At 43.6% G+C, this 144179-nt stretch overlaps 1 long non-coding RNA gene across 1 annotated transcript; it reads left to right on the forward strand.

Moving 5' to 3' along the window:
- Nucleotides 1-12617: 12617 nt before the first annotated feature.
- Nucleotides 12618-118002, forward strand: LOC119519250. The gene is made up of 3 exons (XR_005213996.1): nt 12618-12666; nt 93951-94017; nt 117968-118002. It is a non-coding gene; the product is annotated as an uncharacterized LOC119519250 (long non-coding RNA).
- Nucleotides 118003-144179: the final 26177 nt, after the last annotated feature.

Genomic DNA, 144179 nt, shown 5'->3' on the forward strand with positions numbered 1-144179 from the left:
CTTTTCTCTGAGATGCTGTCCAATAGCTTCCAGCATTGTACAAGCATGACGGTATCTCAGCATCACTTTCCTGTTCCCAGACTCCATAAACCTGAGCTTAGGGAGAGACTCAGGACCCCAGCATGATGTTCGTGTGGCATCCGTAGCATCCAAATTTGGGGCTTGCAATCCCAAAGCAAGGGAATGGCTCTTGCCCATTTCCCCGGCTTCCCTTGCAACCCAGAGCTCACATGTGTATCCCATCTGGCTGGGCTTAGAAACGCAGACCACGCTCAGGGGAAAGGAAGTCTCTCAGAGGGTATTTTAGGCCAGGCCCTGATGGGCTAAGCCTCCTCTCAGGTCAAGATCAGTGGACAAGCTTAGCCCAGTGGGCTGCTTGTCAAAGAAGCTTTGGCCTTGACTGTCAACTCCTGAGTCATCTCTCCTTGGGCCCATCCTCTCTGGACTTCCTTGCAGAGGCCTTTGATGAACAGATGAGATAATGGTTATGCTTTGAAAAAGATAAAATCCTGAACCAAAGGTTGTTCTGGCCACTGCAATGGGTGCGATGGATTGCCCAAACCCTGAGCTTCCTTCCTGTCCAAGGGCAAAGACTGCTCCCAATCTCTGCATCTCTTAGGATAGTCAGCTCACGGGGTGACCCTGAGAGTGATGCAACTGGCCAGCCATCAATAGCAGCAACAGTCCGAGGATGGGCCTGCATGCTGAGAACATTATATCCATCACCCAGTGGAATCATCAAAACAACCATGGGATGTGGTATTAATTTTCCCATTTTACAGACAAGGAAACTGAGGCACAGAGATGTTAAAGAATACAACCAGGATCATCCAGCTACTTTGGCACAGACTCAAGATTTGGACGTTGGGCCTCCTAATTCCAAACCCTGACAAAACCCAAGGGATTTAGTTAAGATGTCTTCAGCTACAACAAAAGATTACAAAACAGTAGGATTGAAAAAATCGTGGTTTTACATAAATGTCCCTGGTAGCTCCTGGGAACCTGGAGAAAGGATGATTTTCCTCCTCACTGCAGCCGGAGCTCTTGGTGTGGGTTGTATCAACTGGAGGCCCCTCTGCAGGGAGATGAACGATCACAGGACTGCCCAGTGGGAAGGGACTTCAGTGGCCATTTCAGGCCAGCATCCCCTCTACAACAGCCCTTCTAAGAGGCTGTCTAGAGAGTGCTGGGACATTTCTGGAGACAGGATCTCATTCCTCCAAGGTGGTCTAATCTACTCCCAGACAGCTCATCATTACCTGGTGCCTCTTTGGCCAATTTGGCAGAGTCTATTAAACAGAAAATGTATTCTTCCTACTACCCAACAATTGCACCTTAAAGAGATACACAAACAGGCAAGTACAGGACTATTCACAGCTATCATGTAAGAGCAAAAAATGTGAAACAACCTATAGGATCCCAAAAGAAGAGTGAATGCATAAAATGTAATATTATCCCTCAATGGAATATTATATTGTCTTAAAAAGAACTAAATCCATACAGATATGTGTGGATAAATCTTAAAACAAGAATGAAGGTAAAGAACTTTTTGCTGAACATTTCATAAAATATACTACTATTCATGTTTAAAAATTCAATACAAAACAAAGCTATATATGTTGAATGCTAAATCTATGTGTGCAAAGGTATTTGAAAAGTTCTACAAAGGTAATTAACCAACTGATGACTGTAATTATGGGGCAGAGAGAGAAGGCGGCTGTAGATTTATTTATACTGTTATGATTTTTTTAAAGGACATGTCATGATATCATTTAGGTAAGAAAAATTTATTTGAAAGTTTTTAACGAGAAGTTCTTCCCATGATGTGCTGAAATCTACCCTATCTCAAGCTTCTACAATTTGCCCTGTTTATTTCCTCCCCTGAAGAATATGTGAAAAATGATCTCACATCTCTCCTGGATCAAAACCTCTGTTTCTCCCACCACTGCCCAGCTATGTGCATGTGAGATGCTGGAGGCTTTGCAACTCCCCTCATTTGTGATTAGTGGGACCCTGGCTGCTGCTTCACACTGATTAGTCTTGTAACTTGACCACATGATGTCATCTTCTTGTTCTTGTAAGGAAGAACAGAGGTGGGGAGACTGACTTGGCAGCTAGGCCTCGCCAAGGGGACCCCATTAAAGCATCTGCGGGTTGTGCAGCCTTAAGCATGGATCTGAAATCAGACTGGGCAGGTTTATATCCCAGGTCTGCCACTTTGCAGCTATGCAACCTCAGTCAAGTGAGTTGCCATATCTGAGCAGGCTGTAAAACAGGAATAAAAATACCCCCCAACTCAGAGAATCATAGCGAGGAGTAAATGAGAAACTACACGTAAAGCACTTAGCCTAAGGCCCTGAACACAGCATGCATTCAGTGGATGGCAGCAAGAATAATAGCAGAAATAATCATCACAAGTGCTGCTACTTTAAAGAGCAAAAGGAAGCAGACATTCTCCTTGGGAACGTGAGTGTTCCAGGCTGTCCCCAGAGACAAGGTGGTCAGTTACTGGCTGATGACCTTGGTGCACTGAGCCAGGTTTCCTGGAAGTCTTCAGCCTTGACCCTCAGGATGACCCTCCAGGGGACTGGGGGTGGGAGCTAACAGTCACTGACTGGTCCCTGTGGTCTAGCTGCGTCCCCACCCCATCCCCACCCCCAGGCCTGCAGAGTGGGAAAGTAGGAGGTCCCCTTGGGTCTTGTCTGTTGTGCCCACAGAAGAGGCAGAAAAGGAGGGTGGGGTGGGATGTGCCCTTGGCCCTGCTCACTGGTTCCCTGGCCTCTGTTGCACTGTGGATCGGGCGTGGGTCCTTTCTAGCTTTCCAGCTCCTCTCAGATGTAGGGAGGGAAAGCTAGTGTGGTACGTTTCTTCTGGGGACCACTAAATCAACAAGAGCAAAAACTTCCCTCTATTGAGCTCTCACTAAATACTAAGGCCCTGGGCTAATCATGTATCATTTTTCATCCTTTCTTGAACTCTGTGATGTGGTTCCCAGTGGATCCCCATTTTATAGCATGGGGAAAACTGAGGCTCAGAGAGGTGAAGTCACTTGCCCAAAGCCAGCTTTGTCTGACTGCAAATGCAGACTCATCAATTTGGTATTAGTACAGTCCTTTTTCCTCTCTGGTTCTGCCACATCTGTAATCTTGGACAACAGACAAGATTGTGCCTTATTTTCTTGGACTGCAAAATGGAGAAAATAAAAATACTTCATAGAGTTGTTAAAAGAATTAAAATGAGTCAGTGGTTGTACAAGCTCATTGCAGTATCTGGTTTGCCATTGATGACACAGTCCTGGGTTACCTGAACTAGGACTGATACACACACACACACACACATTTCCCCCTCCTTGACTTAGGGTGGTCATTTGTATTTCTCCATTTTGTGAATTGCCTATTCATGGATTTTCTTCACTAAATGTGCATATTGATAAGGGTTTTGTTTGGAGACTGGAGAAAAAGTGAGCTTTCCCAAAGAGAAAGAGAAACATAACTGGTACCTAGTACCCAACCCCCATGAGTGTGGGATGGGATCTGACCCCAGGGGCACTGTCCGCAGGTCCGGCCTTTAACTTCCTGGTAGGTTCAAGGGCAGTGGGCCCAGGTGGTGCCTCTCAGGGAAGGGCAGTGTGATGGTCCCCATGTTGGGAGACCAGTGCAAAGACCCCAGGGTGAAGAGGGAACCAAGAGCTTACAGAAGAGTTAAATGAGGTCCCTTCCAAGCAGACCACCCAGAAACACATGGGCCTCACCAAAGAGATCCAAGGTCTTCGAAAACAAGATCCGTCTCCCTTCGGTGACTGGAGAGGAATGAACTCTCAAGGGTCCTCTCCCCCGCCAACTTCCTGCCTGGGACCTTTTCAAACCTTCTTGCCTTCAGCCCTGCTGGGCTAACTCTCCCTTTCCAATATCCATTCCCTTTGTGCCCCTCCTGCCCTTGGCCCTGCCCCGGATCCTGGCAACATCCTGTTCTTCCCCTGAACTAAACTCCCCCTCCAGCTTCCCAGTGTGATAGGAATCTTAAATAAATGCTTCCTGTCTCTTGACTACCTTATCTCCCATTTCTCCCAAATGGCTGACGTTCAAGAACCACAGGCAGCATTGCACTCCCTTCTAATTTTAAACCTGCCCTCTGAGGCACTCTCCTCTTCCTTCTTGAGGTTCTGGGAAAGGCCAGGGGGTGTCTGAGGTCCCTGGCGAGCTGCTGAGCCAGCAGATGCCAAAGGCATCCTTCTTAGGTTCTTGGGGAGGAGTTTGGGTTTAAGGATCCTTGGTGAGGCCACTTTGCAGCCCCTGCCCCAGCAAGAATTGTGTACTGCATGGAGTAGGCAACTAGTGTGTCTTTCCTGAATTCATTAATGAGTACAAGAATGAACGGGGTAGACATAAACCCGAACATGTCTATGAAGTAAGGAGCGAGGAAACACGTGTGCATATACACACCGGCACACACATATACACAGGCACCAATACCCAGTCATTAGTCTTTTCTTAATATAACTTTGTCTTCTGAGGAACCAGACTTTGCCACTCAGCTGACATGAGGCTGCGGTTCAAGGATGTCATGTGACTCACTCAGGCCCAGGCAATCAGAGTGTCTCCATCCCCTGGTCAGTGATTGGTTCTGGGATGAGCATGTGACCCAAGTCAGAATATTTGGAACCAACAGAGAATCACTTCTGAGACTTTTTTTTTTTTAAACTCTTGAGAGAGAGGGATGCTCTTTCAGATGGCTGTTGCCAAGAGGATGCGAAGTCAGCTGAGAGCTGCAGGTGGCCATTTTGACATCATCCTCAGAATGGAGCCAGCACAGGGGGAAATCAAGATGGAGTAAGACTTGACCTCATCTGAATCCCTGTATCCAACTCTGCCTGAAGCAAATTCTTATTCTGCCTGAGACCTCAGGGGACCATTTTCAGTCACTCAAACCCATGAAATCCCTTTGTCTCTAGTTTGCTGTCACTTGTAACCATGCACACATACACACACATGCACAATGAAGTGGAAAGAAAAAGGAATACTATACACTGAGAATATATTATGTGCCAAGATGTCTACTGAAAACAGTCTGTGAGCTAAAAGATCGTTACTCCAGTTGGTTGATCATAATATGGATGTTCAGAGAGGTAGGATGCTTGCACAAGATCACACAGGTAGGAAGCAGTAAAGATTTAAACCTGGTGCTCCTAAGATAAAGTTCTTAATCTTTGCACCTCCATCCTCCACCTCATCCATAGCATGATCAGCCATCCACTCAATCAAACGGGAGAAATTTTGGAGTCCTGTTCAACTTCATCTCATGTCTTGAAAAGACGCTCAAGTAGGTCTTCTAGACCAGTTCATCGAAACAGACCTTGACCACCATATTCTCCTATGAGTCACTCATTCACCACTGTGGATGCCCCATCCTCTTCCCTTACACACTCGCCTTTCTTTTGATCTCCCTTTCTTTCTCTGGCTTCCCCCATCCAGGCCATTTTCCCCCTACTTATCACTCCATCATTTGGTGAAACAGTTGAATCCCATCTTACTCTTTTTTCTCAGGTTTTTTCACTTGCTCCCTTGCTTAGTTCACCTCTTCAGCCTGAGGGTGTCCTGGGGTTCACTCTTAGTTCTCTCCTTGGCTTTTAACCTGTCTCTTCCCTAAGCCTCAGACCCATAAACACCCTTGTGTGTCTCCTACACATCTGCTCCGAGGTGTCCCACAGGCATCTCGAGCTTCGAATGTCCAAAAGGGAGCTTAACACCTCCCTCTGAACCTGCTCTTGCACCTCTGTCCTCCACCTCATCTGCAGCATGATCAGCCATCCACTCAATCAAATGGGAGAAATCTTGGAGTGCTGGTCAACTCCATCTCATTCCACATTCCCCTCACTTAATACATCATCCAGTCCTGTGACTTTTACTTCCCAAGTAATCCCCAAGCTCATCCTTGCTCTTCATTCCAAGGAGCACAGCTGACTATATGGACGTGTGAGGGAATGAGTACATCAATGATGAGGGCATTCGGCTCTGGGAAGCCACTCCTGGGAGACACCCTGCACGCCTCTTCCTTAGCTACATGAAAACTGAGACCAGACACACAAAGCCCTGTGTTATTGTTGTTTGAGTTGCTGCCTTCTAGTGCCAGCAATAACTCGTAATCAGAATCATTACAGGCCCATGGATTTTACATTTATTAAATACAAGCACCCTTTTTCTTGATCAGACTGTGTGTGTGTGCTCATGGCTGCAAATACGTGTCTGTGCACGTGTGTGCCTGCAGATTTCCCACCCATTTGTATTCCAAAAACCCCTACCCCCTTCCACCCCACCCCCTGTTTATATAAAGTCCATTTTCTGCAAGATGTTTCTCTCCCTAGGACCCCCAAGTTGGTCTCTAACTAGGTCATTCTGAGTGTCATTTTCACAGTCCATTACTCATCTGTGGTATGACTAGTTACCTCATCTGAAAGTTGAACACAACATAGGTATATACTGGAGACGACTTGTTGAAAGGATTAAATAAGAATATGCCTGTGAAACACTTAACTCATACCTGGCCCACAGAAGCATTTAGTATATGCTAGTATTATTATATCATTTCTATTCTCATAAGGCAAAATGAAATTGTTTTATTATCATGTTCTTTCTGGGTCATGTCCTTAAAATTTCACTTTCTGATAAATTATTACCGATAGCTAAGACAGAGCCGTTTCCTTTTAATCCTGAAAATGCGCAGCACCTCCTTAATTAACAGCCATTGGGAAAAATCAGAGAAATGTCCTCTCGCTGTTTATATTAACAGCTTTCATTTATCCCACATGAGATAAAAGACATCGCCATCCACCACACTATGTGTTAAAAAAAAAATACCCCAGTTAATTGTGTCTGAAAAGATGGCTGTACCCTCAGAGAAAAAGGTCAGAACTACAACTATTTAAATATCACTTTTTTTTCACTCTTTTAGATGAATAGTGGCTCACTGGAAAAGTTGAAAAGATAGGGACTAACTTTGTGTTTCTATTATGTAACAGTGACTTCTCTAAATTACCTTGATTTAGAATTTTCTATTATTTAGTTAACTTTCAACAATGTTAATTTCTTATGTTTAATTGTTTCCAGTATCACAATAACATCAGTAGCCCACACTGATGTTAACCTACTTTATTCACACAGCAGTCCTCTGTTACCCTAGTTTTACCGGGGTTCAAACTGAGGCTCAGTCCAAGTTGAGAGAGCTGGTCGCTCCCATGCAAAGTAGTGAGTGCAGTGGTTTAAGAGTGTGAGTTCTGGAGAGAGATTCCCTGGGTTCAAATCACAGCTCACTGGCAAACATTGTGATCTTTAGATGGGCCATTTACCATCTCTGTGTCTTGGTTTTCTTACTTATAAAATGGGGATGATGATAATACCTGGCTGACAGGATGGTCTCATTAGTTAAATAAGAGAGTTTATGGTTAGTATTTAGGCCAGAGCATGGCACATGGCAAGTATTTGGCAAATGCTGGTTATTACCACGATCCAGCCCCACAGGCTGCCTTCTTTTAAACTAGAAACTAATCTTGTTCCAGCCTCAGGGCCCGTGTTCCCTCTGCCTAGAGTGTTCATCCTGCAAATCTTCATGTAACAGGCTCTTTCTCATCCCCTACAGTTCAGCCTCATCCAGCCAACCCATCTGAATGTCTCCCCAAACTCTCACTCTGTCACGCTGCTTTTTTAGTTTTCCTCGGAGTATTAATTATGACATAAAATGATCACATTAATGCTTTCATTGATTTGTCTATTGTCTGTTTCCCACTCAGTGTGTCTAGAGTTTTGCTCAGGGCCTGGCACATAGTAGTTACTCAATAACCCGTTGTTGAAAAAATGATAAGTGGGACAGCCATGAAGTAAACCCACGTCTTTTAGACTCCAAAATCTGTCCACGCCAAGCTATTTCCACAGCTGACAAGCCTCTGCTGGGACTGCAGGGGCCACAACCCTGTTTCCCCTGAAGGGACAATCGGAGGGGCAGACAACTCACAGCCCAGACAGGATAAGAATCCCAGATCGGTGAATCCCCAAAGGGAACTGAGATCTCTAGGCTGCACCAATTTCTATAAACATTAACCCTTTGGCAAGAGAACAATCTTAGGGCTGCCTAAAAGGTATTAGTCAGGATTAGTAAGTTGTGTTGCAGTAACAAACAACTCCTCAATCTCAGATGCTTAACCTCACAAAGACGTATTTCTTATTCATACATGTTCATCAAGGGTGAGCCAAGGGCTTGCCATGTGTCATTGTCATCCTCATTCTGGGACTCAGGCTGGCAGGCTAGTCACTGTGACAGAAGGCAAAGAGGTGGTGGTGAAATACTCAATGGTTCTTAAAGCTTCTGCCCAAACTGACATACATCACTTTTGCTCATATTTCATTGGCTAATGCAAGCCCCAGGCCATGCCAAGGTTCAGTGGGATGGAAAGACTTAACATTCCTACAGGGTGAACGCTCAGCGATAGATTGATGCATTGCCCTGAGCTCTGTATCCCATCAGGAGTCAATAGTGGGCCTGGAAAACCTTTTCTTTAAAGGCCAGGTAGTCAATAATTTATTCTTTGCAAGCCAGACAGGCTCTGTTACAACTATTCAACTCTGTCATCGCAGCATGAAGAAAGCCATAGATAATAAGTAAATGAATGGGCATGGCAATGTTCCGATAAAACTTTATTTTTAGAAACAGGTGGTTGGTTGAATTTGGCCTAAAGGCCATAGCTTGCGGGAACCCTGGTCTAAAGCATCATCTGAGTCTGCTGACCTCCCAAATGCCTCATCCCCCCTTTTAATGTGTACATATAGCTATTCAAAGTTAACATTTCTAGAGTCTCCTCTAGGCACCAGACACCATGCTTGCAAGCATGATATCACTGAATCTTCAGAACTCTTGGGGAGATGTTAGGAGAGAGGAAGTGGTTATGTGACTTGCCCAAGGTCACACAGCTGGGAAGGGGCAGAACTGGGATTCATATCCACAGCTGACCCCAAATTGATCCCTTAACAAGCACTCCATAGTGCCATATCTCCAGGCCACTCAGCAACTCCCACCACATGGCCACTGGCTTGGTGGGAGCCACCTGACTTTCCCAGAAGCTCAATTATCTGTAAAATAGGGGCAGCAATAGCATCCTCCTTATGGATTTATGGTGAAGAGTAAAGGAGATTAATGCATATGTGGAAGTTCTTAGAACAGTGCCTGGCACCTGGTGAGCACTCAGTCAATGCCACCTTTGGGGATGGTGTGTGACTGCTGAGATGAACGTACTGAAAACCACACAAAGCTGGGGCCTCATTCCTGACTGAGCCCCCAAGTGGCATGCAGTTTTGGCTTCAAATCAGGGCTCTACCAGTTTAACTGGTGGGATCATACCAGTTCCTTAACTTTCCTGGGTCTTAGTTCCTCATTTATAAAATGGAAATAAGAGTGCCTATAACAAGAGTGTATGTGAGGATTCAATAAAATAACACAGGTAAAGTGCTTAAAATAGACTCATTCACATGGGAAGAACTACGTATGTGCTAATTATTGCATTGTTCTGCATATCAGAACAATTGTGGAATTTTTTACAAGCCCTTTTTTCCTATAGCTGTATAGTATTCTAAAGTAAGGGTCACCAAATTATGACTTACTAGGCAAATCCAGCAACCCCCATCTGTTTTTCTAAATAAATTTATATTGAAACACAGCCACACCCATTCATTTCCATAATGCCTGTGGCTATTTTCTCACTATAACTGTAGAGCTGAATAATCATGACAGAAAGCATTACATCTGAAAAGCCTGGAATATTTACTAGCTGATCCTTTCCAAAAATGTTGCTGACCTTTGTTCTAAAGGATGACAGTATCTATTGCTAGACATTCAAGGCAAGTCCAAATTTTTCCTATTGCCTCCACATATGGTACATTCATGCTGATATATCTGTAGGATAAATTCTCTGATCCTAGATTGCTGAGACAACTACAGGAGAGAAGAAAGTTTCTGAGAACAAGGGAAGCTGTTGAAAGTGTTGGGCTTCTTCACAGAATAGGCACCTGACCTTTGTCATTCAGAGAGAAGAGCTAGCTGTGGGTCAGCCTAAGGTTACTTATAATTTTGCACAGATTCTGGGTTTTAAAGTTCTTCCTCATAGCTGCAATAGCTAAGCTTCAGAATCAGAACAATTTTGAATACTTCTGGTTCTAATTTTCACCACCATTATATTCAACGATATAGCAACAAATATTTTTCATATGTCTATTCTAGTTCAGGTGCTGCGCCAGGCAACAGAGATATAAAAATCTCAAAATATTTCATTTTTAGTGCAGTAGGTCTTAAATATGTTTGGGTCTTGAAGTCTGTTGAAAACTCATGAATGCTATGGAATTCCTATCCTCCAAATTGCACATACACATGCAAATCTGCAAACAGCTTCTTGTGAGGCCCTTCCATTGACCCTATCTAAGAGCTTAGGTTAAGAAACCCTCGTCTAAAGGGGAGAATGATGTGTAAAGAAACAAGTGGTATAAACGATCCTAAATGGTATATTTGAGGCACATGCAAACTAGTGTGTGCGTACAGAGATGGGGTGACCAACATTGCCTTGGGAGAGTGTGTGGAGTTGGGAAGGTCAAGGAAGTCTTCTCATAGGGATTGGTACCGAAGGATGTATAAGAGTTCTCTGGGAGGTCTAGAAAGAAGAGAGGCAGTCCCATCAAAGGAAACATCACTTGGGGTGAGCAGAACTCTTGAGAAGGTCCTAATGTGGATGCCCAGAAGTCTAGCCTATTTCTAATTTGTCAACTGACTTCAGAAAAGGAATTCCCTCCCATCTCTCTAACCCCCCATGGCCACATCAAGTGATTACAAGAACAACACTCATTTCTTTTTTAAAGTTGTCTGGAATCTAGAGATAAAAGGCCCATGTTAATAAAATATCATCACAAAGGCTGAAGACATCCAGTTTTCTCATTTCACATTTCATGCTTCAAGACTTGTTTCCACAGCCTGCTGGATCAGAGATGCAGTAGCAATGTGAATGTTTCTTCCTTTTTGTCATTTTCTTGAGAGTTAGTGATCGTATCAGGAAGATTGCTAAGAAGACTTCTTGGTCACTCTACCCCAGTGAAGTATGTGTGCCCATCTGCTTATGTGTATGCGTGTGTGTGTGTGCGCACGCACATGGACACTTTCAGAAAACTAGAATACTTGGGTTATTGAACACAGGAACACGAAGAGCTTGAGTTTTCTATGTGTGACTCATAAAATAGTGGAAAGGAGTTTCACTGGACACCTGGGTTCAAATCCTACCTTGGCCAAATACTACCTGAGCACCCATGGGTATGTTACTTATCCAGTGCTGAGTCTTAATGTTCTTATCCAGAAAACAGGTCTGCTAACAGAATCCCACTTTGTGGAATAAGCCAATGCCCATAAAACCCTCCACACAACACCTGACATATTTGAATGCACACACAGAAAAGGGCGGTGTTGTTACCAAAAGTAGCAATAATAGTATCAGTGTTTCTGTCTCTCTGCCAGGAGTTCTGACACACTGAGGATGGGGCAGCGTGATCACAGACATCTGGATGACAAGACCACAGTGCTTTCCTTCCAAGTCCGCTTGTCTGGCATCCTGGAGACCCAGAAGTAGATGACAGAATGTCGAGTGACTGACTACCCTCTTTCCTTTCCCTCTAGAGGCCATTTAGCGGGTTGACTGAGCCTAAATGTCATGGATGCTTGCCAGTGAAGACGCATTTGCTAGTTTTCCCAAAGACAGTTGCAAATGATTCCCACGGACTACAGGATTAGGTGGCTGCCCGGGTTGGTTCCAAATGCATACACAGTCTCGAGGCCCATCATGGAGTGGCATGGAAGTGTCCTTAGCTTGGGGTTTTCACAGAACTATGGGTTCCGATCTCAGCAGTGCTGTTTTGGGAGATGAGAAACTCTAAGCACATCATTTCACCTCTTTGAGCCTCATCTTTCTCATCTATAAACTGGATCCAATTATGCTTTTCCCAAGGTTATTTCGAGGATTAATGAAAACCATGAAAATAATGCCCTTAACACTGCGCCTGGCACACTGCAAGGGCTCAATAATGTCTGCCATTATTATTACCATTCATAATAAAATTTACAGTGCATTGCTTCAGATGACTTACACGGAAGTATAGTTGTGTGTGGGTTTTGCTTGGCAAGCTAACTGACAGTCCCAAAGCATTCGTGGCTGAAAATCACAGGTTCAAATCCTAGCTCCCCTTCTTCTTAGCTACATTACTTCAGGTCTCTGAGCCTCAGTTACTGCCTCTTTCAAATGGGGATCATAAATCTATTCTTTTTATGAATCAGGGTCACTCTAAGGATCAAAAAGAGCCTATGTGTTTGTTTATTCAGTCAACAATTTTTTAATGAGTTTCTACTGTTTCAGGTCTTCTGAAAGGCACTGGAGATAGACAAAATTCATTCTTTCAGGGAGCTTAGAGTGTAAGATAGTATATTATAAGCTATAATGAGATGTATAAATATAACAGCTTCTTATTCTCATTCATAATTATTTTGTCTTTCTCTCTTAGCTGACTACACATTGGTGGAATACATTTCACATAACTTATTTGAATTTGGCCGACTTTGGGAAGTCCTTTGTTTCCAACTGGATAGAAGTGTGTGGTAAGTTAATGTTCTCCCCTGCAATTTCCTGTCCTCCTTGCCCATATCTCTCCCCTGCACTGGCAGAGTTCATGCTCTCAGGAGCATCGGACGAATGCTGGAAAAGGCTTTTGGATATCAGTAGCCAGAGATTTTTGCTTCGTAGGAATCTGGATTTGGGGTTTCAAAAATCTAAGCCCAGAAATACTCTGGACATGATATTCTGGCTGTAAAAAGTAAATTTGGAAGAATACATGCTGATAAAAGGGCCATTTGCCTTTCCTCAAAGAAGGTCATCTCTGGTCTGGGAAATGTGAGGGGCACGAAAGGGGTAGCAAGAGAGTTCAACTTGTGTTTGGCTTGGGTCCCTGACTTGCAGCTCCGTGCTGGCTCTGTCCTTGCTGGATGGAAGTGGAACATCCAGAGGGGTTCAGAGAACTTACAAGAAGGAAGAATCTATGCCTCTCAGGGCCAGAACTAGGGTGAGGCAAGCAAGGCATTTAGCTTGAAAATGGAAGGAGGCACTCACTGTCAGTGCTTGGGCAACCCTGACAATGACTGCCTCCTTCAACTGTATGTCTTAGGTGCCTGAACCTAGAAGGCCTCACTCTCAGGATCAGCCAAGTACAGGGGAAGCATCTGAGCATGACTGCCTCCTTCCATTTTCCACCTTAGTGCCTCACTTGCCTCACCACAGTCCCAGTCCTGCCTCCCAGAGTTCCCCTGAACCAGGCACAGAGAGGGAGCTGGAAAGAGGGCTGTCTTGGCTAAAGGGTCAGAGATGATAAACTCATGAAGTTGGGCCCGGGAAGCAGCCAGATCCCTCCCATGGACTAAAGTGTGTCATGGACTCAAGAGTGTCATGGAAGCAACTAAGTGAGACTGCAGGGCCCAAATAAACCCTGAGAATGGGATGGTGTCAAGCAATCCTTATGGGCTGTCTTGAAGAACTGACCGGCACTGAGGACAAACCAGCAGTTGTCAGGAAGGATGACCGACAATGGCCAAGGAGCCGATGTGCCCCCAAGACCAGGCCCTGCCCAGAGAGCCTCTAAATCTTAGACACAATCCCGAAGAAAGCATGGGGGTAAGGAGGTACTAAATAGACTAGGAAAACCCTGAATTTACTGTGATTGGCCTCAGTTATGCTTTTGAGACCCAGTGGAATGGAAACTCTAAATAGAAATTAAGTCCCAGCATAGACAAAGAAAGAAAGAACCGCTGTGGGGTCAGATTCACATCCATTCCCAAATATGATCTCCAGCGTGCACAGAACACATGAAAGTCACATGCATTACCTTAATTTCATTGCATATTCTACCTCACTCATGTCCCTTAGGGAATTCTTTTTTTTTTTTTCCTAGTCTGTATTTCAGTTCTAGCAGAAACATATGCAAGCAGAACTTTCAAAAAGAGGCAGAAATTTCTATAGCAGTAGTTTTCACCAGGGGGTGAATATGCCCCCAGGGAACACTGGGCAATGTCTGGGGTCACTTTTACTAATGACATCGAGGGAGTAGACACCACGGGTGCTGCTAAACATCCTACAATGCACAGGACTGCCCCCACAACAGAGAATTATCCAACTCCAAATGTCAGTCGTGCATGGGGGAGGAGCCCTGCTGTACAGAGATACACGGCATGCTCTCTGTGCAGACAGGAGGATGCACATCAGTATGCTCTAGAGACAGCATCAGGCTGTGCAAAGCCAGGTTCGGACACCTCTGACCAGTAGATTATTCTAACACCAACGAGATTCATTTTCCATGTTGTACAATGGGCGCCTTGATTCCTGCCCTGCCTTCCTCCTAGAGAGGCTGAAATGAGAGCTGCAAACTGTAAAATCCCAAAATGCATCTTTAGAGTAGTTATAAATAGTGAGAATAAGCTGATTATTGAGACAACAGTGGAAAGTTCTACAAAGTCTTCCAAACACTCTAGCAGGGGACCGATTTCCCAGCCCAGAATGCCTTTCTTCTAGCTTTTTATGTTATTCAGGGTGAGTGGCACTAGCTGGTGTGATGAACAACACCAAATATTATTGGTTTAACATAGAAATTACTTGCTAATTCAACAGTCCAACTTGGTTAAGTGGTTCTCCTAGATTACTCTTTTAATGAGTAGCAACTCAGGGACCAAGTTCCTTCCTTCCTTCCTCCTTTCCTCCCTTCTTTCTTTCCTTCCTTCTTTTCTCCCTCTGCCTCCTCCATCCCCAGAGGTTTGGAGTCCTTTGCTTCCTGCTTCATAGATGAGGAGAAAGAGTGTAAGGTTCATAAGAGTGTTTCCTTAGGGGGCAGACCTACTCTTCTTTTCCAATGACCAGAATGTAGTCACATGGCCATCCCTAACTGCAAGGAAGGCTGGGACATGGAGTCAAACAGTATGTTGAGGACAAAAAGAAAATGGATTTAGTTAACATATAGTAGCTTCTGTTACAATACTCTTTTTTCCAGCAACCCATATATAAACTTATTTGGTCTGTCACAAGGTTCTGGATCATGGAGATGTGTTATTTATCCTTCATAAGCAATACTTAATTCCCTTAAGGACATTCCACCTTCTCCAAGTCAGAATATAAAGCATGTATAGCAGAATATAAAGCACCCACAGAGCTTGTCTTGCCTGAGAGCAACTGTCCTTTCATTCAGCAAGGGTCTTTCTGAGTGCCTTCTGTATGTCAGGCACTGTGCTAGATGCTGGGGATACTGCTGTGAACAAACAAACAAACAAACAAACAAAAATCCCTTTCCTTATGGAGGTTGCTTTCTCTTCCTATTTTTGTTTGAGCGAATTTGGGTATTTCTGGGGACTGAATCATGTCTTCCACAAAAAGCATGTTCATGTTCCAACCCCTGGTCCTGCGGATGGGAATCTGTTTGTGAACAGGACCTTTGAAGATGTTATTAGTTTATGTGCGCCCAAACTGAACGAGGGTGGGCCTTGGTCCAATTTGAGTGACATTTTTATAAGCCCAGGGAATTGGAAATGGAAGGAGGAAGTGACGGGAAGCATCCAAAAGTCAGAAATCAACAGAACCCAGAAGAGAAAGGGTTGCCATGTCCATTGTCATGTGACAGACAATCCAGGAACCCCAAAGACTGTCAGCTTGCCAGGAGACATCAAACCCGGGAGGAAGCAAGCCTTCTAGCCCTGAAACTGTGAGCCAATAAATTCCTTTTGTTAAGCCAACTCACTGTATGGTATTTGTTTTCAGCAGCCAGGAAACTAATACAGGTATCGTTCCTCTCAGCTGCAAAATCCCTGCCTATTTCTTCCCTCTCCTTCACTGTACGCATCCTTCATTTATTCAGCAGCCAGCATGATGAGCACTTCCTCTGGAACGCAGGGACACAGACGAACAGGACTTGGTCACTGTCCTCAAGGAGTCAGCACTGCAGCTTCCTGGCAACTGCAGGCCAAGAGTGTCAGGCAGTACTGTCTCCATGGCTTAGGCCTGTATAGTCTGTGGTTACCTCATCTACTGATTTGGTTGGGGTCTGTCCAAAAGACTGTGCTCCTGACTAAGGGACTCTGTCATAGAACTAGGGACCAGGTAGATCAATGGCTTGGCCAACATATACAGAGGATGAAAAGATGCATTTTCATTAAGGGAGACTTCATTTGCTGTGTCCTGCTGCTCATATTAAATTGATGAGCCTTGTTCCGCCTAACCTTTACCCTAACATGCATTATTACTTATATATTAGGAAACCAGATATAGAATTACACATCTCAAATAGACAATGGACACACGATAAAATATTCAACTTCTCTAGTAATAAAATAAAAATAACGTTAACAAAGAGTTATGTTGTACCTAGCAAATGGGCAAACGTTGTTTCTTTGTTTTTAACAAATTATAATATCCAGTTTGGGGCCAGGGTTTGGGAAATGGACCAGTTGATAAATTGTGATGTGAGCAGAATGTGCTCCCCCTTTATCTATCAAAACCTTCAATGCTGCAAATTCACTGCCAGGAACTGATCTTAGGGAAATCACAAAATACAAAAATTTATACAATGATGTTCACTGCAATGTTCTTTGCAATAGACAAAATGGGAAAATCTAAATGTTCAACAATGAGGAATTAATAAATAAATTATGACACTTGCATACACTGGACTGTTATACATTAGAGCTATAAAAGACTGTTTAATGACAAGTAAAATATGGGCATAATACATTTTTGAGTAAGAAAATGAGGCCATCATGCACTATAGATCCCACTTTTGAAAAAAAATGAATGCATAAGAAAAGCTTTCAAAGAATGGATATTAAAATAGAAATACTGGTTATACAGATGTTAGATATAAGATTGGTTTCCATTTTGTTCTTTTTTTTACTTACATGAGATAATGCTCAAGGCTTAGCACTTGCCTGACATGGAGAAATCACTAAATAGATGATTTCTCTTGGTATTATTATTCACCCCATCATTCAAATGGAGTAAATGGCAACTTCTCAGGTTTGTTGTCAGAGGTAAATAATATAGTAAATGTTCTAGTTTGCTGATGCTGCAGAATGCAAAACACCAGAGATGGACAGGCTTTTATAAAATGGGTTTTTTTTTCGCTACACAGTTACAGTCTTAAGGCCACAAAGCATCCAAGGTAACACATCAGCAACCGGGTACCTTCACCGGAGGATGGCCAATGGCGTCCGGAAAACCTGTTAGCTGGGAAGGCAGCCGGCGTCTGCTCCAAAGCTCCGGCCTCAAAATGGCTTTCTCCCAGGACGTTCCTCTCTAGCAAGCTTGCTCCTCTTCAAAACATCACTCCCAGCTGCACTCCGTTCCCTCTCTCTGAGTCAGCTGATTTATATAGCTCCACTGATCAAGGCCCACCCCCGAATGGGCGGGGCCACGCCTCCATGGGAACATCTCATCAGAATCATTACCCACAGCTGGGTGGGGCACATTCCAAGCAAATCTAACCAGCACCAAAACGTTTCTCCCACAAGACCACAAAGATAATGGCATTTGGGGGACACAATACATTCAAAGCAGCACAGTAAAATACCTAATATACAGAAAGTTTTCAATAGAAAATGACTTTTTTGTATTTACTCTTTTGGGATTGAGGCCATTGCTTACCAAAGGGGTTAAAAATGCAGATTCCTCAGGCAGACAGACTTAGATTTAAATCCTGCTACTTGGCCATTTGTAAGCCGACCAAGGATGAAGAGATATTAATTATGCCTTCTGAGCCTCAGTTTCATCATTTGTAAGATGGAGACAGCAACACCTATATCATAGCTACTGTGACATGAACGGTTACGTATATAATCAGCACATGGGGGGCTTAAGGACTATTTTATTTTTTAATGTTTTATGTGAAAAGAATATGTATTAAATTTATAATAAGAAACGATGCAAGTTTAAACGTAAGAAATACATAGATCTTTAAGCACCTGATGCTCTTCTTTCATCTTCATGCTGGTACTCATTACAGTGGAAATGCATTTGACATAGAGCCAGGCTATTGCCAGTTTCAGTGAGGAAAAAAAAAAGGGAGGGGGTGTAAAATAAGATTATAAGAGCCAAACTGACAGTGGGAAAGAGAAAGAAAGGAAAGAAGATATTGTGAAACTAAAAGGAATCTAGCTCAAAGCTTCCTTTCAGCAACACTAAAATCTAGAGCAGGAAAGGTGTTGGAAGCATGAGCCGTACCAAGTTTACCAGAATCATCTGCATTTGATAGTGCCCAAATCCCCTCTGAATTCCAAGAACAAGGTCCACTTAATTAGCAAGCTGCCTTCATTTGAATTGCTAAGGTACTTATGTGCAAACAAAATGTACAAATAGGTATAGATACATTGTTAAAACAGGCATAATAGATGACAGACACACACAATCTCCAGACAGTCATAATTTCTTGCTTGAATAACTGAAATCCCTCCTTTGTAATCTTACTACTTTTCCTCATCTCCTTAGAGTCTATCCTAAACCGAGAGCAATCCTGTTAAAAAATGTCATAACATTTCACTCCTCTGCTCAAAATCCTCTAATGGAATTACAGATTTAGAAAACCAGAGACAAAGAGCAATGGACCAGAACAGGCTTTATTTTTCAGCTGTTTCATCACAGACCTAAATTACGCCTGAGTTTTGAAAAGACTTAGCAGGAAACTTTGAGTTCATTATATGTTGGGTTGAGATAAGTCTGTGTATGTGTGGGGGAAAGCAGTTTTACACAAATTTTTAAAAAAAATAAAACACGATTCCTATTTACTTGTATCATATTTTCATTCGAATAAGAGACATAAGCACCAAAACCAAAAACCAATCAACCAACCAACCAAAACTCTAATGGTTTCCATTTCCCCCAAAGTCATAGTCAAAGCCATTGCAATATCCTGATCCATCTCTCCTTTCATGGTCAACAAAACCACCATTTATTGTGAGTCGCTATGTAAGAAACCTTCCACATGTATTATAGTCACCAAGGAGCATTCAAAAGCACTTAGAAGTGTGTATACCACCATCATTCCCATTTCATTGATGAGGAAACTGAATCTAGATCAGTCAAGTCCCTTGCTCCAGGCTAAGAAGCAACAGAGGCAGGATTCAAATCTACAATTATCTGGCTCTAAAGTAGGAGTTTGAAACAGGTAATTCATCACTGGTTCCCCAAACTAGATCTTCAGACTGTACATAAACGAAAAGTTTCCAGCATTTATGAATCCCACCCCCAGGGCATCTGATTTGGTAAGTCTGAACAGAGTAGAGATTCTGGTTTTTTATAAAGCTCCATAATGGAGTCTGACACACAACCACATTTGGGTATCACTGCATTTATCATTTACTTTTACCTCCAAGACAACCATGTCAGATTAATGCTACTGTTCACTTCCTAAAGATGAGGAAACTGAGATTCAGAGGATCACCATGGTGGTGATCTTCCATTTCCCTATCTCCAACCTCCCCACCCTGATCCACCCTGTACCTTTCTCCATTTGGCTATGGACCGCAGAGGCTGTCCTGAATGGACGACATCAATGGACTCCCTTGCCCGCTCACTCCTGGTTGGGTGTGATCAATACTTGTAGGAACTGGAAGAAAGGAAGAGAGAGGTCAGGGTGTTGTTTACTCCCCCAGTCCCTGCCACTCCCTCTGTGGTTTTGGCAGAGGCTACATTCCTCCACAGCCCCAGCTCCTATTGGATGGTTCCTCCTCCACAACCCCAGTTCTTGTTGGGGTCTAGTAACACACTTCCTGCTCCTTCTCCCCGTTGGGTCTAGTGGTGGTAATGGCTCCTGACAGTGGTTGCCAGCCCTTGGGTGCTTCACCATCTCTTAGAGGTTCCCTTAACCATACCCACACCTCTGTAGAAAGTCTCTGCATGAACCTCTCTTGAACTAAATCTTCTGAGTGGTCCATCTGTTTCTTGTTGGGCCTCTGACTAATGTCATTACCCAGCCAGTAAGGGGAGGGCTGGACCCGAACCCAGATCTGTCACTCAAACTCCAAATTCCCTTCTTCAGCTACCAGACAATCCCCAAAGGAAATTATAGTTTAGGAGTTCATAAATCTTGCATCCCTACAGAATTTGGTGTCCAAATTCAGTGTCCCTTCCCATCATTTTCCTTGGAGTCTGCTATGGAGGGCCCTTCTGATTTCTTGGCCTTATGGGAAAATGTGGGAGATGAAGGTGTAGAGGGAATGGCTGAAGCACGCTTGCAAGTCTCAGAGAAGTCTAAGGACTTGCCTGATCCAGGACTTGAACCCAGGTGTCTTGCCTCCCAGCTGTGGCTTCTGCACTATCCTTCAGGCTTGGGGAGGTGGTGAAGGCAGAGACCCAAGGCTGCCGAGTCTGACCCAAACAAGCCCAGGACTGCTGCCAGAAGAGGACAGACTTCCCAAAATGAGGGCATTTATTATTTAAACATTGATTTCTCTGTTTAAATCAAACAGATGGAAAAGGCTTTCCATTTGTAAAAGTCGTTCTTTAATGGCAGATCAAAGTCTGCCGACATTTCACTGGACTGTGGGTTCTTATGGATGCCAAAGAGGTCTGTGACCAGCCTGCAGAGCAGGATTGGGCAGAACCAATTCAGGACAACGCTGAGCCTTACTTTTTCCATCTGGGAAATGGATGTAACAAGCTTCATTAGCTCCCTGTATCTGTCAGTGATAAGCCAGGAAAATAGGAACCACGCTTGATCTTTGACTTGGAAGGAATTTAATACCGATAATAGATTAACAGATCACCCAGATGATGGAACAGTGTAGAAGCCAAACTATCAAAGGGGAGGCAACCCAGAGATTAGCAACATCACTGAGATGCTACCATCCTGAGGCTGGAGACAAGCCAGGGCTGTCAGGAATTAAATCCATTTCAGGAGTTGCTCAGCAAGAACTGGAACCAAGAGAGTGAAGGTAAATCACAAAAACATGCTAGATTCAAAGGGAAGGAGAAATAGACTCCATCTCTTGATGTGTTCAGTGACATGCACATATGAAAAGAAGGAATTGATGGTGCCTGTCTTTGGAGACTCTCTACAACAATATGCATTTAGAATTATTACGCTGTCTTAATGAATTGATACTCTGACCCCTTTATCATTATACTATGCTCCTCTTTATCTCTAATAACACTCCCTGATTTGAATTCTACTTTGTCTGATATGAATATAGCCATCCTAACTTTGCAGTGATTAGTACTTGCATGGTATACCTTTTCCATCCTTTCACTTTTAATCTATCTGTGTTTATACATCTAAGGTGCATCTTTTGTAAATACATGTGGTGGCATGAGGCTGTATGTACCCCAGAAACACACATTCTGAAATCGAATCCATTCCTGTGGGTGTAAACCCATTGTAAGTAGGATCTTTTGATAAGGCTACTTCAGTTAAAGTGTGACCTATTTCATTCATTAATCCTACAACTGGAGTCCTTTATAAATGGAATGGAGAGAAGGGAAGGGGAAGGGAGAGAGGGGGAGGGAGAGGGAGGGAGAGAGTACAACAGAAGCAAGAAGCTGAAAGCAACAAAACCTGGACAAGAAGGGAGAAACCAGCAGAGGCTACCATGTGCCTTGCCATGTGGCAGAGGAGCCAATGATTGCTGGCTGCCAGGCTTTAGGAAGAAAGCATCACCTTGATGATGCCTTGATTTGGACATTTTCTTGCCTCAAAACTGTAAGTTAATAAATTTCCACTGCTCAAATGGAACCATTTCATTGTACCTGCTTTAAGCAGCATCAGAAACTATAACAGATTTTGGTACCAAGAGTGAGGTGCTGCTGTTGCAAATACCAAAACATATGGAAATGGCTTTTGGAATTGGGTAATAGGTAGAGGCTGGAAGAATTGTGAGGCCCTTGACAGAAAAGACCTTGACTGCTTTGACAAAACTGTTGGAAGAAATACGGACACTAAAGGTACTTCTGATGAAACCTTAAACAGAAATGATGACCGTGTTATCGGAAACTGGAAAAAAGGTGATCCTTGTTTTAAAGTGGCAGAGAACTTGGCATAAGTTGAGTTCTTGTGTCAGATGGGAGGTAGAATTTTAAAGGGATGAAGCTGGGTATTTAGCTGAGAAGATTTCCAATCTAAGTATGGGAAGTGCAACCTGGTTTCTCCTTGCAGCTTATAGTAAAAGCTGAGATCTAAATTCCTGGGCACAAAGAAACCCAGGAAAATTCTGAGCTTTTGGAAAGCAAGTCCCTGGAGAGCAGTGTTCCATGTGAGGATTTAACTGAACATGGAACCGGTCAGCCATTTCAGTGCAAGTCAGGACTGGAGGTGCAGCTATCCAGGAAGGATCTGTGGAAAGGTCTGCTGTCTGATGTTTGGACCCCTGTGAGCTACATGCAAAACTGACAAGTTTTTTTGCGAGATTTGTATGAACAGAACCACTGCCAGCCTGGCTTAAAAGGAACAGAAAAGAAAGTGATAAAAGGAAAAATCACTTCAAGGGCAGAACCACAGAAGCTTAGGTCTGGACCTAAACATCTTGTTGGGCCAAGAGAGCAGACCCATTCAAGTGTGTGGAAAGGGTGAGTGTGCCCGGCACGTGGCGAGGGTGGGCCTTCCCACCCAGTTGTTCAGGGAGAGTGCTATCACCCCAGTTTCCTTGGATGCCTGGGGGATTGCAGCATGTCTGGCAGCCATCCTGATTCCTGACTAGGGTGGAACCTCCATCTCAGTCCCTGGGGAGAGCATGGCTGCTGCACAAGCACTGGGAAAGGGTGGGGCTGCCACTCCATCAGGCCCAGAGGACAAAACATCTTTCCATAGATGACCAGGGGTTGAGACCTGAACAAAACTTCTGCAGGGGGCATAATTCAATCCCCAACATATCCCAATCTCTTTGTCCTTTTGTTCAAGTACTCCAATACACATATTTTAAACTGTTTGATATTGTCGTTAGGTCAATGAGACTTCATTAAATCTTTTCAATTTTTAATTCTCTTTTTGTGTTTCAGTTTTGGATAGTTTCTATGGACCTGTTTCAGGTTCAGTGATCTTTTCTTCTGCATTGTCCAAACTGATGTTAAGCCTATCTAGTACATTTTTTTTATTTTAGGTGCTATATTTCTCAGTTTTTGTATTTCCTTTTGATTCATCTTTTAGTTTCCATTCCTCTGTTAAAATTCCTTGTCTTTTCACTAATTATTTTATTCTTTTCTTTAATTCCTTGAAATATAATAATTTTAAAATCTTATGTACTCATTTCAATGTCCATTGTCACTTCTGAGTATTTCCCTTGTCTTCATCTTGGCTATGGGCCACATTAGCTTGTCCTTTGTATAATTACTATTTTTATTTTAGGAATTATAGAGGCTATATTGTTGAAAACATGAATTATTTTATCTTCCTTTGAAGAAAATTGAGTTTTGTCTTGGCAGGTAGTTAATTTATTGGATTCTCAGGTTGATCTTACTGATCTCTGTTTAAGTTTTGTTATGGTGGGCAAAGAGTAGCCCTTTCTATAAAGCTAGAATAGTTTCACTCCTAAGACATGCACTTTCTATGGGTATCCCATGAATGCTTGAGTTACTCAACACATTCTCTTTTCTTGCTCAGAGCATCAGTGTCTCCTAGCTCTCTGTAACCTCTCATTACCTCACAGCATTTACCTCACAGCACCCCTCTAAACCCTGTCCAACAGCAGTTCTATGCTAGGCTTCAGAGACTTGTCTTTCATATGCACAGTTTAATATTTGGCCCAATACTTAAAGGAGCCCCTATGCAGATGTCAGGTATTTCTTGTCAGTGCAGCCTCTCTTCTCTGTTGCCTCAATAGGTCCTAGCTGCTTCAGCAGCACCAAATTCCTCTACCCAGCAAAACCACTACTCTCTGTTTTGAGTTCACTTCTCCATGCTGCAAGCGGAAAGCTGGGGTGAACGTGTGGTTCGTTTTATGCGTTCTCTTCTGTCAATGATCATAGCCCTGCTTTGTCTGCTGTCCAATGTCTGGGAACAGTTGCTTCATGTATTTATTTATAAGGAAGGTGAGTCTGGTTCAGTTAATGCATCATGGCTAGAACCAGAAGTCTCACAGGATTTTGACAATGAAACGATATAAAGCTTGTGATATACAGTAAATGATTAACAAAGGGTAGCTTATATTATTTTAATATTTTATTACACATCTAACTCCCTTACTAGACTGTAGATTCTTAAGTTAAAAACTGTGTCTGACAACTGAGCATTCCAAATTAAGTATGCAGGTAATTGTTCATGTGGCTAACCACTTTTGCCATTGAGGGGGTAAGTGGCCCATCATGCTGATAACTGGATACATGCAAGTGTAATCAGACAATTATGAATACAAATAGCTTGCACAATACACTCTTCTAGATGTGTCTAATTACGTTCTCAAGTGATATTATATAGGCAAATTCACTCCATTCCTGAAAATAGTCAAATCTGGAAAGCAATATATTCTATTGATATTAGGTTCAATATTCTATTACACTTAGGATTAATAAAGTAACAGGTTATGAGGCAGATTTGAATGAGAGGTGAGGCTAGTTAGATGGATACATAGCTAGACATATAGATAGGTGGATTTTTCCTGCACACAGAGATCAAGAGTGAATGAAGTGAGTAATTTAAAACCCATTTTCCTTTTATGAACTACACTTTTTTCTTCTGTGAAATAAGACCAATGCTATCTAGCTTTCAAAGCCCTTTAAAGAGTTAGAAGCACATATATAAAGTCTAGTACAATGACTAGATATAATTGTTACTCAACAAGTGGCAGTTATTAGTCCTACTAAAATATTCTGAGTAACTTTTTCCCTTTTTCTTTCTCCCCCACTCACTGCAATCTTCACCATAAAAGGAGAGTTCCTTCCAATTCGTATAATTTATTTGAAGAAAATAATGAAATAACCCTGTGGTAGGAAGTCTTCTAAGATGACTCTCAATGATTCCCACTTCCTGGTATTCATGTTAGTGTCATCCACTCCCCTCCAGTGTGGGAAGGACTTAATGACTCTCTTCTAATATACTGAACATGTTAACAGTGATTGGATGTAACTTTCAGGGCTGTTGATTTCATCTTTCTCCCACTCTCTATTGCTCTCTTTGATCACTCTGATCAAACCAGATGCCATGTTGTGAGCTGTGAGTATCCCACGTGGCAAGTGTGCTGGTTTGGATCTGTTATGTACCCCATAGAGGGCCATGTTCTTTTAATCCAATCTTGTGGGGGCATACTGTCGTGGGTGGGGGCTTTTGATTAGACTATTTTCATGGAGCTGTGACCCTGCTCATTCAAGGTTGGGTCTTCATTAGTTTACTGGAGTCCTTAAGAGAGTTTAGGGAGAGAGAGAGCGCTCAGTGCCAACACAGAACCAGCTGCCTGGAGATGCAGACAGAACGACATTTGGAGATGCTAAGCTAAGCGATGAAGCCCAGAGTTTGCCCCGGAGAAGCTAAGTGAGAACTCACAGACACTTAAAGAGAAAGCCATTGGAATCAGAAAGCAGTGCAACCCAGGAGCAGAGGATCAGCAGACATGCCCTCCTAGCTGACAAGAGGTGTTCGGACGCCATCAGCCTTTCTTCAGTGAAGCCTGACCAAACTGGAACAGCAAGGAACTTCGGAAAGCATCTGACCAACAGTGCGAGGAGATGAGGCCCTCAGTCCAATGAACTGTGAAGGTCTGAACCTTGCAACAACCATCTGAGTGAAATTGGAAGCAGATCCTCCCCATATGGAGCCTTAAGATGACTGCAGCACTGGCTGACACCTTGATTCCACCTTGTACTAGACCCAGGACCACAGGATCTGAACCAGACTCCTGACTCAGGAAAACTGTGAGATTATAAATGCTACTAAGGTTTGGGGATAAGCCACTAAGTTTGGGAGATAATCTGTTATACAGCCCACAAAACTGTGTCTTAATAACTTTGACATCCTAAATGCCCAGCACAACGCCTGGCACACAGTGAATGTCAGTAAACATTTTTTTTTTTTTTTGAACTCAGGTAATACATACTGAGAAATGGGCAAATGAAATACCTTTTTAGATATAAGAGGAAGCATAATTGTCAGCTAGCTCTTGGGACTCATTTTAAACCCATTGGGTGTTAAATACAGCCCAAGTACCTCAGTATCCCACAGATTTTTGGTTTACTTATTACCCCATTTTGAATGCATTTAATAATGTGTACAGGCTCCTTCTCTGTGCTGAGTTCTGAGCTGGGGGGTGGGGCTGAGAGATGAAATAAGATGTAGATTATGATCTCAACGCTCTTAACACCTGCATCAGAGCTGGTGCAAACACGCTCATTGTAATACTCCAGCAGAAAGGCAGTTTTGAGAAGTCTCTTGAGTGACAAAAAGTGTTCAGGAAGCCCAGAAATGGGAAATAGTACATATATTTGGAAATGAGCAGGGACAAGAGATAAATCTGGATAACTTGCTGGTTAGATTAGGTTATGTTGGGCTTTGAACTTCACACTAAGGAGTTCAGACCTTTTGGGGATATTGATGGCTTTGGAAGAATTTTTGTGTAGTTAGTTTGTGTAGTGGTTGTACTAACTTATAGTGATTGATTTTGATGTTCTCATATTTACTCATTTTTACCTAAATATAATCTCCTGAAAGTATAAAGGGAGGAGTGAGAAAGCTAGAGCAAGAGAACCCCCAAGGGGAGAGAGTCAAGTTAAGGCTGCAGAAGTCTACTAAAGAATCCATTTGCATCTGACACAGGTATCCCTTTCTCTGGCCTCTGGTTTTTGGTGATTCTGGCCTATACTCATCCTTTCTTTCCTGGGCTCTTATGCCAAAACAGGACCAAGCAATTCAATACAACAGGCTGGGTGCTTTGGAGTCCCTGGAAGCCACCTCCTGCATTTCTGATTGGTCCTGTAAAGACCCTTTATATGGTCATATTTGCTCTTTCAAAGCATCAAATCAAGATGATGGTCCCCCTCTATTTCCCTATGGTCTCCATCTGAACAATTTTCCTGGATCTTCCTTGAACACCAAGACGGGATTTGTCTGTAAACTTTAGGACTTCTGACCTGATACTTGATTTCTTGTTTTGACTTCACCTGACAGAACTCTTCTGGGGTCCCCCTTCCTCACACTAACTTGATCTTCCTCTCTCTCACTAGATCTCCCTACAAAACCCTTCCTTTTGGTACAGCTTTGACCTAGGTATTCTAATTTTAGCACAGAACAGTGGAGAACAGGTACTCCACCCCTTTGTATTCCTTCTTCAGATTATCTCAGTTCTGGAAGGAGGATCCAGTTAACTTCCTTCAGGGAGGAAAGAGAGCACTTGGGTGAAAATCGTGAGTTTCAGAGGTAGGTCTAGATTCAAATTAGCTCTGAAATTTTTGTAGATGAGTGATCCTGTCTAGGATACTTCACTTCTCTTAACATCTTATAGGGAAAGATTGGAAAGATAAGTTTTTATTGGGATTAAATGAGATACTGAATATAAAGCACCTAATTCAGGTTCAAGTCAATGTTGTTTTTCTTCAAAAATGCCTCCTTTATTGCATCTTGGGTAAGAAAATAACAGCTTTAGCTGCATCTCTCACTCATCTTAGGCTTTGGAGTTTTAACCAATATCTAGAAAACCCAGAGGTGGTGTCTATGTTGGTCCACCTATCGTTCAGATGAGTGGCTTATTATTTAACTGTTCTCATTGAAGTTCCTTAAGACCTCAGCCTCCACTCCCCCCTTAGGCCTCTGTCTCCAGCTGGTAGAAGTAAAAATGAACCACAAAACAATGGAATCCTTTTCCAGAATTGCTCAATGCCATCTGTTTATGCCCAAGCCCCAGGCCATGTTAGTGATGCAGCCGCAGACCTATCTCCATCCAGGGAACTGTGACTTACAGGAACTCTCTGACATGTTCCTGGGTTCTTTCATAAAATGGCTCCCTAGATCCACTATGATGATTGTCAACATTTTCAGAACCGTCTTCTATAAAGTGCTTCTAAGATAGAGAGTTAACATTCATTAGGAACCAATAGTGTGCCAGACACTGCAAGAAGCCCCTTAGACAGAGTCTCTCTTTGATTCTTTGCAGCAGTCATATGGGGCTTTTCCTTAGCCCCATTTTGCAGATAAGAAAACTGAAGCTCAGAAAATGTAGGTATTTGCCTAAAATCAGTTACTGTTAAGTGGTGGAGCCCAGATTCAAATCCAGTTTTGTCTGTATCAGAAAGCCTCTGCTGCCTCCTTTCAAAGACCTTCAACTCCCAGAGTCTCCACTGTGTGGAAACTAGTCTATCAAACTACATTATTTTTATTTTTTTTAAATGCAGTTAGTTTTCATAGCCTCCTCCCCTTCTCTCACCAGCGACATTCATTCTTTAATGGAACCTTCGATACATGGCAGCCTTTGAAAGGAAAAAGGAAACTGAAAGCTCCAGTGAAATGAAAATGTGGGGCTTCTTTGAAACTTAAGTAGCATTAGAGGCAATTACACTTCTGCAAATGTAGAAAGGCTTGTTACTATTTCTGATTCCCCTGCACCCCAAGGCAGTAAATTGGAGGGAGGGCCGTTAACTATTTCAAAGCACAGAATGCGAGGCAGCAAAGGCAGTGATTTGTTTTTCTCACCTCTAAGTCAGTATAAGGTAAAGGCACCTCTCTTTTCAAAGTGAAACTGATGTCTGTTTACTCAGGTAAATTAATGTTTTTTTAAATCTCAAAAGATGTTTTTGTATGGACAGGATTAAATGGTAATTACAGCACATACCTACATGATTCATCCATTGGAATAAAATGAACGTGCTAAAAATACAATCTTAAATCTTTGCATATAGTGACAATTTTTACCACCCCCGCCCCATGGTGGTGTCTATCTAAACCCAGTACTGTTTTCACAAACACATACAGGGATATGGCTAAAAGATGGGGATGAAAGGATGATGAAAAAAGAGGATGTGAAATGTATTTAAAATGTCTGAAGATGTAAATATTATCACTTAATCAAAAAAGTAAAACTCGCAAAGAAATATAACTGAGGAAGAGAAAAAAAAAATCTGCCCAACTTCTTAGGAATACTTTCTTTCAGTTCTCTATTATTCCAAAACTGAGTGGCTTCAAAAAGCTATTTGTTCTTTTTCAGAGTTCTATGATCTGGGCTGGGTTCAGCTGTACAGTTCTTCTGCTCCATGTGATATGTGCTGAGGCTGGAATTTTAAAGATAGCTGTACAACTTCTCATGCTGCTTTGGCTGGAATGGCTGGACCAGCTGGGCCTACCTGGCCATCTCTCTCTCTCCTCACATGACCTTTCTCTTGGTTAGCCTGGGCTCACTCACAGCATGGTCATCCCACGTTAAATGGACTTCTTAAATGGTGGGTGGCTTCAACGAGGCAAAAACTGCCAGTCCTTTTAAGGCCTGGACTCACAAGTCCCCACACATTGTTTACTCCATATTCTATTGGTTAAGGCAAATCACAAGGTCATCCCAAGTTCAACAGGAAGGAAAGAGACTCCACCTCTTGTAAAAGGAGCTGGCACAAAAGGGTGGGGAGGAGTCACCAGTGGCCATCTTTGGAGGCCATCCACCTCACTGTGGCTGACAGGTTCCTTGATAATAGCTGATTTCAATATAAGGTCTGATTAACAGAATATTCTTCAGCAATAAAAATGAATGAGCTACAGCTACCTGCAGAAGCACTGATGACTCTTCCAAATATCACGATATTAAAAAAAGACACAAAATAATTCAAACTGAATGATTCCATTTTATGAGGTTTAAAATCAAGCAAAAATAGACTATATTAAGTGATGCATAAACAGGCAGTAAGACTATAAAGAAAAGCAAGAAAATAATTACCATAAAAGATTAGCATTTAGTTGTAAGCAGGATGCAGATAGTTGTAATGAAGAAGTGACACAGGAGGCTTCTGGGTGCTTTTTTCTTGACCTGGGAGGTGGTTGCATGCATGTCTGATTTAATTGCTAAAATGTTCATTTATGTGTATTTTCTGCTTGCATATTATATTTCTAAACTTTAAAAATGTTGAAAGTTATGTCTGGGCTAAATTTAAATTTAGTCTATGCATACTTTATGTGCAGCCCAAAACTCTGGCTAGCATATAGTGTATGCTGAAACATCAAGTGAGAGTGGACTTGCTGTCCTGCCGAAAATCTCAGGTTAGTACGTACTACTAAGAGCTATTGATTTTTGAACTGGTAATGTGTCCCAGGCTCTCACGAGATGGTTGAATAGATTATTGTACAGAATGCAGAGAAAAACCTGAGAAGTAGATATGATGTCCATTTTCCAGAGAAAGATAACAGAAGCTTGTGAAGTTCAACTCTAAGGCCAGACAATGTTTGAACCCAGTCTGTCCAACTCTGAACTTCCTCCATAAAAATGCCCTTGGCACAGGGGTCCTGAACATCAGCATATTTCACCCATCTTCTGTGCTCCAGCTGGTCGAATCTAGATGGGGCAGCACTCAGGTCACTGCCAGCACAAAAGTGCAATTGTTCAGGCCCTGCTCTCACCGGGGAAGTGGCCCATCACAACCACAGAGCACTTGGCCAGGCGTCAGGCTCTGATGGAAGGCTCTTCTCTTGGAAGCTGGCTGTTGACAGGCTGAGTAGCTGCCTCGGCCATGCCAGGATGGACTAAAGCTGCTCGGCACCCAAGATCAGCCGACCAAGGGAGTGCAAGGGCAGTGGAAAGAAATGGCCTCCAAATTCCAGGAGTCACATGGTGTTTATTCTGAGGCCACCCTCCCATCACCCACTCCACTGGAAGCTGCTGCTGCTGGAAGGGCTCACGCTGGGGAGAATCCAGATTAAATAATAGGGTAACAAGGAGCACAGCTCTGTTTTGGTTTGTACAGACTATGCCATTTCAAAGGGACAAGAGCAAAGTCTGTGAGGGCCCTTATTGGGGTCTACTGAACCATGAACTAATTAAATCTATTGGAGGAAAAAAATCTCTTGTTGAAAAACAAAGGGTGGGGGGAGTATGAATTGTTTCTTTAAAGAAATTATTTAGCCTTATGATGGTACTTACCTTTATGGGCAATAGGAAAACACAGACTTGCATACTATCTTGTCATGAAGAACTTAAAGAGGGATGGGGGCAGGGCACAAAGAGGGGTGTTTTCCATGATGACAACATTTAATTGTCAAAACGCTTTCAAATCCATTATTGTGTTCTAGTTTTCTAACTGTAATGTGAAGGTGAGTAGGTCAGGTATCATTAGCTTAATTTTAAAGACAGTCTTTTCCAAAACTCATGTTTAGAGAGTAAACTATTTTCTTCTTTCTTCACACTCAAAAATAAGGAGGGAAATTTTGAGGAATGGTGATTATGTTAAAAGTAATACAAATAACGTGGATATTAAGATTTAGGGGAAGAAGAGGAGGAGAAGGACAAGAGATGGAGGGAGAGGAGAAGACATGGCAGAGGAGGGGGAGGAGCAAGGAGAAGAAGAAAGAAGGGTACGGATGTGGGAGAGGAGAAAGAGGAAGGAGAAGAGGAGGAGAGGAAAAGAGGCACTGAAGGAAGGGTGGAACTGGAGACTGAATGAACACCCAGAGAGAAGGATGGTGGAACCTGAGGTCCTTGTGAGGCCCAAATCTATTTCTTACTTGGAGCAATTTCAGGGCTCCCTGGACCCTTCTTTCCTATCAGTTGGTTTGAGTCGGTTTCTGTTTGTTACAACCAAGTGACCGATATATTATCTCAGAGCCTTTGACAACTTAGGCAGGTTTTACTACTTGACAGATAAACAGGCACAGAGAGTGTAAACTACATGCTCAGTCATGTCATTAGCACTGCAGAACTGGTACAAGAATCAAGGCCTCTGAAAGCCTGAAATCTTTACCCCAATAAAGATGGCGGCTGAAGAAATCTAGGGGAGTTTAGAGTCACATCCCTGTTATTTTACCATTCAATTGAGGATTCCTTTGGTTACAAATGAAAAAAAAAAAATCCTATTCAAGGTCATGTAGATTTTTTTTTAGAAAAATAAAGTTATTTCTCAAATAAAGGAAGAAGCCTATTTCAGGGATATAATTAGCTGAAGGCATGGCTATATTTAGGCACTTAAAACATATTGTCAGAACCTATGATTCCCCCTCCCTAGGCTCTATTTCCTCTCTGTGGGCTTCATCCTCAGGCAGGCTTTCTCCTGTCACAAAGATGTCCAGACAGAGCTCCAGGCTTATATCTTTCCACCAGTGGACAAAGAAAGCCACTTTTCTAATTACACCAGCAAAACTCCTAAGGATGGCTCTCATTGGCTGATTCGAGTCACATGTCCATTCCTGGGCCAAAGGCTAGCCACGATGATGGAATGTTTGGATTGGTCAGACCTAGGTCACATGCCCACTCTCCTTTGCAGGGGCCCCAGACACCCCTGCATTTACCATATGGCCTGAGAATAGGAGAGGAGTGATAGTTTGGATGAAAACTGTTATTTTTACTCAAAGAAAGGAGGGTGGCTAAGGGGTAGACCAAAGTGATGGACATCTAATAATCACTTGCTAAATCAACCTTGTCAGGGCTCCTGTTATTGATACATCTTCCATAATTCTCATTTGGGTCAGCAGGCTTGGATAATTGTAGGCATTTTGAAAGCAATTAGTTCATATTGCTCAATGTACAGCTGAAAAGTTAAGTGACTTGCCCCAGGCACACATCTGTTGAGAAACAGAGGCAGGCCCACTCCTGATACCTAGACTGGGATGACAGGCTGGCAAAGCACCCTGGCATTTTCCTTCCCAGGACTGCTTTGACTAATGTAGCATCTGAGCATCTGGCCAGTTCAAGATTTCTCACCATTTCCCAACAAGACTCTCTGGCATTGCCTTAACCATGGGGGATATTCCAGGCACTGTGATGAGATGATATCAGAAATCCAAATGCAAAACAGGCTTTCCCACATCCCCATTAGCCAATGATGAGTATATGCTACACATCATTTTTTCACATTTGTAGGCATTTAAATGCCTACATTTAAAATGCATGTATAAATAAGGAGAGGTACAAGCAGAGTATTACTGATGCAATTTGCTCTTTTGGATGCACAATGAAGAGAGGTCACACAAATGTGTTACCAAGTGAGGTCTTGAACTGTTTTCTAAAGAACTTCCCAAAATACATTAGTTGCTCTCTGCTTTTAACGGCTGTTTTCAGGTCTATGTGGAGAGTGGCCTATGACTTAGAGCAGGAATTAGCAAACTATGGCCTACGGGCCAAATCCAGCCCACCACTCTTCAGTACACACTGGTTTTTTGGAACATAGCCACATCCATCCGGGAGTATTGTCTTTGCTTGCTTTTCTACTACAGTGTCAGAGTTGAGTAAACTGCAACAGAGACCTTATGGTCCAGAAAATGTAAAGTATTTACTATCTGGCCCTATATAGAAAAAGTTGGCTGACCCCTGCTTAGAACACTACATTTTCAGAGCAAAAGGCAATCTTCGAGTTCATTTAATCCAGAGGCTCTAACTAGGGATACATGGGCAGAATCTAGCAGAGTTTGGTCTCTTATAGGCTAGCATATTATATCTCTTTTAATTGAACTCATTTTAAATATAAGGAGATTTCACATAAACTTCTATTTCTGACTTCTTTTAGATTACTGAAAATTCTGGGAACCTTGAAGCAATACATATTTAGTGACCACTGGCAGGAGCTGGGCAATGGGCCCTCTTTTGGATAGGGAATAGTTGTTCTACTTTTCCACAGTCTCTACCTCTCTCTCTTGCCTCTTCATGATTGAGGCTGAGTCTCAGTTGCCATTTAGCATGACACTTCAACTCTTAGACTCCAAAGAAATTCTTTGATACTGATATACGCATCAAAAGAGGTAAAATAAGACTCTGCCACAAACTGTCACATATTTTGTAAAAAATAATATAGGACATATTCCACTGTGGAAGTGAAGGATAGTTTTCTGGGTTTAAAGGCAGGCTATATGGCACTCTTCACCCCTTACATTTGAGGGATTTTAGTTTGTGGCCCAGTGATCAAGTCTAATGTCCTCATAACTGAGATGGGGAAACTGAGGCCCACAGAGGAAATGAGATTTGTCCCAGTTTACTCAATAGGCTGGAGGGAGCCCAGGCTTGCTAACTTCTGGTCTCATGCTGCTTCACTGTTTGGTGCTAGTGGCTCTAGTCCCGTCATTCTTGGTCATATCAGAATCAATGCTACCTTTTTAGAACAAGTGTTCTGTAACTTCCCTTTACTGAAATGCAATTCATAGGCAACATAATGTAGATACATACATAATTTACAGATAATATAACCTACCTATAAACATAATTTATAAACATACATATCTATAATTACAGTATAAATTGACAAATAGGAAAAAAAGGATGCAAAACAAGAAGCCTATGCTTCCACTTATATGTAGAATCACGTGATTATGATACCAACTGACACAGGTATAATGTGCTATTCTGTGCTGACAACTCAAATACTGTTAATGACGCTGCTGTGAGTGACATATTTTTCCATCTTGTCTTGAATACAGCCAAGATCAGTTTTCCCTTGGACTGCATGATAGTGGTATGTATGAAAAATGCAGGATACACTGAAACTGAGAGAAAAAAAACAAAACAAAACTTTGTTTATATTTGAAACAGGATTAGGTAGGAATGTACAATGGTGCAGTGGAAAGCAATATGACAGTTCTTCAAAACACTAAATATAGAATTACCATATGACCCAGCAATTCTAACCCTAAGTATATACTCAGAAAAAGTGAAAACAGGGTCTCAGACACTTGTACACCAATATTCACCACATCTAAAGGTGGAAACAACACAACTGTCTACCAACAGATGAATAGATCAACAAAATGTGGTATAACCATACAACGGGATATTAGCTATAAAAAGAGATGAAATTCTGATACACACCACAACATGGATGAAACTTGAAAATATTATGCTGAGCGAAATAAGCAAGGCATATGAGGACAAATACTGTATGAGTCCACTTATATGAAGTATCTAGATACGGCAGATTTGCAGAGACAGAAGATAAATGAGAGGTTACCAGCAGAGGTAGGGAGGGGAAGTTGTTATTTGGTACATATTCAGTATTTGTAAATTTTGGCAATTTTTAAATAAAATTAATAAAAACAAAACAGGATTAGGTTTGGACTCCGATAATTATTAACAAGTTTTTGACCTACCCGAATGTCTAGTTGTGCATTCAACTGTCCTGTGGGATGCAGGGCTATTTTTCATGGGGTGTGACTGTCCTGTGTATTACAGGATATCTTGCATCCCTGGTCCTTGCCCACTAAATGCCAGTAGTGCCACCTGTCCCCCCACCCCACCCCCCAGTCATTAGGACAATTAAAGAACTCTCCCACACATTTCTGACACTCCTCTTAGGGTTTACTGCCACTGTAAACCACTGGTCTAGACCTTTCCAGCTCCATTCTCATCTGTTCGGATGAATCTGTCCAGCTGGAGAGAGATCACAAAGGACAATGGGATATTTTGAACCTCTGGAAGCTATGCCTAATGACCCCAATTTGTGGGTATTTGCCCAGCCTGCTTAATAAGGAGCATCCTGCAGTGATTACCTGGGAGTGGATTTAGGAGGAAATTCTGAGAAGACCTGGGAATAATATTCCAAATGCCCACATATGTATCTCAAGCAAAAGCAAACCTCCCAATGGGAACCAGCAAGAGTGAGGAATAGAGGGCCAGCCCCCAAACCCTTGAACAGGGAGGAAAAAGATGACCCCAGAGGGCATACTAGGAATTAGATAAAGTAGATCAGACCAGGCTCTGGGCTAGTTAATAGGAAGAGAGGGAGAAAGCTGGGCCTGTGGCCATTGTTACCCAAATCAGATGGGGAAAAAAACAACACACCAAAACCCTCTGAGCTCTCCCTTGAACAGTGGCTTAAGAAAGTCCTCCAAGATGTTTTTACCACATGTGCAAGAAATTAAAATTAGGTTTCAGCTCATCTGAAGAGCCACTCTGACACTGCCATATGGTGGGAGCAAAGCTGCTTTTTGGATTTAGCAAACATCTTAAACTATTTTTCAAATGATTTAGGTTCAGCAAGGCCCAAAATGTATTTTTTTTTCCTTCAAGTACCTTTCCCCCTTCATTTTAAACCCTAGGGTATTTTGAAGGGAATTCAAGCCACATGTCTCCAATTCATTTACACTTAACTCATCAACATATTGTTTTGCAAGAGTCATTTGATGTCCAGAAGACTTTGTGAAATATATATATATTTAATGTATGTACACATACATACACTTATACACATACATACACATATGTATACATATTTAAAAATTTCTTCTCCCAAAAAACTTAGAGCTAAGAATTAACCATCTCTAAACACCAAAGAAACCAAGTTAGACTACAAACGAAGCATCCTCCGAGTTCTCAACTTGGCAAAAGGAAGCTCCCTCATTCAAGTCCAAGGCAGGCACAGCACAAGTTTGTGTGTTAGGACAGCCAAGCCACACAAGGAGGGAAGGGGAGGTCCATCAGAATTGTGGGTTCACAAAAAAGTGCAGGGTGACTCCTTGAGAACATTAGGCCAAACAGAAGCAACAGAATGTGGACCCGGTTTGCTCTGCATATAAGTGCCAACGAAGTGTTTAGAATTGTACTTTTAAGGAAATCCATCTTGTTCATGCTGGTGGGTTTTCTGGAAAATGCTTTCTTTATACACACACACACACACACACACACACACTCTCTCTCTCTCTATGTGATGTCTAAGTGGCATGTATGTGTGTGTGTGTTCTTTTGAAGGGAAATAATTTAAAGGCAGCCTGTGTGGAAACCATGATTGCTTCTGAGTTGATGAGGTGTGAATTACCGACTCCTTCCGACTTGCCTTTCTCTACACCACAGTTAGCAGATCAGGGACCTTCCATCTGCCATTTCTCCCTCTTGTATCTGTGGCAGACTTCAGTAATTGACATCTAAGCTCTTTCCTGCTGAACCTGGACTAGGCCAAAGATGACATTTTAAAGAAAGTGCTCCAGGAAGCCTCTGCTAATTAGTCAAAGTTGAAAAAACAATGTGACCTCTTGTTCATCCCCAGCTCTGGTCTCTTCCATTCCCCTTTCCAACTCGTGGTATTAAGAACAACAACAAAATAATAACAAGTATGATAACTCTCATTTATAGAGCGCTTACTTATGTGCTAGGCACTGTGTTACAGGCTTTATATTATACAAACACTTGCACAGCATCTATTTGCTAAGAATTATTCTATGTGCTTTACACAAAATATTTCATCTAATAATTACAACAACACTGAAAAGTAGCAATTGTTGTTATTTCTATTTTACAATTGAGAAAATCAGGGCTCAGGTTCCTTTACTTGTCAAGGTCACACAGCTGGTAAAAAAGCAGATGCAAGAGTTGAACCCAAGAGCATAAGTCCTATAACAACTGACTGGTGTGTTTCAAACCTTACCATCATCTCTATCATCACCATTATTAACTTATCATCATCAACATCATCCAGCAGAAAAACCCCTCTTCAAAAGAAAACTTACAGGGCACATCAATATAGAAAACAGATACAATTAGTAATCTTTACAGCATGAATATAAGACATTCAAAATTTTAAAACATACCAAACATAAATTCAGACACTGGGGAAATGAAGCTGTTGTAATGATCACAAAACCCTGAAATGAGGTATTATCTGTAACATTTAGAGTCTTGTCCAACTTCATCCATTTTCCTACAAAGTTCCTAGTTCTCAGAGTGTCAAGACTCTGTAGTGAGTGACTTTTAGTAACTACAATTGGTGACATCTTAAAAGAGAGCATTTTAGAATCCCATGATATTCTTCAATCAAGCTGATCTAGATGACTGAAAGACCAATAAGAAGTTTTTGGTTTCGAGTCACATCCCTAAAATAACTAGTAACTATTTCTTATCATAGATAGAAGTCAGGTAAGAAGTACCTCAATTTACTGTCAGATTGATAACCATAATACAATGGTGCTGATATATTACTGTCTAGATTAAATCATTTGGAAGGAGAGGCAGGGGGAGAGGGGAGATTTAAATTGGAAATGCCAGATCCAGGGGCAGCTTGTAGGGTTATGATCATTTTTCTTGCCTTCCTGTATCTCCATCTTAACACCTGGTCCTTCTCTCATCAAATCAAACCCCTACACATTTTGGTGGAATTGCACTATCCTTCCCTTTTTTACATAAATGGTAGTACACTATCAATACTGTTCTGTGCTTTTATGTTAACTATTAATTATTATTATTATGAGCTATTATTCAGCTCATTGACAGGGTGATGATAAAAAAAAAAAACCGTTATCTTTCCTTCTATACTCAACAAAAATTTACTGAGATTTAATTCAACTAGCAAGGAACAGAAAAATCACCCTTCCCCAATATCTCTACATGTTCACTGTTCTCCCCTCTCAGGAGTCCCCACTGGGCAGGCCTGGGATCTAATTTCCCAGTGCCCTCCCACCCATCAGGAACCCCCGATGCCTGGTAGATGTGGCCTAAATCCAAAAGGGAGGGACCAAGGCCTCAGCCTTGGACATTCTGAACACTGGTAATGGCCAGCAGCACTAAGCAGTGATGTTTACACATTTAATAAGTAGGCTGTGGGGTGGATTCATGTTGGGGGAAGGAGGGTAGATTCGGGAGTTTGAAAATACACAGAAGCTCTTGGCCAACACCCAGTGCTTCTGGGTCTCCACATGGGATTCTAACAGTTACTTTCTTTAATCTTCTACAAGTTGTCTCTGGCTTTATCTTTGATCAGCAATCTCAATTCTGCTTTCTGTTCTGGTTGTGTGAAAGCTACAGGGTCTCTAAGCAAACCGGTAGCTTTCTGGCCCCTCCACCAGACTGTCCTACCAACACCACTGTTAGTAGTAGGGGGTACACAATGTACCATCATTTTTTGCTTCTGGTGGAACGTTCTCCTCTATTGTTCCTATGGTGGCTTCTCCCAATCCCTAGAATTTATTGGGACTAAAAGGAAGGGTAGGATGGGGTGAGCTGAAGTCCACAGGTCCCCACGAGGCTGGTGTTCTACTTCCAAAAAGGAAAGCATTTCCTTTGGGCGTGCCTTTGAACTGGGGTCCCTCCTGTCTCCAAGCCTGTCTTCTGTTCTGCCTCCAATTTTTATACCTTATGCCCCGGTCTACCACCCAAGATGCCTGGCGTGGTACTTGCATTCTCTGACTCAGAGTACATTTTTTCACACTCCTTCTGCCTCCTGAGTCTAACTGCTTGCCCACACTAACAACTAATTTTACCATCAGCTGCCTACTCAAGGTTACATTTTCTGGTGCAATTTCCTTCCAATAATCCCTCTCTCCCCTAAGAAATCTTCACATTGGAGTTTACACCTCTTCTTTTCCCACCCCTACCCTCTGGGTCCCTCTCACTAGAATTCCCCATTACCCCCCCCCACGGTGACCCTAGGTTTCCGAGGAGGATTTACAATTTATAATTGTGTGGGAGAGCTGATATCTAAGCTAGCAGCTTCTGTTGAGAGAGGTTTCAGGAGCCCAGACATTTTTATATGAATTCAGACTGCTGGAACACCCAGTCACAAAGGGTTTTATGTACTATTGGCATAGACTTCTTTGCCAACTAAGCTTCAAGAAGTTTATGGGTTTGGTAGAATTACATGGCAAGTCTTGGAAGGTTTTCTTGGGGTTATGTAATCATTGGATGAAAAAGGGGTGGTGTTGGGTGTTCATGTGTGTGCGTGTGCACATGCACATGTGAGTGTGTTTCCCATTGCTTTGCTTTTCTACTTTAAGAAAAAAAGAAAAAGCTTAACAGAAAGGAATGTGTGAAAGACACAAATGTAAAAGCTCCAGGGCCTCTTGGATGACTGCTGAGGAGTAAAAGGCCAAAACGTATTCAGCACAATTGTCTCCATTCAGGCATTAACAAGATGGAACAAGTCTTTCAATCTCTGGGGATTCTGGCAGAGCCATCTATTGGATCATTCTTTCTCTTTCACTTCTTCATAACACATATCTCTATCGGCATTAATGAATTACTTGTGTAAATATGTGTTTAGTGGCTTTCTTGCAAAAATAAAGAGTGCAAGAGGGCAAGATGATTTTTCGTGTTTAAAGCACTGAAGAGTTTAAACTCTTCCCAGTCTAGTGGCATGTTTGACATGCAGTAGGAGCTCAACATATACTTGCTAAGGAGTGACATCTAAGTTCAGAATTGCATCCCTAGCATCTAGCATACTTGGCGTGTAGGAGGAGCCCAATAGATATTTGTGAGATATATATGAACGATGGCTTATTCCAGGTCAAACTTCACTTTTGTCCTTTGACAGATTTGAGATTGTATCGTGACAATTGTGAATGTCATGCTATGGAAACTCTGGAGTCTGTTATATTAGCCTAAACAGGATTCTTTTTTTGTTGGTTTGGTTGGTTGGTTTTAATCCCCACCTCCTGGGTGTCTCTCATCAGAATTCCCCATTTCTCCTCCCCACGAAGGATGATTTTGGACTTCAAGTTCTGTCTCCCTTTTGGTGAGCAGCATCTCAAAGTTCAGCTCATTTCTTTTAGCCTTTGCTAAGCTGCTTGGCTTCTGCCCCATGCATTTGTGGTTCAAGGAATTTGGGCAGAGTTTATATATAAAATTTGGGGCATGCCCTCCCTGGCTCTTCACCTTCTGAGATTTCCTTCTCACTTTCCAGTGGCTGTGGTCACCCCAAACTCAGTCCTCTGGGTCTTAAAACCACAAAGACTGGGTTTTTAAAAGGGACTTTTAGGGAGATGGAAGAAGACATGGCATAGAGAGGAGTGGAAGCTAGTTTGTCCCCTGGAACAACTAATAAACAACCAGGAACAACTAGTAAATAATCTGGAATAACTGCGGGGGGACAAAGGTGACCATCCACTTGTCATACACCAACCTGAATTGGGAGGAGTGCCTGAGATCACAGCATAAAATCTGTAAGTAAAAACTGAGGATCCAACCTGGGAGACCCCGCCCCCCATGGCCCAAACTGTGAAGCCTCAAGGTGCTAGAGAGCAGCACTCTCCGAGCAAGCGAATATAGCTCAGCTGAGCTCCAACTGGGGTTTTAATTAGCGAGCTATGAATCCCCCTCAGGCAGAGAGGCTTTTGGTGACAACTGACCTTGGAGAGCTGGAGGACCTCTCTGGGAGGGAGGGGGAGCCCAGAGGACTGGGTGCTGTCCCTGGCCAACTGGTGAAACTGAGTGGGGCTGCAGACTGACCCTGAAGGGGCTCTTTCTGTCCCTTTTTTGGCTCAGTGGAGAAAGCCTCAGCCATTTTCAGTTCCCAGCGCTCTGACCAGACAAGGGTGGAGACAGCACAGGCAGAGAGTCTATTCAAATGTAAATGACCTTGCCCTCAGTGGAACAGGGCGGGGCCGGGGGGGGGCAGACAATGACATTTTCCCTAAGAGGAAGAAGGTGGTGCCAAGCTCTACTACTCGCCTTCCATTCAGAACCAGACCCCAGAGCCTGGGGGAAAACAGCCACGAGCCACATCTCCTTACAACAGTCTGGAGTGACAGGCTGACAGGTGCCACCTGCTGGGCAGAAAAGCACAGTAACTTGAGGCCTCACAGGGTGTACCAATCTTCTAAGACAAACCCTCAGGGAGATGTAATACTACTGCCTCCTGTTGAGACCTGAGCCTGTTCTGGTCCGGGAAAACCTGATAGGGTAACTAAGGAAATCAGATGCCTAGACAGCAGAAAACCACAAACTACACTAAGAAAAACAAAGTTATGGCCCAGTCAAAGGAACAAACTTACACTTCAACTGAGATACAGGAATTGAAACAATACTAAATCAATTCAAAAAGTTTAGGGAAAATATGGCAAAAGAGATGAAGCATATAATGAAAACACTGGGTGTACATAAGGAAGAAATCAAAAGTTTGCAAAACAACTGGTAGAATCTATGGAAATGAAAGACACAACACAAGAGATGAAAGACACAATGTAAACATACAACAGCAGATCTCAAGAGGAAGAAGAAAACACTCAGGAACTGGAGAACAATGCACCTGAAACCCTGCACACACAAAAGAACAGATAAAGAATGGAAAAATATGAGTAATGTCTCTGGGAACTTAAGGACAAAATGAAATGCGGAAATGTGTCATTGTTATCCCAGAAGGGGAAGAGAAGGGAAAGAGGGCAGAAGCAATAATAGAGGAAATAACAGATGAAAATTTCCCATCTCTTATGAAAGACATAAAATCATGGATCCAAGAAGTGCAATGTACCCCAAACAGAATTGATCTGAATAGGCCTACGGCAAGATACTTATTAATCAGATTATCAAACGTCAAAGACAAAGAGAGAATCCTGAAAGCAGCAAGAGAAAAGCGATCCATCACATACAACGGAAGTTTGAGAAGACTATGTGCGGATTTCTCAATAGAAACCATGGAGGCAAGGAGGAGGTGGGGTGATATATTTAAGATACTGAAAGAGAAAAACCACCAAACAAGAATCCCATATCTGTCAAAACTGTCCTTCAAATATGAAGGAGAGCTTAAAATATTCTCTGACAGACAATGAGAAAGTTTGTGAACAAGATATCTGCTCTATAGGAAACACTAAAGGAAGCACTGCAGGCAGAAAGGAAAAGACAAGAGTGAGAGATTTGGAAAACAATTTTGGGAGATAGTAGCACAGCAATGTAAGTACACTGAACAAAGATGACTGTGAATATGGTTGAAAGAGGAAGGTTAGGAGCACATGGGACACCAGAACGAAAGAAGAAAGATAAAGACTGGGACTGTATAACTCACTGAAACCTAGGGTGCTCAATGATTGTAATAAAAGGTACAAATATGGTTTTACATGAGGTAGAACAAATGAATGTCAACACTGCAAGGTGTTAAAAATAGGGTGGGATTGGGGGGAAAATACAATCAATGCAAACTAAAGACTATAATTAACAGAAACTTTGTATTATGCTTTCTTTAATACAACAAAGGCAATATACCAAAGCTAAATGCATACGGGGGGCGGGGGGCATAGGGGACGGGTATGGGACTCCTGGCATTGGTGATGTCTGACTCTTTATTCTACTTCAGTTTAATGTTATCTTTCCTTCTGTTGCTTTCTAGCTGTCATGTTTTTGTTTTTGTTTTCTCTCTCTTCTTTTTCTTTTCTCGCTCTACTTTCTTTGATTCTTCCTCCTTCTTTGTGGAAGAAATGGAGATGTCCTTATATAGATAGTGGCAATGGTGCTGAATACATTAATACGTGACTATACAGGGAACCAACAATTGTTTACTTAGGACGGAATGTGTGGTGTGTGAACAAAACCATCTTAAAAAAAAAGGGTTGATGAAGAAACCTTGAGGGCACTATATTGAGTGAAATAAGACAGACACGTAAGGGCTAATGTTGCAGGGTCTCACTGATATGAACTAATTATAATATGTAAACTCACAGACATGAAATATAAGTTACCAGGATATAGAACAAGGCTAAAGAATGCGGAGTAGTTGCTTATTATGAGCAGAATGTTCAACTAGGGTGAACTTAAACATTTGGAAATGGACAGAGGTGATGGTAGCATGTGGTGAGAATAATTGACAGTGCTGAATGGTGTGTGAAGGTGGTGGAAAGGGTAGGTTCAGAGTCACGTATGTCACCAGAAGGAAAGCTGGAGGTTAAAACATGGGAATGTATAAAACAGTGAATCTTGTGGTGGACAATGTCCATGATTAACTGTACAAACATTAGAAATCCCTCTTATGAACTAGAATAAATGTATAACACTGTAACTAGAAGTTAATAATAGAAGGGCATATAGTAAAAACATATATATACCTATTGCAAACTACATACTACAGTTAGTAGCATTTTAACATGCTTTCATCAACAGTAACAAATGTACTATACCAAAACTATGAATCAATATTGGAGGGGGGGGTGGTTAGGGGTATGGGAGGACTGGTATTTCCTTTTTTTGTCTTTGTTTCTTCTCGGGAGTAATGAAAATGTTCTAAAAATTGAAAAAAAATGAATTGTGGTGATGGATGCACAGCTGTGTGATAGTACCATGGGCAACTGATTGTACGCTTTGGATCTTCAGATAGTTACATGGTATGTGAACAATCTCAATAAAAAATCTAAAAAAATTTTAAAAAAAGGATACTTACCAAGAAGAAAAAAAAAAGGGGGGGGGGAGCTTTTAGCTTCCCAGGATGGTGTAGACTAGGGCCTGCCTTCATGCTAGAAGCAACAAAAATAAGATCACTTGGAGCAGTTTCTTTCTTTCCAGTATCAACTCCCCTCCAGCATCTTTCTGTTTTTACTCTCCAGTGCCCTCAGGTAGTTGTTTTTTTATATTTTGTCTAGAATTTATAGTTGTTATATGTCATAGGGTAGATACAGCTATCACTCTATCTATTCTTCTAGATGTACCACAATCTCCTTCTATCCTCTATCTTTCTATGTGGGTTGAATAATGTAACCCCAAAATTCATGTTCACCCAGAACTTGTGACAATATGCCCTTATTGGAAAAAAGGCCTTTGCAGATGTAATCAAGTTAAGGTAAAGTCATTCTGGATTAAAGTGGGCCCTAAATCCAACATAATTAGTGTCCTTAAAAGAAGAGGGAAATCTGGACACCAAGTGGAGACACACAGGAAAAGATGGCCATGTGACAACAGGAAAGATTCTGGCAATGTGTCTACAAGCCAAGGAAGGCCAAGGAAGCCACCAGATGCCAGAAAAGGCAAAGAGTGATCCTCTGCTCGAGCCTTTAGAGAGAGCATGGCCCTGATGACAGCTTTATTTTGGATCTCTGACCTCCAGCACCATGAGAGAATAAATTTCTGTTGTTTGAAACCATCATGTTTGGGTTATTTTTCTATAGTAGTCCTGGAGAATGAACACATTATCTGTATTTTCTCTATTAGTATTTCTTGGTTGCAAACTACAGAATCAACTCTAGCTGATTTTTTTTTTTAAATGTGTTAAAGATATTAAGTAACTCAGAATATTGAGGACAGCCTTAGAGTACAGCTTGCAGCACAGACAGCCAGGGATTGCATTTGAACTACACTCTTGACAGCTGCCCCAGTGAAAACTGCCATTCACCTCTTGGTCCCAACATTGCAGCTCATGGAAACACTCTGCAGTCCCCACTAACGACCTCTGAAATCAGATGCCAGATATTCTGCCCAGCTATCTGCATCTCAAAAATGTAGACACATCCACCTCTACCTTCACCAAATGCCAGCCTGTTTCTTTATTTGGGAGTGTCTGATTAGGGAACTGAGGTCCAATACCTAGTAACTAGCTGCAAGGGAGACTGGAAAAATGAGTCTGGCATGCACCTTGGAGAGTGGGACTCATAATGTGGGAAATTACTTAAATAGAGGATAGTTTTTCAAGTGATGCTAGGTGGCCAAAATCATGGAAAAAAAGGTCTACTACATTAATCGCTCAGGTGTCTGTATATCCATCTTATTATATCCATCTATTCACCATATAGTTTTCTATCTCCTGGGCACAGGAACTCTGCCTTGTTCATTAATACATCTCTAGCCTTTAATCCAGAGCCACACAATACATAGCCAACACATGCTTGAAGTCGAGGAAGCAGTTAACCCTTCCATTAACAATTCCCTTTCAAAACCTGCCCTTTATCTCAAAACCTCCAAACTGCTACCTATTCCAAGAAGCTTCTCTAGCTCTTAAAGCTCCTACTGCTCCATGGGAATTCATCTCTGTCTTTTCTCTGCTGCCAAAAATTAATCTGCAATACTATGCTATGATCAAGTGTTTTTTTCAAAACAGACTATATGCAATATGCAAGGTTATAATGTAAGACTGTCTACCCCAACTAGATTCTGATTTAATGTCTTAATAATTATAAAAAGTCACATTTGCATAGTGGTTTGCAGTTATGAAAAATTTCTACAAAATCTACCTTTCATTTAATTCTCACAATAACAATGTGGGAAAGCCTTTATTGTCATATCTTTTGTATAGATGACAGTACTACTGTCCAGAGAGGTAAAGGGAACTGTCAGAGGTCACAAGGCAACCTAGAGGTATGGAACTAATTATTAGGTTGGATCACCAAGCCCTTAGGGCCTGAGCTTCTCCTTTTTGTACTATTTTGGAGAGGCTTTGCTGCAGTAACAAAACTTAAAAATGTCCAAGGCTTAACAGAATAAAATTTTATTTCTAGCTTCAGTTAGGTGACCCATTTGTCCCACTTTCCCCAGGACTTTCCTGGTTTTAGCACCAAAAATCCTAAACCCAGGAATGTCCTCAGACCAGGGCAAACCATGACAGTTGATCACCTTGCTTCTTCAATTTTGATGCAAGCTGGGCAGCCCTCCAGTATTCTGTAATTAAGCCTTCTGGAACACATGGTCTCCAAGATCGTAACAGGTGAAGAGAAGGCTAGAGAGTCACATGGGATATTCTTAAAGGCCAGGTGAGGCTCTCAGTTGCGTGGCTCCAACCTAACTGCAAGGGAAGCTGGGAAATGTGGCTTTCCTCTGCATCCAGGAAAAGGAAATGGCGTGGCAAATGCACAAGAGAGAACTGTATTCTGTCTCACCACACTGTTATCCCTTTCATCTTTGTGCCTCCTGCGAGATCCAATACGGTCTCTTATTATCTGGTGGGCAAGAACTGTACTTTTAAAATATAATTTTTGTGTGTTGGTCTCTAATATTTAAGCAATTCACATTAATATGGAAAACACAGAAGATACAGATAAGAGAAGATAAATAAAAATTACCCCAAATCTCACCATGACCATGATATAATACTAACATTTTATGTATTCTTTCTATATTTTTTCCTTAGTAATTTTTTTCACAGAAGTATCATAATATACCTACTATTTTACATCCTGCTTTCCTGCTACCTATAAGATTTTAGGAACAGCTTTCCATAGCTATACAAATTTTAGCTGTGGAATAGTATTCTACTTCATGGATGCACTACAACTTATTAAGCTGATCTAATTTTGAGGGGTGTGATCTTTAAGTGTGATCGTTAAGAGGATGGGCTCTGGAGATGAGTTCCTGGGATTAACTGCTGGCTCCAATTCCATTCTTCAACCCGGATAAAGGAAGCCTTACCCTGGACCACACTTGAGAAGGGCTTGCCACGGGAGAGGGTTTTCCCACGGGGCAAGGAGTCTGTGGGGTTAAGAGATGACCCTTGCAGAACCCATGCTCACTTCTAAACCACACTCCAGGTATTGAGGACCCTGGAATTCCCTGCTTTCACAACCCTGAATCCACTTCTAGAGCCTGTGCTGGCCTCTTCTCTGGGCTCATCCTCCTGAGGATGCACTGTGCTCCCAGTGTGTGCACCCCTAGGTGCTAGTGCTGGCTGCTTTGTCCACACTTGTCTGCCTGTGGCCCCTCAGAGTGTGGGCTGGAGCCAGGGGCAGGGGAAGAAAGGGGATAGGCTGTGGCCTATGAGTCAGCTCACCCCATGGCACATTTGCACACAGAACTCTAAGGAATCTGAGGATTCGGCATTCAAACCTGGCCTTCCAGGTTATTATGTAAGAATATCTGTCTAGACAGGAGGAGGGTAAATATGTTATTTTACAATTTATTTGCTTTATTTATAACTTTACATAGTTAGACAAATAGTATGTGAGCCTCCTTTGCTCTCTTGCCCTGAGCCTGGAAAATGTTAAGTATGAGCCTGCATGGCTCCAGACTTACCAGCTGTGTGACTTTGGGCAAGTGACTTAACTTTTCTTTGCCACAGTTTTGTTAGCCCTAAAGTGGACAAAATAATAGTAAAAAGCTCCCAGGGCTGTTTGGGGATTAAAAAAGCTAATATAGGCAAAGTGCTTAAAATAACACCTGGCATTTGGGAAACAATAAGTATCTGATATAACTATTATTATTGTTGCTATTATCCCATTACCTTTATTATTATGATTTTGTTAGATATTAGATTGTTCCCAGTCTTCACTGACCTAAACAATAATTCAGTGAGCACCTTTTTTAGCTGAATATCTGCCCACATCCGTAATTATTTCTTCAAGAATAAAACTTTAGCTAAACAGGACATTGTGAGGTCAAAGAGGGTACACATTTTAAAGTCTGTTGGTACGTTAATTAGCTGCTTCTTGAATTAAATTGGTTGACCATATTATTTGTCAATTATAATTCCACTGACTCTTGAGGGTTTTGACACTAAATTATCTAGGTTGTTAGTGACATTTCCAACTCAACTCTTAGAGGGAGCAAATAAGCCCATGAATGAAAAGCTGGATTAACCTGAACAAAAACTAATTAATAGCAGTCTGCTAGCCCAGGAAACCCAAAAGCATATAATGAAGTCAAATGCAAAGCCCAGAGTTCTTGAGTTGACTGCTGGCTGTGGCAGCGTGGAGGACGTTCTTTAGATCTTTTCCTTTCCTCGGTAAAGGCCGTGGCCACAAGGTTTCATTTCTTCCTTCCCTCCCTCTTTTCCAGGTTGCCTCGTTGCCTTCCTGCACAAGGATTTCCATCCTGTGCCTGGAGTTCTATGTTCACTTTGCTCATCTTTCCCTTGAGAAATCAGTCGGCTCCTGCGACTTACTGTCAGCCCCTGGCAGCTGGAGGTTCAGAGAGGTGGCTGCAGCAGGTGGAGCTTAGGGGCAGGTGTTATTTCCTTTTGGAAATGAGCTCTGGAAAGGTGACAGAAGCCAATGGAGTTGTGCTTGGGGTTTTCTTACTCCACAAACCCCAGGAGGACAATATATCTCATGTTTCCACCTGATTTTTGGAATACCCAATTTTCACCTGCACCGAGTACAGGGAATAGGGAAAATGTGAATAGTGTGATGGTGTTGCCCCCCGTCTGCTCTTCACCCTCCTTTACCCGGCTCTGTGCCCAAGAAGCTGACCCGTGTGGGCGCCTCAATGCGCTCCCCTGCCCTTTGCCTTCCATTTCAGTTAGGCCAATGGGAAGCTGGAGAATGGAGGGAGGGAGGAGAGAGAGGTTGGGTATTTCTTCCTCTGGCTCCCTCCTTTCCAGGTAGCAGGTTCACGGGGGCTGCTTTTCTCTAAGGATGGCCACACTCTCCTGCATCTTCGGCTCTGATACCCTTTCAGGCATAAGGATGGCAGCATCTTCCTGGTCTTCCCGAGGGTTCTGCACCCTTGCTCGTTAGTCTCTCTTAACTTTGCCCACAGGAGTGTGATCAATTTTCTCCTTTGAAGGGTGCTGTTTCCTGGCAGGATTCTGTTTGATGCCAAAGCCTATGGATTTGTCCAAATTCCAGAACTGCTGATTTTCACCTCTTAATCAAGGGGGCAATAGAATGTGGTGGCTAAGGGTATGGGCTCTGAAATCCAAAAGGTTTGAGTTGGAATCCTGGTTCCATTTCTTCCTAGCTGTGTGATTTTATGCCTCTAACATCACCTCTCTGATCCTCAGTGTTCTCTTCTGTAAAATGGCTTGCTTTGACAAATCAGTGAGATGGTGCCTCCTTCATGCCTGGCACATACAAACTACTGAGGAAACACTTGCTGCTATTATTATTACCTGTTTCATTTACCTATTGCTGCATGACAACCACCCTAACACTAAGGGGCATGCTCTTCTGCCTATGAGCCTGCTATTTGGGTGGGGTTTTGAGGGGATGACTTGCCTCTGCTTCACTCATTGTCTGAAGTCGCCACTAGGATAATGTGAAAGGCCAGGGGCTGGGACAGCCGGGGGCTGGTTGGCCACTGCCCTCTCCTCATGAGTCTCAGGGCCTCTCCATGTGTTCTTTCCAGCATGGCAGGCTCAGGGGGGTCAGACCTCTAACTTGGCAACTGGCTGCTCCCAAAGCAAGTGTTCCAGGAGGTCTGGGCAGAAGCTCAAGGCTTATGATCAAGTCTCAGAAGCCCTAGAACTTTCTACGTACTGCATTCCATTGGGTCAAACAAGTCAGTAAGACAAGCAAAGATTCAAGTGGAGAAGAATGAGATCCCACAGCACAACAGACAAAGAGAAAAGAAACTTTGGCCATCTACATTATTATTCACTGAAGGGAGCAGTGTGGGGTGATTGTGGGCTACATGTAAGTGAAATTGGGGGATTTTAAGCCTATGTTTCCCATTTAATAATTTAGCTAATATTGAGGAGCATTTGCTGTATTTGGGTCATCATATTAGGCACCATATTAATCAGGAACGTTGCTTGTAAGTGACAGAACCACAGCTCAAATTACTTTTAGGGAAAAAAAAGCACGAGTGTATTTATTGGCTTATTTAACTGGCAACTCTTCCAAAGTCCTACTTGATCCAGTAGGCTCAACAGGTCCTCTTTCCAACTCCCAGACAGACTCCCTCTACTTGGCAGGCATGAGGGGCACCAGAGCCCACGATTCAGTCTCCAGCTGACAGCCGCCATCTTTCCTAGAAAAAAGTCCTGGGAGATGCTGACTGATCTGCTTTAGGTTAAGTGTCCACCAGCATGGTGGTGGGGAGAGAAGGTTGTCAACCCCAATCGAACTATATGAAATGGGTTGCCAGCAGAAAAGAGGGGTTCTGAGACCCCTCAAGGAAAGGAAACAAGGAAAACATGCTGTAAAGACAAAAACCATCATGGCCACAGCCTATTACAGGCACTCACATGTACTGTTTTAGGTAAAATACAAAATTCCTATAAGAAAACATCATTGCACTCATTTAAGACTGAATCAGTATGCCTCAAACAAAATTCAAAGCCTGTGTTACCATTTTAATATTTTCCTACTATGCCCTAATGCCTGCCTCTAATGAGAAAGCTACTTTGTCTCAGTTAACTCAGTGTTCCTTTGGCCCTTGATTTTTCTGACAGAATGACTGACTGGGTGAATAAATCTTATTTCTTCAATTAAAGCTTATGCCTTTTAAAGGCAAGGCCCATAGATGCTTCTAAATCCTAGTACAATGTTGGGTACATTTCAGTTTCTCAATAAATTCAATTAAACAAACAGTTAATGGTATCAGCTGTGATGGTGGGGGTAGGGAGATACCTATAAAATGTCCTCATTTTACAGATGAGGAAACTGGGGCACAGAGATGCTAAGTAACTCCTTAATGTTCATACAGTTAAGTAGCAAAACTAGGATTTAAATGCTGGCAAACGGATCGTCACTACTATACCATGCTGTCTGTGATGGAAAAGAAAGCTAAATATGATCTTATCTTCCAACTTAAACTACTTAAAATTAATCTCTTTGGAAAATATCTCACAAATCTGTTTTTTTTTTTTTTTTTTTTTTTTTTCACTCAAAAGCCCACTGAGACCGGATATATTAAAGCTGGACAGTAAAGAAAAACAGCTAAAATCTTTAAAATGTTACCATGAACCAGGTACTGTGGAAAGGAAATGGTTAGTATGCATAATTTAATTTAATTTTCAAAATAACCCTAGAAATAGGGACTATCATTATAATTCCCATTGAAAGTGAGGTTCGGAGAGGCTAAGTAACTTGACCAAACTTTCCTAGCCAGAAGAAGCAAGCAAGGCCTACCCAGTCCATCTGAGTTGAGTTTAAGTCCACTGTAGATACAACCCAAGACAGAATGCCAAACATCGGAAAAATGGTAATGTGACTCAGAAGTTCACATATTTTTCAGGACTGATGTTGACTGGAAATCTCTGGCTGGGTCCAGACACAGCCTGGAGTCACAGAGGTGTCTGCCTGGACAGTCGATAGTTCCTCCCAGCTCCCAACAGACAGCCAAATGCTTCCTAGTCTCCCCGGGCTCCAGGAGGAATGACTTTCACACTAAAGGGAGGTGGAGACCGTTCTTATCTTGACACTTCAAAAGACGCCTTCCCCCTTGACATCTTCCTGCCCTAAACCACGCTGTGCTGGTGTGAGAACCTGGTGATGAAGAGTTTGCCCCTTCCCTTTGATCCTGAGCAAGATGGGCAATTCCTGCTTTTCTAGGCCTGAGGAATGCTGGGCCCCACTGGCTCTGCTTCTTGCAGTTTCAACTTTTACATATTCAGTTTTGTCTAAGTCAACTGCCAACAGGTTAAGGACATGATTTCAAAAACGAAAACAATTTTGTACCTGGTGTCAAAATATGAATGCTTTAACCATCTGGGTGGTTCTGGGGGTGTTAAATACTATCTTACTACCCATGCTCTAATTCTGATACCTCCCTAATGCATGGATCCTAATTTGTGTGTGTGCGTTATGGACCCCCTTAATAATCTATTGAGAGCTATTGACTCTCTCTCTAGAAAAATGCATACAAATAGGGACATTTTTGTATGCAATTTCAAAGGGCTCACAAACCCTCTGAAGCCCATCCCTGGATTTCTTAGGAGATACACAGACTCAGTTAAGAACCCCTTAGACCACAACTACCACCACATCAGAACAAGGTAGTGGTTAAACATGCTGTTCTGGAAACAGACCAACCTGAGCTGGAATCCTTGCTATGACTCTCTTAGTCAAACTGCTTAAACCTCTCTGACCCTCAGTTTCCCCATTTATAAAATGGACATACTTCTAGCACACACCTAATATGGCTGTTGTGAGGATTACATGCATTAATGAATATAAAATGTGTTGCAAGTGTTATTGGTAATAATAGCTCCACTGGTGCTCACTATCATCACAATAGGATTTCCTGCCTTCTATGAGTCTGTCCAAGGAAAGGCACTCACAGGAGAAAAGATACTTTGTGTATCCAGGCCTCAGTTTTCTCATCTGTCACATGGGTTGATCACAGTACCCCACCCTACCTATTCATATACTCGGTCAGGAGGAACTACCAAGCTAAAGAAAGGAGAATGCTTTGTTAACTTACAGATGCCATAAACATGTGGCTTTAATGCTTCTGTCATTCTGCTACATTGAAAGCTTCATTGGGGTTTTCCAAATTCATAAGCTTGGGGGTGCCCTTGATATTCCAGGAAAAGTGGGACCAAAAGACCTAGCTTCCTTTTAACTTGTATGGTCAGTTTACTCAAACACCATAATTACATGGGATCTTGAATAGGGAATGAGATCGGTTGGTTCGTAAGCGTTAGGGTGAAGTCCCAATACATCCCAGAGTAATTTTGGTAGAGAATAAAAGGTATTTGCAGTGCTCCCTTGAGGGTCTGGGGGAAAATGTGGAAATCTTAAACTCTCCAGCTGGGGAATTCCTGATATTCTTGAAAGCACTGGGGACTACCAGTTTAGTAGGCCAAACCCTCGATCTTGGGGCTTGCCCTTATGAAGCTTGTTACTGCAAAGGAGAGGCTAAGCCTACTAATTATGCCTGAGAGTCACCCTCAGAGAACCTCTTTTGTTGCTCAGATGGGGCTTCTCTCTCTAAGCCAACTCAGCAGGTAAACTCATGTCCCTTTGTGGGACATGACTCCCAGGGGTGTAAATCTCCCTGGCAACGTGGAACATGACTCCTGGGGATGAGCCTGGCACTGTCATCGTGGGATCAAGAAAGTCTTCTTAACCAAAAAGGGGAAGACAAATTAAACACAAAAAAGTTTCAGGGGCTGAGAGATTTCAGATGGATTCGAGAGGTTATTCTGGAGGTAACTCTTATGTGTTATATGGGTGCTCTTTTTTACTTTTATTTTTATTATTTTTATTTTTAATTTCTAGAGGAATGAAAATGTTCAAAAACTAAGGTGATAAATGCACAACTATATGATGATACTAACTGTACACTTTGTATCAATATATGTTGTGTGAATATATTTAAAAAAATTGCATTAAATAAAAAAGATATAGCTTCCTTATGGATTACCGACCCCATATATTTTTATGGTGCTAATAAATATTTCACAATAATCAAGAAACTTGCCCTTGCTTTCCCTTGACTTCCTGGAAGGAAAAGATAAGACAGATATAAAGAATTCCATCAAATTACGAAGAACCCTGGAGAGGGACTTAGGCATTCATTGGGCCAGTATGGTTATCTGAGCCCATGACCCCACTCAGTACACTTCAGCAGCTCAAGGGAAGGGTGCAAGCCAAGATGCTGGTGGAGAAAGAACATGACCCACAGAAGAAACAATGATCCAATCCTCAGACTGTACCCACAATACATTCATTCTCTGATGGAATGAGAGCCTTGACTGTCCTGGACTCTAGAGAAACCAGAATGAACAAGGCTCTGGCTTGGACTTACAAAGTTCCCAAGACTAATGAATAGTAAGAATAGTCACATTATGCATTGTGCCATGTATGACGGTTAATTTCATGTGTCAACTTGGTTAAGCTATGGCGTCCAGTTGTTTGGTCAAGCAAGCACTGGCCTGTTACGGTGAGGGTATTTTGTACATAGATTTGCATCAATAATCAGTTCATTCCATCTATGGCTGAATGCGTGTACAACCAACAAACAAGGCTGCCTTTAGCAATGTGGGGAGTCTCCTCACCAAATCAGTTAGGGGGTCTTAAAAGGCGGAACTGAGAATTTTAGAAGAAAGAAGAATTTCTGCCTCTTCGTCACCCAGTCAGTTTCCCCTGGGGAATTCAACTTCTACTTCACTGGAGTTTCCAGGTTGTGACCTGCCCTACAGAATTCAGATTTGTCAATGATCCCCATTGTCTTGGGAGACAATTCCTATAATAAATCGCTTTATACACACACACACACACACACACACACACAGTATACATATATACACACACACACACACAGCTATACATACACACACATAAATATATCCTGTCTGTTCTGTTTCTCTGGAGAACCCTGAAAATATGCCATGCTCTTTATATGCATCAACAGACATTTACATGTTCATTGAATAAACGTATGCAGAGCTTCTACTCTGTGTTATGCATTATCATCAAGCCTCTTCTCTTTCCTTGTCTTTACATCTTCGGTATGAATGCATGAGGGAAGATACAGACAAAGCCCGAGAGACACAGAAAAGCCAGCCAGGTGAGGAGAAGAGAGGGAGCTGTCAACATTCAAAACTTAGAGGGCCCTTGTCCCTCCAGTTCCATGAAGACACGGTTTCCCCATCCACATTGTTAACAGACAGTTGCATGGGGCTGAGGTCTAATTTATGACTTCGAAATTGTTGTCTGTGGCATAATTCACCCAAAGAAGTAAGACCTAGGTCAATATATGTTTAAGCAAAAAGGTTCTGCAAAGCTCCCAAGGGTCAAGCTGGGAAAGCAGCTGATGATTGCCGAGAGAGGAGAAGATGGGGAAAGTGAGGGTGGGAGGGATGAGAGGGAAGGGAGAAGGTGAGAATCACTAGGGCTAAATAAATACAACTATTTTATGCCCAAGGAGTAGACAAATCAATGGAATAAGCTTGCAGTTGATACGTACATCTCTCCTCATTCCATCTATTTAATGCCCTTAGTGTATTCAATGTTTTAAACAAACATGAGTTTAATGTACTTAATAAATTTATTAAATGTATCAAAAAGGACGAGTGACAAAATCACATATATATGCATATGTATGTACATGCATCCTCATCTACACACCTGTTTACATACAACTTATGTACAAATATATCCTTATCCAAAGTTTCTATTTATATTATTTTATAAATGGTATAGTACAGGTTCTTTAACAGTTACCATTGGGAAGGATCTCAGAAAGTTATAGTATTTATTTATACACACACACCAGTTATTGCTAATTACTTCAGTAAGCACGGCACAAAGGGCCTTATATGTATCTTCTCATCTGACTGCTAACAACAACCCTGCAAGGGGGGGAGGGTAGTAGTGTTAGCCCCATTCTACAGATGAGGAAACTGAGGCTCAGAGAGGAAAGTGATTTTTCCACTTACACACTCTTTCTCTTCACTTTGTCATCTGCAGTATGAGTATAATACCATCTGTCCTCAGGCAAATTACAGCTCCTCTCAGATTCTCAGCTTCACCTACTCTAAAATAAGGCTTTGTGAGGGAAGTTTACATTGGTAGACAAATAGAACCAGGCTTTAGACTGAGATGGGGAAGAAATGATTTTTCCAAGAACCTATAGCACCTTGTGCAACATTGTGCAACTAAGAATTTCCTTTTGGGGGCTCTCCCAGAAAATTATCTGGGGTTTAACCTGGGTATAACAGTAGCTAGAAGTTATCAGGTGCTTACAATGTTCCAGAACAACAACAACAAAGTAATTTTAACTTCAGACCTAGAGATCTATGTTGTTAAAGTGAAATTAGACATGTTAGGATTTAGCAGGTTTAATACCCCATTTGACAGAACAATGCACTGACATAGCCAGAGGTTACCCTTTCAAGCAATCATTACTTCAGCATCTTAATTTGCATGCCAGTACACCACCTGGACCTAGCTATTTTGTTTGTTCCTTTGGAATTTAAACAGCTAAGATCTTCTATCTCTCTTATCAGTATGAATCTTGATATCCAGGTAGTTTTGGCATCACAGCTTAGATGTTTTTGATCTGGATTCTCAGACTTTTCTAGAACTAGACCTCAAGCATCACCTCTATAAGCCAAAATAATTACTTATGTTACAAATTTCCTCTCTCCATTTATTTCAGTCCATTATGCTGGCAAAATATGGGAAACAGGATCACAAGGAGGGTGGGCTATGAGGGGGGTCTCCTGGGCCCATCCCACTAAATGGTAAGATTCAGAGCCATGTATTAAATCATGACTGTGCTAAGTCTTCAGATGGGTCATGGATGATGGGTAAATATTTTTTCCTCAACCGAAATTTGAAAAACAAGACTGGCTCAATATTAGGGTTTCCAGATTTAGCAAATAAAAAATGCAAGATGCTAGGTAAATTTAAATGCAGATAAACAACTAAATCTTCTATATTACTATATCTGATGTAAAATTTGGGACCCACTTCTGACAATGAATTTGAATTTAGCTGGGTGTTCTGTATTTTATCTGGCAACCTTATTTGGGTCCAAAGCTTGAACAATGGTATGAATTGAGAACAAAGTACAGAAGAATGATAAATTAGAGAAGATGGGTAAATCCATCCCAAATATGTCAATTTGGCTGTCCGAGCAGACTTCTCCTGTGGCTATGTTGGCTATGAAATTAGCCAACACTGCGCAATTCCAGGTGTGAGGCTCTGTAGCAAGCACTTTACACAGATGCCCTCCTTTGTGGATCACCACAATTCAATGAAATAGGCACTATCAGCATTTCTGTTTTGCAGAAGAGGAAACTGAGGTCTGCTAACTTCCAGTCGCAACCTGGATTTTACTAAGGCTGAAGCATTTCAGGGATCAGTGAGCCCAGTTTTCCTGGTATTTCTTAAAGAACACAGAGGTGCAAAGATGGGAGGTATCTTGCCCCAGATTAGATACTGGTCATCAGAAGAGTCTGGATTCTGACTCTGAGCCTGTGTGCTTCACCATTCCTCTATAATTCCTTCCAAATCCTCACTAATGTTCCAACTACTAGCTTTGATCCCACTCAAATTCCATGGAGCCAGCTTTCGAGAAATTGAATTTCCTTAACAGGTTTCCCTAGACAAATCACTGAAGAGCCAGAAAAACTTGAAGAGAGAATTAGGTGGAAGTTAAGAGCCCTCAATTCTACTTCTGGCTCAGCCACAAACAGGCTGTGTGAACACGGGCAAATCACCTGCCCTCTCAGACTTTCCAGTTTGGCATCTGGAAAACAAAGGGGGCCATAATCAGTGTCCCCAGTGTCCCTTCCAGGGTAGTAAGCTGTGATTCTAAGATGCCCTGTCTCCTGCCAGTTTCTGCTTTGGAGCCTTGCCGTCACACACTCAGCGTCTTAGACTGATACAACAGACAGCAGACAAATCCCATTACAGACCACTTTGTGAGTCTCCACTTTGTCACTGACTGTTAGGTGACCTTAAATAGGCATTTTCCCCTAATCTTCCTGGGCCTGGCCTCCCCTATTAGCAGCTGGAGACAAGGATACTTACCTGTAATAAAGCTCTTTGAGCTCCTCAGATAAAGAGCTTTGGATTAACAAAGCTCAAAGCAGAGCGTTCTGTTTGTACTGGACAACTAGGCAGCTTTGTTTCGTGATTCCAAATCCCCACCTCCCCACCCCCGATGACGCAGAAAAGCAAAGTCTTGCTTGTCCTCTTGTCCTCCCAGTTCTCTCTGGGTTGATTCACTTGTTTGCCCTGGGCTCAAACTGTCCTTTCTTCTAGACTAGATGTCCCTCAGTTCAAAAGGACTCTGGTGTCTTATTAATTTTTTCAAGATGTCCTGAGGCTATTATTGTTATGCCCATTTTATAGATGCAGAACCTGAGGCATGGAAACACTAAGTCACCTCTCCATGATCACACTGCTTGACAGTGACCTCCATGAGTTTATGAATGTACTGCATATCAGGTACCAAACTCTTAGTGATGAGGTCAAGATAGCTGGAAATTTGGGAAGCCTTTTACAATTCTATTTTCTTCTTCCTTCTGACTGGAGGAAGACAGTTTCAAGGTCTGCACAGACATTGGCTGGCAACTAATTTAAATTTCAAATTCTAACCTCCTCAACTCTGTGGTCAAAGAATGAAATTAGAATTCTTGGTCTTACCCCCCTCCCCCCAGCAACTGCTAAGGTTGCCAGGTTTAGCAAATAAAAATACAGGACACCCTGTTAAATTTGAATTTTAGATGAACAATAAATAATATTTTAACATAAGGGTGTTCCAAATATTGCAACCCTCTCAATCACTTTGGGTGGGTGGGTAGATATTAGCTAGTCCATTTTATAGGGTTTTTCCTAAGTAAAAGCTACCATTTATTGGCTTATTATGCAGCAGTGAGACACATTAAAGGTGGCTACAAATTCTTTGACATTGCTTCCACTGAGATGGGTCCACATGCCTCCCTTGATCTGGGAGGGGAAGGGAGATGGTCTGTGATTATGGTGGAAGTGGTAGATGCTTCCACTGTCTGTCTCTTGGATTGCTCAGTTTTGGGAAACCCAACCACCAACTACTGAAAGGAGTCCAATGACCTTACACTGCATGCTGGGAGGAAGCCCATGCCACATGGAGAGGCCCTGGAGGATGAGACACCATGGTGGAGGAAGAGAACCACATGTGAGTGAGAAGACATCCTAGAAGGGGCTCATCCAGCACTCGCTTCCTCAGCTGATTCTGTATGGCAGAGGTTGCACTGCCCAGCTGAACCCTTCCCATATTTTGTATCTACAAAATCATATCGAAAATGAAATGGCTGCTATAAGCCACTATGTTTGGGGCTCTTCTGCAGCAATAAGTAACTGGACCAAATCAGAGACCATCTAATGAAGTTTTGGCCAAACAGCTTATTATCTCTGTGACCTGGGGCCTCAACTTCCTCACCTGTGAAAAGGAGACAATCTGCAGAGAGGCACAGGAACTTGTTCACAGAGCTAATAAGCAGCAGATCTGGTCGAAGTTCTCATCTGCCTGGTTCCAAAGGCTATCCTATCTAACTTTTCCCTATTTCTTTGCAATTCTTGCTACTTTGAAAATTCAATCCTCTGTTTCCCCATCAGTAGAATAGGAATTCTAACAGCACTTTCCTTATAGGGTTATTTTGCGCTTAAAAAAAAAAGAAAAAACACACCTGTAAAGTGCTTAGCATAGTGTCTAGTACATAGTAAGCACCCAGTAAACATGAACAATTTTTATTTTATTATCTCCCCGGCCAGGGCTGACAGCAGAAATCCATCCTGTGCCTGCCTGCTTTCTCCAGGTCTCTAACTTGCGGGAAACCTCATTAGGAGGGCATCTTTAACTGAAAAACCCAGAGCACTACCTTTAAATATTTAATGATTCCTAAGGCTCTCAGAGAGCAATGTGAGAAATGTCCTGTAAAAATCTATTAGCGTTAATAAAATACCACCCAACAAGTTGGCCATTACCAGCAATTAAAGTTTTCAAGCAGATCAAATAACTCTTTGCAATGATTTGTGTGGCTCCCTTTTCCACTAGCCTTCTTCAGTTTTATGGAGATATGTATTACTTTGTTGTTGTTGTTGGTCTTTAGTCTTGGCCTGCCCTCCTCTCAATTCCAACCAGTGGTTTCAAACACTACTGAGGTGTTTATATTTCCTGCTTATCTGTCACAGATGTGTGAAATCCAAACTCTTGGATAAGAGCAAAGAAATTCAAAGCTGGCTGCCAAAAAAGGAGACCCTTGTAAAAGGAGCTCTTCCACCTTTTCTGGGCTTCTTATGGTTAAGGGAGTAGGGAGTAGGGAGGGGGTACTTTCTCCCCCTCCTTTCCCAATAAGAGGAGAGAAGAGGATTCCTATTTCTCTGGTGGCTAATACATTCCAGGACCTGTGCTAGACTAACCTTACAAAATCTTCACCATAAGACAGAAAGGCCTGATGGGCCCATTTGCCAGATTGAAACATAGAGGCTCAGGGAAGGTAAGCCTCTTGCCTAAAGTCACACAGCTAGCCAGTGGCAAAGTCAGGACTGGCACCCAGGTTTTTAAGGTCCCAATACCTACAGGGGTCAATAATAAGATGTGCTCTTCAGAGTCACCTAGAGGGCATTTTCAAATTTGGCTGTCAGAGCTCTTTGCTGGACCTATGGAATCAGAAGTTTTGGGGGTACATACCTGCAGTTTGAAACAATGCCCCCGGTGATGCCGATGTAAATCCTGGCATAAGAACAACTGAATTGTACTGAATATGGCTGCTGTTTTGTCATGTTTGAATCTGCATACTTTCTTCCTAATGCTTCACTGCCTGCACCCCATGACCTTCTTTATGGACTCCTCTGCTTGCTCTCCTTGGGAGCTAGAAGCAGAGCAGAAACTTTGGTGAAGGGGCAGGTACATCTGACAGGTCTGCCTTGAACCCTCCTTCCACTTCTTACCAGCCATCTGGCAATGGGGAAGTGACTTCACCCCTCTGAGCCTGTTTCCTCTTCTCTAAAATGGAAATATTAACATCAGTAAGGGTGGTTGTGAGAATCTAATAAGATAGTGTAAGGTTTGTGAAGAACTTTGTAGAGATTCCTGGAACGTAGAATGCTCTTAAAACATAGTAGCTATTGGAACTTTGTTGACCTGGGCACTTTCCTCCATGTCATCCCTCTTTCTTGGGAAGACAGACCTAGTGTTTCTCGATTTCTGTCTGATACCACCTAGCAAACAGGCGTGCTCACCTTGAGCCCTCAAACTGAGTCATGTTGAAGGTGTTGCTGAGTTAGGAGTGAGTCTTCCCAGGGCTCCAGCTGCAACGGCAGGCTCAGATGAAGGTGGACACCAGTGTGTTTCATGGTATACTCAGGGGTTGGTCTCCCCAGAATCCACCAAGTCCAGCCACAGCTAGAATGGTACAGCTGAAGCAGACAGCTTGGATCACTGACTCCAAAGCTCCTTCCATTACACAGGTAAAGAAGTTGAGGCCAGAGACTAGAAATCCAGGTCCTCTTTCCATTGGGTGAACCCCAGGAAATTTGCAATCAATTCTTTCCTCCCTTCTTTCCTCTCTCCTTTCTCCTTTTCCTCCTCTCTTTTTTTCCTGCCTCCTTTTCTTCCTTCCTTTGCTTATTACTTATTTTCATTCATCACATTGAATTTATTGAAGTCCTACTATGTGCCCATGATTATACACTGTTCAGGTCCTTTTGGTAACAAACTGCACAAATCCAATCCAGCTAGCTTAAGAAAATCAAAAGAAAGACATTTATCAGAATGACAGTGGGGTGTCTCAGGATACCAATATATGGCTGAAAAACCAAGATTCAGGACAGAAAGGGACAAGGGCAGCTCAGGGGTCTTCAGTATGAGACGTCCAAGGGCCTTTGCCCTGAGATGCTGTATTAACATGCCTGTGTCTCACCTCAGCACAGTCTCATTTCCAGGAGAGAGACTCTGATTGGCTCAGCTTTCATCAGGTGACTACCCCCGGCCCATCAGCTGTGGTCAGGTGGGGAGGGTGACAGGATGCAGCTGCAGTCACTGAGGCTGCACTTGGAAGTAAAGTGGAGTGTTTCCAGAGAGAAGAGAATTACCAGAAGCCTGGAATTCACCTCAAACGGTGCCCACAAGCATATGCTGGGCTTCTGGAATTGAAATGGAAAGCCTAAAGCTTGGCCCTCTGGCTAATGACTACCCAGTGGGGAGGCAGTCACAGGCGTGGGTCTTCAGCAGCAGCGGTCGCTCAATTCACTTAAGCACAAACACACACAGTCTCCAAACTGTAAGCTCCTGAAGGCAGCAACCCTGACTCTGGCTCAAAACTGTCACCCCAGGGCCTGGCGCAGGATCCTGAGCACAGCTGGCCCTTGCATCGGTCAAGGCAGGCCATGCTCCACTGCAGTAACAAACTAACCCTCCAATCTCAGTGTCTTAACACAGCATATGCTTATTTCTCAAACACACACCCTGTCCAATGCTGTCACTCAGGAATCCAGGCTGGATCCACATGTGGAGCACACTCGTTCCTGCAGGGGAAGAGGGCTGTGGAGAGTTGTCCAGGGAACTTTTACTATTTGAGCCTGGTCATGACACATGACATTTCTGTTAATATTTTTTTGGTCACAACTAATCACAAAAGGCTGGGAAGTGTCATCTCCCGTTTGCTCAGAAGGAAAAGAGAGCACTCAATTAATATTTGTTCAATGAAAGATTAATAGTTAAAATGTTTGAGCCCTTACTATGCCCCAGGAATTGTGCTGAATGAGTGATTTATCCATTATCTTTCTTAACATTCACAGCAACCCAATAAGGTAAGCATGATTGGGGTTCCTATTTAACAGATGAGCAACTGGAGGCACAGAGAGGCTAAGCATATTGTCCAGGTTCACAGCAAGTAGGCGGAAGAACCAGACTTCAAACCCAGGCCATCAAACCCCAGAGCCTGCCCTTTCAAGAGCAAGTTATCTGTACCGACTACTGGGTTGGCACAGTGGAGCCACAGCAATGAACAGAACAGGGGCTCTGCCTTTGAGGAGATTTTAATTGACTGGGTAAGACAAGCTGATTAGCTCCTCACTATAATACAAGGCAGAATATAACAACCTGAAAAGAAGCCAGGAAAGCAATGTTTAAGAAGAATGAAGCAGTCAGTTTTGCCAAGGGGGGAGTTACAGAATGATTTGGGGGTGGGGGGATGGGGCAGATGTATCCTTTGACCTGGATCTTGATGAATCAGGAAGACTCCATTAGGCAGAAAAATGAGGGAAGTATTTCTAGCTTGGGAATATAAGCCGTACGAAGGCAGGGGCTTTGCATTGCACACGGCTGCATCCCCAGTGCCTACGACTGGCACATGGCATACGCTCATTAAATACTTGCTCAATGAAAGAGCAAATGGAATGCCCATGATGTAGTATCAGCTCTCAGTGACCCCGGCTACAGTACTTAGCAAGAGAGGGAGACGATCAAACTGTTCTTCAAGAAGGGCTTGGGAGAGGGGGCCATCTTCTTGGAAGAGTTGTCATTTTACAAGAATTACAATCCCTAATTCTGGGTGGGTATGCAGAGGCATCCATATTCCTAGACGCCAGACTTTCAAAGAAAACCATGAGCCAGAAGTTAGTCCCGTGAGGCCCCAGTTGCACCCTGCTCTGAAGGCGCACGGTCTGAGAGGAACCCAGCTGCTTCTGATCAAGAGTGAGCCGCGTGCCTGCCCTGTCAGTTCCTCGGGTTTAGGAGACAGGAACAGATGAACGGAATGCGCAGGATGGACATGAGCAAATGTCAGGCTTGTGAAGCAATTGCTGGAGGGTCACTGAGATGGGAGACCGCAATTTTATCTCAGTCAAATCCCACTGAGTTTTCCCAGATTAGAAAGAAGGCTTCATTTTCTTTGGATGGTTTGTTTTTTAATTCTGCCTTCTCTGACTGCGACACTCTATAATAACAGTAATAAGGGGAGTGGTGGGGGTGGCCATCTCCCATCCTCTTTTTAAATAAGGGAATTTTATAGAATTCTTAAAAAATCTGATCTGGAAATTGGACACTGGTCCTTGAGATTCTTCCCAGGAAAATCTTTTTTTGTTTTTTTTTTTTTTAATGTAGGTGTTTGGTACACAATCATCTCTTGGTAAGTCTTTTACAGATGATGTAAAAAGTAAGAAATGCGTTCAAAGACCTCACACACCATATTTTGAGCTTGATTTTTCAGACTCACAAGTCTTTCATACCTGCAGTCCAACCAGGCCATGCCAATAGCCTATCAGCTGAAAACTAACCTTTTGTTTAAGCTCTTCTCTTTGCCTGAAAATCCCCTTTTCCATATCTACACAGGCTGCTTGTCAAAATCATTAGCACCCTTCAATGAGTGACTCAGCTTCCACCTCCTCTGTACAGCAGAGGAGAGTACAGAATAAGTGCTCCACTAAAATTTGCTGAATGGAAGTGGCAGAACTGAGAACCTTAAACTTCAAGACCTAAGCAATCTCTTTGCATCACTCCATGTGCCCAAGTGTAAAAGAGAGTTAAGCAGAACCTTAATGGTGGCCCTCCCATAATGCCAGCTAACATTTAACGAGCCCTCACTAAGTGCCTGGCACTACTGTAAGTGCTTTATATGGATGAGCTTATTTAAGCCAAAGATGGCCATACATCTTGGGTTGTTCAGGTCAATGCCAGCTTACACCCACTGTCCCACAGCAATTATTAATAGTCTCTTGGCTTACTAAATCAATCACAGGTTCACCTGATTTAATCGCCACAGCATCCCTACGATTAGCCCCATTTTAGAGGTGAGAAAACTAGCACACAGAGAAGTTAAGTACCCTGCCTCAGGTCACACATCCAGGTAGAGGTAGAACTTGTACTGGAGTCTGTACAAATTGAATCCATATCACTGAAGGCAGAAAAATCATCCAAGAATCAAAGAAGAGGGGTTATGTGTCATCAAAAGCTAGGAAGCATTTGGTTACCCCAAGATGACTTTATAGAATTTAGGGTGGGAATTGGTCCATTCACGAATTCATGTGGTATGTATTTACCAGGTGTTTTACAGAGTCATGAACCAGACAGACACATGATATGCTCCCTGTCTTCCTCCTTGACCCCAGAGTACAAAGTCTGGTGGGAGAACACTAAACCCCACCATAGGAGATTTCTTCTGTACTCCTGGTTTACTCTGAAAGCTGGAAGCTTTTTGGACAGATCCAAGATATCGTGGGGCCTGCAAAGTGTTATAATAAGAAAAAAATTTTGGCACAGTAAAAATCAAGGTTTCAAATTGAAAAAAAAAATCATCCAAATTTCTGACTTCTCTTGAAAACAAAACAAAATTGACGGATCTGAAAATATCTGGCTCATTTTCTTCCATGGCAGGAATTAGTTGAGCTAAGTAGCACATCTGTCTTTAAATGAGATATGCACTCTAGAATTCAGCAGAGGCCCCATTCATCATTTATGTCACTTTCCTAGCTCCTAATGGTATCTGAGTTTTTGATTTCTGCTTTAAATGTAGCTTCTTCCTTAAATCTTATGAACTTTATTTTCATTTTTAACACTGAGTTTCCCATTTACTTTTTATCCTGTTGGGTTGCAGGTATTTCTTTTTTTTCCTTATTCTTTCTAAATACAGCTTTATTAACGCTGCAACTGCCCTACCTGATGCCCAAGGCAGGCAATGCTAATCGATCACGGCCTTCCTGCCCATTTAGCCTGAAGGAAGCCTCCACTGCTTCCCAACATAGTTCCGGGAAGCCACTCATCAATCATAATCGGCATATACAATAAAACCTGTTTGTTTTCCTAAAATTTTATCTATATAAGCTCCTTAAAGGCTAAGGAGTATATTTTACTCTTCTTTACTTACCTTCTGTCCCTCAAGGTACTTCTAGGGCTCAAACTTGCCTCTCCAGGGTAGGCCCTATCAGAACCCATCTGTCTGACCACACCTTGTCCTGCAGTCTACTGGGCTTCCAAAAAAAGACACCAAGGCTTTTGAAGGGAGGAGAAGGGAAGAAGAAAACAGCTATAGGAAAGAGTGCCCCCTCCCTTGTCTTCTCTCCCTCTTGCAAAAAGAAAAAATGAAGAGCAAAACAAGCCAGCCAAAAGCTCATTAATGTACTTGACCTTCTAGAAGAAAATTAATTCCAACTTCACACTTATCGGCTGTGTTGTTCAGCTTTGTCAAAACATTGGCATCATTAGATAGGAGATGACATGGCTTGAGGGGACAAAGAGTCTGCCACCTCCCTGTGCTGGGCTGAGTTAGGAGGAGCTGGCAGGAAGTGCACAGAGGCACCCGCCCGTTGGCTCTGGAAATTGTTATCACTGTAGAGACACCCCCATGATTCTCACCAGAGTCCCTAACAGCGCAGGTCTGCAAAGGGGCAGCCTTCCTGGGATCTGACACTGGAGGGCAGGAAGCCCTGTGTGTGTGAGAGGGGGAGGATATGGGATTGTGGGAGCGTGTGTCTGTATGTGTGTAAATGTTGGTATGTGGGAGTGTGTGGGCATGTGAGTGTGTGTGTGTGTATATATATATCTGTATATCTGTGTATGAGAGAGGTGAGGATATGGGTTGTGAGAATGGGTCTCTCTGTGCTTGTGTGTATAAATGGAGGCTTATGGGAGTCTGTGTGTGAATGTGGTCATTTGACAAAGTATGCATGAGAACTGAGGACTAGGCCAATGTGGGTATATGCACATGTGTGTGCAAGTGGATGTGTATATATGTGTGCACACACACACACGAGAGCCTGAGAATGTATGTGCATTTTAGGTGGAGGCCATACAATCCCGTACATGTGAATGTGTAGCACAGTGTATGCGTACACACATGGGGACTGAATTTTCACCAGTGCATACATGTATATGGATCAATGTAAGAAAACATGTGTGCATGTGTGCATAATGATGCCCATGAGTGTCCATATGTACATATGTGAGCGATGAATGGGGATTGTGTGTTCAAGTGTCTGTGTGTACCAGAGTGTCAATACATACCTATATGTGTGCACATCCATGTTCATGTGTATATGAGATTGTTTCCACTGCTACATTATACCAAACACAGTTTCAAGGCATGCTTGGGAGCCAGGGATATCAAAGAAAGTTGTGTTTTCTTTTAATGACCTGATATTTGATATGTCAAACAATATTAAACTATTATGCCAAAACCCAGAATGTTTTGGATTTCTCAATTCTTATTGTTTCAGTTTTATATTATTATTTTGAAGATTATGAGATCTGGAGGAATCATTGTCTTTTCACTGTTTGGGGGCTTCTTGATATCTTAATCTCCCCAGTTTACATTTAAGCCATGATATATTTGTGCCTGGAATGGTGAGTGTGTGTTTGTGTTTGTGTGCATGTATGTAGGCATTTTTGTGCGTGTATCCATAGGAACAGTAACTGCCTATGTACAAGGACAAATGTAGCCGATTCTCTATGCGCACCCTTGGTCATGTTTGAGATTCACATGAAAATATATGCAGAACATCATGAGTTTCAGGCACCATTTTAGGTGCTGGGGAGGGAGGGAGGAGGGTAGGTGAGGAACCACAGCCCCGGCCCTTGGAGAAGTTTCATCTTATTTGCCAACTCTCAGTATTTGGTAGTAGATCCTTGTGCATCTGTGCAGAGATAGATTCTGAGAACATGTCCAGGACAGGTAAGAAGAGGCTGGGATTGATTAGTAATGTCTACCACAGCCACAGGATGTGGAGGTGGCAGTGTCTCATTTATTTGCCCGACTCAGAGTATCACACCCCAAAGTGGCCTCTTTGTGACCCTGTATTCAATTGCCTCATTTTATAGCTGGAGGACCACCCGCCAGAAAAGGAAAGGCAGTTGTTTAAAGCAGGGCTGAGGAGATACTAAGTAAGGAATCTAGAGCACAAAAATTAAGGAGGCACTCTCTCTGAGTCATACAAATGCCAGCCTTGTACTTGCATGACTCTGAGAGTGAGCACCTTCTTAAATTTTGTGCCCTAGGTATCTCATTTGCCTCACCTAGCCCCAGTCCTTGCTCAAAGGGATATGCTAAGCTCTGTTTCAAAAACCACCACCACACACTTTATTAAAAAGAAGCGATGGTCTCTCTTCAGAAAGTTCATTGACTCTATTTGTGAAGATTCATCTGGTTGAAAGTAACAGATATCAACTGAAGCTTAAGAAAAATGGGAATGGGGTGTCACAGAGAACCCAAGAGCAGCAAGCCAAGCGGGGTGAAGAAAGGCCTATCTCCTGGACCCAGGGGAGGACTCTTTCCCCATCACTCCCACTTGCTTCATTCTTCTTTCTGGGCTGAGTAGCTTTCCTGGCTCTGCCAGTTATGAATTCTGTGATTTTGGGACATTTGAATAACCGCTCTTGCCCTACTTTTCTCAACTGTAAAATAAGAATCATATTCATACCTACCTCCTAGGGTTGTAAGGAAAAATGTATTGAATGTGAAGCACTCAAGTAACTGGCATGGAGTAACTACTCAATAATCCTTGGCTATCATCCTCTTCTTTACCACCACTATCACCATCACTATCACCATCACTATTATCAGTCCACGTTTCTAGCTCAACATGTGGGTAGAAGCTAGCTCCTCAGTGTCCATGAGCCCACATGCTACAATTCCCATCTTACAGGGACAATGACTTTCTTCTGCAGCGCCCTTCCATCCTAAATCCTTGGAAAGGCATTCTAATTGGCCCAGATTGGACTAATTCTGATCTAATAAATGATGGGCATGTTGGGTATGGGCCTGCTGGGAGCCAATTCCTGTAGGATGTGACAATTCACAGTCAGGGATGGGAACAAGGCAGACATCCCAAAGATGTCCAACTTTGTGAATATTCTTTGATTTGGCTTTATTTGAACAGTGGTGAGGATAGCAGGGGCTTCTCTTCTGCTCAGTCTTGATATGTTATTCAATCCAGCCCCTCATTTGTCAATGACCCCACAATGGTCACCCTACCCTACATCCATGGATTTCTGGCCCCAGGTTTTGAGGTTGGGGGAAGGGCCACAATTTGTTCTGATACAAGAGATACCACTGAGCCCACTGGACCCAGAAGAGGTAGAGTTCTGTGGTAGAGGGACACTGGGGGTGAAAGGAGAGCAGGATAGGGGAAATCTGAGGTGTGGAGTGTTGGTGAACCATGGTGGAGGTCAGAGAAAGAAGAAACCCAAAACCCCAAGGAGAGGAGAGCCAGAAAGGGAAGACGGCAACAGAATGTAGAAGGGATCTGGAGTTCAGTGGCATTCTTTGAGGGTAATGAAGAAGGAAGAGGCGAAGCAGGAGGAGGAGGAGGAGAGGAAGGAGAAGGAGGAGGAAAAGGAAGAGAAGAAGGAAAAAAAGAAAGCAGCAGCTGATGAAGGTGGTGAAGATGCTGCTGGTGATGATAAAAATGATGGGGAAGATGAAGATGATGTTGTGTCTGAGGGTCCTCCAGCAACAGGGAAGCTAAGTTCTAATTTACACAGGTTTCTGGAAATTGCCCCCTTCTCCCATATATGCCCTACCCTAGGCATGCTAGCCTTCTGCCACATCCTCCAGCTCCCCCAGGACAAGAAGAAAAGAAAGGGGATTGGGATTCTCCGACAACATTTCCAGAGTTCTGGTTCATGGAGGGTGGTGGAGCTTGGAGAGTTCTGCCCTGAGGTGGAAAAGGGGGTTTGAGGCAGCTGGTGAATAATTGACCTCTGTCGCTGGGCTGAGGAAATTGCTGATCCCATATCACCAAGCCTGGGAGGTAGGGATGGGGCCCTCACAGCACAGGCTTATCCAGGAGTGGCAAATACAAGTGTTGGCCTTGTTTCCAGGGCTGATATAAATATATCCTACTTCTTCCTTTATCTGGGAAAGCCACCAAGGCTATAATTCAACTAACTCCCATGTGTTGCAAGAGCACCACTTGCCAGGTGCTGCAATTAGTTTTTACATATCTTTTAATCCTCATGTAAACACTATGAGCAAAGTTATTTTGATTAAATTTATCCTTATGAAATGGCTAATATTCAAACATTTTTTAAAGGATTAAACTTTCAATTTCATGTTATTCAACCTATTATTAGTTGAATCTAGGAGAGGTGAAATAACTTTTCCATGGTCACCCAATTCAAGTGTTCGGCTAAACTCCTACCATGATCTGGACCCTCACTACTCACCTAGCCACAATCCCCACCCTCTCTTCCTCCTCCCTTTCTCTGAGCTTCAGTTTTCTCACTTGTAAACTGCGGATGGTAACAATGAAGCTAAAGCTGCCATTTACTGAGCATTTAGTATGCCCTGGGCTCCATGCCAGGTAATCTACCCCCATCAACTCACTTTGTGCTCCTGGCTCTGCTCTGCGTAGAGGTTCTTCAGAGCACAGCCCTCCAGGGGTATGGGGAGAACTAAGTGAGCTGATGTATGCACAGTTCTGAGCTCAGCATCTGCAAATAGCTGGAACCTAGCAAACGTCAGCCCTTAGTTTTAATTCCCTCTTCCATGAGCCACAGCCCTGGACAGGTGAGCAGGGAACAGCTTGTTACCAGGAACTAAGCCACCTTCCTCTTAGCCCATTGGGAACACATGCAAGTCAAGGAGAGGTCTCTCTGGTGGCTCAATCCTAGGAAGTCAAAGGCAGGAGGGGAACTTATATCTTCCCGATTTCTTACCGTGAGACATTCACACATCTCTCTTGCTAATATGAATCACCCTTCATGGTGAAGCCGATGAGATATTATGCCTGACCACCCTCCTACCAGCCTATGCAGGAGGACGAATGAAGGATGCAAAATTCTGTTTTGCACATGAGTGCTATTCTGATCACTTTTTTCCTACTGATGGTATTTCAGCCAAAGCATTCATTCACTAACCATTGACCGAACACCTTCTTTATGCCAGGCAATGTTCCAGCTATATCCAACAGCCCCTGCTCTCACAGTCTTGCACATTCTTGTCTTTGACTCAGGCTGCAGCCTGAGAGAATCACTAGGAACCACTCCTCCAGCCATAGCTAGTCCAGTGTCTGGCATGTTGTAGGCACTTACACCTCAATGGCTGAATTGGGTTAAACTGCACTGACAAGAATTGCACTGAGTTGCCCTGTGCAAAGATGGGCAATGAGAACACAGGTGGGGTCTGGGGTATGGGGAAGGGAAGATGTCTGATCTCTGTAAGTCCACAGTTGGGTACATCGTAGACACATGGCAGGTACCCAGAAAATATCTGTCAAAGTGGAAGGGAACTGGAACCTTTCAGTCCTGCTTGCCACGTTCACATTTATATCCAAGTCTGGCTGGGGCTTGGGGGCTGGAGAGGGAGGGCCTGTTTTTATTTGCTGTCAGTTTGGTTTGCTTTTCACTGTATCGACTTCCCTGGAAGGGAAGAGGCCCCTCAGGTGAATGGCGAGGAACCCCAGATCAGGCCTGGCTTGCATTCTCATAACTTTCTCATATTACGGGCCCTGGATACCACAGCATAGGTTGCCTCATTGTGTAAAAGTCCCCCAAGAATCCTGCTGGACTCTATGACCATCCCAACTCCCCCTGCAATGAGCTCCCCGCCCCAAACATAATAGCCTGGAATTCCCTAAAGCGGGTGGCCCCAAGAACACAAGTGTGCACAAAAGCACAAGAAAGAAAAATAGCTTTCCTTCACTTTGCCCAGTGCCCACAGTGCAACACCATAAAGCATTCGATTTAGGATATTAAATGCTGCTGGTGATGAGAACATCATGTAAGATTTGCTTTGTGACTTCTTTCTTCTCAAACTGTCATTAAAAATGATTTATAAGTGAGCCCAAGTCTAAGAAACAACATGATTAGAACTGAGGCTTTGGGAAGGGGCTGGAGGAGATTGGGTTTCCAGGGCAGCCTCACCCCCACTATCCAGAATCCCAGAAACAGAAAAGGTTGAGTGTGAGACTTTGCAGCTAAGTGTTTAAGGTGAGCACAGAAGGGACACGTGCTCTTTGCTGAGGTGTGAACAATGAGGCCTTGTCGGGCACTGTAAACCTCCAGGTTCAGAAGTGGATTCCAGAGGGTGGGGCCGAAAGACGTGCCTTCCGCAGTCGCTGAGCCAAAGGAGGTTTGGCCAAAGCCAGACTGGCAGGTTTCACATTAGGCCTGGCATCAGGTGAGGCTGTCAGATTTTTAAATATTAAAGCCATAACAGTGTAATCTGTATTTTGCCCTCATTATGTGCCTGGCCCTTGGCACAGCAGCCCTGGGTGATAAAAAACTTTTATCATTTCTGTTTTACAGACAAGGAAACCGAGGCTCGGAGAAGTAAAGTGTCTTGCTCATAGTCACATAGCTACTGTGAGGGGTATGGAGCCCACAGGAGTAACCCACTCTCCCACACTGGGTCACGACTTCTCATTTAATGTGACTCTAATTTCCCCTTTGCTTCACTTTGCCCAAATGCCCTTACCACCGCCAAAAGGCTGCCATCACTTAAGCACCTACTATGCTGGGTGCTTTCTCTATGCTGATACTCCTCTATAACCCCACCACATTGCTGGTGAACTTTACCTCATTTAACAGAAAATTCAGTTCTAAAGTTACCCAGCTAGTAAGGCCTGAGTTGAGCCCTTGAGGGAACCTTAGCTGGGTAGGCAAAAAGTCACAGTTGAGCCTATGGATTCTGTACTCAGGTAAAACTGGATTTGAAAGGATCCAAATCCATGCACCCTCCCAACCCCATCCCCCACCAGCTGGGTGACCTATGGCAAGAGATGCAACTCCTCTAAACCCTGATTTCTCATCAGTACAATGAAAATCCTAGTAATTTCCTTGTAGGGTGGTGGTAAGTCTCACCAAAATAATGCCTGCCCAGCACAGAGGTTGGCTCCTCATACCTGCTAGCTGCCTCCACTAAGCTGACTCGGATACCTCTGCTTAAGATAGCCATTCCCCATCATTTTCCCCACCATAAAAAATGACAGTCACATGCACAACACTCTCCTGCCATGCACACCGGGCCTTGAAGCAATGACAGCTGGCATCCACACAGTGCTCGCAGTGTGCCATGCACTGTTCTCTGCTGTATATTTAAATTACACAACAACCTTATGACACCGGTCCTAGCTTTAGCCATGGGTTCTCCCATTCTACCCAGATCTTTCCTGATCAAGAAAACATAGTGGATTTTAAGTGAGCAAGGCTGTCAAGGATTAAAACGGGGATAACAACAAACCTATTTTTATTTACTTAAGGAAAGAAAGGAGAAAGGAAAGAAAGGGGTAAAAAGAGGGGAGGGAGCAAAGGAAGAAGAAAGGAAGGAGAGAAGGAAGGAAGAAAGAAAGGAGAGAGGAGGGAGAGAAGGAGGGCAAGCAGGCAGGCAAGCGGGAGGGAGGGAGAGAAAGAGGGAAGGAAAACCTTGGTAATTTATTATAGGTTATGGAGTTCTTGCCACATATTTTCAACTGGTTGGCCCAAATCAGGGTTTGAGGGCACTGCCTGAAGAATGGCTGCCCTAGTTTGCTCTGGACCACCTTAAACAACAAAAGTCTTAAAAGATCAACCCACACTCATGACAACACTTGCTGCCCCGTGCTTCTGTGTTCCATGTAATAATGCTTGTCTTTCCCACAGTTTGCAAGTATCACAAGGGCAGAAACCAAGTCTGTCTTGCTCACTACTGTATTTCCAAATATAGTAAATGGTGGCTGAATGAACTGAATAATGATGATGTTTGAAAAAAAAAAAAGAAAGAGAAAGGGAGGAGAAAAATGATTTATCAGACTTTACAAACCGAAGAATGTTTTTTCATCTGTATAGTGTTTGTATCAGTCAGGATAAATTGGATTATGCTGTGGTAACAAATAAGTCCCAGAATTCTAGAAGTGTAAATAATGAATGCTTATTTCTTTCTCAGGCTACATGTTCATTTTTTGTTTCATCTTCTGGGGGAAGTGGAGGCTACTTAGCTCATTATAGTAACATAAGAAGCTAGCTGGAGGCCTCATCACTCCACGTGCTTCCATAGTCACTGACACAATAAGAAGAGACTTGGTGGATAGTGTACTGCCTTATATAGTTTCCACCCAGAAGTGATGCCTGTCACCACTGCTGACATTTCATTGGCCAAAGCAAGATGTATGGCCATGGCTAACTTTGAGAAGACACAGAAAGCACAATTTTACTTTGCTCCTGGGCAGGGGGAGTTCTGGAAATATTTGTAAATACCACTAATGGAAACCACAGTGTTAAAATATTTAACTAGTTACAGACACTTCATAAGCAAATACTGTATATAAATATGGATTTCTGCATTGTCTAGACATAATTGGGAGATCTGGCAACGCTGACCCACTGGAGCCAAGTAGCAGCTGCCTCCTTGGGAAGGGGCATGCACTCTTGAGTATGCCACTGGTACCACCTGGCCCCCTTCACTCATTTTTGATTAGCTGCCTGGCTCCTGGAAACGTTTGGTATGCAGATCCCAGTTTAGAAGGATGAAAGTAGCCACTCAGTGCTTGCTCAGGCATTGCATTCCCAACACCAGATACGCTTGCAATCTATTCCCAGCTCAGGGACGAGTAATGCTAATGCTCTAAAAGTGCCCTGCACAGCCCAGTGATCAGGCCTGCTGACTGCAGCACTCAGGCTCCTTGGTAGCAGAGGAATCATATAAACCCACTAAGGGAGTATTTAAGGGATTCAAGAAGTGGAGAGATTTCAGGAGCAATTCCAGAGCCCCTGCCCATGGTGAGGGGGCACGCAGGCTAGTGGAGACTAAGGCAGGCAGCTGCTTCTCCTGGGAAGTCGCCTATTTTCATTTGACCTGTCATTGCCCACATAACTTCGTTGGATAACCAGTATCCCTCTCTCTGAAAGGGGCATGGGAACTTGTCTGTGCAACCAGCAGTTTCGGTTGAGATGGTTTCTTTCTCAGTTGTGACCTAAACCCAGTAGGGTGTGGAAGGACTACAGTTGGAAGGTGTAAGATTAGACCTACTAAAGTGAGTGTATCAGTCAGGAGAGGCTAGGTTATGTTGCAGAAACAAACAACCCCAGAATCTCAGCGACTTAAAACAACTAGAGGCTATTCTCCTTCACAGTTCTCATTCACTCTACCTGTGAGTCTTGGGTCAGCACAGTGCCTCTGTTCACTGTAGTCACTCAGGTTCCTGGGATAAACGATTAGCCTCCGCCTTCAGTACTGTCAGTCTCCATCCTAGAACAAAAGAAATGTCTTGAGGGTCTCACATTGGTAATCAAATGCTCCTGCCCAGAAGTGACACACATCTCTTCCCCTCTCAATTCACTGTCTGAAACTAGTCACATATCCCAACTCAAACATCAGAGGGCCAAGAAATGCAGAGAGTCAGAAATATTTGGTGAACAAAATGAATGAATGACTAACTATACTGGAAGGGTGGACCATTGCATTTATAAATACATCCTGTAGATTCAAAGACTGTAATAGACAGGGGCATTATTGTTACCAATAATTCAATGCATCAATTTTTTTTTAAATTCAATTTTATTAAGATATATTCACATACTATACAATCATCCAAAGTGTACAGCTGTTCACAGTACCATCATATAGTTGTGCATTCATCACAATTTTTGAACATTTTCATTGTTCAATAAAAACTAAAAATAAGAATAAAAATTTAAAAAGGAACACCCAAAACATCCCATCCCATCATCTCCTATTATAAGAATAAAAATTTAAAAAAAGAACACCCAAGACATCCCATTCCCCATCATCTTCTATTATTCATTTACTTTTTGTCTCCATTTTTCTACCCATCTGCCCACAAAGAATAAAGGGAGCGTGAGTCACAAGGTTTTCACGATCACAGTCACAGCATGTAAGCTATATAGTTATACAATTATCTTCAAGAATCAAGGCTACTGGGTTGCAGTTCAACAGTTTCTGCTATTTCCTTCTAGCTATTCCAATACACTAAAAACTACAAAGGGATATCCATATAATGCATCAGAATAACCTCCAGAATGACCTCTCGACTCCATTTGAAATCTCTCAACCAATGAAACTTTCTTTCACTTCTCTTTCCCCTTTTGGTCAAGAAGGCTTTCTCAATCCCATGATGCCAGGTCCAGGCTCATCCCTGGGAGTCATGTCCCATGTTGCCAGGGAGATATACACCCATGGGAGTCACGTCCCACATAGGGAGTAGGGCAGTGAATTTACCTGCAGAGTTGGCTTAGAGAGAGAGAGGACACATCTAGGCAACAAAAGAGGTTCTCTGGGGGTGACTCTTAGGCACAATTATAAGTAAGCTTACCCTCTCCTTTGCAGTAACAAGCTTCATAAGGGCAAGCCTCAAGATCGACATCTCAGCATTCTACACTGGTAGTCCACAATGCTTGTGAGAATATCCAGGTGGGAAAGTTTAATATTTCTGCATTTTTCACCAGTCCCTCAAGGGGGCTTTGCAAATACATTTTCATTCTCTGCCCAAATTACTCTGGGACATATCGGGGCCTCATGTTAACCTATACAAACCAAGCAGATCTCACTTCCCATTCAACGTTCCATGCAATTACGGTATTTGAGTAAACTGATCTTACAAGTTAAATTATGCAGTGTGCTACAAAAAATATAGATTTTACACCAAATAAGTATCTCTTCCTTTGGTCCCACATAGAAGCTGAAGTTTTAAAACACCGTCAATATCGTCCTTTACCCATTTGTCTGATTTACCTTAGTCCTAACTAAGTCCATTTTGTTCATATCTCTAATTAAAGCCTGATCTCTTTTTCAGCTTCTTTAACATTTGCTGTATGGGGTAATGCTGACATTCATAGTCAATGCATCAGTCTTAAAGACCATAAATTCTTTGTACAGCTGTTCCCTTTGCTTAGGACACTCTTCTGTCCGCTCTTTGAATGGGCTGCTTCTTTCCGTCATGCAGATCTTGGTTTCACTGCCATCACCTTGTGAAGGCCTTCCCTGACCACTCTGTGTAAAGTGGGCCCAAACCCTCAGCCATTCAATAGGATGTCACTTTAAAAAATATTTCTTCTTAGTCCTTATTACTCTCTGGAATGTGTTTGTGCGGGTATTTACTTACTGCTAAAGTTTAGTCTCCCAAACTGGAATGCAAACACCATCAGCGCAGGAGCCATTGGTCTCCTACACAGCTATATTCCCAACATCTTGGAAAGTGAGTGGCACATAGTAGATACTCAATAAATGTGTGCGACATGAATGAATGAAGCATTTTGATGGCTACGACTAGTGTACTGTGTGCTGTGTGTGGCTGGTACTCCTGCTTTGCTACCCTCCTGCACCAACCTGGCCAGGTGGGCACTAGGATTAGTCCTCTTTTGCAGAGGAGAATGAAGCTTGAAGAGGTAAAATAACTTGTTACAACTCATATTCTCAAGTCAGAACTAGAAAAAGACAGAAGAGGAGATGACTATGTGAATATGGAGGCAGAGATTAGAGTGATGCCCCCACAGCTAAGGACAGGCTGAAGCTACCAGAAGCTGGAAGAGGCAAGGAAGGATTCTTCCCTAGAGCCTCTGGAGGGAGCATGGCCCTGCCCACACATTGATTTTGAACTTCTAGCTTCTAGAATTTTGAAAGAATAAATGCGTTGTTTTAAGCCATCCAGTTTGTGGTAATTTGTTATAGCAGCCACAGGAAACCAATACATAGGTTTACCATATCTAGGACTTTTTAGAGTTGTTCTTTTGGAAGCTGGAATGTACTGATCAGAAACATCAGAGCCCCAGCTCCTTGCCAGCTCCTTACTTCTCCCCCACCTGCCACGATGCTCCCCCATGTTCTGGCCGCCTGTTCCTCAAGGCTAGAACCCCATGGTCAGGCAGCCTAGCGATGGACTTGGTATCTGCTTACCCACAAAGCCTTCCCATGATGGTCTGTACACACTCCATCCCCAAGTGTTTGTGCTCTGTGTGAAGTCTAGCACCTGGAACAGCAGTGAAGGGCACGGGATTTTGTGGGTTAAATTTCTTCAGAACCCAGCTCTACCACTTGCCCAGCCCTAGTTTCCTCTTCTGTAAAATGGGCACAATAATTGCAGCTCCATATGGATGTGATGAGGCTTAAACAGGAAAGTATATTTAGAGCACTAAGGATAGTGCTGACATACAGAAAGTGCTCAATACACATTAGCAATTATTGCTACTATGAGACCAATCTGAGAAATGCAATCATTGGAAAGCATGAACGCATCCAGTTCAATTTAGTTTAATAAACTCTGCTGTGATGCTGGGGGGATGCATAGAATAAGTGTGTGGCAGAGATGTTTCTGCAGTATGCTGGGTTAACTAGTACTGCTAAATGAAGGGTAAGAGCCTTGCCAGAATACCCAAATGGCCCACATGGGGGAAAATCTGGGTTAGAGTCCAGTTCAGTAAAAAGCAAACGGCCACATCTTAGCCTAAACACTGTAAGAAGCACATGGAGAGTAAAAGTATTTCCATATTTCCATTAAACAAACCAGATGGCAAGAAATGTAAAATCAAACCTATTATGAGAAGACAGAAGAAACACATTTAAATGGCTGTTTTCATCCATGTGTAGCATGACATTGATGAAAATGGGAATTATCGTTGCTAAAAGGAGGATCTTTCACCAAGAGATGTCTTTGGTTACATGGTTCGGCATTCTAATTTTGGTCCAACACTAGAAGAAAGTCCGTGTGACATGAGTGTGTCTTGATCGATCTTTGAAAATTAATGCCTGAACCAATGGCTGTCAAAAGACCCTCCTCTCCTCTCGGCCTTTAAAAGAAATATATTAATTTGCACATCATGTCATTCTCAGCATTCTGGCTGCCATCAACCTTCTCCCCTGAAAAAAGAATTCTTCAGAATGCCCACAAGTGTGAGCATCCCTGTCATTTCTTGTTGATTTTTTTTTTCAGGTGGTACGCGTCCTAGGTTTGTAATCTGATTTTAGTGCCTCCTCATTAAAAAGCCAACCCTCAACATGCGGCAGCTTCAATTCCATCCATCTCTCTGTACTATTCAGTCACCTTCCACTCTCCTGTTTGCTTTGCAAGTGACCCCCAAACCTACTTAACCTGAATTCCATCCCTTTTCTCCCCAGGGAAAGGAGATGCATGCCAGCCCTTCATCTTCCCAATTCCTTTTCCTCTCTCTAGTCTGGGACAAACTCTCTGGAGAAATTCTCTTCTTGTCTCAGTACTGTAATCAGAGGTTCTGCCTGAGATGATGGGGTGTGTTTTTCATTTGAAATGAGTCCACATCTGGGACTTGCTTAACTTGATTTGGGAAGTCCTGTGTTTCTGATCCAAAAAAACAAAACAAAACGGTGAAAATAAGCCTGATTTTTTTTTTTTTTTTTTTTTACTTTTGGTTTGGAGTGATTTTACTTCCGTTAGATTTAGCTTACAAGGAAAAAAAAAAAAAAAGACTGAACGAACAATGAATGCTGAACTTGGCTTCATGATTGCCTTCACTTGTTAGATGACCAGGCCTTACATATGCAGGCTGATTGAATTACTCTGCTTCCACTGAGAGAGAAAGGCCAAAGAAGGAATTCCCCTCCTGATTGCTATCCCTTTTGGTTTCCTGCTCAGGAGAAATGGTGCAGGATGAAGGGAGGCTATTAGAAACCACAAAGAAGCAAAACCTACTCGTGTATTTGGAGTTAATCTTGGCTGGCCTGAACTGCCAGGCTAAATAGTCAGAACTTTCTTTAGTAATACTGGACAGCCCTTGAAGATATCTGGGTATAGAGGATATGCAATGAGTTTTTGCCCCCAAACTCTCCTGTTTACTGGGATTAATAGGTGATGGATTCATTAAAAAAGTCAACCTTAAAAATTAGATATAAGCAGAGGAGGGAGAGTGACATGTGGTGATGATTATTCACTTTATAAAAAAAAAAAAATCAACCCCCCCAAAAGAAATACACTATAATTTTTTAAATTGCCAAAGACCTCTACTTAAAATTTTGTCTAATTTACAAAAACTTGAGTGACACACATTCTTTAACTTTAGTTGTTTTTAAGTAACTAAACCCTCTACTTAAAATTTTATCTAATTTTAAAAAATTGAGTGACGCATAGTTCTTAAAAGAAGAACCAAAATTGTGGGTGCATTTGTGAATCACAGCAGTTGAGTCTAACCTTTGATTAAAATAAAACAAAAACTGAAAACACAATGTGTGAGGAAAAGAAAACTCAGACTCATGTGCCTCCACTCCCGGGCCCCCCTCACTTTGGGGTATAATCTTCCTGAATTTTGCATGTCAAAACCCTGACTCCAGCAAATCATAGACAGCTTTGGATAAAAAGTGTATATATTATATTGTACACAAAAAAGACAACTTTTTTTAAATGTTAGTGAACAGGTGGGGTGGAGATGGGAGGGCTGGAAATGGACTAGTTCTGGCAATCAGTGAGACCTAGGTTCAAATCCCAGTTTCACCAGTTATCGGCTCTGATCTTTAGAAAGTTACTTCATCTCATAATAGTATCTACCTTATAAGGCCCTCTCAAGGATTAAATAAGATACTTAGTACAAGACCTGGTGCTTAATACATTTTTTAAGAATTATTATTTGTTTCAGGAAAACGATAAAACACAATGAAATAAAATAATGTATTTAAGCATTTAGTAGAATTCCTGGAACTAAACAGATATTCAATAATTTCTTCAGGGCCTAGCCAAAGAAATAATCAACGCAGACATTCTGGAGTACGTTTAATGAAAAACAAGGGTTGCAACAGCTGAAACAAGCCTATAATTAGGACAGGAAATAGCCGAGTTTAAGCCCCTTCACCAGGAGAACTCAATTTGACTTTTGTGGCAGAACCAAAATTTCAAACTGAGTTAGATCAGCTTTGGAAAGGAAACCAACCAGTCATCGGGCCTGGAGGAGTCTTTAAAAGCTTATGACAATGCTTTTAGATAACATTTGTTAAGTGCTTAATATACCGGCCAGGCACTGTTCTAAACTCTGCATGTGCGAACGCAGTTAATGCTCCCAACGCCTTGTGAGGCAAGTACTGTTGTTTAGCTCCTTTTAAGGAAATTGAGGCACAAGTAGGTTCAATTACTAGCCGGAGCGCACACAGCTAGCTAGCAGCAGACTAGAACCAACCAGGTTACTGCACTTATTTTTACTTCCTCTCCGAGTTTCTGCTCTTTGCTAGGTTCTGGCAAAAGAAAGCCCTTTATCTAGAGAGAAGAAGCAGATACCCTAAAGTCTGGCATTCTGAGCAACTGAGGCGTGAAAAAACAGACTACACACCTCGGAAGCCATCGTGGAAGAGCTGGTTGGAGAATCCCACGAACAGCATGCGAGTCCCTAATACCTACCCAATAGGAGGGCTTTATACTGAAGTGTAGCAAACCTGTCCAATAGGAGGGCTCCATACTGAACTGTGGCAAGCCTGCCCAATAGGAGGGCTTCATACGGAATGGCATCAGCTCAATCTAATAGGAGGGATCTGTAATTAATGCTGGCAAACCAGCCCAATTGGTGTGGTTTCTACTGAATGGTTTCAAGTCGTTCTAATAGAACTTCCGACTAAACGGGGTAAAACGATCCAATCCAGTTACCTCTTTTAGACCTTTATTTATGAATTCTAGTTGTGTAGAAAGAAAGCTATTCATGAGCTTAAATCTTGGTAATAATGCTGAGTTACTGTTCTTCCAGGTAACAGTTCATTTATTTATTCAGTAAATATGTGCTGGGGCCTCCTACTTGCCAGGCATGGGCTAGGCACTTGAGAGAGCACAGTGAGCAAAACTGTTTGGTTCCTATGCTCACAGAGTTTGTAGCCTAGTGGGAAAGTCATGAATTCAAAATATGTTCAGTTACGTGATTAAATTTTTGACAAGTGCATGTGAAGGAGAAGTCTAGGTTGCCATAACAATATAAACATCCAGAGGTGATATTAAAGATATTTAACAATTAGTGCAGTCTCTCAACAATCAGAACAGATGCCAGGACATGAACAACCCTTTCAGCTGCCAAGGGTGGATCCCTTCTGGATGGAACTAATCTAGTAAGAGAGGGCAGGAAGGAATGTTTTGAGGAAGTCAGTTTATTACTTTTAACATAAACTTTTTATATTGAGATAAGTGTAGATTCTCATATAGTCATAAGAAATAATGAGGGGTCCCATATACACTTTTCCCATTTCCCCCAAAGCTGACATCTTGCAAAACTACAGTACACATCACAACCAGGGATTTTAAATATTTTAAAACATAAATTTAAAACTGAGTCTTGTGTAGGTTATCCGTGCACATGGAACAAAAGTTAAAATTCACAAAAAGGGAGACAGTGAAAAAGTAAGTCTCCCTCCTCCTTTGCCTTTCAGACATCTTTTCTCCTCCCTGGAATTAAAAGTTGTTACAATTTTTCTTTTTCTTTCTCAAATATTTTATAAATTATCAAACATGGTAAGTACACTTTTTCCCATATAGGTGAGTACATACTATACCCATGATACTGCATTCTGCTTGTTTTCATTCATATCTTGGAGAACTTTTTTTTGGTAAGAAGGGAACTTAAAGTGAACCTTCAAGATGAGTTTAAATAACCTGAAAAATAGGGTGGAAGGGCATTCCTGGCGAAGGGAAAACATGAGCCAAGATCCAGAAGCAGGAAGGACATGATGCCTCTGAGAAGGAAGGAGGCAACTGTGGCTGGAAGGAAGAGGAGGAGGGGCAGGGTGGCCAGGTGGGTCACTGTTTCTCACACCATTTCCAAGGGACAGAGAACTAATACTCCTGTTCTCCTCTGAACCCTGAGGCCCAAAGTCACTGTATGGCTGATAAGGACACTTCTCTTCTTCTGCTATAACAAACTTCTATCACTGAAGATCAGCTCCTTGCTAGATGGACCTGCCTGATTTTGCAAGGCTCCCCAGTCCTAAAAAAAAGATAGCTCCTGTAACCAAGGGAATTGCTGGTTTCCTCAAAAGTCTCATTCTTGTGCCTTTCTCCAGTGTCTCTCCAGGGCTCTCCCCATCCTCCGCAGTCTTCTCACAGCTAAGAACATGGATAAAGAGGAATGGTGGGGCAGCAATTCTTGGCGATTTTGCTCCAATTTGCAAGAGACAGCAAGATGGGAAAAACGTGCTTCTGATTATGACCTCTCTCTGCTTCCTAAAAGCTTCTTTCTGAACTTTTAAGTCTCCTCGAGTTTCAAGCCCTCTCTTTTTCTTTCCCCTGTTCTTTTTTCATCTAAATTAATCTTAAAAAGCTATAAAAAGCCTCTGACACCATAAATTCCCCTGTAAACCCTGGTTTTATAGGTTTAATTGCCCCTTTTTACAATGCTGCGTGCCTGGGTCCTGAAACACTTCAGTTTTGTAGCACAAGTTCAAATTCATAGCAAGAGTCTGGGCCACCCCATGATGGGGTTTTGAACTCTGGGAATCCAGGAGTCATCTGGTTCTGGCCTTGGTTGGGGCCAGCCCCTCTACGATTTCTTCTTAAGCAGCTGCAAGTTGCACAGGATCAGGAGACTTGTTCTTAATCAAGAAAGTGGCCATATCTGTAGAGAACTCTAAGTCCTCCAAAGACCACCCCCCCTCCTTAAAGTCCCCAAAGTTCTGGTTGGAGAGATCTTAGTTACTCGAGCCATATTAAGCCATCACCCTTGAGTGCTAGTAACTGCGAAGTGAACTTTATGTGCATAATCCTCACCACAGCCCATTATTATCATTAGTCATTTCAAACGAAGATGCCTAGATTCAGAGATGGAACTCATTTGCCTGAACTCACACAGCAGACCAGGACTATGGTAAGGAGAATACCCACCTCAGGCAAAAAATTTAAGGGGTGCCACAAACCTCCCGAATCAAGACAGATAACATTTTAATGCAATATTTTAATGAAATCAAAGTGACAAACTATGACCCACAGACTGGCCACCTGTCTCTATAAATAAAGTTTTATTGGAACTAGGGCTGGTAATTAGGGTGAGGCAAGTGAGGCTGAGCTGTACAAGTGCAGGGTTGGATCCTGTCTTTCTTTAAACTTTTGGATATTTTGTTCATCGTGGATTTTTTTCCCCTTAATTTTGATTTTTTAAATACTGCATTAAAGTATTATTTATCTCAATTCCTGGTTTTTTTGGCTTCCTCCCCTTAAATTTTACACCCAAAGTGAGTGCCCCACTCGCGTCACCCTAGTCACAACCCAGCCACAGAGCAGGGAGTATTGACCCTAATATCTGTCCATCCCAGCTGACTTCCAAAGTGATAAGAAATTGTGCCTAGGAGACCATGGTTCCTCCCAAGAGCAGTCGGTGCTGGTTTGTGCAGTGGAAGCAAGTAGGAGCAAGTTTTCCCTGCAAACCTTGCCTGTTCAAGCCTGAGAGGGGTCAGTTTCCTCTGTACAATTGCCATAGGAATACTCAAGTGTGGAGTTACCCTGATACTCCCTTGTAACACTTGAGTTTCATCAGTACTTCTCCAATGCTCACTTCCAACTCTGGGGCTACCTCACACTCTTGGCATCCATTCATTCCTTCCTGTAGCAGATGTTTATGGAGGGGTTACTGTTTCCCAAACATTGTTTGAGGTGCTGAAGATACACTAGTGAAAAATAATTGATCAAAATGGCTGTCCTTGTGGAGCTTACATTCTGTTTGAGGAGAGAGAGATAATAAACAGAGCAAAGTAAGTGGGACTGGAAATGCTTGGTGTGAAGGGAGTGATGATTAAAAGTAGGGTGATCAGGGTCAGTCTCACTGAGAAGGTGACAACTGAGTAAAAAGCTGGAGGGCATGAGGGAATGAGCCCTGTGGGTATATGTCAGAGGGAACAGCCAGTGCAAAGGCCCTGGGGTGGGAGAGTGTATGCTGTGTTCCTAATAGTGAAGAGGCCACCAAGGCTGGGGCAGATTGAGCGAGAGGGAAAATGGTAGGAAGTCAGGTCAAGATGATGGGCAGGGAGACGGGGCAGATCCTATGGCCTTTACATGAGATGGCAGTCACTGGAAGGTTGGAGGACAGGAGTGACATGACCTGACCCGCATTTGAATAGGCTCAACCTGGTGGTACTCAGAAAAAAAAAACAAAACAAAACACTAGAGGAGTAGGAGAGGCAGCAAAGAGACCAGGGAGGAGGCTCCCCCAGTCATCCAGGTGAGAGAGAGCGCGGCTTTGAACCAAGATGGTAGAGGTAAAAGTGGTGGAAGGTAGTTGGACTTTTTCCCTAGCCCACCCTCCTCCCTGTACATGAAAATTCCCACAGTCCCAAGGCGGGCCAATGGCCATTGGGTCCTCCCAGGAAGGCCAGCTGGTTTGATTACACAGGCTGGCTCTCTTGAATACAGGCGCAGCAGTGAGTTTTGCCAGGAAGAATAGCTTTGGGAGTTGAATCCCAGAGTGCATATCCTTTCCCCTACCCTGATTAGAGGGGAAAGTCCCTCTTCTGCCCAGTCTGTAAAATGGGGATGATATCCAACAGCAGATGATTGCTAGGAGGATTAAATAAACCCTGGCATACAGAAGGGGCTCAGTACATGCCTATAATCAAACATCTCTTGATCCAGAAACAAGGCACTAACTAAGAAACGGTAGGCATGAGAGTTGTGTCCTTTCCTACTACCTCAAAAGTTCTGTTGGCAATGCAAGGATTTGTTGCTTTAGATTAGACAGATTTCCAATTTAAAATGTGGATTGTGGAATCTGTAGGGTAACTGGTTCCTTGGTAAAGCAACTTGTTAGAGTCAGACTTTCCATCTTCCTGTGAATTAGCTTCTCAAGCCTTTCCAGCTTGACAGGAACGTAAAACCAGTTTTGCAAATAGGCAGAGTGGAGATAAAACAAAAATACCAGGATCCTGGGGGAAGTGAAAGGGTCTTGAAAGGGGAAGTGGGAAGTCCTTAAGGGCAAATTTTCCCAGTTTATGCCTTGGCAGAGTCCACGTTTTAGTTTTATTTGGGTTTCCCCCCTACCCCACCCTGTCCTTAATTGTATTCCATTTCCAGTCCTAGAATGGCCGCTGATTTCCCCTGTGGCCTCTTCTGTCAGTTTCACCCCTCCAACCAGGCAGTGCCTTTTCTGGTTCCTTATGGATCATGCTGCCTCTGTCCCTTTGCATAGGCCATTCCCTTGACCTAAGATGTCTTTCCCCCAGCTCGTCAACCTGGTGCCCTCTCCTTCAAGTTTCAGTTCCTGCATCCCCCCTCAAGAAAGCTTACCTTGAGGATTCCTCACCTGCACCCCAGACAGGACCCTCTAGCATCTACAACCTCTGCTTTGCTACTTAGTGCACATTTATACCGATTTACTTACTTATTTATAATGGTTGGGTCAGTGTCTCTCCTTCCCACCAGCTGGTAAGCTCCATGTGCAGACCTGAGGGCAGGCTGTCCACCACCGCGTCACTAATACTCAAGTGGGGCCGTGGGTACTCAAATAAATATTAGTTTACTGAACCAGTGACTCTCTGGTCTACTGTATTGCCCTTAGCCTTCCTAAGCTCCAGGGGTCCCATTTCACTGGGCCTGGGTCCCCTACCCTTTGATTTCAAGGGCCTCTGACATTCTATTGTGATTCTGTGATACCATCTGGGGCCTAGTTATGAAGGACAAGGCAAATTGGAGTTTGGCCAAGGCCTGGGGCAACCATGGCTGCTGCAAGATGAGATGCATTCTTACTGACCACTGAGCCAGGGAAATGGAGCCTGCCCTTTCATCTCAGGCAAGAGATTGGAATCTCTGACAATACCAGAGATTATCCACCCTTTCTGATTAGTCTGCCTCATTGTGGGGGCCGAGAGAACAGCTTGAAAATTACCCAAATCCATCTAAGTTTCGCTGGAAGTCACTTTCAAACTCAGGGCCTGATTCTGTTTTGAGAAAGGGGGTGATGTCATTGTTAGGAATTAAAGGCATTGAAAGATAGTCACAGACATACATTAATGGTTGGAAAGAAACTAAGCTCTGCTTGTTTGACAGTGTTTCAATATGGAGTAGCCTAAATTGGTAAATTTCCATGTGGGCTGGCGGTTCATAGGGGCTTATGTGCAATACTGCTTTAGGGAAAGGGGAGGATAATGTTGTGATAACACTGGGTGAAATTTCACTGGGCCTGGGTCCCCTACCACTGTCAGCCTGCCCAGTCTAAATTGCAGTCAAAGCTTCCAATCTGGTCCTCAGTTTGAGAGGAGGCAGATCACCACTGGAAGCTCAGGTCTCACTAAGATTCTCTGAGACACTTTGATCAAGAAGTTCACTTTCTTCTGGCTTCCCATATGGTGCCATCTGGGAAGTACTTGGAATGAGTTCTACAGCAGTTCTTTACAAGTTCAAAACTCATCCGTCTCTTCCTTTCATAGATGAGGCACAGTTCTAACCACACTCCAGGGCTTGTCCTTCTGCCAAAAGACTGACCCAGGCTTACCATTTCCTCTTTAATACCATTTAGCAGCTCCTCCTTGCTGCTCCTCCAGATAAAGTCAAAATGGCGACCCAACCACCTCCCAATAGAGCGCAATTGATTGCTAGAGGTGGCCAGACTCGGGTTCAAGTTCTGGTTGAACTTGAACTTGTGCTGGTTGCTAACCATGCAGCCTTGGTCAGGGTACTTATATCAGGCGGCTCCTTCAACTGTCCAAAGGCACAATGATAATAATTATATCTGCATTCTATTGTCTGTTGTGAGAGTTCAGGGAGATGCTGTATGTTGATGCTGAGCACATGGCCTGGTACCCAGCTCAGCATTCAGACAAATCAGCTATTATCATTGCTATTTTTCACTATCTGGTTCCTACTTCCATGCCAGCTACTGCTTTCTTCCCCTCCTTTCCTTCTGCCCCAACCCCTCCCACTCCTCCATCAGCTGTTTTCTCCCAAGCCTCCACTCCTATGCGAGAGCTGTAGCCTTTGCCTAGACTGTCTCTCCCCAACCTGCAGACCATTCCGTTTCAAGGCCCAGGAATAAGCAAAATGGCATTCACTCAAGCATCTGGCATGTCTTAGGAGCTTAATAAATGGTTTACTGAACCTGTTGACTCTGAAACAAATGCCTTACAAGAAATCTGTAGCTATGAAAGGTTGCCTTATTTTGTGTCTTCCCACAATAACACCTCTATTCTGGAAATTTTGCAATCGAAAGTTTGTTTCCCTAGGAGAGGTAGATATTGTATTAAATGAAAATGCTGTTTTACCTTTGATCGCTACTGCTTTCAAGTGCATTAAGCTATATTCAGTCACTTGCACCCTCACGCGGGTTTGTTCTTATTCCTACTTAGGTTGATGAGTAGCTAAGACTCAACTTTTAAATTGCAGGGGGAGATAGGGCAAAGGGAATTGAGAATTTGGTGAGGTATGAGGGAATCAGGTCAAATTTTGCCCATTACACAATATGGCTAAGACTGAAGCCATGTGTTTATTATATAAATAGGCTCAACTTCATCCCTGTACTTTCTGTTTGGCTTTGAACCTAGTGGTTAGATTGTTTTCATTGACTATGTCAATCTTTACTTTCCTAGGTTTTCTATAGGGCTCTTCAAATTCCAATTTCTTCCAGATTTCTGCATATGAGCCAGGGACAGTGTGTGTCCTGTTTACTGTCATGAACTCAGCATGTAGAACAGCATCTATCATATGTAGTTGGCGCTCACTCAATATTTGTTGAATATTCAACCTGTTTTGCCCTTTGGTGGCATTTTTCACTTTAAAACTCTGGTCTTCTATTCTTTCTTGTATCAGACTTTACCAAGTCAACTCTCCTTGCTCATTCCCTCTCAGGTCTAGAATTCACTGGCTTAAAATTGAACAATGTGTCTTAACTTATGTTTCTTGCAATGTTTTCGAAAGCTTTGGCTTGCTCTTGTAACTCTCTCTTTGATTTTCCAAAGATTTCAATAAGCCTGGGCTCCCTCTGTTAACCTAGATATTGAGCCAACTTGTTCTGTGAGTTTATTGTTTAAGAGGTGTTTGCATCTAGTTTCTTTCCTTTCAAGAGCAAAGGGGAACAGAGAGGATGACAGAAGGCCTTGTTTAAGCAATTTCTTGGGGCATACAGCTTTTCGATGCCCAGATATAAGTGGGGTCCACATTCCCATGCACCAAACCCCTCCTTTTCTTCATACTTTATATGAGTCTTTTCCTGCAAAGTCCCAAATACCTGACTAGGTGAGGGATTGTAGGGACTGTGGCAGAGAACTTTGCCTAGGCTGCTGGTGGAGAACTGGCTTACTTCCAGTTTGGAATTCATTCATTCATTCGTTTCTTATCCAATAAACATTTATGGGGCCTCCACTCTGGGTCAGGAGCTGGACTAGGTTCTGGAGATATAACGAATGGTGGACTGGATACAATCACTGTCCTCATAGACCATGCTGCCCTTGGGGAAAGTCAGTCAGTCAAACAAGTAATGACAGTCCTTCATGATGAATGGGATAGCAAAGGATCTCAGAGGTTATATGATACATTGAGTGTCCACTGAGTGCCAAGATTGTACATAGTGCATTTTATCATTTTTCTGAGTTTAGTTTTCTCATCTGTAAAATGGGAGTCATCAGGGGACCTATTTCATAGGGTTGTTATGAGGACCGAGTTATAACTGTAGAGCACATAGACCAGTACCTGGCATGGAAACCTGCTGGCCCACTTTATTTATTTATAACACTCTCTCCACATTTAACCTCCCCTACTTTGATGAGATGAGGAAACAGATGGGGAAACAGGCTCTGAGTGCTTACATTTCTGGGCTTGAGTTCTAATGGCATCTATGGAGAAACCTGGGAGACTTCCAAGACCTACCTGATAAAGACATGGTAAAAACCTGAGAGAAATAGTTAGGTTCACAATTTGTGCCCTAGGATCTAACTTCCTCAGTCCAGACTGGTGGAAAACGACTTTTCAGAAACTGGAAAAAGCCAAATCTAACCTGGGGGGTGGGGGAAGCAGAGGTAACCATGCACAAGCTAAATTCTACATCAGCTATTTGTTTTTCCTGAGCTCTCTCAACTCTGAAAAACCAGAAAACCCATTTTCTAACAAGAGCCTTTCTTCTATGATTCCTGGATTCAAGGTAGGTAAGAAATATGAGAGAGATAAATGATTCAGAGTCCCCAAACATGATCATTTGGCCTGTGGTTTGAGGAGGATTTAACAGCTGTGCTGAGTGAGATCTCAAACCTGAGCCAAACCCGAATTCTGCATGCAGTTTGGCAAGACCACAAGTGCAATTTATCTGAAAACAAGGGAAGAATCTCCTCTTCCTGCTGCCAACTGGGACCCCAGCAATGGAAAGTGGAGAATGGGTCTGGTCTTATTGCACTTCAAATAATGCTTACTGTGCAACGTGAAGCAATCAAACGAGAAAATAAAGTCTAATGCCTTCAGTTTCCCTTTTACCCTGCCTGTTCTCAAACAAAACAAAACAAACACAAACCAAAACAAATACAAGCCCAATTCTCTTGACATGTAGAGGCTCCAATTTTGAATAATGTAATTTGGAGTAAAATGAATATCCAATTTAGGGGAGGGGCTGCTATTAGGCAAAATATGACCAGAGGGCAGAATCTTGAGTTACCACCAAACTGATCTGTTAAAAAAAATGCTTCTGGTATAATGTAATTTTTTTTTTTTTTAAAAAGGAAGAAACTTGGGTGAGCTCAACCATATAAAGAAAAATAAATACAAATGGGGAAAAATGACTGAAAGGAAACAACTCAAACCATCACTATAGAGTATTTGGCTTTGAGTGGGAAGAATCTTTGTGTTTTATCACCAACTGAGTGAACTCTCCCTGCCTGGCCCTTACCCCAGAAAAACATGCCAGGAGGAAATCTCTACAATAATAGAATCAATCCAACTCTTAGTAAACTCCCAGTAAAGACTTCTTATCTCTGGAAGTGGTCCAGGTAAGAAAGAACTTTCTGTTAAGTCTTCCCCTTTCTCTTTCACACAGGAAAACATATCTGATGCAAATAATCATGTTACGTTATCATAGGAGTATTTCCCAAAATACAGTTCACGGAACACTGATCCTGGGAGATGTTACCTCCAAAAGGGCATCTGTGGTCAAATAAATTTGGGAATTTGGAATTGATGCAGACTGCCTACCGTTTCCCACTCTCGAGGCTCACCACGCACCTCAGTGACTGAAGGCTCTGAGAAGTCCCGCAGTGAGGTTTATTTAACTTTGTGGAGCCCAACTTTTCACAAATTCTTTGATCACATGTTCCTTTATTTCCTGTAGTACCTGTTCATGGGACTAGAGTTCTGGGTAATGGCAACAATGAGAAATAAACTATGTTCAACTATAAAAATGTTCACAATCTTTTACCCTTCCTGGTATCCTTGCTCTTTGAGGTGTGACTGGACATTTCCCCTGATCAAGAATTGAAGTCCATTTCCCCACCTCTTTAATCTAGGCTGGCCTGGTGATTTGCTTTGGGCAACAGAATACAGCAGAAGTGATGGGCTGGCAGTTCTGAGCTGAGGCTTCAAGACACCTTGCATAGACTCACTCTCTCTCTTGCCCCCTGCCACCACCACGAGAGTAAGCTTGAGCTGTGCTGCTGGAGAATGACAAACCCTGGGAAGCACTGATGAGCAGTCCCTGGCTGAGATCAGCCAGCCCCCAGCCAACCCAGCAGCAGACTGCAAATATATCAGTGAGTCCAGCCCAGACCAGAAATACTGCCCAGCCGAACTCAGCTCACCTGAAAAAGCATGAACTAAATAAATGAGTTTGGGAGTGGTCTTTTATGCAGCAAAAGTTGACTGACATATACTCTATAATAGAAATCACTTTGAACCAGTTAAATTCTATTTTTTGAAAGCAAATAATACACAACTTTCAGGGGTTTATTATTCATAACAAATAACCTCCAACAAACATCACAAATGATTCTGACAAATTTGCATGTAACACAGAGTCCCCTCTCGAAAACACAAGCATGGGACTTCAGCTATATTTAGGCTTTTTTCAAGGAGAATAAAATCTGGTCCCTACCAACAATTGTGCACAGGACTACATTCCTAATTCTCATCTAGTTCAACAAGCTCCTTTTTTATTTCCAGTTTTGTGAGTTCCTACAAACCACTGTTCTTCCCCAAGATGGCAAATTCAATTTGCTTCCTCTGTAGCTTCATGGAAGGGGTAAAAGGAGCAAGTGCACAAGATAAAAGTGAGGACTTGGCAAGAGTAGGGGCTGGGCCTGGAGCTGGGAGTGGGAAAGGAGACTTTCCAGGTCCGTGGGAAGCAGGAGTAAGCAAGAAGGAGCAAGCCAGTTGCAGAAAGCGAGATCTGGAAGGAAAGTATGTTAAAAGGCAAAGGAACTCACGAAAGAGCTGGTTGTTGACGAAGCCAATCTTGCACGCAGCCCTGCCATCTTGTAAAAAGGGTTTTATTTGTCCTCTTTTGTGGGAGCCCTGGGAGGGATCCATTAAAGGAACAGACCCGAGGCAGTAAGTGCAGGTCTGGGGAAATGCATGCGCCTGTGTGTGCTTGCCTGGGCTCCCTCTGGCACCCCCCCCCCCCCCTTTTACAAGGGCCAACTAGGTTGCAAGGTTAAAACCTGAGGAGACCAATTGGTGTTGTGGGGCTTTTTTACAAAGTGCAAAGGATCAAAGTAATTAGTGATGGGCGAGAGACCAGGCCTGTGCGAGAAAGAAGCCAGCTAACAATACCTTCTGCACACGGGTCTAGGGTTCCTCAGGCCTGCAGTGAATGTCTCCACTGTCACTTGTAAATGGTGCACTGCAGGGTGCATGGGTGCTGAAGGGCGGTCCTTGGGTATCAGACAGGAAGTGAAACTGGAGGGCACCAACTCTGAATCAGGAGGGCTTTGGGGAGACCTCCAGGCAGCCTAAAGTTGGGCCTTGAGGGATGACTTTTTGGGGAGTTTTTCTGAGATATTTCATGGCTTCCTTCCTGTTTCAAACTGAGGCTCATCTGGCCAGTCAGCCTCCAAGACCAGGCCGAAGACCTGACATATATTCTATAATAATGAGCACTTTAGAGCTTATCAACGGTGATAGGGCAGCGCAAGGTGTACTGAGTGAGCCAGGTATTATTCAGGGAATTATTTTAGGTACGCCATAGCCAGTTTGTTAGACTATATGGAATCATTGAGTAAATAGATTTTCTTCCTCCCTCCCTCCCTCCTTCCCCTCCACATCCCTCCTTTCCTAACGACCCTCTTTCTTTCTGACTCCACCAAGGAGAAAGTAGCAGTTCGGTGCTAACGTGCTGTGGGAGGCAGTATAACAGCCCCCCAAGGATGCCCACCCTTCTTGGAACCTTCCCTGGCAGAATGAACTCTGCAAGTGCGATTAAGTAAAGGTCCTAGAGATGCGGGGAGAATCCTGGATCATCCAGGTGGGGCCATTCTAGTCACACTAGTCCTTGAAATCAAAGGACTACAGAGAATCAGAAAGAGGTCAGCAAGCTGAGGATCCACCTGCTGGTCCAGAGAGGGAGGGGGTCACACACCAGGACTAGAGAGAGAGGGCTCCAGAAGCAAGGAATAGCCCTGAGCTGACAACGAGCAAAGAAACAGAGGCCTGAGATCTACAGCCGGGAATTTGCTGACACCTGGAAGAATGAGCCAGGAAACGGGTCCTCCCTGGAGCCCCCAGAAAGGATCACAACCCGGCTGCGTCTGGACTTCTGATCTAGGGTCTGAAGTCTAATGAATTTGTGTTCTTTTAAACCACTAAATTTATGATTATTAACATTTACTTTCACTTTTACCAAAAATAATAATTAAAAAGGAGATCAGACCTCAGGTTCAAAGCTTCAGGCAAGCCACAATACCTAGCTAAGGTTAAATTTCATTGTATTTATCTGTAGGTTTCATTTCTATTTATGGCAGTGATTTAAATGTTCCTCTTTTTGGGTGAATATATTTAAGTAAAGAAAAATAAATTTGGTTTAGGAATTACTGGTAAATAATAATTTAGATTCTATGGATTGATAAGTGGTATTTAAGTATCTAAAATTTGGGAAACACTGGTCTAGAGTTTTCTGGAGCCAACAAACAACTTTGCATATGATTGGCACGCATAATGTTCGTTATACTACAGACACCATGCTCACCCACCCAAGGACAAGCGAGAGGCAAGGAATGATGCCCTTGGTGTTCTCTCAAAAGCTGTCTTGAGACCTGTTTTTTTGTTTCTCAGCTGCCCCGTAGTATTTGAACCAATTGCAGAAGACTGGAAGAAAAACTTGTGGAGATCGGCCCACCAGGTGAGGCTTTGTCGCATGGAGGGTGACGGGCAGACTTTGAGACTAGGCAGGCTTGGCTTTGAATCTTGGCTCAGCCCCTTAAAAAGGTGTGACTTGGGACAAATACCTTGACCTCTCTGAGTCTCAGTTTCCTTATCTGTAAAAAGGAACCAAGAAGGAAGCCCTCATGGGATGCAGTAAGGATTAACAGGCTACGAGTTGTTGGGAGCCCAGCCCAGTTTCTACCACGCAATAGATAGTGGATCTGTCAGCAGCCAGCCCCATCCCTTACTGCTTGTGAGCTCTGCCTCTGGTGCTGGAGGACTGCCCTGAGGGCGTTCTGGGCCAGACCAGGCAGACAGTGTCCAGGCACGCGAGACTGGGGCTGGTTTCTGTTACCCAGACATGCAGATAAGCAGAGAACCCCATCCCCACAGAGTGGTGGAGGTGGGGGCCACTCTTGCCTGCAGACTGCCTTTTCCCTGCAATAGAGGCTCTGGTCCTGTTCAAGGATGGGGACTGAAGACAGAGTGTGCCCAAGCTGGGAACTGGGCCACGCAAGGCTTCTCGGCTCTGGCCCGAGAGGTAGCTTGTAGGACACCAGTGCTGGGGGCAACAAAGGGGAGGAAAAAGAGCAGAGAAAGGGAGGGTCTTTTTCCAGCTCTGTGTTCTGGACTGTGCTTAAAAGTGTGGCTCTTAGACTGAGACTTTAGTTGGAATCCTAGCTCTGTGAGTCACTGTCTATGTGACCGTGGTCATGTTAATTCCTCCCTCTGATAATAAAAATAGCTTATGATTATTAAACCTTGACTTTGTGCCTGGCTTTAAAATGATTTAATTTACACAACAATCCTATGAGGTACAATGATTTTCTTCATTACACACTTAGGCACAGAGGGGTTGTGTAACTTTCCCCAAGTCACACAGCTAATATGGGATAGATCCAGGATTCAATCCAAGGCAGTCTGAATCCAGAGTCTACATTTGCCAGGATATGGTGATTTCCTATTTTTCAGGACTCCCATATTTGTAATTTACTCCTTAAATCTCTATGGGCTACGTTTTCTAAACCCCATTTTTTTTCAGATTACAAAAGGAAGCATCAGACCCTGAGGTAGAGTGAATGTGTTTGCTTGGTAATAAAGCAGGTTATAGACTGAGGTATCTCGCCTTCCAGCCAGAGTGCTTTTCTCAACATCCCCACCCACCCACCCACCCACCCATCCTCTTTCCTTCCCTGGGTTTTTCCTTCATGTCTTCTCTTCCTTCCTTCCTTCCTTGAGCCCTCTATCCATTCAACCAGCCAGCACTTATTCATTGCCTACTGCCTACGAGATACTGGGCATGTATTATGTTGCTACTGTTGTACCTTCTTGCCCTGTCCATCGCCTGTCAGTTGGCATGCTCTCAGCCGTCCCCTGAACCCTGCATTACCCAAGGAGGCCAATCTCTTCCTAACCTGAACCCCAAGCACAAAACTGCTGGTAGAGTTCCTGTAGTTATAGATGACACTGTCAAAAAGCTGTCATTCCTCTTTGAGCTGCATCCTCAGCTGAAGTGGTGACAGGAGCAGCCATTGTTTAAAGGACTTGCAGAGACCCACACTGTTCCCAGAAACCCACCATGTCCAGGGGTCTTCAGCTGAAAGGGCTGACCCCACCCTCCTGGGGTTACATGCTGTCTTCATAGAAATCCAGTAGACTTGGAGATAAGGAGGAGGCCACAGGAGAGGGCCAGGCAGGGAAGGGGGAGGAGCTTTCCCAGATCAGGGATGTGGGCCCAGCGTTTGGGGTCTGCTAAGCAGAGTGCAGTAGCTGAAAGGTCCAGACAGCCTATGGATTTGTGAAGGCTGGCAGGGCGAAACGGTGAAGCCGGCAGCATTCTCTAACATGCCCTTCCCTTCTGACTTGTTCTTGCTGCCTTCTTTCCCACACGCAACCCTGGGCTTCCTACTTCTATGCTAGAGGCTTAACTCCTCTGAGCCTCAGTTTCTTCACCTGTGAAAGGGGGATGCTGATGGCGTTCTCCTATTCACCTCTGTCTTTGAGGAGGATGCTGTGCTCCATTTTCCAGCCTCTGCATGCCTCTCTCACCCCTTACCTTCTTTGGATCTAGTTTCCACTGACCGCCTAATCCTGACATATGCGCTGACTTTTCTCAGGTCTGAGTCTCCTCTCTCATCTGTCCTTTTCTACAATCTGCTTCTCTGTGATAACCTAATGTTCCCTCTTTAAGGCTGTGCTCTACCTTTCAAGGACTGTCCTGCCCTGGCTCTCCTGCTTCCCACCGCTATCAAAATGTGGGCATCTTATTGCATTTTCCCCACTTTCTTGTCTTTACTTCAGCCATTCTTTCCACCTGGAAGTTTCGCTATCCTAATTCTGTCTCCCCAAGTTCAAACTTGCTTGGCCTTCAAGGCCCTGATGAAATGATTTTTCTTGCAGGAAGCTTCCTCTGTGCTTCTGTAACAACTACTAATATTAACACCTTTTAATAATGATAACACCACCAGTGACCACCACCAGAAATATCAATGGCATGTACCTACTGCATAAGGGCCCTTCAGTGTTCATTATTATTAAATGGTGGGTGGGTTGCATCCACAGCCTCCCTGTATCTATCCTCTTTGCCCTGGAACTTTACTCTTCCTTCTGACTCTTGGTCTTGGCCAAATGACTTCCTTTGGCCAGTGGGATAGTAAATGTGAGCAGAAGCTTGAAAAAGCATTTGGGCATTTCCATTTACTCTCTCAGACCACAATGGTCACCCTAAGAACAAGCCTGGGCTCCTGTGCTGGAAGATGACATGGGGAACAGAGAAGTTATCACAGCCAACGCCATCCAAGATCAGCCAACAGCCAGCCGACTGCAAGGCACTTGGGTGGGTCCTGGTTGGGACCAGAAGAATGCCCCAGCACACCTAACTAAGCCCAGCAAAAATGCCCAGCTGATTTGTACGCTCATGAGAAATAATAAATGGTTAAGTCTTGGGATGTTTTTTTATGCAGCAATAGCTAGCTATGATGCTGTTATTGCTTTTGTTATTGCTAAGTGACTCTGGTGTGTCAGTGAAATCTACTAAACAATTTTCAAACATTGCATCCACTCCTCACACAAGTTAGGGTACTATTCCATTTTTAAAGATAAGGAAATGAGGCCTGGAGAGCGTGTCACTTCTTTAAAACAGAATGTCGACAAAGTGGCTGAGTACATTTCCTATGGTCTTATACAGGCTCCTCCACTTTCTAGTGGTGTGACCTTGGGCAAGTTCTTTTTCCTCTTTGTGCCTCAGTTTCCTAATCTACAAAATAAAGATAATACTTACTATGGTTTTGGAATTTTAGTATTAAGATAATATAATGTTTGTAAATTGCTAAGATCAGTACCTTGCATAGTGTTCTGGTTTGCTAATGCTGCCATTATGCAAAATACCAGAAATGGATTGTTTTTTATAAAGGGGGTTTACTTGCTTACAAATTTATAGTCTGAAGGCCCTGAAAATGTCCACATTAAGCTATCAACATGAGTATACCTTCTCTGAAGGAAGGCAATGGCATCAAGAAAATCTTTTAGCTGGGAAGGCACGTGGCTGGCATCTGCTGATCCCAGGTTGTGTTCCAGCTCCTCTCTCAACTCCTGTGTGGTCTTCAAAATGTTGCTCTTGGGGTGTTTTATCCTCTCTTAGCTTCTCCAGTTCCTGTGCTTCTAAGTGTCTGGGTTCCTCTCTTCGCTTCCCCAGCAGACCTTTTCTCTCCAAAATGTCCCCCTTAGCTGCTCTGAGGTCCTTCTGTTAGTGGGCTCTTTTATAGGACTCCAGTGATGAAATCAAGACCCACCCTGAATGGGTGGGGTCTCTATCTCCATGCAAATAATCTAATCAAACGTTTCACTCACGGGTGATTGAGTCACATCTCCATGGAAATACTTAGTCAAAGGATTCCAACCTAATCAACACTAATACATCTGCCCTCACAAGACTGCACCAAAGAACATGGCATTTTGGGGGACATAATACATCCAAACTGGTACACATATAAGCATTCAGGAAATACAAGTTATTCTGTTTCTCTTTCTCTTCCTCTTTCGTGCTGCCTGGTACCCTGCTGATTTCAGAGTTGTCACCTCTTATGCAAGTGAAGGCTCCTTGAAGGCTGCCTTCAGTCCAGCTATTCTGCATGTCCCCTCACAGCACTTTACCCTGAGAAGCTGCTTCGCTGTTTTGATTCACTCTGCCAGAAAATAAGAGTGAACTTAGTGTCATCAGAAGAGGCAGAAGCCAAAAAGAAATGGAAGAGAATGGTGGATATCATTGTAGCATGAGGACTTTAAGTTAGACTTAGAAAAGAACTTCCAGGGAGGATAGAGGAACCACAGTTTTTTGTGTTTTATTTAATTGCTTTTTTTTTTTTTTTTTTTTTTGTCAAAGAGGAGATGCACCGCCTTTCCCTGGAGCTCTCTGAGCAAGTTGATATAGTCTCAAGTAGACTTAATTTTAAGTACGTTTGGAGTCAAGGGGATGGTGCTGGGAATGGTGACCCCTCGATGCCCTTGCCTGCTCCAGGGATCCTTCTGACACTTGAGGCAAAAGCAGGCAACTTTCCTGCCTGTTCCCTTCCACCATTTTTCTTTGCAGCTGTCTCTGCATTTCAGAGTCTATGTCTCTGCCAGGGACTCTGTTTTGGGATTTGTGGGAACAGGGCTGGTTTTACCAAATAGGAAGATCTAGAATCTCAGCAAGCTTGTCCCCTGGGCCTCCCAGCTCACTCTCAGGCACGGGAGATTCAAAGGGGCTGCACTAGGGCCCAGAGCCTGAAGCACATACAGACTGGAGGGCAGCATACCCTTTCCCAGTGTCACCCCATTGCCACTTACAGCAGCACTCTTCCAGGCTGGAGGCCCTTTGTGAAAACTGACACGAAATTCCCAACACATCTCCAGTCTCTTTCCACAATGAGATAAGGGGCAGGTGGTAGGACTAGGGGGAGCCAAGCTCTGACACTCAAGAGCCTGGAGATGGGGTCTCGGGCCTTGAGATCCAGCACGTCTGTGAGTCCACAAGTAGGTGTGCTCGCTTCTCATTGCATGGGCATGCTGGTGTGTCTGCGTTCATGGGAATACTCCAATGTCTGTATTTGTAATGGTGCATGCCTGGGGCTGTGCATATCTGTGCTTTCATTGATATGAACATGTTTCTATCTATTCTTATGTATTTGCATCTCTATTTCCATCACACTCTGGAGGACGTTACCTTTAAATGTTTAATTTACTCAATTTGCATCAGTAACACATGTTCATTGTTATAAAAGCTAGAAATTATGGAAATGCAACTATATATGTATGTATTTGGCTATATAATATAACAATATAATTATATATAATATGTAATAATACATGTACCAGATAGATAATCTATAATATATATGGACAATGATGCATGGATCCACCACCTAGAGATAACCACTATTAGTAAGTTGTGTACTTTTTCTAGTCTTTTCCCATTTAAATAGGTGTCCTAAAATGTAAGGTCCATGAGCATAAGAACTCAGTCAATATTAGGCACCACTGTTTACCCCAAACCTGGCAAATATAGTCATCCTAGGTTGTATTAAGACTATATTACTTAAATATGTATTAAAAATGAATGTGTTTGAATATATTTGCAAAATTTACCAAAAGTAAATTTACGAGGGAGTGTCATAAATTTATCAAAGTACAAACTAACCAAAGTTGGGTCATAAAATGTATAGTTTCATAATTTTTTTTCTCTACATCTACTATAAACATATCCCTTGTCTTTAGATACCTTCTCCAACCTCCTAAGCTCACTGGGAATGACTGCAGAGTATTGCATTGCATGGGAAATCCATATATAATTTACCCAATCATCCATTGTTGCACATTTAGAAAACTTCTACAATTTTTGTCCATCACAAACAAAACTGTAATAGACCCCTTTTAGGCAAAGTTGTATGCACGTTTTTAAACGATTTCTTGCAAGAATGACTGGATGGCATTACCAGGTCAAAGGGCGTGCACATTTTCATGGCTTTTGACAGCCATGTGTGCTTGTCACACAGTAGGCAATCAGAAAATTATTGCTGAATGAATGAACCAGTGATGGAGCTTTAGTCTAGTCCTAGAAAGACAGAAACTCAGCCCCTACCTCCTTCTCCGTATCTGAATCTCAAATGAAGCTGCCGGACTTAAGAAAGAAGGGCTGGAGGATCCCACTACTGAGGCTGAAGGAAGGGTCAGTCTCGGAGGGAGCTCTTCCTTGGAGTCGCGGCCCCTCTCCTGGTCCCTGCCTCCATTGATGCAGGAAGGACAGAAGGTAGGCCTCCAGGTGTGGCATCCAGGCCCTGCCGCCATCCGTGGAAGGCTTCCTAATGAGCTAATAGCCCTAATGTGTGAACATTGATTTCTGGGGTGATGGCAAAGCCGGGTTGATTTATGTTCTATTTCCCATCGATGATGCGCCATTGATCTCCACAGGCACTAAAATATTTACTAGGCAGAGGAGACCTGGAAGGGGCCCTGGTCAGGGGAAGGGGCAGCTTAGGATTTTTAAATGAGCACACAAGTGACCTGTGGGTGAATGATTCAGGAAATGAAGCTTCTTGCCTGAGAAAGACAATCCCAGGAAGAAGGTAAAGGTGGCCCAGGGACATCCTGGAGCCAGGAAAACCACACTGGGCTCCAGGCCAGAGAGGGGCTGCAGACTTGAGCCTTGGCACGTCTTCCAGTGGCACCTCCTCGGAGGGGCCTTCCCAGGCCACCCCACCTAAAGTAACCCCTCGCCACTCTGGGGTGTCACATATTAAGGTATTATTGTCATGCAATGAAACTCACCAATTTTAAGTGTACAGCTTGATGGATTTTGGTGCTTGCACACAATCTTGTAACCACTACCCCAATGGAAATGGAGCAGTTCTCTCACCCTAAAATGTGCCCTCATGTCCCCTGACTTTCATCTCCAGGCAACGATCAACTGGCTTTCTGTAAATACAGTTTTGCCTTTCCTAGAATTTCATATAAACGGAAGCTTACAGGGTGTAGTTTTTTGTGCTTGACTTTTGTCACTTAGCATGATATTTTTGAGATCCATCCAGGTTGCTGTTTGTTTGTTCCATGTAATTGCTGAGTAGTGTCCCACGGTATGGATATATACAATCTGTCCATGCATTCAAGTTTGATGGACATTTAGGTTGCTTTTAGTTTGGGGCTATTCTGAATAAAGCTGCTATGAACATCCATGAACAGGCTTTGTGGGAACACAGATTTTCATTTTCCTTGGGCAGAACCTCCAGGTAGGATTGCCAGGCCCTATGGTAAATGTATCTGTATAAGGAACTGCAGCCTCTTTTCCAAAGTGGCTGTTCCATTTTACATTCTGACCAGAACCTTTGAGAGTTCCGGTTGCTCCACATCTTCACTGACACTTACATCCTATTTTAATTCTCTGCAGAGCGCTTATAACCTGATTTATTTTTCTCTGTTATGTATATATTTGTCTGCCTTTTCCCACTAGATGCTGAGCTCCAGGAGAGGAGGAACACAGCCTCCTTCTTTCCCACTGTATTTGTACACCTAGAAAGGTGCGTGGCACAGAACAGGTGCTCATTAATCTTCATGCAGTGAATCAGTGGGCACCTCTGGGCTGGGACCCCTCAGCGACTGGGTGGTTATTCCTTAGCCCCAGAAGCCAAGTGCCTCTCTCCTGTATTTGCCAGAACACTCTGCCAAGCCTAGGAGCCAGTCCTTGCCCCAGGTCACGTCCCTTCCCACCCACAGTTCCCAGGTCTCCAAGGCCAGGATACTTGCTCACAAGCAGTTGGGCTGAATTTTGTTCCCAGCTCCGTCTGACTCCAAAGTCTGAGTGTGATGTCTTCAGAGAAATCGTCGGCTCCAGGGGAATCACTACCATTGGTTGAGTGGAAGGCATTATGCTAGAGATGTATTACTGCTGGTCAGTCTCTTGGTGGCCCAGCAGACACAGCCTACTGTTCCCATGTGACTGTTCCCAAGGCAGGTCACTGAAGCTGAAGGGATTAAGGTCATGCAGCCTGTGACTGCAGAGCCAGGATTTGAAGCCAGGTCTGATTCTCCACACAGACATACACATCATGCTCTGCAGGCTTCCAACAAGTGGATAGCTACCATCTTGTCCTTTGGGCCCTACCCTCCTGGCCCTCCCTGATGCCCCCTAGAAGGAAGTCTAGCCCGCCACCCTCAGAGTCCATCATGGAAGGACACCACCCATCTGCATCTGAGCAAATGACAGATGAAATCCCATCAGCCCTACCCCTAGGGTAGGCCGCCCTGGCCTCGGGATCCTGTCCCTCAGATGTGCGGTCTGTCTGCTGCAGGAAAGGGACCCATGCAATAAATGGAAAGCCTTGGAAATGCTAGTCTGCTGCTTGGTGACCACTGGTTTCTAGTTCAAGGGTGCCTCTGGGTCATGAGGTTGGGCTCCCCAGGTATCTCAATGCTAGACCTTCTGTTTCTGTATAAATAGACTGTGGAAACTCGCACTACCTCACAGGACCCCCTCCCTCCTGATTTAATACACACGTCTCACCTGGCTTCTGGCCCCTTAGTGTCTCCACCAGCACATACTGCCTTCCCCCCAACTTTACCATCACACACATACATGCCCACTGGCACTCAAAGATATATCCCCACAAAACACAGAGTGCACAAACATATCCACATAGCATATACACACTCCTACCTAGGGCATACTCTTACATAAACCCACTTCCACAGGTAATGGCACATGGCATAAAAATACAGAGGAATACAGTTATGTACACATATATTTATCCAAACATTTCCCCACATTTATACCATCACACACATTGAGTTGCACAAACTTACACATATATTCTCCATGTAGATTTACATATATGCCCACTGATGTGTCCACATATATCCATGGTCCCACATAGCTGCATGCATGTATATATATGCACACTCCTATGTACACTAGATAGGCACATAGATATGCATATTTATAGCTGCATGCATGCACTTTTACACTCATACATAAATATTAGTCCTATGCAGGTATACATATATGTCATATACGTAAACACAGTCCATGCATACAGTCAAGCATAATATGCCAATATGGTCCCTGACACACAGAAACCTGAATACAAATCACATCAACATGCAAACATGTAGACATGCATAGCTACACATGCCATACACATAAACAGCCAGAATGTCTGCACACATGCACCTGTATTTACACACACATGCACCCATGTGTAATGTACGCATAATCCCATCCCAACAGACACAGCAGGCCTGTTATGTCCCTTTGCCCCTTTCCTAGTTTGGCCATGAATTCTGGCGTTCTTCAACTTGGTTTACCCAACTCAGAACCTTTCTGTGACTTAATCTTTTCCCAAAACCTAGCCCCCTCTGAAAGCCTCATTTCCTGCTTGTTTTATCCTAGTGAAATATCCCATCATGTCACGCTTCATTTTTTTGAAGACACTTGATGCTTTTCAGAGACATATGTAGGGCCCCGGTGTATCCACTGGAGATACTAAAGGGCCAGAAGCCAGGTGAGAGTTGAGGCAGCCTGGAATGAAATGGAGACATGTTTTATTTATTTGCAGGCAAAATCACACCTCCTCTGGGAAGCTTTCCTTCCCCCATCAGAAATTCTCTCTCACTCTTCAGTCCAGCCACTGCACATTAGATCTGTGCTCTAAAGACAGAGTTTTAGAGTTTGCTGGAGACTGTGAGCTCCCAGAAGGCAGAAAGCATGTCTAAATTGTTTTGTTTTCCCACAGCTGGGTTGCTGATGTCCAGTTCTTAGTAGATGCTCAATGAAAGGAAATTGAAATAACTACAGTTTTTGATTTTTAACAAGATGTCAATCAATACATGAAGAAGCAGGCAGATCAATCAGCACCTTCCAGGAGATGGTGAACTACTGTATTACATGGACTTGAAGATACCACTGCACTGTTATTTATATCCCATGACAGAAGGAAAAACCATGCTGTCATACAACTCTGACACATGAGTCCTTAATCATTTAGAATTTTTTTCTCATACTTATTGAAAGAATCCTTTTAGACTCATTTAGACATAGGTTTTTATTGTGTATCACTCTGGTGCATACTTAAAAAGGAAAATATAAGCAAAACAATTTGGTTGCAGATTTCTAAAAACTTCTCCAGTTCTGAATCTGTTACTGGATCTCTCTTCAAACCAGAGATGTCAATGTCTATATTTTCCACACAATTCTCTCCTCTATCAAGCACAGGGATGATGCAGCATTTCTTAAGAAAGTGCTTTGTTTCCAAGATTTTCTTCCAAGCTTCAGACACCCATTCTGCAAATTTTTTTGCTGGTGCTTCCTTGATTTTACCAGGAGAGGCCAAAAGAAGTTTCATGGACAACAGTCAGGGCACACTGGATTAGAATCTCCTGTTTTCCTGCAGGTCCCCCTCTATAGACGAGGCAGGGACCCTCTTATTAACGGTGTTTGACGCATAATGTACTAAAAAAAAAAAAGTGCTGAGAACAAAATAAGAGAAGTGCGGGAGAGTATTAAGTCTCTCCTATGCATTCTAGAATCCTTGACCACAATCTGTAGGCTACTCCCAGGGGTTCCCTGGGCTGGTGGGCACCTTCTCTCACCCAGGAGACTGCAAAGCCCAAAAGAATGAAGCTGACATCTCAGACCCCTCTAGCCCAGCACTTGGCTCAGAAAAGCAGACGGAGACGGAAACAATAGGTATTCTGTTAATGGGGCTAAACATCCACATTCTGCTTAGGTTCAGATCTGAGCTCCTCTCCTTTAGCAGCCACGCGATGAGGGGGTAGTGGAAGAGCAACTTCTTTGTCTGTTGGAGGGATGTATAAATGCCCACTTCACTGTAAGGGTAAGTTTTTTCTTTTTTCCCATTCTTTCATTTGGCAAATGTTTACTCCATCATCTACCCTGGGCCAGGTCCTGGGGATACAGGATGAACAAGTGTATTCTCTTCCCACATGGGGCACAACCCCTAGCGTAGGGGTGTCTCAGTCCTCAATGGGCACCAGGATCACCCTGGAGAGATGAGACAAAATACTGATGCCCAGTTGTACCCTTAGAGAGCCTGATGTAATTGGGACCCAGGCATGGGCATTTTTTAAAGGCTCAGATGGTTCTGCTCCACATCCAGGGTTTATTATCATGGATGGGTGGACAGTGGATGCTAAATGCTAATAAAAATGTACAGTGCCACTGTTATCTGTTTGCTCTGCCAATGTGCTTCCCCCAAACAATTTCTGCACACACATTAGTGAAGAAACTAAAACCCAGACAAGGTCATGCTCTTTAGCAGAGCTGGGAATGGAAGTTAGGCCTACCTGACTCTCTCCTTCTCCTTCTCCTCCCTGGCCCCAGCCAATAAATACTGCAAATGACTATTAGTCTAGAGAAATACATAAGGGTGCCATGTATCTGACAATCAGATCATCATGTTCATTCATACGTCCATTCATTTATTCAACAATTATTTATTGAGCATCTTCTAGCTGCTAGACTCTGTTCTGGGCCTTGAGGATAGAGCAGTGAACAAAGCATACAGTGCTGGCTTCGTGAAGTTTCATTTTACCATATCTGCTAATGTTTTTTTTTTCCTTTCTAAGAACTACATCATATTTACAGATGATAAGCCCTTGTGTAGGTCTTCCCTCTCCTTTTGCCCTCCCTCTTAGTTGGGACATAAACACCATCCCAGTTTTTGCAATCATTTTCCTATACATATTTTATACATTACCTCCTGTTTATTAATATAGCATTGTTTTATATATTTTTAAACATTATAATATATAACAGCATACTATATATATCCTTCTACAACATCTTTTGTTCACTCATTATTTTGATCTTAAGTCACCCACGTTGCTCTACATATCGCGAATTCATTTATTTTTCTCTGTTGTATAGTATTCCATTAGAGGGTTCCATGATGGTGGATTCAATCATTCCCTTCATGATGGACATCTATGTTTTTTACACATTTTCCCTAATATAAACAATGCCGCAATGAACATTCTTGTACATGTCTATTGGTACATGTGTTGGAGAATCTCTTGGGTAGTACAACTAGGGGTATGATTGCGGACTTGTAGGAGCTGCATACTTTAACTTTGAAAATAATTCTACATTGCTCTTCAAGTTGGGATGAAAGCAACTCACTCTCCCAGCAGCAGAATCTGAAACTGTCACAGCACTTGCATTTCAATTTTTGCCAAATAGACGGGAACAGGAAAAAAAAAATTGTCTCCTTTTGGTTCTAATTGGCACTTCCTTGATTATTAGTGAGGTTGAGCATCTTTACTTACATTTACTGGCCATTTGGATTTCCTTTTGCTGTGAAATGCCTGTTCTTATCCTTGTTGCATATTTTAAAATTGGTTTATTTATCGTTAGGGCTGAACTCCTAACCACTACACTAGGTCAGCTTCCCCGACTGCAGGAGACAAATGTGTTTGATAAAGGGAGTCGGAGACACAGCTCTTCTCTCTCCGAGAGCTGAGAAAGCAGACCTTATTGACTGGCTCCTATCACTCATCTGATTAAAGGTACCACTTACTTCCAAATGCTTAGAGCCGGGGCAGGGAGCCATTCATAAAACTCATATTGAACGATCGGCTTTCACAAAGTTTGCCTTAATGTTTTTGCACAGTATTGATCTGTGGGGGGAACTATAAAAATTGACACCAGAATAAACTTTGAAAGATGGCTCTCACTCAGCCGAACTGGGATCAATGCAAATCGACCAGGGCAATGAGGGAAGGGAAGAAACGGCCCCTTCTCCATTAGCTGGTCCCCGCTTGACCAGCAAAACTTGTCTGGTTCTTTCTTGGCAGTGCCCAGGGCCTCAAAACTCAGATGCAGTGGCATTTAGGGTGACTGCAGAGGCAGAGGACACACCCTTCATCCTGGGATAGAGGGACTCCAAAGTGCTTAGCTATCAGTACCCGAGAAATTTGATTTTCCCTTAGAAGTCTCTTTTCTCAACGTGGTGCTAATCATAGGTGAGCAAGCCAACGAGTTGGAGGGGAATAGGAGCCAACAAATGGAAGGAGGGCAGTAAATGTTTACTGAGCATTTACTATGTCCCAGGGTTTGGCCTGGGCACTTTGCAAACCCTCAGGGGACTGGCGCTATTAATAATTGACTGATTGGGCAAGTGACCCAAACTTTCTGAATATCCATTTACTCCCATAAAATGCAGAGCTTTCTAACACCTAACTTAAAGGATTGTCTTCCTGTTTCAAGGGGTTAGCATATCACCTAAAGCAGGCTATGAGCCTGTGAAATGTTTGTTATTGCCTGGGTTAATCCTCACAGCTATCCTTCAATTTGAACATAGCTGCCCCCAAGTTGAAGCCCAGAGAAGTTAAGTGACTTGCCCAAGTCCACACAGCTAGAAAGAGATAGCAGCGAATTTGAACTCAGAGGTCTCCAAATCCCAATCCCGTCCTCTCTCCCCAAGAGCACGATGCTAATTAAAATCACTGGGGGCAGCAAGACAGGGTCTTAGACCAAGATACAGGAGCTTCCATGGCAGGCGTGAGCTGTGGGTGCCTCGTGGGCCCCCTCTGCCACAATTAGATGCTTCTTCCTGCATTCTGCCATCCTGAAGTGGACAATGTTGGCCAATCTTGGGAGCATCACCTTCAAGGGACCTCAGGGAATTGCATTTGCAAAAGCTGGGACATAGACCTGGAGTAGAAGGATATTGCTGGGGTGCAATGTGGGAGGTAGGAGTGGAGAGAAAAAGGTGGCTTATCCGCTGATTCACTCAAATAGAACTCACTGAAGGCCTACCATGAGTCACACCCTGGGATAGGAGGCCAAGGAAATAATGGTGAACATTGCTGACATAGTGAGGTGTACAATCCAATGGTTATGACACAGAGTAAATGATGAGCTTTGATGAGGGATAGGAGCACAGTAGAGGGTTCCCCAACCTCGACTTGGAGCACCAGGGATACCTTCCCAGAAGCGGGGGCATCTCAACTGAAATGAGAATGACTTGAAGAATGTCTTATAATGCAGTCTCCATCTAGGGATTCTGGTTCAGCACATGGAGGGTGAATCTAACACACAGCCTGGTTTGGTAACTTCTATACTTAGATGACCTCTTAAGTTACTGTTTCTCAACCCTGGCTGTGTATTAGAACCACCTGGGATGTTCCGAAGTAATTGCAGTGGTGGGAACCTCCTCTAGACCAACTAAACCAGAGGCAGTGGGACCGGGGCCCAGGTATCAGCACTTTTTACACCTTCCCCACTGGTTCTGATTCACAGAGAAGGTAAATGCAATGCTTGGACAAATAAGTATGCAGAGGAAAAGTCAGACTGCCCTGGGTAAGAAGGCTAATGGTATGTATTAGGCACCTTGTGCGTGCATACTAGCTACTTTCCCATCCACTAGTTATTTCACTTCATCTTTACAACATCTAGGCATTGAAGCATTCCCCTTACCCAGATGATGCCACTGAGAATAAGAGAGGTTAAGTTATGTGTCTGAGTCACACAGATGGTCAGCCGCAGAGGTTAATCCAACCCAGTACATCCTTTAAAATGTGGAGAGATGTGGACCCTGTGGAGCAAACAAGAAGTGGGTGACAGCTTCATCAGAAACATTTCTGGGCTGCTGGCCAAGTATGGCAATGGATATTTTGCTGTTGAAATATGGGGTGGCTTGGAAGAGGCATGGGGGTGGGGGAGCTTCCTGGGTGCTAATGGATGCCACGTGAGCTGGAAAACCTCGCGGTGAAGAGCGGCATTTATTATCCCCATCTCTCACACCAGAAAATTTATGATTGCTTCCAGTCTAAAACTTCAAAGCACAGCACAAAATCAGCAGCAACCGCTTCCCCTCACCTTTTTTCCTTTTTAATTTTTTTTTTTTTTCCTTTTTGTTTGTGCCTACAAAATTTGCTTTGCTTCAAATATCCTTGTTTGGTGGAAGTAAGTCCAATGCTGGAACAGAAAACTCACCCCAGGCTGATCGTTACTTACTGGGGAGATCAGAAGCTGAAATTTTCTTCCACCCTGTGCCATAAATAACCTCTCCCTCACCAACCCACAAATCACTCCAGATTTTTGGAGTAAACAGTAATTGCTGTGCTTTCCCCCATGGGCATAGCTGAGGGTGTATGTATGTGCGTGTGTGCGCTTAATTTTATTCTTTTTACCCTTGTAAAAAGCAACTTTGGCTCCACCCTCTGCTTCTAAACACTCTTTTAAAGGGATCACAACTCTGCAACTTGATTTACGGGCTTGGAAAGGCACACTATAGGTTTGAGATTAACTGTGGTTCCAGCCAGCTGAGAGCTACACCAACCCAATTCAATGCCAGAGGAATGCTTTTCTATTGGTTTGTTTTGGGGGACAGATGCCCTGACACACTTTCGTATCCTCCACTCCACCCCACTGCCAGGTACTGGCCCCCACTCTGCTTCTCCAGGGTGCTCACGGCACTCATTGGGTGACCACCCCCACTCCCCATATTCTGTTCCAGCCACCTCTGGAGTGGTCTTTCTAGACCTTTGTTCAGGTCATCATTGAATGAAAATTGTTATTTTGGTCTCTGCCTCACAACCTCCCAGTGTCTCTGTATCTTAGTTTGGCTTCCTCCCCAAGTAGACTTGGAGACAGGGACTTGAGGGAAGGTAGTTTATTTGGGAGATGCTCACAGGAAGCAGAAATGAGGGAGTAGGGAGGGGAGCAGGGAAGGGAAGAAAGATAACGGAGCATGTGTTTGAGAGCTGGTTCTACTGTGGGCAACTGGGGCTGCCTTGGTAGGGACCTTGGAGGAACTGTGTAGAACAAGTCCCATGCCTACAGAGCTGAGAGCGTTTAGCCATTGGTAGATAATCCGGTCCTTTATTTTGGGTTGCCTCCAAAGGTACTGTCTCCTCTGCCTGTCTGCATTGCACTTGTGTGCGGCTGAGCAGCTTTGTGCAGCTTTGGAGAAAGCAAAGCAGAGAGACAAGTCGATGCATGTGTGACATGGGGTCCTGACACTGTGGTCCTGGAGATGTGGCATAGGGCATTGCAAGCACCTGACACTCCCGTGGCTCTCAGGATAAAGCCCTAACTCCTTGGCATGACTTCGAGTGTATCCTGGGAGCAACCCTTTCTCACTTTCGAGCCTCATTTCTTTCTCCGTCCCTCTCCCCTACCCAGCACCTTACAATCCAGCTACACGGAATTCTTTTGACATCCAGGATTGGACCTAGATACAGTTATCCCTTCCACATCATGACTTTCTACATTGTGGTTTCCATTTATCGCAGGTCGTCATAAGAAATTAAAAGAGAATTTCGGGGGATTTTGCGGAAGCCGCAGGCAAGAACACAAAGGCTGGAATTGTAGAGATTTCTTAACAAGTTTAGTAACTCATAAATGCATAAAATATACATACTGTTATGTATAATATTACCTGTACAGTATGTATTTTACTGTCTAACAACATAAATGAAAAGCTACACAATTTTTTTTCTTAAAATTAAATATGTAGTAAAAAGACTGTGGTTCTGTGCACTGGTTTGGGGATGCCAAGCGTGTTTATGTCAATCTCTCACTTGACATCTTGCGGTGATCTTGCGGTGATCTCTGCAGCTCCAGTTTCTCGTATTTTGCGATGTTTAAGCGTCATAAACTCTATTAAAATCATGAATCCCAAACGTATTGTTCCTAGTAGTATGGAAAACGCTCCCAAGAAACAGAGGAAAGTGATGAACTAGAAGGAAAAAGTAGAATTGCAAGATATGCTTCGTTCTGGCAAAATTGCTGCTGCAGTTGGCTGCCATTGCGGTGTTAATGAGTCGACTATAAGGCACATCAAGAAAAAAACAGAACCCGCGAAGCCCCACTGCTGCAGCTACACCAACAACTGCAAAGCATTTGCATAAAACACGAGATCTGTATCTCTCATGCGCGTAGAAAGTGCAACATTCTTTTGGGTGCAGTATTGTTATAAAAAAGTATTCCGGTAGACTAGGGCATCATACGAGAAAACGCTAAGTCCTTATATGATTCCCTAAAGGAAGATGAAAGGATTTGCAGGCCAGCAAAGGCTGGTTTGAAAATTTTTAAAAAAGATTTAGCCTACGCAATGTAGAAGTAACAGGAGAGGCAGCGTCTGCAGATCAAGAGGTAACTAGGGAGTTTCCCGAAATCCTGAAAAAAAAATTTTGTGCTGATTTTCCAGATCACAGGGGAGACGCGCCCCTAACCTCCATGATGTGGAAGGGATACCTGTATCTCAAGCCTCCATGCCTTTGTCTATCACTTGTGTAGAACTGACCCACAAGATGAAGAGTATTGGCAAGCCCGATCTAGCTTAAATCTTCTAAGAGTATGAGATCTCTAAGAGGGAATTCAGGGAAGATTAAGGAATAGCAAGAGAAAGGCAGCAGGGCATCCTGGTTAAGAGCACGGGTTTGGAGCCAGACAAATCTGAGTTCAAATCTTAGCTGTATGGCTCAGAGCTGCAGTTTCCGCATCTGTATAGTGTGGATACTAATTGCATTTGCAATTGAGGGCTATGGTCAGGATTAAAGGTGCACACAAAGAATTCATTACTGGGCACATGGAATTGGGCACATGGAAGGTTCCTGTCATGCGATTGATATTATAGTAGCTCGGGGACTGTTCAGTTCAAATACCCACCTGCCCCCTAAGCGGCTGTTGGTCTCCCTGTGTGGCTTTGGCTGTCCTCCCCAATTACAAACTCCTTGAGGGTAGGGGTTATGTCTTATCTATTTCTACATCCCACCCAGTGTCTGCCCCAGGATGGGGGTGGGGCGGGGGGGCAAATAGGAGGCCCTTGTGATAGGTGGAAGGGAACCAGCATGTGTCTACCTGAGAAACAAACATTCTCATTTTAAAGATAAACAAACTGAGACTTGAATGACTAATTAACTTGACCAAAGTCACATGGTTTGAACTGAGAACAGATTTGAACTGACTCCAAAATCTACACATGCTTTTTTTTTTTTTTTACACTGAACCACTTGCTGATGATTTGACCCAGAAGAGAAAATACCAGCCCCATGTTAGAGATAGCATTTTACCATGCCAGGGCCAGGAGGTGATGAGAAAGAGGCAGGTGATAGGGGTGTGTGGGAGTATCAAGGAAAAGAAACAAACTCTATGGTCATGATGAAAGCACCAAAGAGAAGTACCTGTATTGGGTTATTTGATTGCAAGCAATGAAACCTATTCTGGCCAATATACTCAAAAATGAATTTTCTTCGAAAAATATCAAGTAGTTCCCAACATAGGATAACTGGGTATCAGAAGGGCCAGGGAACTGGCCAGGCTTGGGATTTAAGAAGCAGGAAGTAATGGGCAATCCCTTCCAGGAACCGCTTTGGGGATGAATGAATACCAATAATTTTTAGTCCATGAATCACTCTGGCTAAACTCTGGACTCCAGGGAGAGAAGATCTGGTTAGCTCAGCTTGGGTCTCATGATGGCCTCTTGGCTAAGGATGGGCAGAGATTGTTTGACACTCCATTGAGACTGCATGTAGTACGAGTGGGTGGGGTGGTTTCCTAAAGGGGAAATCAGGGTGCTGAAACCAGAAGGAGGAGGAGTGGACACTGCGTTGGCCAAAACAGCTGATGCCCACCATAGCAATGGTGTCAGCTGTTTTTAAATAACAGGTATCATTTACTGGTCTCACTTGTGTTCAGCAGGGCTGTTATGTACAGTCATACAGGCTGCGCCCTGCTCAAGGCCGCCTGGCTAAGTAGGCATGCGGGTTCTAAATCCCAGTTCAATTTCTGCTTGATAAACAGCTGTATCCATCCAGGGGAAGAGAAACCTTTTACTAATTTGCAAAAACGCACCAGGCACTTTGTATAATCATCACATTTAATCCTCTCAACAGACCTGAAAGGTAGGTGTGGTACATTAAGGATGGCCAAAAATCCTTTGCTTCTCCCATCAGAAGGTGGAGCCTATTTCCCTTCCCTGTGAATCTGGGCTGGTCTTAGATTCTGGGCTGGCTGGACCAATAGAATATGATAGAAATAACATCCTGGAACATCCAAGACTAGGTCATAAGAAACCTTACTGCTTTTTCCTGGGTTCCTCAAAACATTTTTTCTTGGAGCCCTGAGCTGCCAAGTATGAAGTCAAAGTGCCACATTCTATGAGGCCAGGCCAGAGTGCAGATTCAGGGGAAGAAAGGGAGACCCACCTCTTAATGGGAGGAGTCTCAAGCAATTATGGCCATCTTTAACTTACCCGAATGTTGGTTAAATTCTTTCAACAAATGTTTATTTACTGAGCATCCACAACATGCAAGACACTAATCTAGGCATCGGGGATATAGCTGTGAACAAAACAGAAACACGTTGTGCTTCCATGGAGCCTGCATTCCAGAAGAGTCTGTATCCCAGCTTGAATAAATTGAGTAATAAACTCAAAGGAAAAATTGAGATCTTCTGGTCTCCAACTTTTGACCTCATGCGTGTGTCCCATAAAATGGTCTCACTGTAACTCAAGCTCTGATTCACCCTTTCCAAGACAAGTCTGCATTCACTGATCATCAAGGCAACATGGAGAAATTCTGAAGTAGCAAGATGCAGCTTTTCTGTCTCCTGCTTTCTGTGGGATGCCTGGCACATTGTAGGGTTTAGAAACTAGCTGTTGCCAAAAGCTCTTGTCATTGACTCAGGTTGCCTATCGACTCTGAGTTGTGGAACTTGCCTAGGATTGACAGAGGAGGGCAGAGGCAGAACAAGGAAGCTGAAATTGCATCATTGTCACTCAGGCCAGCAGTGTCCACACTGGTGCTGTGCTGCAAGTGTGGGGATTGGCATGAGAAGGTTACTTTGACTGGACCACCTGCCCAGCAGCTTCAAGGCTGGGTCTGAGCTGCACTGGGGAATTTCACACATGGTGAAGCCAACATGGGTTCTGTTCTGGAATAACACGTGTAAGTGGCAGGGTGAATTCGTGAGTCACTGAGCTAATCTGAGCACTTTCAACCCGGATGCCCGGGAGATGAGCAAAACCCTGACTTCAATGCCATCAAAGAGGTTATACTGGATGGCAGAGTCAACAGTTTCAACAGGGAGAAAAAGGCTGAATCACCCAGGCCTTTGCCTTCCTCTTGCCTGAGTCAGGGGTAAAGGATTAAGTGCGCTATTTTGGGGAGTTCCTAAGTGCTTCTGCGGACAGCTTCCAACAGAGGTGAGTGGGTTCCCATTAACACACAACACACCTTTCAAACTAGAATCCATTTATTTTTCATTTCCATTATTGGGCAACCAACAAATGGCTATTTATTGAGCTCCAACCTGAGCCCCTACACATGTATTTTATATCAATCAACTAAATTTGTTTTTCTCAAAATGTGTTCAGCAGAACACTAATATTCTAGCATCCTGACAGGTGGTGCAGCATAAAGAAAATTTTCATCATCAAATACAAGCTACACTTAGAAAATACTAGGTTAAATTTTCTTCAATAGATTTCTCCATTGCAGGATTTTTAGAGTCTTTAAAATAATAATCATTGCAAATCTCCAAGAGGGGTTTCAATTATGAACATTTCCCAACTCATTCTGGCTATGAAATCTTCTTTTGTAGAGACACTTGTCAGAGAGTTTTTCTGACAAAGATGCTTTAAGAAATGTTGTTTTTGAATTACCAACATAGAAAAATTTTTTCAAACTATGGGCATCCGAATTAACCTGGGAGCTTGAATGCAAATTACTGTCCAAAATTGAGTAGGTCTTGGGTGAGGTTCAGAAATATTCATTTAACAAACACTTCAGTGATTTTGATGTGGGTGATCCATGTACCCACTTTGGGAAAAATGCTTTGGAGAGGTCAGAGTTGGCAGGCATGTTAGTCTAATTCCTTATTTTATAGATGGGGAAACTGAGGCACTGAGAATGACTTGTCAAACAGTGAATTTGTGGTGGACTTGGGGATTGGCCTGGACTCCCAGTTCAGAGAAACCCTCTCCCATCACCTGATGAGACAAACTGTGCTCCATGTGCATCTGAGATTTCTATAAATAATAACATTAAGTGCTCAAGAGATGGTGTTGAATTCATGGATGGATAAGTAAATGAATGAATGAATAAATGAATGAATGTATATCCTTTATCCTAGCTACTTATACCTCTTTTGATGCAATCCAAGAGTACAATTTGTTTGGTTGGTTTCACTTTATGAAAGCCCAAGTCCAGGGAAGTTAAATAATTTGCTGAAGGTCATACATCAAGTCAATGGCAGACTCATAGTTATAAGTCATTTATATTATGATTTCAGATTCCAGTCCTGATTCTGGGATTGCTGTTCCACAGCCAACCTTGGACAACTCGAGACTCAGATATGGATTTGATTCTCAACTTTGCTACTTACTATTGGTGTGATGCTGTTCATGTCACATACCCTTTCTGTGCTGGTTTGAATGTTGTTGATTAGATTGTAATTCTTGAGTGCTTCCATGGAGATGCACGCCACCCAACTGTGGGTGATGACTCTGATTGGATAATTTCCATGGAGGTGGTACCCCACCCATTCAGGGTGGGTCTAAATTAAATCACTGGAGCCATATAAATGAGTTGACAAACAGAAGGAACTCAGTGCAGCTGAGAGTGACATTTTGAAGAGGAGCTACAGCCAAAAGGGACACACTGAAGAAGGCACCGGAGCTGAGAGAGGAGCTTCAGCTTACAGAGACATTTTGGTGACGGCGTTTGAAAACAGACTTTTGCCCCAGAGAAGCTAACAGAGGATAAATGCCCCAAGAGCAACGAAGAGTGACATTTTTGAGGAGCTGAAGCCTAGAGAGGAACATCCTGGGAGAAAGCCATTTTGAAACCAGAACTTGGAGCAGACACTGGCCACATGCCTTCCCAGCTAACAGAGGTTTTCCGGATGCCATTGGCCATCGTCCAGTGAAGGTACCCAATTGTTGATGCATTACCTTGGACACTTTATGGCCTTAAGACTGTAATTGTGTAACCAAATAAACCCCACTTTTATAAAAGCCAATCCATTTCTGGTGCTTTGCATTCTGACAGCATTAGCAAACTAGAACACTTCCTAAGCCTTGTGTGTACAACAAAGATAATAACTGATTTAATTGCTTTGTTGAAAGGAGTAAATGAGATAAAGCATGCAGCACACTTGGCTCAGTGCCCAGTATGTGGTAAGTATTTTACATATTAATTACCACCAATAATGATATTGATAACCATGAGTAGTATCTCAAAGAGAAGACCAATGCACGTTTTGAAGGAAAGTGAATTCCTTTTGTTGATAACATCGTAACAGCCATAAGCGCAGATGGTTTGGCCTTCCTTGTAAGTGTGATCGTCAAGGCAGTGTCACAGAGTCCCAGAACCCCAGAGTTGGAATTTACTCTAGAATTCACCTAGTTCAACCTCCATCCCCCAATGCAGATCCCCTGTAAGGAAGTTCCAGAGTACAATCCCCTCTCAGTGTATCACCTCCAATGAACTCGCCACCTCCCAAGAAAGCCCAATCTCTTTCTAAATAGATAGCAGTGATGTTTCCCAAAGTGTGGCCCAAAGACCACTACTTCTAGAAGATGCTTCTCAAGAAAATAGTACTGTATTCAAATAAATTGGGCAGTGTCATGTTCTCTAACCTCCCTCGGAGAGGTTCATAATTCCCATTGCCATGTCAAAGGCTCTGACAAGTCCTGCAGTTAAAAAATGAGTTGGTCTTTGTTGAACTGAGGAGTGTCCAAACTCATTTGCCCAAAAATCTTATTGATGGTCTGTGGATTCACTTTGGGGACTTCATCTGTGTTAAAATTTTCACATCTAGTTGTTCTTGAGTTTTATTCTTGAAGTCACGTTGATATGACATAATTTTAGCCTCATCTGAGTTGAAATATTACTGTTTTCAATTTAGGACATACATATTTCCTAACAGAGTGCTGATCCCAGCTGGAATGCACTGCTACAGTTGTATGGATTATTTACAATTGCTGTCTTCTCTGAATGACCCTCTCTGTGCCATTCTGGTTGTTAAACATTTTGAATATGACTTCTGCTAACAAGTCTTCTTTTTTTTCCTTCAAGACTGGCCTCTCTCAAAGCCCATCACACTACTCCTCTCAGCCCCATGGGTCGTCTTCCTAAAGCCTGACATTCTCTATGGGACCCTCTGCTCACCATAGACCCTGTTTTACCTCTTCTCACCCTGGTCAGGGACTGTTTTCTCTCCCCAACTCTCAAGGTCTCTGTTTCCAGAAAATATGCCAGAAGAGAAAGACTGGCAATTCGCCACAGCTCCCGGCACAGTGCTAGGTGTTCCAAAATTGCAATTTGACCTTGAGATTCAAGTACATACCCACACCACGCACACCCACAGCTACGTGCACACACGCAACGATACATACACACACCTCCCCCAAAGCAATGCCTGGCCTTCACCTACAGTGGGGTCTCCCTTCTCCCAAGGAGGAGAATCCACTAAGAGAACTTCCAGAGCCATTTCTTGGGGAGGGGAGGAAGGTTAAAAGTGTACATGTAGCATTCTTTCTGGCTCCGGCTCAGAAGCCGTCAGGGCAAAGGGAGTGGGGTTTCTGGTTTCAAAGGGAGCCTCAGCAAAGCTGCTTCTTTTAGTTGCAGCCCCTCTTAGGAGCTTTTTTATTCCTGCAAGCAGAGCCATAAATCATGAGTGCTCCTCCGGTTCTGCGAGCGGGGGCGGGATTAAGGTTGTTTGGTTGGATTTGTTTGAGTGTGTGTCTTTTGGTCTTCATTGCCCTCCCTCTTCATAAACATCAGCTTGTAAGATCTTGTCCCCCAGAGGACACACCAACAGCATCATGTTAAATATTTAGAACAGGAAACCACCTTACTCTGCTGGATGGGAAAAGCAATCTTGGCAACTGTGCTCACGTGGGCCTCCCAACTCTCTCCTGCCCCCTTAGGATGACATGACACCCTCATTTGAAACCCACTTGCTGCTCTAAACTCTTCCTAAGAAAGGAGGCAGGCTTGGTGCTCCAGAAGGTAAGGATTGGGCTGGGAAAATGTTTCTCTTTGGAGCAGGGTTTTGTAGGTTAAGGATGATCAATAAAAAATATTTTTAATAGCCTTTTTCTTGTGACCAAGGTGGTTCTGTGGCTCAGTGAGGGGAAGAGAACCTGAAAGGAGGAAGAAGTGTGCCAAGCCATCTGCCATAGCACCACATATGCCCTTGTGTCTGCTTGTGCTGAAAAGTAACACTGTTCATATGGTACCTTCTGTACAAAATCTTCTAGGATTTTGAAATGGCTCCCTATTGCCTAGATAAGAAAGGTCAAGCTGCAACATAGGGCATAGAAAACCTTCAGAACTTGGTTCAAGTCTAAGATCTTTATTTATTTATTTTTTTGTGTGTGCTGGTTGGTCCTTTCTTCCATCCATGGTTCTCAACTCATTAACTCTCGTCCTTCCTCTAACTATGCATATATTTTCATATCTCATATCTGCTTTAGACTTGCTTCCCTCTCTGCCTAGAATGTTTTTTTGTCCCCTCACCTTCATATTATTCAAACTAACAACTACACATTATTAGTTTACAATATTTTAATGCTAAATAACAGTAAACAGGAAAGAAGATATTTTGGTTTATTTAACTGAGAAGTCAAGATACATGTGGGCTTTGGTGAGGCTCGATCCAGCAGCTCAAATAATGGCATGGAGGACCCAGATTCCCTCTGTGTCTCCACTCTGTCTTTGGCTGTTTTATGTCCTGGCCCGCGGGACGTTCAACGGAGGCTCCAAATCCTGTGAGGGAGGAATGGTATGGGACAAGAGACGCGAAGAACGACAGCAAGACAGGTTTCTGATCAAGCTGCAAAACTTTATTGAAGAGGCAGGGTATATATGCCCTGGAGGGAGAGGGGGTGGCTAATAAGGACAGGTAGCGGTCTGGGATTGGTGATTGCTGTTGCTAGGGTGGATGGCAGATGTGGGGTTAGCATTTTAGGTGCGAACTAGCACTTTTGGCGCGAACTACTTCCGTAAAGAAGGCTGAGGGTAACTTAAGCTATTGTTGTATCAGCCCTGGCGGCCATGTTGCACATCTCCGGCATAGCTGAAGGTGGGCTTCATGCATGCTACCTTAATCGCCCTCTACAGTTTTAGACACCACACAAAAACCCCATGGAAACTCTTGATCTCTCCCAGTGGGACCAGAGTGACCCCAGCAATTCCAGACTCACACACTCAACTGAACCATTAAGAGAAAAGACACTCTTTTCAATTAACTCCTGTACAGGTCCTGGGATTTGCTCTTTCATTGGCTTGAATTAGATCTTGTGTCCATCTCTGCACCAATGACTAGGACCAACAGATCATGTGTTTGCCTTTGTATATGTCATTTCCTCTGGCTGTAATACTCCTCCTCACAAAATTCCTATTTAACCCTCAAGGCCTGGGTCAAATGTCCTGTTAGGCTTCTCATCCCATTCCAACTTCCTTCTAGTGAGTTAGCGACTTCTTTTGCTGTGTTTCCAAGGCACTCTGTCTTATGGTTAGGTTTTTACATTCCTGACTTCCCCACTATGCTGTGAGTTCATCTAGGACTCTGACCACACTGGATTCATATCAGTTGCCCCCATGTTGACTCACATACTGCCAGGCATGCAGAAGGGACTTGGAATATCTACTGAATGGATGCATGTGCAATGTGCATGGACATCTGTTGTCATCGCCCCCGGGTTCTGAGTCATCAGCAAGATAAAGGTCCTTGGACTCTCCAAGTCTGCTCTGGCTTAGAGCATGAGCCTGTCTTAAGCACGGAGATGACACTTCCCTGCTAGGCACCACCACCACTTTTGCAAAAGAGACACACACCTCTCAAGGACCACCTCTAGGATATAGCACAGTCCTGAGAGAGCAATCCCAGGCTTGTTCTAACAGCAGATGGTTAGGCTCCCAGAAGCACACAGAAGGTGCTCTCAAATGGGGTACTTTAAGGAGAACTGAATAGAGGAACATTAACAAACACGGCCTGGGTGTAGGAAAACCAACAAGGCATGGAGAAATGTCCCAGGATTAGCAACTTCAGGGACCTGCTACAACCTCAGGGCCTAAGGGAAAAGTTGTGGAAATCCAGAGAGAGAGAGAGAGAGAGAGCAAGAGAGAGTGAGAGAGAGTGATCACGAGAGAGCGAGCTAGCTAGCTATCTCCCAGGAGTAGGGACTTCAGAAGACAGAGACAGACAAACCACAGCACCTAGGCAGGGAGGAACCTGGGGAGTAAATACCTGACCTCACTTTTCTGCCTGTGCGTCCCATTGCCCAAACCCAACTGGACACCAGAAAGCAAGGGAGCCGCTGATGCAGTCCATATGGGTCAGCCTCCTGGGACAGAGGGCAGATGGAAGAGGATGGAGCGGCATATAAAAGAGAGGCACAGAGTGAGTCAGGTCTTGGATAATGAAACTGTGACCAGCAGGGACCAAAATGGGGTTTCCACATCCTGCTAAATTGTCCTCATTTCTTCTTCTTAGATCAGGGAAGATGGCAATCTGTTTACCTTGATTTCAACAAGATTTGGCACAGTTTTTCACAGTATGGTTTGGGGAAAGATGAAGAAAGGCCGGCTAGATGTCAGAAACAGTCCATTTTTCACAGTATGGTTTGGGGAAAGATGAAGAAAGGCCGGCTAGATGTCCTTGCAGGGAGATAATTTTAACCCATTGATGATGATGGAAGAAATGGAGACAGTCAGGAAGATGGTTGGGAATCAGAATCACAGGGCTCCATCAGCGGCCCTGTCTGCCTTCCATTGTTATCAATGAACTGGTTAAAAACAGAATAGGCCTGTGTGTTATGTTTCCTAGTGACCAAAAGCTGGGAGAACTGGCTAGGAGTTAGGATGAGACTGGGGTGGCAAATGGATGAAACGATGAATAAATTAAGTGGATTACAAAGAGTTGAGTATTTTTGTGGTTTTTTTCTTTTGTATGCAAAATGCCAAGTACAAAAGCCCAAGGCTAGAGGTGGTTTTTAAGGGAGGAGAACAAGTTGATTAGGGAAGGAAGAAAGAGTGAGGGTAGGGTATCCCAGTTGGAGAACAAAGCACAAACAAAAGAATGTAGGTGTGAAACAGCATAGGGTTTGGGGGAAATCTACAATCAGTTTAGGGCTGCTAAAAGATGCATCAAGAGGAAGGAAGTGAGAAGAGATGATGCAGAAGAGGGAATTAGAACTCTGTCCAAACAAGGCTTAGTAAGGAACGTAGAATTCCCTTTGTAGATGACTAAGATTCATGGGAAGGATTTTTAGCAGAAGAAATGAATAAACCAGGTTATTTATTTATTCCTTCATGTGCCCAAACATTTATTTATTTTTAACTTAAAGTTTCATCACGAGAATTTTCAAACATACATCAATGTTGAAAGAATGGTACAATGACCAACTGGATACCCAATATCTAGATTGCACCACTGACATTTTGCTACATTTGCTTTATCACATATCCACCCATCCCTTCATACCCCTAATCATCCATCAAACCATGTAATTCTTCTGGTGCACTTCAAAATAAGTTGCAGACACTGATACACTGTACCCCCTACACTCTTCAGCATTCATAGCATTAACTAGAATTTGCACTGGGTTGACACAGATTTGTATTTTAAATATGAAATCACTCTTAACCATAGCCCATCAGCAGATTCACACCATGGAGTTTGATTTTAGAACCTGTGCCTATCATCACTCATGGCATCTGGATGGAGCTGCCAAAGTGTTTAAAGCAGAGTAGTGAGCTCAGGGATGATGAATGGATAATAGGATGGAGGCTTAATAAAGAAATGAGGTATCTGTATAGCACCTGGGCAGGGCCAAGATGGGGTGAAATCAAGAGCACGGAGCAGAGATGCTCACGCATTAGCACGCAAGGCTTCCTATCAACTCGCTGGCCCGCGACGAGGGCTCTCTGAATCATGACACTGGACGCTGAGAAGGCTTTGAAGATAGTTAAGATTTCTGATCGACCCTGGTCTTCCCTAGGTTCTTGACTCAGCCCAGGGTACTTGCCTTAGGAGAGAATGAGCACGGCTCTGAGTCATAGGTCAGTGCTAACTAACTTCCTGAACATGTTGAAGAAAATGAAATAAACCCTGGGAATGTTCATCCCCAGGAATATTAGCGAACAGTAGCAGAAGTCATGAGGCCTGAGTGTTAACACGTGGGGTTGGAGTTCTTACCCTTTCGTGTTTGGCTGCATAGGCAAACCCAACCCAGTATCCCCAATTTACTCATTTGTGTGTATTTGGAAGAATGTGAAATGCCCATTTCCTTTCACGTGGACACAGATTTCTAAAGATGGAAGGGGCTTTCCTTGGGAATATGGGAATTTAGACAGGGCTCACGTCAAAGGTCTCTTAGCAATGAATTAGGCCACTTACAACATCATCTGCCATCAATACATGATTAAGTGGAGACTTAGTAGCATTTCAGTCAATGAATAAAGATCAGCTAATTAGGAAAAGAAGAGCGATTAGTTAATTCTTGTATTAGTATTCCCTTTACCTGTCAACTATCAATGTTAATTTTTTTTTGAGGTTAGATTTTTCTAATCTAGGGCATAGCTATCTTATCTATGGACAAATAAAATTGTGTTTGAATTTCTACAGGCATTTTTTGCATTATATGGTGAGTAACCAGACAAAGACCCAGCAAAGCAATAAGAGCAAACCTTGCAATCGACATGTAAATTCTCACTTAAACGTGGAAGAGATCTGAGAGAATGCCAAGGAAAAATTTCATTAGCATTCTTCCTACACTGGCCTTAACTGTAGAATGTAATTTTGCTAATGGAGTTTGTGTAGTTCATTAAATTATATGGGCATTAAAAAGATTTCTAAAACAATAGAAATATTCCAGGGAATTAATTACTCTTTGACTTATTCTGTCATCCTCACTTACTCAGATAAGCCAAATCCCATAGAATCTCTCTGGAACAAATAAGTAAGGTGAAGATGAACATTTTTTTTTCTTTTTAACATTGTAGGAGCTTTGACTTGGGCTTTTGGAAACTTCTTGGAGCCTTGGATTTGAAAGGCTCTTAAGAGAACATTTTACTTAACACTTTTATTAAGAGATATGTCTGTAACATAGACATATTGAAGGAATTAGATTTTATTTTTATCTAGAAGGAGCCCATATGACCCAAGTGGGAGGAAAACACATCTATTCCTTCATTCCTTCACTCCAGAGCTGTATCCTGGGTCCCTACTGCATGCTATGAACCTTGTAAGTTAGAGCTTCCTCCAAAAGTGAGTGTGTTTTGTCTTCTAACACCAAAACAGTATGGGGGTCATCGTGGTGGGGTGGTGGGGGATTTGATCTGTTAACCCTGAAAACTTCAGACGAGCTGTTAGGCATCCTTGAACTGAATCAGGCACTGGGCTGGTCAAGCATTCCCTGCTAACCTCCTCCCCACATTTTTAGGCAGTTGGTTTGGTCCACATTAGAGTTTCCACAACCCTGCCCTGCAGAACTCAAATTTGATGAGTCATTAATAGATGTTCGAGAAACAAAAATGTCCCACGGCCAAATCAGCCTGAGAACCAGCACAGTACACTCCCTCCTGAAGATTTCCAAAGTACATTCTCATAGTAAAGCCCCTGAGAAGTCCTGCTATAAAGATGTCTGTTTACCAAGATTTCACATATGTATGTGAACACACACACACACACACACACACACACACCCCACATCACAAACCAAACCTTAAAAATTTTTTTCCTATGTAACACCACTTTTGGAAAACTCTGTTAGGTATGATGCTCAAACGAATAGATTGGTGCAATATCAGGAACAAAAGAACACAGCAATTCAGGAATTTCCAAACACAGATCCTGTGACATCAGTAGATGTTTCATGGGGTGTCTGCCGTCAGAGCCTACCAAGGATATGAACATACACTGCCACGGGTGCTGCTTTTGGGCCACTGGATGTTTTACTTTTGTCAAGATGAGGCATTTCTCTTCTGGATTTCCCTGAAGCAGAGGGCGAATTCAAGAATGGTAAAACTCAAGATATGTAGGAGTAGAGCCTTATTGGTGTTCTTAATGATGCCAGCCAATGTTTATTGAGTACTTACTATAGGCCAGATTCTAGTTTAAGTATTTCACATGTATTCAACCACTTAATGATTAAAACAATCTGATAAGGTGAGTGGATATTATTTTTATGTCTATTTTAGAGATGAGGAAACTGAGTCATGGACAGATTGACACTTGCCCAGGGTCTCTGTTTAGTGAGTAGCAACACTGGAGTTGAAACCACACAGTCTGGCCCCAGAGTCTATACTCTCCATTCTGCCTCATTTTAATACTTGTCACAAATAGTTTTGAGGGCTTACTATGTGTCAGGCACCATGCTAAGCACAGTGCAATAATTGTGGTAATAATAAATTATCTCATTTATGCCCCAGAAGTGATATTACTATTATTATTTCCCTTTTACAAATGAGGATATTGAGTTTCAGAGTGGTTTAGCCACTTGTTCAAAGTAGCGTAGCTATGACTAGAGGGGTCGGTATTCAGACTCAAGTCTGGCAGACTCTGGGCCCACATTCTTAATTAAGATGTGAAAATAAAACAAGATTGTAGGCATCTTCCGGAAGGCATACTCTGATTCACTATAAGAAAGACCTTTGCAACTGTCAAAGTTGGCCAACAATGGAAGGCCTGTGTGCCGAGAGGAGAGCAGTCCACAGCTTGGCAGTGTTCAAGCAAAGGATGGATGGTCATGCCATGGTTGTTGCGTGGAGGGTCCCTACTCCAGGAGGGATGATCCCTTGGATTCTTTCAAATCTGAGATCCTATAACGTTGGGAACATTGTTTGGTAGGCTGAGGGGGTCTCTGTTCATCAGAGATCAGGAGTATAATGGGACATGGCACACACTCTTTCAATTCATGGGGACTATTTTGGAATCATAAATGATTACCTTATTCTTGTATTTATTCATTCATTCACTCATTAACTGATATTTACTGGGCACCTACTGGGTATCAAGTCTTGTGCTTGGCACTGGTAAAAACAACAAGCAAACATATAAAGAAACCACTGGCAAATGATGAAACTTCTAAAAAGAAGGCAAATAGAGTCCAATGATGAACAGCAGATTGTGGAGGGCAGCCTGCTCAAGACAGGAAGGTCAGGGAAAGACCCTCCAAGGCAGGAAGAGTGAAAGCTGAGGCTTGGATTATGAGGAGGGACCAGCCACAGGAAAATCTGGAGGAGCAGCGTCCCTAAAAGAGCAGCGTCCCTAAAATGGGTGCAGGGAAAGCAGCTGATCAACGGCCAGGGAGGCTGGGATGCTGTTGTGTGAGATGATGGGGAGCAGGTGGGAGTTTGTACACTAGACAAAACATTGTACGCCATTTGCAATGCAAAGCCACCCAAAGGCTTTAGAGAATGAGGGTGATGTGGTCTCATTTAGGTTTTCAGAATATACCTCTGGCTTCTGAGTGCAAAATGGATTAGAGGGGGTCAAGAGTAGAAGCAGGGAGATCAGGAAGGAGGCTTTTGCAGTTACCCAAATGGACAAGGTGGTTGTAGCTTAGAGCAAAGCAATGGTGGCAGAAATGTCCCAAACACGGACATTTGTGAAATACACACACACACACACACACACACACACACACACACAGAGACACACACATATATAGTACGTAGAGCCAAGAGCATTTCCTGTTGGGTTCAGGGAGCCTGAAATAGATTGTGGTGGGAAGAAGAAAGCCAGAAATGAAGGCTAACTCCCAGGCTTCCAGCTGGAATAGTACGATTGTTAACCAAGAAATAAACAGACCCTCTGGTGAATATATTGACTTATAATTGCCAGTCTTTTTATCTTGTTTGCCATATTGTTGGCCCAGAGAGTGTCATAAGGAGCAACCTTTACATGTTTGTAGTAGCTGATCTGAAGGAAACTGGGCCAAGCTCATTATAGCAAGCTCTCATGGATTGGGGGTTCAGAGTCATCCCCACAGATGAGGCAACTTAACACACACACTCCTGAAATGCCCGGGCTCTGTCAATTACTGATGGTAAACCACACGCTGGATCCTGACCAATCCCAGGCTCCCACAAAAGCCGACAATTAAAAGGGAGTATCCTCGGTGGATGACCAGCCACTCTGGAGACCCCATTCTCCCTGGGGGTTATCTAACAGCTTGCAAGAGTACGCCCCAGCTCTAGCTCCTGAAAACCTGGCCCGGGCCCTAGGAAGTGCTTCAATAATGGATGATGACCAATAAACAGCCAGTGATTTGCTGGAAATTATGAGCAATAAATAATTGAGAGGTAGAGAGCTGGACCAGCGGTACCCTTGCCTCCTGCTGATTCTCCTTAATGCATTTCCTTGATGCAACTCCCTGCGGTGTAGGGCGCAGACAGCTAAGACTCCTTCGGAAGATGCTGACCAGCAAGCCCGGAGAGTTATAACTATATGGGCCTCGCCCCGTTTTAAAAGCGGGCAGCAGCTCCGCAAGGACATGACTTGGCTGCTCCGGTTGAACCCAAGTTGTTGTTACGTGAAGCACAATTGTCCCCAGCAGGCAGCCAACCTAGGGGACCCTGAGAAAGACTAAATGGGTTCAAGGAGGGATGAGAAGGGTTGAGTCATTCATGAAAAGAGATTGAGGGAAGTTTTAAGATTAGCTCATTGTCCTGATCATAAACAATTCAAGTTATGTTTTCTCGTTAAGCCCCAGCTCCTGCCACTTCCCTTCTTAACCTCTCTGCATCGATCATACCATTTGCCACAGGGTTCCCGCCACTTTTAAAATCTCCGCTGCTCCCTCCTGGTGCAAGCCACCATCATCTCTTGCCTATATTATTGCAATAGCTTCAAACTATATTCCCCCTTCCAGTCTATTTTCAGCAATAGACACAGCAGGTTTCTCATCGGCACTAAGCCTTCCAGTGAAGATGCTGACCAGCAAGCTCAGAGAGTTATAACTATATGGGCCTCACCCCGTTTACTACAGGGTAAAAGTGGGCAGCAGCTCCGCAAGGACATGACTTGGCTGCTCCGGTTGAACCCAAGTTGCTGTTACGTGAAGCACAATTGTCCCCAGCAGGCAGCCAACCTGAAGATGAAGTTGAAGTGAAAGAATCTTTCCTGATCTGGGTTCCCCATTAGCACCCCAGGGTCTTTTCCTGCTCCCCTCTCCACTGTCCTCCTTGGTTTCTCCACATCAGGCTCCTTGCTGCTCCTTGAATGCACTAGAGACCCTCCCACCGCTGGCCTTTGTACCAGCTGTTCCCTTTTCCTGGAAGTCGCTCCCTCCAGATATCAACATGGCTTTCTACAACAATATATGCAGGCCTTTGCTCAACTATCACCTCCTCAGGGAAGCATTTCCTGACCACCATACTTAATGTTGAATTCTCCCCCAGCAGTCCCTAGTGCTCTTCTGAACTTTATTTTTCCAGCATAGTCCTGCATTAGTTTTCTATTGCTGCTGCAGCAGATTACCACGAATTTATTACCTCATAATTCTGGAGGTCAGAAGTCCAAAACGGGTCTCACCAGGGTAAAATCAAGGTGTTGACACAACTGCATTTCTTCCGGAGGCTCTAGGGGAGAATGCATTCCCGTGTCCTTTCTAGCTTGCAGAGGCCGCCCTCCTTCCTTGGCTCATGTCCACCTTCCTCCATCTTCAACGCCAGCTTCTCTGACCATTCTTCCATAGTCACATTTCTCCCTGAACTCTCTATCCTGCCTCCCTCTTCCACTTTTAAGAACCCTTGAGATTACATGGGCCCAGCCAAATAGTCCAGGATAATCTCCCCATTTTAAGGTCAGCTGATTAGCAACCTACAGTTCTATCGTCAGCCTAAATCCATTTTGCCACGTAACCAATTGTGTCCATGGTTCCAAGGATTAGGACTTGGACATCTTTGGAGGCCTTTATTCTGCCTACCACACCATCCAACTGTAAACTTTGATTGTTTATTTTGATTGATGTCTGTATCTGCCAACTAGAATGTAAGCTTCAGGAGAGCAGGGCGTTTTTGTCAGGTTGGTTCATTGCTTTATCCCCAGCACCTACAACAGTGCCTGGCACATAGCAGTTGCTCGGAAAATGTTTGTTTGAAGAATGAGTGCATGAACACATGGTGCTCTCATAGCCTTCTGCACCACCTTTAGTCCTGGGAGTCTGGCCTGTTTGTGCTGTGTCAACCAGCTCCCTTGCCTGCGTGCATGCTGTTCTCCTGTCTGGAATGCTTTTCCCCCTGTCCTCTAAGTTTTTAACGCTTAGTCATCCTTACGTCCTAACATTTTGACATCCCTCTTGTGAAACTTCTCTGGTTCTCCCAAGAGAAGAGTGACAATTAACTTTTTCCCCTGTGTTCTCACAGCACTTTTTCCATCCCTGAACCTTGTCTATCTCCATTTCTTTCCTACTGAAAGAAGACTGCAACAATGTCTTTTATTTTTTAATCTTTGCATTCCTTTATCTAGCATTGTCTTAGTTTCTGGGGGTTGCAGTTAACAAAGTACCACACACTGGAAGGCTTGAAACAATAGTTTTAAGTCCTGAAGTCTAGAAGCTTGAAATCAAGATTTCACCAGGTCCACACCCCACTCTGGAACCTGTAGGGCAGACTCCTTCCTTGCCTTTTCTAGTTTCAGGTGTTTGTCGGCAATCCTTGGAGTCCCTCGGCTTGTGGATGTAGCACTCCAGTCTCTGCCTTGGTCTTCACGTGGCTTTCTCCCTAGTGTCTACTCTTCCCTTTAAATAAGGACATGAGTCACATTGGAGCAGGGCCTGACCTACTGCAGCATGACCTCTTCTTAGCTTGAATACATCTGCAAAGACCCTATTTCTAAACATGGTCACATTCACCAATACTGGGATTGGGACTTGAATGTTTCCTTTTGGGGGACACAATTCAACCCATACTAAGAATACAGTAGACATTGAATGACTTATTGAATTCATTCATTTATTTATTTTAGTGGAAAGGTCTAGTGCTTGGGGGAACACCAGATTTTAGAATTCAGTAGTGATTGGGGCATGAGGCTCTGGAGACAGAGTGTATTACACTTTGGGAAGTTATAATAATAAAATTGATTCAAGTGCTTTCTACTTGCCAGGAATTGTGTTTAGTCGTTCACATGTATTATCTTATGTATCCTTTCAGCAAAGCTGCTCTGATGCCAAAGTCCATGCTCTTAACCATGAGGCTAAAATGCCTAGGACCGCTGGGATCAGAAATGAGTTGAGAGAGAGAGAGAGAGAGAGAGATTGGGGTTTAAGGGCCAGAAGAGAAGCATAAGTGGGAGATCCAGAAGGCAAAAAGAACTGGGTTACTGGGTGTTCCCAGCTCAGTGTGACATTTCAGAAGTTCCTTTGGTAGTGATTCTGTCAAAAAGTCCCACCTGGGCATTGGTTGCTGGGCCTTAACTTTATCAATACTAATAGGATTAAAGAAGACTGATCCTTGGACATTATGAACTTGACTTTAAGGTCAGGAAGTGATGTGGGAATTTCAGACACATTGGCAATTTCATTGGAGGAAATCTTTTGAGGATGAGAGATTACTAGGAATCCTCAATGCCACAGGGAATTTCATGTCCGTGTGAACCCTGGGGGGAGGGGTGGTTAGGCGCTTAATTCCAAGGGGCAAGGGAGATGCTAAGAAAGTGGGAAACTTGGCCTGCCACCCCCATCTGAAGCAGAGCAAACTATTTTTATGTGCTTTGTATTACTATGATTAAATCATGTTCCTCTACACAAAGATGTTTTTGAATCCTAACTTCCAGTCCTGTGGCTGTGAACCCATTTGTACACAGGTGTTCTGAAGATGTTGTTAGTGAAGGTGAGGCCAAATGGAATCCGGGTGGCCCTTACTCCAAGATGACTGGAGTCCTTACAAGCAGAGGAAATCTGACACAGCAGGAGACAGACCAGAAGAGAGATGGCCATGTGATAAAGACAGAGACTGAGTAATGGATTACCAGCAAGTCACCAGAATGTGACAGACTCGAGAAAGCATGGTCCAGATGATACCTTGATTTTGGACTTCCAGCCGGCAGAACCATTTGTTGTTTAAATCAACTAGTCTGTGGTACTTTGTTACAACTACCCTGCCAAACTAAGATATTATGCTGCTCTTGTACCTATCCTCCTTTATGAAAGAAGGAGTCTGCTGCTAGGATAAAAGACTTTGAAGCTACCTCTTCACTTACAAGAGGTGGAAGCCGTGGGTCGGAGGGGAGAGGTTTGTATAAGATATCTTGTGTTTGCCCCACCTGACCCATGGTCCACCTTTTCCACTCAACTTTTTGCCCTGAGAAACTTGCCTATGGAAACTGCATCCATGGTCTCCCAGGCCTATGGCTTCTGACTTCAAGATCAAGTTTGGTTTTGGTCAATGGGGGCACTGATACATCAGAAAGAGCTGAATGGAGGTTGGAGAGAAAGGTTGGTGTATTTGGTCCCCTTGCTCCCTCCTTGTGGGGTCACCTAAGACCTCTGGTCTCTCCATCAGAGATCACACATCCCGATAGAAGGCCCTCTCTGCACAGCCATCTGACTCCAGACTTGTACCTGAGCTCTCGTCTTATCCCTTCAAGCTTGTGTGTGGTGATATCCCTTTCCTGCTAGTCCCACAGGTGGGGACTTGCCCTATGTTTTGCTATTTTCCCTACACCCTGCTCACATCTTTGCAAATAGTTTCATTGTTAAGTTCTCCCCTAATTATCTAACATGAGTGTGCTCTTTGCTTCTTGCCAGGACCTTAAGAGATACCATGTGATTTGTCCAACATCACCTGGGGGGATCAGGGCTAGAAATCAAGTCTCTCCACCTGCAGAGAAAGCAGGTCCCAGGGCAACCTACATTCTCTCCCTCCTGGAGAAGCAGCTCAGGGACTCAGACATCATTCAGGCCATAGAGAGAGGTAGAAGAGTCACGAGATCTTGCCAGAAGAACACGGGAGTCTATCCTGAGCCATGCTGAAAGAGAAGTAGAAATTAAAATGTACAGGACCCTTCACCAAACCCAGGACTTGGGATGATATCAGCTCCCAAAAGTCAACACCACAAAATAATAGCTAACACAGCATGGATACCATGCATTTTACAGACGTGAACTAGTTAAATCCTTATAACAATCCTATGGGGAACTTAGCCTCTTCAAATCTAAGACATCACTGATTGTAGGACATCCTTAGTCCAGATATTTTTAAATAGGCATCTTGAAATCAATAAAATAAATGGCTATTCCCATTTTGATAAGGAGCAGCTTTCTCCTCCTCATTATTTTTATTACAGTTATTTTCAGTATCACTCTCATCATGAGTATTATTTTTATACCCAGACCATGCATCATTGGTTCCTAGGAAATCATAGTCTCATAGAACCCCAGGAAGAGGGCATGATGTGCAGAGAAGCTTCACTAGAATGTACACTCCAGGCAGGAGGAGCCTAGGCCTGGCTTGTTCTTGTCAGGCAACAGGATTCCTGGCACACAGCAGACACTCAGGAATCAGCCTCAAGGCAATGAATGAATGAATTTTAGAGATCATGGACTTCAGGGTGCCAATGTGAGCTCCAATATCATTAGTTCAGCTTTCTAAACTCAATTTCCTCATCAGTAAAAGGGGAATGACAGCAGTCCCTATCTCACAGCATTGTTGTGACATGTGTAAATGGCCTGATTATGTGCCTGGCACCTAGTGCTCAAGAAACACCAGCTCATTGTTCTTCCCTATTGCTGCCCAAGAGATCTGTCAGGGCTTACTGAGCGGGAGGGATGAGTTCACTGCCACCAGAGTGGGGTCTCTTGGGATGCCCCCCTCCTTCCCGCAACCAGGGGCACTGCCTGAGAGCCAGGTGAGCAGGGTCCCAGGTGGCCACGGTTAGGAAGGGGGCACATGATGACATTTCAGGAGATTCACGACATTGACTGTCTTCCATAGCCTGATTGATGGGGCTGTGCCATGTCCTGCATGAGATGTAGACACTGTGAATGAAAGAGCTGTAGAAAACTTTAATCCCCAAACGGCAGAAAGAGACACTCTGAGGTCCAGTGTCTGTTTGATACAATACATCAGGTGGGACATGATTTTCCCACATGGAATCCAATCAGCTGTCAGGGCTAAGCTGGTGTTTCTGAACTTGGAAATGAAATATTTTCCCCACTTAGCCAACAACACTTCTTGGCTGATTTTGCTCAAAACAAAAATCTGGCCTCAGACTCTCACAGTCATTTCATTAAACCAACTGCAGCACAGAGTGGGTGGAGGCAAGGCAGAAGGAGTGATGGGGGGAGGAAGCCTGTCAGGAAAAAATTACTCAAACCTGTTCAGGCTGATGCAGGGGTCTTGGGCAGAGCCTTGATGTCAGCAGTTTCTTAGAGACCAGGATTCTGGGAGGACAGGCAGGAACTGCTCAGGAGAAGTTGTCTGTAGCTTTTTGCAAGCGAGGATGGTGGCTGGGACAGCCTAACCTGACCTGGGAGCAACTGCAAGTGGCTTTGTTGTTCCGTTGGCAGAGCCTACTGTGTTCAGTATCTTCTCTGAGTCTCTGCTCCTGGCTGTGCAGGCCGCCAGAGCCATTAAACATCCGGTGAGGATAATGGGAATCCCATAAGCCAGAGGTGGCAGTGAGTCAAGGCTCGCTCTGATGCAACAGTGATGGAGGGGGAGGGGGAGTGGGGATTTCTGACTTTCTACTTCTCACAGCCTGTCTGTTCACCCCGCGTTTTGGACCAGTTTTTCTGAATGCACTGTGCCTCTCCTTGTGTCTCCCCCTTGTCCTTTAGTTTGTGCTTCCTTCCTAGAGAGCAGGACTGCCATTTAGAGCCTAGATGCAGAAAAAATGGTGACATCTTCCCAGCACCTAAACTCAAGGCCCTTTTGCTGCACCAATACCTACGGGGCACTACGTGGGTAGGAGGTTAAGCTTTGGTTGGTTTCCTACAACATCCCAAGCCTTCCAAGCTTGACTGATGATGCTGTAGGCTGTCTGATCAGTTTCTGCTTGGCAAACACAAGTTCAATCTTAGAGTCTGTTAAAATTTTGCCTCCTTTGTGAAGCCCGATGCATCTTTATTTTTCCTCCCATAGCACTTGTGCATCCTTTTACTTGAGCTGTATAAATGCCATTTTTAGTTGTCCCATTTCTACTACACAAGGAGTCAGCAGACTTTTCCTAAGAATGGCTAGATACAAATATTTCCAGCTTTCTAGGCAGGCTCTAGAGTCTCTGTCACAACTACTCAACTCTGCTGATGTAGCATGAAAGCAGCCATAGACAATATTTAACGAATGGATGTAGTGCTGTATTCCAATAAACCTTATTTACAAAAGCAGACAGTGGATTGGATTTGGCCTGTGGGTGGCGGTTTACAGATCCCTATACCAGATTGAAAGTTCTAGGGTGTATCACAGGGCTTGACACACACTATGTATTCAACTGACATATATTTTTAGTTAAAAATATTAATTAAAATTGATATTTTTAACTTTTTATTTTGAAGAAGATATAGAAGTTGCAAAATTAATATAAAGACTTCCATGCATCCTTTGGCTAGCTTCACCCAATGGTGAATTCAATGTCAATTCAATTCATATCAACATTCTCCAATGCCAATTCAATGCATATGAATCTACAGAGACATTAAAACCAGAAAAATCTGCTCTGTCTGATTCCAGCTGTGTATCTTTGAGAAAGCCACTTAATCCCTTATGAGCCTCAACTGCCCCATCTGTAAAGGAGTGATAAAAATAGAATCAATTATCTAGTAGCAATAATTGAAATGAGAAAATATGTGCAAAGAGATTGCATTTGGTACACAGTAAGTGCTCAATAAATGCTGGCTAAGATAAGTATTATTAAATAGCTCCACTTTCTTTACTTCCCTGGTGTTTCTAGACCCAAACACCCCGCTATGAGGTATAGACATCAGTGTACCCTTGGAGAGATCAGCTGGAGATTTTTCCCAGGAAGATCCCTTGTTCGGGTGACAGAAGAAAAAGGTCAAACTCTAGAACTCTCTTGATGAGCAGCGAGAAATGGGACAGCCCTAAGGAGCACAGGGGTGGGGCTGAATGAGGAGAGGCCATAGATATTTCTTCCACCACAGTCTGAAATATGGCGGCTCTTGCTGAAATGAACAGATCAATTAAAAGTAAATTAAGGCCTCATTAACGCTTTGAGCTCCAGGAGAAAAGTCCAACCCAGTGACATTTCTTTCCCAAATGTAATCAAACATTTACCATTTTTCACCCATGGAGCTGGCTGCCTCCAGAGAGGCCTTGAGGGAATGATGATAAAAACTGCAAGAGGGAGAAAATCCAAAACCAAAAGCTTGGAAAAACAAGTGAAAAGTGGCTGATTTTACCAACAGGCACAAGTGAGGGCTGCAAATGGACCAATGCAGGGTTCAGCACTTTATAAAGATAGCCTGAACCCAAATTTTCAAAAGATAATCAAACAAGATAGTGATGATAATGATGAAGATAATAGTAAGAATAACAGCTGCTACTTAAATAGAACTTCCTCATAGTTAAACATTGTCCTGTAAGCTTTACATTTATGGTAATTCATTTATCATGTAAGTTATTTGCTAAGGTAGATAGTATTTTCATTTTACAAATGAGGACATCAGACACAGAGAGGTTAAGTAAGTTGCCCAGGGTCACACAGCCAATAAGTGGCAGGGCTGGGAATTTGAACTCAAACCATCTGGCTCTAGAGTCTGTGCTCAGTCACCAAAGGCAACAAGTTGCTCTTTCTCAGAAAGCAGCCCCACACTTATTCCTCCAGCCCAGGAGTCAACAAACTCTCTGTAAGGGGCAGGTAGTAAGTCTGGCTTTGCAGATAAAGAAGCAAAATTAAGGATATCATGTAGATACTTATATAACAAGGAGAAAACAAATTTCTACAATTTTTCTAATGAATAAAGTTTCTATGAGCATTCCTATGTAAGCTATTTTGTAGACATGTGTTTTCATTTGTTTTTTACAAATTTCCACAATGTTTTTTATTGACAAATTTCCATTATTAAAAGTAATAGAGTACAAATTTTTGTAAAATAGGTCTACTAATGAAAAGAATGGAATTCTAGTTTTCCGAGGGTGGTGGGGTGGTGGTGGTGTTAACCTTTGGAATGTACAGGTCTCAGAGTTGGTGTTTCCTACCATTATGGAAGAAAGGGGTCTCACTTCCTACAAAGTCTCCCCTTGCTTGTTGGAAGCACTCATCTCTCCTTCTGGAACTTCTCCAGAATCCACGGCCCGGTCTCTGCTTTGGCACTTCCCTCCCATTCTCAGTGCTGGAAAACTTCTAATTTGGGGAAGCAGGTTAAGGGCGAGGCTCTGAGGTAGTATTCCCGGGGTTTGAATTCCATCTCAATCACTCATTAACTGTGTGACCTGTGACAACTTAACCCACCTAGAACACAGGTTCTTAATCAGAGGGGTTTTGCCCTGGGGGAATCCTCAGCAATGCCTGGAGACATTTTTGCCTGTCATAGCTGGAAGGATGGGGAAGTGGGGGTGGAGGCCAGGAATGCTGCTAAACATCCCACAATGCACAGAACAGCCCCTGCAACCAAGAATTATCCATCCCAAAATATCAATAGGTGCCAAGGTTGAGAAACCTTGGAAACCCTGTTCTAGAAGCTTCCATTTCCTCATTAAGCAAGAGAACTAACTCACAGGCTGTTGTAAAGATTAAATGAGCTACAATAAAGGCAAAGATTTGGAGCCACATGTCTCATCATAAAGCACTTGAAACAAATATTATTATTATTATTTTGATTTTTATTCAACCATTTAAAAACGTAAACCCTTTGGAGCTTGCAGGCCATGCTATCACAGGCATGGAGCCGGACTTGGCCTGTGGGCCTCCTCTTGCTGGCCTCTGCTCTAGCTCAGTGTTTGAGCAGGAGATCTCAGAGGAAAGAGCATTTTTCTGTTTATCATCTCCCTTCCAGCTCATCCTTCCCACCAGCCACCCCTGCCCTCGCCCTCCCCTCTTAGCCAAGCTCCAAGCTCCAAGACTGGATGCAAAAGCCATTATTAAAAAATGAACATGAGTTGTTTTTTCCCCTTTTTGATCAAATAATCCAGTTTGCTGCTCAGACAAATCATTATTCATGTGGAACCTGCCCGCGCAGCCCCTGGGGAGGAAGGCCAAATTAATTTAACATCTAATCTAGTTTATACCTCCTGCCAACCCCAGTGGTGTGCTAACTTCACCCCAGCAGGATGGAGGGTGGGGGGTGCATGGTGGGGGGACCTGGCCAGAGAGGGACATAAGGAAATTAACCCAAGGCCTAGGTCTAAGACCAGCTCTCTACGAAGGCAAGATGGGGGCAAAGAGTGTCATTATGGCACCCGGTCTTGGGCTTTCTCATCTTCAGAGGCTTTTTCCCTCCTTCCTTCAGCTCATTCTAACAAGAAGAACACAGTCAAATGACGACTGTTTTCTCAGTGCTGAATGTACGAGAGGCACTCTTGCACCCATTTTACAGTTGAGGAGGTTGCAGCTCAGAGAAGCTGAAGAACATGCATAAGCACTGTCCTAGTTTGCTAATGCTGCAGAATGCAAAACACCAGAGATGGACTGGCTTTTATAAAAAGGGGGTTTATTTGGCTATACAGTTACAGTCTTAAGGCCATAAAGTGTCCAAGGTAACACATCAGCAATCGGGTACCCTCACCGGAGGATGGCCAATGGCCTCCGGAAAACCTCTGTTAGCTAGGAAGGCAGCTGGCATCTGCTCCAAAGCTCCGGCCTCAAAACGGCTTTCTCCCAGGACGTTCCTCTCTAGCAAGCTTGCTCCTCTTCAAAACATCACTCCCAGCTGCACTCTCTTTCCTCTTTGAGTCAGCTCATTTATATAGCTCCACTGATCAAGGCCCACCCCGAATGGGTGAGGCCAAACCTCCATGGGAACATCTCATCAAAATTATCACCGACAGCTGGGTGGGGCACACTCCAAGCAAATCCAACCAGCACCCAAGGGTTTGCCCCACACAAGACCACAAAGATAATGGCATTTGGGGGACACAATACATTCAAACCGGCACAAGCACATATTAAGTTCTGGAACTAGGACTCAAATTCGTTCTGTCTGCCCCCAAAGCCATAACTGTCTGATTATTGGCCTGCTGGAGACAGGAAGTTTCTACAGCTCTTTCCCCTAAGGGGGGCCCTCTCAAGAGTCCAGACACAGTTTGGTTGTCTGTGCGTGGTGATTTAATGGTCAGCCGACCCAAATTATCACTTGATGTCTGAATCTCCTCTTTCTCCTCCTAGCTGAGCCTACCCCTCCATCTTCTCTCTGGCTGGGGGGTGGGAGGGGGATGTAAGACAGCTGCCGACAGCCTGCTGGGTGGAGGACTGGCATCACAGGGCCCTGGTCAGTGTCAAGCTCAGAGGGGTAAATGGGACCAACACATCAGCTCTGGCTGTGTCCCTCCTGCACAGAGTGATGCACTCAATGACTGTCATCCTGAGCCAGCAAGTGGCAGACTCAGGATTTGGCTCCAGTTCGATCTAGCTCCAAGCTGGGGAGCCCTTTCCACTGGGCTGTACCACCCCCTTCCCCACATCCCACCAAAACTTGCTCTTGGGAAATGTGCTGGAATGAATCTGTACCGAGGCACTGTTTTTCAAAGTACAGTTGGGCAATAGCTCAAGGTGAGCTTTGGGGAGACAGATAGCAACGATAGGGAGATGGAGAAGGCAGGGGATGGGTCGGGAGAGGAGAGGGAGAGAAAGGAGAAGAGAAGCGTGGAAGAGAAAGTTTTCAGTAAGTCCTTTATGGGAATGGGGTGGGGCAGTACTGACAGTTGGCCCGGGTGTCAGAGGAGTCAGGGGACAGCCAGCTCCCTGGTTTTGCACGGCACAGCAGAGCTCTGGTGGTGAGGGGACCATGGCTGACGCAGCACCGTCTGGTACCCTGAGGGGTTTGCAAGCAGGCAGGGGGCTTGCAGGCAGCTGCTCCATGGGAAATCACCCAAACGGAAGAAGAGAAGATTATCCTTCATGAGCCTGTGTGAGGCACCCCCTGGGAATTCCAGAAATAACTGAGAGAGACACTGGACATCAGGACCTGAAGTGGTACCTGTGAGAACTCCAAGACCTTGCCATTTGGGGATTAATGTTAGTGGAAATAATTTTATTGAATACTTTTTATATATCAAGTCCTCTTCTAAGCACATTGTATGTTAATTTACATAAGCCACATAAGAAGGGGAAAATTATCACCCCTGTTTTGTAGGGAGAAAGATGCCGTGGCGGCAGAGCTGGGATTTGAACCCACATGGCCTTGGGCTGATGCTCTGGGCCTCGGTGCCTTTCTGCCTGGCTGTGCCCACGCCTTGGAGGGCTTTAGCATATGGAGATCATGCTTGTTCTTCAGGATCTAAAGCTCTGGAAGGAATCTCACCAAGGTAATAATGATATCTACTAAACAGGGTGGAGGTTCCAAGTCCTTGCATGAATGCATGTAGTAGGGTGTGTGTGTGTTTCTGCACGTGTTTGTATGTGCATCTGCTTGTCTTTTTGTGGTTGTGTGCCAGTGTGTACGTGTGCATTTATGTGTATTTTTGTGTTTGTGCTTCTGCGTGTGTTTGTGTTTCTCTGGTGTGTTTGTACAGGCATTTGTATTTGTTTTCATAGGGAGGTTTGTGAAGGTATCTATGTTTGCATTTCTGTCTGTGCTTCTGTGTGTGAGTATTTGTGTTTCTCTGTGGATATTTATGTGTGTGTGTGTTTTGTACAGTTGAGGCTGGGAGACAGAAGAGATCATGGCTAACCCAGGAAGATACCACCCATGGAGCCAAAACCCCATCACCAGAGCATGAAGTGAACACCCAGCACCCATCCTTGCTGGTAACAAAGACCCTGCCCTGCTCTGAGTGTGGAGTGGGGACAGCTCCAGGCCCCTTTCTTGTCCCTCTTGCCACAGGCCCTCTCTGATGGCCTCATTACCAGAAGGACCAGTGTCCATCCCCTGGGGCATTGCCATCCACACAGTCGCAGGCCTGGGGGAGCCATGGCCCGCTGGGCTCATCAGTGTCCGAGATGCTGTGGGCTGACCACCTTCTCCTCCTCCATCTCTGCCTGACAGCCCCGGGGGAACAGCTCACCCCAATCTGTATAGATGGGTTTCTCCAGGCCTGGGATGTGTCCAACCTACCCCACTCACCTGTGGATCCTTCCCAGCTTCCTGCCCATGCCTAGACTCCAAGGGGGCATCTTCCAGTGTGCCTTTTCATCCTTCAGACCAGAGACCCCACCACAGGCCCAGCCCATCTAGCAGCAGAGGGGGCAAGCATGGGGTGGGATGCACAGATGGAGCTTGTCCCTTGGGCTCTGGGTGACAGAGCTCCCAACACCCGCCTGAATCTTTTTAGAGAAACTTTCCTTTTCTGCCTGGACGTCATAGGTCGATGCAAGCAGCAGATGGGCCCTCTGACCCCTGACACACCCCGGGGCTGAGGATTTGAGGAGGGGACAGAGTGGTGCTGACAGAACTGACTCTGAGTTGGGGGCATTTTGAAAAGAAAGCAAGAACCGCTTGCAGCCAGATATTTCTCTCTGTCTGCACGAGAAATCTGATGCTGCCCTGTTGGCAGGCCAAACAGTTCCTGACACATGCTGGAGGGTGTGGTTTCTGAACAAAAATATCCAGGCATCATATGCCAGGGCCGACCTGGCTGTCCCCCAAGGGGTCATAGCCACAGTCAGGTTTATAGGACAACTGGACAGCCTGCATGTGGGATCACCCCAACACAGACCCTGAGACAGGGATTGGGGGCCCAGCAGTTGATGAGGGAGGTGACCTCAGGGGGCAGTGATGGGGGAGTAGGAAAGTGAATCAAAGAGGGAGAAGAGCCAATAAAAGGTGCATCACTGAGCAGGGGGCCGCCATGGGCAACTGGAGCTCATGCCCACTGGGGACCCGTGGAAGGCCGTGTAGAGCAAGCACCCCTCAGAACTGTCCCATGGAGGCATGAGGAAGCGAGGGCATTTGCCCACCAGCTCTTACCCTTCACTGTACTGCCTGGTGGGCTAAGCAGGGGGCTGTGGTCAGTGACAGCCTCAGACAGAGGCAGACGCTGGTGTTACGAGGCCATTGCCATGAAGGGAAGCATCCACTGACGCTGCAGGGAATCTCTCTGGGGGCCAGGGGTGATGGGAAGGACACTGATGGGACCACTCCATGGATCAACAGTGCCATCGTTAGAGGATCCTCCTCATGGCTTTGTTGTCTTGCTCTGTCCTCTGAACCACCAAATGTGTTCAGAGCCTTCACTCTTGTTATTCCCTCAACCTGCCACGTTTCCCTAGGCTAGTGGCATCCGGGCCTCAGTGCCAGGTGGCTCTCCCAGCCCTCTCCTCAGTTCCCACAAGCCCTGTCTAGAGCAGCATTTCTCATCCACGGCACCACTGACATTCTGGGCTGGATTCTTCCTTGTCCTGAGGAGCTGGGGCTGTCTGGGCATTGTAGGGCATTTAGCAGCATCCCTGGCCTCAGCTCACCAGATGCTAGGAGCATCCCCTCCCCAGCTGAGACAACCAAAAATGTCTCTGGACATTGCCACATGACCCCTGGGAACCATCAAAATCACCTCTGGTTGAGAATTACCACCCTGTTTTGTTTTCTTCAAAAACACTTAGGACTATCTGGCTTTATCCAGTTTATTTGCTCATCTACTTGTTTCCTGTCTGCCATCCCTTCCTTTCCCCCCTCCTCCACTCTGTCCTGGCATGTTGGCCCCATGACAGCCAGTGCCTTCTCTATCTGAGTGGACAGTTTTCTCTTCACCCCAAAACAACCTCCCCACCCCCCAAATAATGTGTGACCCCAAAGAGCCCCTCGATAAATGTATCTTCCATAAAGTCCAATCAGGATGGCTGGGTCTTTGGTCAATTTGATTTTCAGGTTATTTGAAGGTTAACACGAAACTTCACTTTGTCTTAGCCATTATGGAAACATCTTTCAAAGTTGCCCCAGTCTGTTCCTCTGCTTTTACGGGAGAATCTTGCCAACCAAACGGGACTTTGATGGACTCTGGAGAAGGCTGCAGGGTTTCAGGACCATTTTTCATAACCTCAATTGGTTCCCCCTGCAGGGGGCTGGGATGGGGGTGTTGACCGTGCGTGAAGTTGGGCCGGAGCATGCCGACCTATAAGCGTGCTGGACTGTGGAAGCTGTCACTTTTGAGGACATTAGGGGACAACAGCTTGTTTTCTTTGAATGGTTTCTTTCTTCTAAAAACACATCTCAGAGAAAAAGAAAGGAAGGAAGGAAAGAAGAAAAGGAGGGAGGGAGGGAGAGAAGGAAGTTTATTTAGATTCTTTGGAATCTCCTGTTCCCTTTTCTGATTCAGGTTTCACCAAACAGTTCTCGGTGACTGTGTAATACGTGAAATGTATGGCAGTGACTCCTTTGCAACTGTGCATATACATACATCTGTCAAAATATGAGAGTGTGAATGAGTGTGTGTAAAAGATTTCACCTTTATTGAACACTTACTGTGTGCCGAGTTCTGATTGCACGAGTTCTGATTTTTTTCAGAACGACCCCATGAGAGAGGTTTTACATTATCATCCTCATTTTGCAGGTGAGGAGAATGAGGCTCAGAGCTTAAAAGACTTGCCCAAGGTCACCTAGATAGCAAGTGTCAGAGTAAAGACCCAAAACCCAAAGGGACTTACTCTTATATCCCTGCATTTTCAACCATGTCCTGCTGATGCCCACTACATGCATACATATTTGTACATGTGCATTTGTATGTTTTTGATGCCCGTAACGCATATATTTGTGCCCATAATGTATATGCCGTACAGCCTATTTTCTAATAATTATAATTACAGCTAACACTTGCTAAGAAATATGCTGACAACAACTGGCATTATTTCTCTCACATGAACTCTATGAGGTTGCCATGATTATTTCCCTGTACTCACAGATGAGAAACCAAGGTTTAGATTGCACAGAACTCCCTCACAGATTGAAGGAAAGAAGAAAAGAAAGAAGGGATTCAAGACATATCCCAATGGCAGGCATGATGGCCTACTGATTGGCCTATGTCAGGGGGCAACAAACTATTCCTGTAAACAGCAGATAGTAAATATTTTAGACTTTGCAGACCAAGAAGCAAAACTGATAATATGTAGGGAACGAAATAATCATTTAAAATGGAACTCTTTAGAAATGTAAAAATTCTTAGCTTGTTGGCTGCACAAAAACAGGCTGGATTTGACCCATGGCCCATAGTTTACCCACTTTTCACCTAGCCTTTAGGTAGTTAGAGAAATGCTTATAGGCTAGAAGCCAGTCTGTGGGATTTGACAGATAGAATTCGGATCAGCAGGGCATAAGGGCATAAGGGTCCTTTTACAAAGCGGGATCTGCCCCACTCCTTCTGACCAATTTCCAACTCCCCAACACAGTCCAAGACTTGTAATGTTCCCATTTAGATGGAACAAGCCACCTGGTAGGGGTAGTGACCGAGCAGCTTTGGGTCCCAGACCCTTGGGTGCTTGTGTGTGTTGGGGACAATTTGGGGGAGTTTGGAAGGCATTGCACCCATCAGGCCTTGAAAGGTGTACCATCTTCCCATGCTGGTGAACCTAGTTGCAAATTCAGCCCAATTTTCTTTGCCTTTTGTTGCTTCATTTCTCCCCAGGTCCCCTCTGTGGTAACTGATGCTCTGGGATTAAAATAAGGGAAGAGGCATTTAGAAATAAAGGAATGCAGAAGCCCAGACCATGCATGTTTTATATTTGTTGTCTAATGATGCTAACCATGCTCATTAAGAGGCCCTTTGAATACCAGGTGCCCCTGAGCTATGTAGTATATCAAATAAACGCTGTGCCACTTCTCTGAAACCTGATCCAGCAGCAGTGCCAATGGCAGACAGATGCTAAGCGCAGCTTCCCTAAGTTGCTGCCTTTGGAGAATCCAGAACTGGCTAAATATAGGGGCACATTTCCTAGTTTATTTTGGATGAAGATGGAGTCATTGGGCAGACAGATCAATCTCAGTGCCTGGAGCCGCTGACAAGGTGGTCATTTAGAGGAGAAGTCTTCTTTCCCCTTCCTCTTGGGAGTTCTTAGTATAACAAAAAGCGACTGGGACAAGTGAGAAGACCTGACTTGCAGGCACTGCTCTGATCCTTCATTTCAAGGTGACATTGGGGCAGTGACCAGATCTCTCTTCCCCTCACACTTCTCATCTGTAAATGGGAACACATACTCTCTCATATGGGGTAGTATTTTAGAGTTGACAGTGATGTGACAACCTTTAAGCTCATATTGGTTTTGATCAACACAAACCCTCCACTGAGTTTATAGACAGAGAGATTAAACTCAGGGCTGGAGTGGCTTAAAGCCACTCAACTAATGGCTGGCAGAAGGCAGAAGAATCCAGACATCCTTTCCACTGCAAGAAGAATAATGATGCCTGTAATTTACTTGCCTGCCATGACTGTGTTGAGTTTCAAAAGCACGTGAAAGCAGGTTGAGTAGTGCACAGCTGTGGTGTGTTCAAGGTCGCTGCACTAGACAGACAGTGCAGAGTTGAACAGAGGCAGAGGAAGGCCTAAGATGAAGCCTCACTGCCCTGATTCAAATTTAGCCTCCACTAAATTAACCTCTCAGCTTACACATCTGTAAGGGTGGTGGTAATAGTGGTGGTAGGACTGGCTGAATCCCTATATTTAAATGTGTTGCCATTGCTGTTATTCTTATTTATTGTTTGATATCCACTTCAAGTTGCTTTCAGAATCTGAAGAAATCATTCACCAGGCAGAGGACTGGACTGGGTTCCAACATTCTCATAAAGTGCTCAGGGAAGGATTTTGGTTGCAAATCCCCAAAATGCTAAACTCTTCCACTTCTGCTCTTCCTTCCAACTCTAGGAAACCCAAAGACTTAGCACCTTTTACAGGCATAAGAATGTCAGCACAAGGACCCAACAAACAAAAAATTCTGACTGTCACATAGATACCAATAAGTAGCTGAAAGGGAGAGAAGGCACCATTCACTCCTGGCAAACACTGCATCACAAAGGCCACTTATTCATTGCAAGAAAGATATATATTTTTTTAAACAACACATCCTATTGCTCAGCTTAGTTAAGGATGGTC

Source organism: Choloepus didactylus, chromosome 23, assembly GCF_015220235.1.
Source record: "Choloepus didactylus isolate mChoDid1 chromosome 23, mChoDid1.pri, whole genome shotgun sequence".
NCBI classification, from domain to species: domain Eukaryota; kingdom Metazoa; phylum Chordata; class Mammalia; order Pilosa; family Megalonychidae; genus Choloepus; species Choloepus didactylus.